The sequence below is a fragment of the Urtica dioica genome, chromosome 7, assembly GCF_054948205.1.
Source record: "Urtica dioica subsp. dioica isolate 48M chromosome 7, U.dioica_male_clone48M_v1_H2, whole genome shotgun sequence".
Classification (NCBI taxonomy): Eukaryota; Viridiplantae; Streptophyta; class Magnoliopsida; order Rosales; family Urticaceae; genus Urtica; species Urtica dioica.
The window spans coordinates 38,547,837-38,652,587 of NC_142762.1; the positions used below are offsets into that span (position 1 = coordinate 38,547,837).

Genomic DNA, 104,751 nt, shown 5'->3' on the forward strand with positions numbered 1-104,751 from the left:
GATTCGACCCGAACCTCATCCCGATCTCTGGGATAGCCTCGTACGCCCAGTAATGAAGGGTATGAAGATTACCCGTCAATGTGTACTTGGCCTCTTTCTGAGCCACGTCCGGCTTGTCCTTCAACTTCTTCTGCAGCGTCTCGTGATAATGCATTAGGTTCACCGAGAGGCTGGAATACGTCTCCGCCCAACTCAAATTTCCCCAAGGCATCTTGAAGAACAAGGGGGGGGGGGGGTCTTCTACGATGTATAGAAATTTCTGCCACCTTTCCTCGATGACTTTGTTGGCCAGCTGTCCCAGAAGATACCTATACACAAATACGGTCAGCCCGAGCTTGAACACGTCGTCATGGCTCTGACATATGGTGAACGCGTTGATGAACGCGCTCAACTTGCTTCTGACGACGCCGTTCAAGAAGTCTGTGATCAATCGGTCGCTGTTTCGCTCGTCTTGTTCGGCTTTAGTCGGACCGTCTTCATAGCTCATCCCCGAGACGAGTGCGTACTCGAGGCGTCCAAATCTTACTCGTTTGCCTCTGATACCAAAATGTATCTCCCCCCGTACCGTCGCCTCGATCTTCTTTTGAAGGAAAGTATGTACGAGCACCAGTGAGAAACCGAGATCGCTCTCCGAAAAAAATTGCTCGAACGGAGTCTTGAGGATTCGATCTTTTATCCCGAGCTCATCGAATCTCCTCCGTACGAGCTTCAAGATCCCCGTCCCACCGTAGGTGATACGTAATAATTAAGCACTACGAGAATATGGAATAGATTGGATTGATTTCTCATTGATTGTGCCATGAATATATATAGGCATATTTACAACTGATTATGCAAAATAATATGAACTAATTAACGCAATAAAAGCTAATAACAAACTGAGCGTAATATACAAACTGATATAGCAAACTAATAGCAAACTGAACGTGAATAGTCGTCGACGATGGTGAGAAAGAAACGTGACCCATTTTTAGAACAAACGGAAAAAGGTCCCCAAATATCGACATGTAGCAATTCAAAACATTTCGAGGAACGAGTAACACTTAATGGAAATGAATTTCTCGATTGTTTTGCTCGAGGGCAAACATCGCAAATAAAATTCTTATTAGCAACAATATTTGGAAAATGCTTAACAAGAAATTGAAAACGAGAATTACAAGGATGTCCGAGGCGTGAGTGCCAAAGATCAAATTTATTGGATTGCGAAAATGAAAAAATAGAATTTATTAAATAAGAGACATCCAAGTAGTAGAGCCCTTGTTGCACATTACCCCGACCAATCGTCGTGTTCATCGATCGGTCCTGAAACAAACATGATGTAGAAGAAAATGTTACATCACAATTATGTTGACGTGTTACTTGAGAAATGGACAACAAGTTGAATTTAAAAGATGGAATGAAGAACACATCTTTGAGAATGAGTGACGATGTACACTTGATAGTACCGATGTGAGTCACCGATGAATATGATCCATCAGGTAATTGTACATAAATATTTTTACTAATAGGAACGTAATAGGAAAATAATGATAGAGATGTGCAAATGTGATTAGATGCACCAGTGTCAATTATCCAACAATGAGATGTACAAGAAAGTGACGTACCTGCTAAATTTGCCGAAGCATCACCGGACGTGTCTTTGGCCAAAAGCGATAGCAAACGGTTGTATTGGTCGGCTGTGAAGGAGTTCGCAGGTTGGACTGAGTTTTCGGTGGATGGCCCCGAGGATTTTCCAGGTAGTCCCGAGTTGCTTCGTCGCTGGTCTTTATCGGGGAAGCCATGGAGCTGGTAGCATGTCGCTTGAGTGTGGCCATGTCGGTTGCAATGGTCACAAAACGGGTGTTGGCGTTTCCCGTATGGCCTGTTGTGTTGAGATGATTGCTTAGAAGCATGAAAGGCAGCGGAATCGGCAGAGACGATGGAGCGATGATTGATTTCTTGCTGCTTCTCCTCCTGGCGGACTAAGGAGTAGATTCGTTGGACGGAGGGGAATGGCTCCATCAACAGGATTTGGCTCTGAACAGCAGAGTAGTTGTCAGTGAGTCCCTGCAGGAACTCCATGGCTCGGTCCTGGTTCTGTTGCTCGACGAGCCATTTTGCGTTTCCACAAATGCACGGAGGCATTGAGACAATGCTGGACAGTTCATCCCAAAGAGATTTCAGTTGGGTAAAATAGAGAGAAACAGTTTTACCATCTTGCTTGAGCACGGTGATGGAATGCTTGAGCTCATAGATCTTCGGGGCATTTGACTGCGAGAATCGTTCTTTGAGGTCGATCCAAATCTGACTAGCCGTCTCAGCATATAAGATGCTAGGTCGAATCTCGGGAGAGACAGAGTTGAGTATCCAGCTGCTCACGAGATCGTTGCAGCGTCCCCAATTGACAGCGGCGTTCGCGTCGGTTGGCTTGGGTGATGAGCCATCGACAAAGCTGAATTTGCTTTTGGCTCACAACGCCATGGTAACAGCTTGGCTCCATGAACCGTAGTTGTCTCCGGCGAGGATGAGAGTGACGAGGACAGTGGATGGACTGTCAGAGTGATGAATAGCATAGAGACCAGATTGATTCGGAGACGGAACAGCGGCGGCGGTTTCGCTGGACATATTTGCGTCTGTGATGGTTGCTTTGCTAGACATGTTTGACTGAGATATTGAAGAACCAAAAAAAAATAGCAGATATCAGATCAAGTGATCGTGAAATGATGATAATATATTTTCTGGTGAAAGAAAAATATATTAACGTAAATTATAAAGATAATAACACTGATATGAAACTTATATAAGGAAATAGCATTGACAATATTTGCTAATCGTGACTACTGATATTCTGATGACAATGAATGCAAATAAAGTAATGAAATATGCAATGAATGACAATGATATTTGACTTTGATAATCAAAACAAAGAGAAGGGAATATAAAACGCTGAATGCAAGAGGAAGAAAGAGATGATATTACGCTCTGATACCATAATAATTAAGCACTACGAGAATATGGAATAGATTGCATTGATTTCTCATTGATTGTGCCATGAATATATAGGCATATTTACAACTGATTATGCAAAATAATAGGAACTAATTAACGCAATAAAAGCTAATAACAAACTGAGCGTAATATACAAACTGATATAGCAAACTAATAGGAAACTAAGTCAGTGCGAGTAAATATCGTTCAACAATACGACCCGGGAATGAGACGTTGTATATGTAGTTCAAATCATCGTATGGCATCGTACAGACTCGTATAGCATCGTAAAACAAAAAAATTTACATTTTTTTAAAAACTATCGTACATCATCGTATGGTATCGTACGACATCGTATGGCATCGTACGACAATTTTTTTTTAAAAAAACTTAAACCCATTGTACACCATCGTACGCATCGTATCGCTCTATGAATTTCATCGTACGACATCGTACGATGCATGATTCTCATCGTATTTCAGCCCCAATTTTTAACCTTAACTTTCTAAATCCGATTCAAAACAGCTGAAATAACCACAAATCAGATAAATCATAAGTCCTAATACCTATTCTGACTATTTTTTTTTTTAGATTTAACAAGAAATTAGTTGAAAAACTCACCTTTTTCGACGTTTTGAGATCTCGTGATTTCTGAGCATCACCGCCGCCGGAGATTGAAGCTTGTTTATCGTACGCCATCGTAGTATACCGTATTGAATCGTACATGGTCGTATTATATCGTATGGAATTGTACGAGAAATTTTTTTAGATGAGAGATTTGAGCGAGTGAGATAAAGTGAGAATGAGATGGAAAGTCCAAGTTCAAATCGATAATATAAGTCACAGGGGCATTTTTGTCCATTTTCGGTACAGAAGTCCATTTTATGATATTTTTAAACATTAGAGTCTACACTTGATATTTAATGTTTTATTAAGCCCAATTAATGAAATTTTTCTCTCTCTCTCTCTCTCTCTCTCTCTCTCTCTCTCTATATATATATATATATATATATATATATATATATATATATATATATATATATATATATATATATATAAGCTTAAGCTGACTTTAAAACATCACAATTGCATATCCAATGTAGGAAGTTAAATATACGTACATAAATTGTTGCACTTATTGTTTATGCAAGTCGAGATTTGAGATATTCCTAATCACACTCACAGAACGAGAGAGAGAGATAATTTGGAGATTCAGATATGATTGATCTAATGATTCTTCATTGAATAAACTCTGTACAATTATTCAATATAAATATGCGTATAACATGACGACTATGTTCAATGTATCTGTCTAACTAACTCTAATTGTCAAGGCCTAGTGGCTTGCTGACTCATCAGCCTCATTGGTATCCAATGTTGCTGACGTGGACGTTGATGATGCGGCTTCATCCTCAATATCCCGCCTCAAGCTGAACGGGGAAGGCTTCATGTTGAGCTTGGACTTGAGCTTGAGAAAGCGAGCCACTGATAGGCCTTTGGTGAGCAGGTCAGCTGTCTGATCTTCAGTAGGCACATACCTGATCTCCAGTTCCTTGCGAATGACCATGTCACGTACAAAATGAGTGTCGATTTCAATGTGTTTTGTACGTGCGTGGTGAACTGGGTTTGCCGCCATCGCCGCAGCACCAATGTTGTCACATCAGATGACTGGCGTGTGGGGCAAGGTAACTCTGAGCTCGTGTAGGAGTGATTTCAGCCATAGGATTTCACAGTTGGCGTGAGCCAGAGCGATATTCGATTTCAGTGCTTGACCGCGCCACCACATGTTGCTTGCGTGAGCTCCAAGAAACTAAGCAACCACCTGGGTACACACAGTAGGCACTCGTTGACCTGCGATTGTCCGGACAGCTCGCCCAGTCAGCATCAGCAAAGGCCACCAGTGAGAGAATTTGGCCTGGGGCAAAGGTGATTCCATGAGTTGCAGTGCCCTTGAGGTACCTGAGAACTCGTTTGCATGCAAACCAATGATCTTCAGTTGGGGCTTGTAAGAACTGACTCAACTTGTTTACAATATATGCAATCTTTGGTCTTGTGAGCACGAGATATTGGAGAGCTCCTATCACACTTCTGTATGTAGTGATGTCTGACAAAGGCACACCAAAATCTTTGGATAGAGTTAGGCCAGGGGCACAAGGAGTAGAACAAGCCTTGACACCAGTCATCTTAGTCTTTACTAGAAGATCCGAAATGTATTTAGCCTGAGATAGGTGTAGACCAGCCTCATCCCTCATTGCTTATATTCCAAGAAAGTAATGGGCTGATCTAAGTCTTTTGAGTGCAAACTGAATATTTAGATCAGCTATGAGATTGGACACCACTGTAGGAGTGTTCCCTGTAACCATAATGCCATCCACTTAGACTAAGAGTATGATGAACACTGGCCCTTTTTCAAACACAAACAGTGAGATGTCTGAGACTGCATTCTTGAACCCCCCAACTAATAAGAGCCTATCTGAGCCTCTCAAACCAAGCCATTGGAGCTTGTTGGAGCCCATACAGGGCCTTCTTTAGCTTGCAGATATGATGTGGCTTGTCCTTACACACAAACCCCTCCGGCTGAGCCATGTATACATCCTCTTCAAGCACACCATTAAGGAATGCATTATTTACATCCAGTTGCTGAACATCTCAGCCTTTGTGAGCAGCTAGTGTAAGGATCACTCTGATTGTGCCTGCCTTAACCACTGGACTAAAAGTCTCTGTGAAGTCTACACCTGGAGTTTGAGCATAGCCCTTGGCTACCAAACGTGCTTTGTATCTGTGAATAGACCCATTTGGCTTGAACTTGAGCTTGAACACCCACTTGTTGCCAACTATATTCTGCTTTGGATGATATGGCACTAGATCCCAAGTGTTATTGTGGTCCAGGGCTTGAATCTCTTCTATCATGGCATTTTTCTAGTTTGGATTGAAAAGAGCTTGACTTACACATGCTGGTTCCACTGGACCAAACTCAACAGGAAATGGGTGTTTTGTGGCTAGTAGAACCTTAGGCTTGTATATTCCTGATTTGGCTCTAGTAACCATGGTGTGGATATTTGGTGGTTGAGAGGTACTCGGTTTGTCAAAGGGTAGGACAACAGTGAGATGTCTAGAGATGTCCCTAGTGGGTAAGATGATTTGAGTGTTTGAGGCAAGGCTTTGTTCTGAGTTGGTTGTTTGGTGAAGGAATGTTTGAGTGTGTTCAGGTTGCTGGTCTTGGCTTGTTGGTGATGTGGCTAAGTCAAAAGAAGTCCTGGGTATGAGAGGCTGTAAAGAACTAGAGTTTAGTGTTGTACATTCTTCATAGCTTGCTTGAACTTGAACTCTAGTATTGTCACGATTTGGGACTGACTGAGAAGTGAAACTCATACTTGGGAGGACAATAGGACTGAACTCCACAGCTGGATACACTTTTGACCCAAACAAACTCACATATGGAAATTCAGACTCATTAAAGACAACATTCCTGGTGATATACACTATCCCTGGGGCACTAAGACACTTGTACCTTTTGTGACTGGGACTGTATCCTAAGAAAAGACACTTCTCTAATCTAAACATCAACTTGTTCTTGTTGTAAGGCCTGAGATTTGGAAACACTGAACTACCGAAGACTCTTAAAAAACTGTAATTTGGTTGTCTAAGGAGCAATTTTTGGTAAGGACTCTGGTTTTGCAACACATTAGTAGGCAAGGTATTTATGACATATGTGGCAGTGCTGAAAGCATCCCACCAAAATGAAAGTGGCATTTGAGCATGTGCAAGCATTGTAATTCCTAGTTCCACTATATGTCTGTGTTTCCTCTCTCCCCTGCCATTTTGACCATGGACATGGGGACAGGGGTGTTGCATATGAATCCCATGTTCCCTCAAGAAGGGAATAAAAGATCTATACTCACCACCCCAATCACTTTGGATAGTGCAGATTTGATGTTTAAGAGCTTTTTCCACAAAGGTTTTGAATTGTTTAAAGGTTGTGAAAGCTTCATATTTTAGTCTTAGAGGATAAATCCAAGTGAATCTTGTAAAATCATCAACAAAGTGTATGTAATACCTATAACCATGAGATGATGCAACCGGTGCAGGACCCCATAAGTCAGTGTGGATTAATTGCAAAGGATGAGTTGTTTTTGTTTCAGCATTAGTAAAAGGTAAAACATTAATTTTTCCAAGTTGACATGAGTCACAAAAATCAGACATTTTATTCATGGGACAATGGATATTACAATGCTTGAGAACACCATTGACAGTTTTTGTTGATGCATGTCCTAGTCTTCTATGCCATAAATGCCATTTCCCTTCTACTGTGTTGACTTTGTTACACACAACTCTATCTTGACTGACTCTAGACTCTATTGTGTTGACAAAAGAGCTACACTTGACCTTATTCTGTGGCTGACTCTCAACATTGTACACGTTTGAGGGAAGACTTGAACTTTGGGAAGAGACTGTGCTGATTTGCCTTGATGTTGGTGACATGAGATAGAGTCCTTGTTCAAGCTCACCTCGAAGAATTTACTTCCCTGTTCTCAAGTCCTTTACAGCAAGAAAAGTAGGATGAAATTCCACAAAAACATTATTGTCTTTGGTCAGTTTTGATATGCTAACTAAGCTCTTTTTAATGTCTGGTACTCTAAGGACATTTTTCAGAGTTAAAGGTCATTTGTTTTTCCTGTTGTTGTGCAATCTAGTGGACCCAATATGTGTAATATCAAGAGTCTTACCATTACCAACCATCAGCTTCCCTTTGCCTTTGTAGTCAGAGCTGACTTGAAGTCCCTGAATTTCTGCAGTTACATGGTTTGTAGCTCCAGAATCAGCATACCAGCTTGGATCACTGACAGTTTCAGGGCCGGCAAAGAATGTAGAGGTTGGCTTCCCTTCAGTTGGTGCGGAATTGTGGCGCTGATTGCCTGCCTGGAAGGATTCATCCATCCTATGCCAACAAGCTAAGGCAATGTCGCCTTGCTTTCTACAGATCTGATAGACTGGCTTGGAGTTCGAACCATGTCCATATGAACGGCCACCACTTCGTCCACGGTGACCTCATCTTCCTCTTGATCGACCACGTCCACCATAGCCTTCAGTGAAGTTTGCCATGGAATTATGTGCTTTAATCACGGATGAAGAGTTATGCTGCTCAATTCTTGTCTTTTGTGATAGTGCCATTGCTTGCACTTCTTGGACTGAGATCACAGGTCCAACTAACTCCTGATCAGTGAAGTCGGTACCTGCATCTTGTAATTTGTTGCTAACGAGAGCAACAATCACGTCATACTCCACTGGTAACCCAGCCAAGATTGCCATCACAAACTTTTCTTTTGAGACTTCGTGGCCTACAAGAAACAATGCATCTGCGATTCCTTCCATTTTAGAGAAGTAATATGAGATCGTCATGGCTTCTTTCTTTGTCGTCTGTAGTTGTGTCTTTAGCGGCAAGATACGTGCTCTCGATCTCACAGCAAATAACTTTTCCAGTCCATTCCACAATCCAAACGAAGTTTAACACGAGTTACGGACCTGAGAATTGTTGTGGAGAGAGATGATAAGAGCTAGCTCATGAGCAACTGATCTTCTCGATTCCACTGCTCTCGCTCTGGATTGAGCTCTGTTGTAACTTTTCCTGCATTGTCAACCTTCTCTATTCTTCTGGTGGACACGCCTTGGCTCCGGTGATGAAACCTTGCAGATTGTGTCCTTTGATTGCCGATAGAACTTGTGAATGCCAAACATAGTAGTTCTCTCGATCTAGCTTCACAGAAATTTCCGTGCTTAGCGACGGTGAGAAAAGAGACGTGTTGCGATGAGAAAGAAGATTTCCTTACGATCCAGACGAAGGAGACGAGATCTCAGCTGTGTGTTCGAACGCCATTGAAGCGCTCTGATAACAAGTCGAGATTTGAGATATTCCTAATCACACTTACAGAATGAGAGAGAGAGAGAATTTGGAGATTCAAATCTGATTGATCTGATTATTCTTCATTGAATAAACTCTGTACAATGATTCAGTATAAATATGTGTATAACATGACGACTATGTTCAATGTATCTGTTGTTGGAATTGATCTAGGGTTAAGAAAAGATTTAATGCTTCGAGCAAGCGGCAGAATTTAAAAAATTTCTTTAAAACAAGTAAAAAGTTTTTACTAACCTAGACAAAGAGCAAGTGCATACAAATTAAAACTATTAATGAGCATTATATGTTTACTAACCTTTGAGAAGCTTGAACGTTGAGAAGCCTTAGGAAGGTTGAAACGTTCGTCTCCCATCGCAGCATGTTTCTCTTCTTTCCTCGGGAACTCGAGCAACCACGAAAGTTTCTATCACAATAATCACTCGAGAAAGAAAGGAATTAGTGTGTTGGCACTTTTAAACACGACGACTCAAGAACAAGTCTCAAAGTCGAAGAGCTAAAACACTAGGTCAAATGTGGACCTAGGTGCCAAAACAAAAACGAAAGAAAACTTAGAGAGAGAAAGAGAGAGGATCGGCCAAGAGGTTGTAGAGAGAGAAGCTCTCAATCTCTAAAACTTTGGAATGAGAAAACAATGAGAATGATGCCTCTATTTATAGGGGAGGGATTACCTTCAATAAGGTAGTTTCCTCTTCTATAGAATATCACATATTCATGAGCAAATATTGCCCTTATTCCCTTAAGTCACACGTCCAACATGGCCTTCTAGAAGCCTTGGATTTGTTTCCTCTTTTGTTTTGTTTCTCCCTTGCCTATTGTTGGCCGAATACCATATTTCCTTATGGAGGGAATTTGTTTCCTCTTTTTCTTTTGGCAAGTATCTTCATACATCGATGCACAAAATAATTCCTCTTTTCTCTCTTTGGGTTGGACGAAATTTGAGCTTCTAGAAGGAGCTTCTAGATGTTTCTTCATTTGTTCATGACAACATAAGAAAAGCCCATTAAAAATTTTCAAGTAAAATTCCATGAAATTAAATTAATCCTCAAGGTCCAATTAACTTTAACTTGGCCATGTGATATAGTTTCATTTGTCATCATATGACAATGTCAAAATGTTTATTGACATTCATTTCGTCATATGTCCAAAATGACAAAAATACCCTTTAGACAATTTTCGTAAAACTTGTCTCGTTTTTGCTTTGACTTAGCTTCTAGTTTAACTATTCCTACTCGATATGATTTGTGACAGTGACCACATGGATCCAAATGAACAAAGCTTGAGCTACAATACTTGGACTCAAAAGTTCGCAAACCTTTTCCAAGTTTAGCTTAATGTCAACTGACTCCACTAAAGAGTTGACACTGAGAATCTCTCGGTTCAAATGAATTTATTTTCTACTCAAGAATTCAACTAAATTGTGATGAGTGGATCCACTGAATATTATCTATGTTTACCCTTCATGAATATCATCAACTAGTCGTGATTTACAAAATTACCATTTTACCTTTCTAGCTGTTATTTCCTCAACTCATTTGTCGCTTGTGAATACGTTAGAAACAATGTATTGACGATGAGCTAGCAAGTCACATTGTTTCATCCAAAAGAGTCATGACTAAATTTGGACACTGGCCAGTTCATTTATTCACATTCCAAGGAACAAACCATGAGGTGATATACATTGCATTTCAGTAATCTTGTACATGAATTCCATATCTATGTGATCTTCACAAAATTACTCATGACATCTTCATAACTTAGTACTTCACTAATAGGTCATTTTCGGAATCACATAGTGAGTCCGAACTCTGACTTTCTCAAATGAGAATATGTAAGCTATGAAATGACTTGTCTCATTTCAGGATTGTTGTAAGCATGATGCAATTCATACGTAGTGACTTTGAGACATAAGAGATTAAATGGTTTGTTCTTATCTTGTCTCTAGAAGTTCACTGGTCAATTCAATACATTCGGAAGATACCTAGAAGAACTATAGAGTCTCAAACTCTATCCCAATATCAGACATCATAGATTCTCCTAACAATCGTACTGAGATTAATAGTCCTTTGATCCTTAGATTGTGAATATATTGTTTTAAACAAACCATGAAGAGTTTGTTCATGCAAATCTACATTTGTCTCTTCATATGTTGTTAGGTTTGTTTATGGACTAAAGACTAATGTTTTATCATAAAGCTTCAGACAAGGAAGAATGAATGAACGTTTCAACTTTTATTGATTATCCAGCAGTTACAAGCAAGAATCTTTGTAAGACTATATGACATCAAATGTACATAAATAGACACTACTCTTCTTGTGGGAACCATTGACAACATATGTCTAACTAACTCTAACTGCCAAGGCCTATTGGCTTGCTGACTCATCAGCCTCATTGGTATCCAATATTGCTGACGTGGACGTTGGTGATGTGGCTTCATCCTCAATAATGCATAACATGGCCAAAGATATACGTCTTACTATAGATCTACCATCTATAAAAAAAAATATGAGAAATATCTATGGCTATAAAGCGGTTGTTCTAGAGTTTGAACACGATATACACAAAGTTTTTCCTTAAGTTTCTTTGGTCTCGACGAGCTATGGTGGACAATCTTTGTTTCTATTGAAGAAATCTTGCACGTTATCAATGATGATCACTGACAACACATGTGATCGCTGACATCATCTGTGATCTCCAACCAAAGTATTTTTACAATCGAGCTTAATCGAGATCATTGTGCTGAACACTGGATTGAATTTAGAAGCAGCCATATGTTGTTGACTTGAGATAATAATGAAGAAGAAGCTTCAAACGCTCCGATACGAAGATAAAACTAAGAACAACAAGATTTACGAGTGATTGGATAAAGATAAAATGATCTTTATTGTAGTACTCGTTTTATTAGTATGATTTGTATTCATAGTGTACACTTTATTTGTATTAACTTGTTTTATTGATATTATATATTATTAGCATTTTATTATATTATTCATCATATATTTGTATTTCATAAAGCGAGACATTCTCCCGCCAAATAGCGGGTGATGTTGCGTATTTAGTATGAATTGTATTTAAAATAACAATGAGTCTTCAACCGCGTCAGTTATTGTGACTAAAATGGATATAACCGCGATTTTTAGAAATTCAGTCGCATCAAATGTCGCGGTTGAGTGGATTATTTGGTTTATACGTCATGTAATGTTACTCTATCAAGTTTGACCCAGAATATTTGAGGATACAACTTTTCAAGTTTCAACTATTAATTTTTTACAGCGCACATGCATGCTCTTACACAAGGCCGGCCCAAACTCATTAGGGTCCTAGGCGAAATAATATTTTGGGACCTTCCGATAATAGTAATAATATTTAAATAATAAAATAATAAAATAAATAGTTTAGATATATATATATATATATATATATAATGTATATTTAAAATTTTGAGGTCCAACCCAATCGAAGATCTTAGACACTAGTCTTGCTCGCCTACATTCAGGCCTCTGCTCTTACATATGTAATCCCTCACCCATATCCTTAGTTTGCTTGCTATTTTGTGCAATCCAACTATTGAAAAACCTTTATCTAATAAAAACCACATGAAAGTAACAACCCCTTTCTTATTAGATATATTTTGAACAGGGTCAGCCCACCCTTTAGGCAGGTTAGGCCATTGCCTAAGGCCCCCAAAATTTCCAGTAAAAAATAGGCCCCATTTTTTAGTAATATAAACTCACTTTTATATAAACTCACTTTATTTGTAGCTAATGTTTCCTCACGAGCTTCTATCTTCGTATGTATATTGAGAACGAGTCTGATAAAAAAATTGCAATGATAGGCAATTGTGGGACCTACTGCTTTTTTTTTCTTCCTCCCATGTTTTACGTTTTATAATATTCTATCTCTCTATCTCCTTCATGCTTTTCTCGTTATTTTTATAATATTCTATCTCTTAATTCTTCTTCCTCTACTATACACACACACACATATATATATATATATATATATATATATATTATTATACCAATTTTTTTTTATCAGATAAAAATATCTCTACTAAACTTTAAATACGTTTAATTCAAACTTAAGACGTAATTATTTAATATGGCATAGTTTTATAATATGTATTATTTCTTTTTTTTTAAAGGATTCTGTAGACGTTGGGTCGGCCCTGATTTTGAACATCAATCCATGAAAGAAAGAGAGAAAATAATTTTGCTGATCTCTAGGTAATAGATATTGTTGTTCTCTCGTTCGTCGTATGTATTGAAGTGTGTCATTAACGAGACAATCAAACTGGCATCATAGTAATAATTGCACAGCCTCGTCCACACAAAATATATTTTACTCTCCTAAACTTGAGTCTTTAAGATATCTTCCTAAATTTTATTACCCCGACATATCCAGATTTTCCACTTTATTATATAAAATCCGAACAATATACTGAATGCTTTTAATTACGCTTGTAGCTTCCATTCTGTCTTTCAAAAATTCTATATCCAAATGATAAATAATGAACCCCTCTTTTGCAATATGGCGTACGTAGTACTTTCGGATTCGGAACCAAAGCATTTAGATTGCCCAGCAGAGATTTCTAAGAACATTAATATTTTAGCTTAACTATCAACTTATTTTAGAGAATAGCCAATTTTATTATACATTCCAAAATTACCCTTGTTTCCTCTTCTATCGCAAACCCAAACCACACCAGAGATTGAATGTCGTCATCCTAGACAGAGATCCAGACGATTGAGCCAACAAACCCTAACCCTAAGTCCCAACCGAAGCGCTCCAAGAAGAAGCATCCGACGAACCATAGAGCTGGTGATCTTCCCATCCCCGTCCCGGTGGGCCACGTCTCGTTCCGCCTGCTCTGCTACTCGTCGCGCATCGGAAAATCCGTCTCCGTCATCAACGCCCTCCGGATCGTCGCCGCATCGAAGATCCACGTCGACACCGCCGCCGGCACGGAGGTCTCTGACTGCGTCATCACCGTCGGCCGGATCTACAAATTAAGATCCACTCGGCCAACTCGTTCCTCTCTAGCTACGAGCCTCTGGTTCTGGTCGTCGCTCCTCTGCTCGGCCTCGCCGTCGCTTCGGCGATCCACTCGTTCCTCGGTGCCGTTCAAGAGCGAGGTCTCAGAGCTAGCTTCGTCGTCTTTTTTCATGGCCGCAATTAAGTGAGTCAAGCAATCGAACCGTTTGTTCTCGAATGTGTTGTTTCTCAATGTCAATGATATGTATATATTTTTGTGGTTTGAATTTTCGTGTGTTCTAAACAGAATGATATATATTTTTTTTTTTCATTTTTATGTGGGAGACTGATTAAAAGTCTTCTATTATTAGGTACTGATTGGAAAATTTTTTTTTGTTGTTGTTGAATTTGGGTGATGGCCGATTTAAATATACAAAATATAATACATGATATGAATTTTTCATAGGTGGCAATCAATTAAGATGACGAACAAAAATAGATTTTCATTTTTGAATTATTTCTATGATGATTATTATTAGTATTTTGCGTTGGCACAGAAGGAAAAAAAAAAAAAAAAAAAAACCAGAAACAAGTAGATGAGCTCAGATTGCTTATCCACGAAGCATGGCAAAGGTGTTGAAAACCGAACAGTGTAACGCTTGTCTGATGTCAGTCAGAGTTTTTATCACACAATTATATATAACTCATTAAAAAAAAACTTATAACATGTATAAATAAGAACTCAAAAGAACTTGGGAAATGAAATTATTAACTGTGAAATATTAATAGTTAATATTATTTATTGTCGGATTTACTGTCCTCGATTGTTCACGGAAATAATTAGTAAATTGTATTTACTGTTAGATCAACTAATCATCATCTCTGATACTTTTACTGTTATATTTATTGTTCTCGATTGTTCACGGAAATAATTAGTAAATCGTATTTACAGTTAGATTAACTAATTCTCATCTCTGATATTTTCCCTGTTACGGTAAATAAGATCTACTTTTGTTCTTGTTACGGTAAATAAAATTTACTTTTTTTTTGTTACGATAAATAAGATTTACTTTTGTTCTTGTTACGGTAAATAAGATTTACTGTCGTTATTGTTACGGCAAATAAGATTTACTGTAGTTTTTGTTATTGTTAATTAGATTTACTAATTTTTTTGTTCACTACAAGAAATATGACATTTAGCTACGAAACTATTAGCGACGATTAAATCGTCGCTAATAATGCCTTTAGCGACGACTTTCTCGTCGCTAATAAGTTGGTGCGAAAAATCTTAAAGTTTGGCGGTAAAGATAATTAGCGACGATAATATCGTCGCTAATTCTTGAGCCTCGTCGCTAAGTTCGCGGGAATATATTTAGCGGCGATTTAGCGACGATATAATCGTCGCAAATAATTTCGACCAAATTTTAAATTTTAACGAATTTTAAAGAGGGAAAAGTCCCTCTAATTTATTTAAACCGAAATGATTTAGCGACGAAATTAAATCATTTACCGACGATTATTTCGTCGCTAAATGCCTGGTTAACGTAAGTTCATTTAGCGACGAAATGAAATCATTTAGCGACGAAAAAATCGTCGGTAAATGTCTTTAAATACCAGATCGCGACCCAGCTTCCCCATTTCTCTTTCTTTAACCTAAATCGATATTCTCTCTCTTTTTCTCTCTCCCGCCGTCGCCGTGCTCTCCTTCGCCGTGTGCCGCCGACGCCGTCGACGCCTACCCGGTAAGTCTCTCTCTCCTCACATGCATCTCTCTCCTTACCTCTCTCTCTCCCGTTGCAGCTCCTCCGCCGCGCCGCCACTACTCCGCCGCTCCGTCTGCTTCCCCTCTTCCCCGCGAACCCGCGTCTGCTTCCCCTCTTCCCCACGAACCCGCGCGCTCCGTCACTCGGTAAGTTGTTTTTTTTTTATAACTTTTTTTATATATATATATAAGTTATTTATAAAATTAATATATTAGTTATTTATATATATATATATATATAACTTTTTTTACATATTAGTTAGAAATATAAATGAATTAATTAGTTAGAAATGTAAATGAATTAATTAGTTATATTTACATAATTTATATTTATAGAATTATATATTTGTTATAAATTTTATAAATTATAAATGAATTAATTAGTTATAAATGAATTATATATTTGTTATAAATTTTATAAATATTTAAATTAGTTTTATTTACACAAATATTTAAATTAGTTATAAATTTTAATATTAGGTATAAATATTTAAATTAGTTATAAATATTTATATTAGGTAAAATTATGTAAAAACATGTAAAAACAATTAGTTAGTTTATGTAAATTATGTAAAAACATGTAAAAACAATTAGTTAGTTGATATGGATTATGAATTTTAATAATCGAACCACTGAGGTTGGATTTATTGTTAGTTTTAGGATGTTTCTATGCAGGTTTTAAAGTTAAAGGCTTGATGCCGGGTTGTTAAGTTTATAGGGGAGGTTCTGCCGAAATTTCGGTAGGATCGATCGTGAAATTATAAAATAAAATCCGAAAACTACTAAATTTTGAAATGTTCAATCTATAGGTAAAATGAGTTATCCAAATAGGAATTGGATAATCGATGACCAACGTTTAAGCGTTGAGTTTGCGGCTGGCATGCCAGAGTTCATGGCAATGGCCCGACAACACGTAAATGTCGAAGGACGAGTTAAGCGGCTGGCATGACAGAGTTCATGGCAATGGCCCGACTTATATTACAGGCCATTCAAGCGAAGAACAAGGCGAATCGTGCGAAGAAGAAGACGAAGACTCGACAGGGGACGATAGGGTTTTCGACCCACCGCATGAAGAACGTAAGTTTTATGTTTATATGATACATCAAATCGTTAAAATTATCTAACACTTGAAGTTTTGTTTACCTGCAGAAGAGCGCCGAGACAGGCGCTTTCGAGAGCTTATTTGCGAACTACAAGCGCCAACATCAGTCCGACAAGTCCGAATGGCTGACTCCTGAAGCCTCCGCACGTTATGTAAGTTTACATTTATTTTTCTTATTTTTCGATTAATATATACTAACTAGTTAATTATATCAGGATCGACTGGTCGATAGGTTCAACACGTTGCGAGCGGAGGCTGAGCAACAAGGAGCGGACGTTGATATTTCCGTCCTAGAGCAGCAGGCGATCCGCGATATTATGGGTTCGCGGACTGATCACTTGACCGGCGTCGGACGTTTGGTGCCACAGGGAGCACGGATGGCGGCTGAAGTCGCCGAAGTCTACGGTTCGGAGGCTGGGACGTCGCAACCAGGATATATCTCGCAGGAGGTGTTGACATCGACCCTCGCCGCGTTCGCCGAGGCAATACAGAGTCAGGTGCCCGGCCTCAACCTGAGCTCGTTTATGCCTCAATTTCCGCAGAGTTCGCAGCACGCTCCGTCATCCCACAGCCAGCAGACTCCGACGGCCGGCGTCCACACTCCGACGCCCGGTGTCCACACTCCGACGGGCGGCCAGCAGAGGACTCCCGACGCTAGCCAGTAGACGACGCCCGGCGGACCAAGTCAGTCTACTCCGACGCCGCAGCCTGCAGAACTTCAGCGCCAACAGAAGAGCGTTTCACGTCGAGGAGGGGGAAAACGAGCGGCGGGACGACAAAGCAAACGTCGCGACTAGTGTTTTATTAGATATTTTGTGTATAGTAGATTATTATTTACATATTTCTCGATAACCGAAAACGTACGTAACCGGATTTTATATATTTCTTGATTTGGATAATATAATTTAGTTTTTATTTTATTTTTCATTTTAGAATTTCATAAACAAAAAACCATAAAAAATAAATAATTAACGACGAAAAAAAAATAATAATAATAATAATTAGCGACGACAAAGTCGTCGCTAATTATTATTACACACAAGGTATTAGCGACGACTTTGTCGTCGCTAATTCACGCGGGAAATTTACCCGCGCTAATTAGCGACGAAAAAGTCGTTGCTAATTATCTGTTTCAAAATGAAAAAAAACTTCTCGTCACAACATTTAGGGACGACATTATCGTCGCTAATATCGTCGGTAAATATTTAGCGACGATTAAATCGTCGCTAAATATATTTAGGCACGGACATTTAGCGACGATAAGAATCGTCGCTAAAATCGTCGCTAAATACATTTAGCGACGAATATCGGGTTATTACCGACGAAAAAAATCGTCGGTAATTGTTGTAATTGTTGTAGTGGTTATGGACGATATTATTTACTATGATAGTTAATAATATTAACCTAAGGGTAATATTGAAATACTGGAATGTTATCGTGATAAATTGGTTATTTTTCTAAATATGTTAATAAGTGGGCTATAATTTTAAATTTTAAAGTAGTGGTGTTGTTTTGGCTAGTTGTTTAGCCGGCCCTTATTATAATATGTTCACGCATGGGTTAAACAGACTTAATTATACATAGAGTTCACGTCAAATCAAAAAGCGACCAATTAAATTAATTTTATTTTTTCGAACGTATCTAGTTTGTCGGTCCAATGCACATGCATGTTCCTCCCTCCAGTTTTTTTTTTTTTTTTTTTTTTTTTTTTTTTTTTTTTTTTTAAATCTCTGCCCGTGAATAATTCTCGTGTACGTGGCCGTTTGGTTTAGTTTTCTAAACTCGTTTTCTGTTTTTAAATTCTGTTTTCTACTTCTAATTTTTAAATTTAAAAAACAGATTTAGAATTACGTTTCAGAATATTTTAAATGTTGTTTGGTTATGTTTTCCATTCAATTGTACAGAGATAAAATAGAAAACAACTTTTCATTGTTTTCTGTTTTCTGAACAAATTTCAAAGAAAACAGAAACATGATTCTAAATCTGTTTTCTAAAAACATAAGCAAACAGTTTTTCTAAAACTGTTTTCTAGAATTTAGAATCAGAAAACAGAAAATGGATTTGGAAAAGTAAACCAAACGGGGCCGTAATCAATAATTTTATCAATGTTAGATTTTCCTCAGTATAGGACGATCCCTAGAAATAATTGCTCATCTAAAAAAAGCTAAGTTTTTAACCACGTAATTATTGGCGATTTGGAAGTAGGTGCTGAGACGGTTCGCTGCTATATTAGGGAAGTGATTGAAACTTGGTGTCCAGGAATAAATAAATATTCGAGAGAGAAAAGAAAAAGAAATGAAATGAATATATGATCTGAAACAAAAACATAAATGAAGGGAAGGAGAGGTGGGTTGAGAGCATTAAAACGGAAGGGAAAACAAGTGATGCAAAAGTGACGAAGAAAGATGTTAAAGAAAGCCAAGGCGTTTCAATGGTCATCCTTGAATTCTTAAATTCTGCATTTAAGTGAATTCAAGATTATTTAATGAAGGCAAGTGAGCTTACTTGAACTCCCTTCTTTCTTTCATCGCCTTGAATTTAAAATCCTCTTATATATTTGGCTTGAGAATACAGGTTGTCTGTCCCAATTCTTTTGACTATTAGCAATAAAATGGCTTGGTATTTATTTCATTAGATGTGTAGACTATTTAAGGTCTATTATTGTATGAACGATTTAAACTATAAGGTTTTAGCTTCAAATGATATTATGGTTTTGAATTGGCCGGTTTATGTTACTTATTGAATTAGATGTTCGAAATAAAAGTTAGGCTGAGTGGTTGAAGAACACTATTATTTGCTAACTTGACCCGTTTAGATTTTTTCTATTTCGTGTGAGTGTGAGGGCATGAGTTCATAATAAAAAAATCTTTTACATTAAACTTTATTATACATGTGCTTATATAATCACATCCAATATATTTAATTATATTAGTAATGAGACAAATAATAAAATATAAAAAATATATTGATTAAATAAGTGTCCAGCCAAATAACTAATTGAAATTAATGATTTTGCGAAATAGACGAATTGTATCTAAAATTAGCAAAATAGTCAAAATTTGTATAGAATTAAAAACAAACAAAAATTTAATAATTAAATAATAAATTCACCATATATAAATCTACAAACAGGTATATATATATATATATATATATATATATATCTTATAAATTTGACAGTATTAAATTTCAATTATTTTACTAAAAGAACTTGCAACTTTAACTATTTTATTATAATGTAAAACCTTGCAAGTTTACAACAACTATTTAATATACATAAAATTAGGAAAATAGTCAACTTAAACATTTCATATTGTTAAATAACCAACGTTTGATAAATATTAAGTAAATAGTCATTTTCATACGTAAATCTTAAATACATAGCCAACGTTTGGTATATGAAAATGACTATTACCTAAAATATACGTCTGAAAGTGACTATTTACATAAAATTTATCAAACGTTGGCTATTTAACAATGTCAAAAGTTTAAATTGATTATTTTCTTAATAGACCCTTTAATATATTAATTGCCATATATTTTTATATTTATTACTTGTATACATAAAAATTGTAAGTAAAATGAATTGTTAATTACTAAACTAAACGGATAAAAACCCTTCGAGAGACATTAACTTCATGCTAAATTGTTTAAGCGATTTTGAACTATCTAGATAGTTTATTAACCGTTGACTTGACGAGTCACAAACAAATAAAATATGTAAGACATGGGACATATATATTCTATTTACTAAAATTGCTTAATTAAAATTGTTTTACCAAAACGCCACCATAATATGCATGGTAGGCAATGTATTTCAATAAGAACGTGCACAAACCAAAATATTCTATTTACTATCAGAGGTGAACTTTCGCGGATAAATCCTAGGAGATAAAACAGCTTTTTCTTGGCTTTGTTTGAAGTATATATATACGTGGCGTGACTGTACATATAGCACATTAATATTATCTGACTCACGGGTGAATTGATTCAGTAGCCAATTCAGGAAATAAAAAAAAAAAATTAATGACGGGTGCTAAAACCTTGTGCTATATTCATAAATCGTTACTCTATGTATCAAATATATGCAATAATATGCTAGCTAGGCAAGTTTTTAACTGTGATATATATTGAGAGGGTTCTGAATTGTCATCAATCTGCAATACATGTTTATCTGCAATACTGTGATATATATTGAGAGGGTTCTAACGATACAATTGAAAATTCAATTTATATTAAAAATTAAAGGTGGGGTTTTACAACGTGTTTAATACTAACTCCATACTCTATTGATTTGATTTTGAGTAGATTTGGATTTAAAAACCATTTTATTTTCTATTTTATATCAACTTATATATTGTGTTTTACTATCTATAAACTATTGTTTTTGTAAAAGGTCAAGCGGTTATATAGCCAAATAGAACTTAAACTTTTGCAAAATAGCCATAGTTTACCAACTATAAACAAACTAGCCCAAGTAAGATTAATCTAGGCTGGATTAAATTTAATCCCAACGAACTATAAAGACAGAATGTAAGCTTTATGAAGGCTGGATTAAAATTAATCGAGGCAGGATTAAAAGTCGTAGTACTCTCAATTGGCTATTTTGCTATACCTAATGAAACTATAGTTATTTTGCAAAAGTCATAGTTTATCATTTTTCCTTTTGTAAATACTTATAACATAAGATATTATTGCAATGTCAACTCAGAACAAATCATTGTACCTATCCTAATCCTAATGAAAACCAAAAGGCGGAAAACATTTTGTGACATGAAACTTGACATGGAATATAGAAGAGACGAGAGGAGATGACCGATTTTACACACTGTACCAGCGTCTCGGACACTTAAGACAACAATATTACACACTCAAATTTCAGCACAAACTTGTGTTGATTTCTTTCCGTTTTGACCTCTGATTTTCGAGCAATAAGTGCTCCGATTTGCATAAGTCAAACCTTGATTCTTGATTAAGTAAATCACGGGAAATCAATCTATATATGGTCCATATATTGTTGATTAATATCCACGAATATTTGAGTGAATCAGCAATAAATTTACGTCCATCTACAGCCACGATTCAAGGGATTTTGTGATGGGAAAAATTCCTATAAATTGAACGTCTTCAGTATTTTGGGTTACTAAGCCTTCTCCTCTATTTAGAAACACAGCACCATCGAGTTTGGAGAGCCAAGGCATAGAAAACCGAAATACTTGTCCTAAACACGCTCCCTGAAGCTTGAGTGTGGTTTTCTCCTTTTGCAATGGCTGGAGGTAACATTTATCTTTCGCTTCCGCTTTTGTGGTTTAAATAACTAGGATAAATGTTTAAATCACGTTTGAGTTTCTAACATTTGGTATCAGAGAAACGTTTATGCCTCTGCCTTGCGTTTTTGTCCATGCTCTGTTTTATGCTCAAATTCTGTATTTTTCAAACACGTACATATAATCATATACGTTGGTTATATTATTTGAAATAGTTTAGTTATTTATTCAGAGCATCTATATATTCACAATAGCCTGTTTTGATTGCCTGTTTTTCTGATTTCATTTATCTGGAAAATGTGGTGTTGTTCATACGGTTGAATATCCTGTTTTTGCTATGGATTATAGAGCCACCTTTGATATTGATAATGCTTTTTCGATTCATTGCGTGTTTTTCCAGAACTTTTAAGGAATTAGTATCTGCTATATAATTTTTTTTTTTCTTCTCTTTTCTGGCCATGGCTGGAGAGCTGTGTTTTTAAATGGAGAAGATGACATAAAACGACATTTAATTTTGGGTCGTTGTCATATTATACTGTGTAAGCATGTGTTAACTCTTATTGGGCCTTCTAGAAACCTTTGGGCTTTAGTAATACGTTATTGCTTTAAATCGATATTAATTGTGTGTGCACTTTATGAATTGCATGCATGCCGAATTGTTTATTTATGCCAACTTTTCATAAAGCATATATGTATTACTGTTATTGTTTTACATATATCATTTAGCATTACAATTGTTTAGACGGTAAAATAAATGAATGTTATTATATTGTTTACAACCTTAAAATGTTTACTAGGTTAAGTGATCTATATGATCTTAAATTAATTAAAGAATAGCCACAGCATCTTTAGTTAATTAAGATTGTATATTTAGAATTAAGATCACATGAGACAATAGTTGTGGTTAATCATATGCTATATTATGGAATTTACCCACAAGAATTTTGTAATATTTGTATGATTAATTAGGATAAAATATCAAATTATATTTCCTAATTAACCCACAGGTATTAGGAAAAGGAACATAGTTTGACAGTTTTATCATAATTGTGTGAATCTAACTGAATTAGAACTTTAGCCCACAGGCAAGTTTTATGTCTCTAGATTCATTGAGTAAAACATGTTTTGCATTGGTAAATCATGATATACTTATTTTCTTCAAAACATATTTTAATAAGCATGTTTAATTTCTGTAAATTGCAGCTAGTCAAACTGTAGGTTACTCTGATGTTAAATGTGATGTTCCTGAACTCAAAGGGGACAATTTTAAGGTCTGGAAAGAAAGAGTTCTCCTTCAACTAGGATGGATGGATATTGACTATGCCATAAGGAAGCCTGAACCTCCCTCAATTACTGAGGACAGTACCCCAGATCAGGTTGATCTTTATGAAAAGTGGGAGCGATCTAATCGCCTCTGCGTTATGTTCATAAAGACCAAAGTATCTGCTGGGATTAGGGGTTCAATTGAGCAATATGACAAAGTTCGTCTCTTAATGAAAGCAATAGACGATCAATTTGTCACTTCAGATAAGGCTTTGGCAAGTACTCTTATCATGCAGTTCTCATCCATGAAGCTCACTGGAGTAGGAGGTATGCGTGATTATATCATGCGCATGAGGGATATTGCGGCCCAATTAAAGACGTTGGAAGTTGAAATGTCTGAAACCTTTCTGGTTCACTTCATTCTGTGCACTCTGCCCCATCAATATGGCCCATTTAAGATTTCTTATAACACACATAAAGATAAATGGTCAATTAATGAACTTATGACCATGTGTGTTCAAGAAGAACATAGGCTGGCTATGGAAGTGGGTGAGAAAGTGAATCTGACTTTCTCTGAAAGGAAGAAGAAAGATCATGCCAAAGACAAAGGCAAGATCCCTGTCAAACTGGACATAAAGAAAGAGTCAAAGTGTTTCTTTTGCAAGAAGAAAGGACACATGAAGAAAGAATGCTCTAAGTTCAAAAATTGGCTTGACAAGAAAGGTATTCAACTTTCGTTTGTATGTTATGAATCAAATCTAACTGATGTTGGTCATAATACTTGGTGGATTGACTCTGGTTCTACAATCCATGTTTCAAATACCTTGCAGGGTATGCAAAACCTACGGAAGCCAGTGGGAAGTGAGCACTACATCCTTTCAGGAGGTAGGATGAGCTCGCATGTGGAGGCTGTCGGTTCTTGCGATTTGGTGTTAAGTAGTGGCTTTATTTTGCATTTAGAAAAGACCGTTTATGTTCCTAGTTTTTCAAGGAATTTAATTTCAGTTTCAAGACTTGTACCTCTTGGTTTTGGCTTTAACTTTTCGGATAATGGTTTTACATTATTAAATAAATCCGAAATTGTTGGTTATGGTACACTGTCTGGTGGTCTTTATTCAATTACACTGCAAAATGATGTTGCTAATAGCTCTTTGAACGTTACTGCTGGGTTGAAGCGTTGTATTATGAATGAAAATTCTTCTCTGTTGTGGCACCGGAGATTGGGACATATCTCCATTTTGAGAATTAAAAGGTTAGTGAATGAGGGAGTACTCAGTGCTCTTGATTTTACTGACTTTGAGACATGCGTGGATTGCATAAAGGGAAAGCAAACCAACAAGTCTAAAAAGGGTGCAAAGAGAAGTACTGAATTGTTAGAAATCATACATACAGACATTTGTTGTCCTGACATGGATGCAAGTAGTCCAAAATACTTTATCACTTTCATAGATGATTTCTCACGATATATGTATCTCTATTTACTTCGTTCTAAGGATGAAGCTTTAGATGCCTTTAAAGTTCTCAAGGCTGAAGTAGAGAAACAATGTGGTAAACAAATTAAGATTGTGAGATCAGATAGAGGTGGTGAGTATTATGGTAGATACACTGAGAATGGACAAGCACCTGGGCCATTTGCGAAGTTTCTTCAAGAACATGAGATCGTTGCCCAATATATTATGCCTGGTACTCCGGACCAGAATGGTGTTTCAGAAAGAAGAAACCGAACTTTAATGGACATGGTGAGAAGTATGAGGAGTAAAACAAAACTTCCTCAATTCTTATGGACTGAAGCACTAAAGACGGCTGTGTATATATTGAACCGAGTTCCAACCAAGGCTGTTTTAAAAACGCCATTTGAGTTATTCAAAGGTTGGAAACCCAGTTTGCGACATATACGCGTTTGGGGATGCCCGTCTGAAGTGAGAATTTATAATCCACAAGAAAAGAAACTAGACCCTAGGACTATAAGTGGGTATTTCATTGGATATGCCGAGAAGTCTAAAGGTTATAGATTCTACTGTCCATCTCACAATACTAGGATTGTGGAATCAAGAAACGCAAAATTTCTTGAGAATGACTTGATTAGTGGGAGTGACCAATTGCATGACTCAGTGTCTGCATTAGATCACAATGAAGCTGAACCTTCTAGTTCAAGTGATAGACTGATTATCGTACACACTCCTCAAGCTCAATCGTGTGTAAGACAACCAGCTATTGAAATTCCACAAGTTAATAATGCTGATCCTTTAGATCAAGTTGCTGATCAAGATCATGTTGAACAACCAATCGAACAACCGATTGAACAACAAGATCCTCAAGAGAATAATGAAGCAATGTTAAGAAGATCTACTAGAGTTAGAAGATCAGCAATTCCTAGTGATTATGAAGTGTATCTGCAAGAGATGGACTGCAACATTGGAGCCGAGAATGATCCTGAAACGTTTTCACAAGCTGTAAGTTCTAAAGAATCTAACTTATGGCATAAAGCTATGATTGAGGAGATGAACTCTATGGCAATTAATCAAGTCTGGGATCTCGTCGAGTTGCCTGATGGTTTAAAAGCCATTGGATGCAAATGGGTCTTTAAAACAAAGAAAGACTCACAAGGCAACATCGAGAGACATAAGGCAAGACTTGTAGCCAAAGGGTTTACTCAAAGAGAAGGAATCGATTACACGGATACATTTTCTCCTGTTTCAAAGAAAGATTCCCTTCGCACAATTATGGCATTAGTAGCCCATTTTGATTTTCAGTTACATCAAATGGATGTGAAAACAGCCTTCCTTAACGGAGATCTAGAGGAAGAGGTTTACATGAAACAACCTGAAGGATTCTCTTCTAGTGATAGTGAGCATTTAGTCTGCAAGCTTAATAAATCCATTTACGGTTTGAAACAAGCCTCCCGCCAATGGTATTTAAAGTTTCACGATGTCATCACTTCATTCGGCTTTGGAGAGAACGTCATGGATCAATGTATATACCAAAAGGTTAGTGGGAGTAAGATATGTTTTCTTGTTTTATATGTGGATGATATTCTGCTAGCGACTAATGATAATGGAATGCTGTATGAGGTGAAACAATTTCTTTCAAAGAACTTTGATATGAAAGATATGGGTGATGCATCTTATGTTATTGGCATTAAGATCCATAGAGAAAGATCACGAGGCATTTTGGGTTTGTCTCAAGAAACCTATATCAATAAAGTTCTTGAGAGATTTCGGATGAAAGATTGTTCACCAAGTGTAGCACCCATTGTGAAGGGTGATAAATTCAGTTTGGACCAATGTCCGAAAAATGACCTTGAGAGGGAACAAATGAAGAATATTCCATACGCTTCCGCTGTAGGAAGCCTTATGTATGCTCAGGTTTGTACCAGACCTGACATTGCATATGTTGTTGGAGTTTTGGGTAGATATCAGAGTAACCCAGGTCTTGACCATTGGAAAGTTGCAAAGAAGGTTATGAGATACCTTCAAGGAACAAAGGATTACATGCTTACGTTCAGACGAACCAATGAATTGGAGGTGGTTGGTTACTCTGACGCTGACTACGCTGGCTGCATGGATTCGAGAAAATCCACTTCAGGATACATTTTTATGCTAGCCGGCGGAGCCGTGTCTTGGAGAAGCAAAAAGCAGACATTGACTGCTACTTCCACTATGGAGGCTGAGTTCGTATCTTGTTTTGAAGCTACATCACACGGTGTTTGGTTGAAGAGTTTCATATCTGGGCTTAAAGTTGTCGACTCTATTTCTAGGCCACTAAAGTTGTACTGTGACAATTCAGCTGCTGTTTTTATGGCTAAGAACAACAAAAGTGGAAGTCGAAGCAAACACATCGACATTAAGTATCTAGCCATTAGAGAACGTGTTAAAGATGATAAAGTGGTCATCCAACACATTAGCACTGATTTGATGATTGCCGATCCTTTAACTAAAGGCATGCCACCAAAGAAATTTAAGGATCATGTTGAAAGCATGGGACTTGGTTCCATGATATAATTTTGTACGGTACTTTTATTTCTAATAAACTCTTATTCGGTTTGATATTTCTCATATAGTTGTGCACATTCATTTAATTTAATGAGAAATATCATTTGCATGGACCCAGAGTAAACATATGGTTTATTCACTAAAGAATAAAGGACTATTAAGTTGAGAGATTCGATATATCGTAATACATGGAAGAAAATACTCGCTCATAGAGGACCTTTCGCCATGATTCATATATTTTATTTCTTGATTCGGGTGGATATTAAATGTATGGACCAAGTGGGAGAATGTTGATTTCTTTCCGTTTTGACCTCTGATTTTCGAGCAATAAGTGCTCCGATTTGCATAAGTCAAACCTTGATTCTTGATTAAGTAAATCACGGGAAATCAATCTATATATGGTCCATATATTGTTGATTAATATCCACGAATATTTGAGTGAATCAGCAATAAATTTACGTCCATCTACAGCCACGATTCAAGAGATTTTGTGATGGGAAAAATTCCTATAAATTGAACGTCTTCAGTATTTTGGGTTACTAAGCCTTCTCCTCTATTTAGAAACACAGCACCATCGAGTTTGGAGAGCCAAGGCATAGAAAACCGAAATACTTGTCCTAAACACGCTCCCTGAAGCTTGAGTGTGGTTTTCTCCTTTTGCAATGGCTGGAGGTAACATTTATCTTTCGCTTCCGCTTTTGTGGTTTAAATAACTAGGATAAATGTTTAAATCACGTTTGAGTTTCTAACAACTTGGCCTCTTTTGAACTACCTTCACTAGTTGATAAAAATAAAAAAAAATAAAAAAAATTACCAAACAACAGAGGTCACCAACAAATTAAGAAAAAAGTTGTCCACCGTGTAAAGAAAAACTTATAACAGTCTCCCCTTATTAGGACCCTGTAAAACTAGTAATCCATCTCCATCCAAACTACAAATGTACAGTTCCACAAAAAATAAATAAAATACGAACTAAAATTCGTGTATAATTAGAGACATGCTTAAAATTTTTACAATGCTCGACGTATTTAGATTCACGGCATAGAGGGTCATGTAGCAGTTGTTATAATATTTTTGTTTACAACCATATTTTTATGGAGGAGTATATGATTCACATTATCAAGTATATATATACACACACGCAATCATTTTGACTCTTGAATAGTTCACGAGTCATGACTCATGACACAACTAAGAAATAAAAACAAATATAAGAGAATAATTTTTTAAAATAAATAGTATCGTTAAACATTTAATAATTTATGATCCAACGTACAATTTACCGTAAAACTAAGAAATGGATTATATTTTTTTTATTAAATCCACAAAACACGTAGTCAAAAAGATCAAACCCACAACAAACTAGCTCTAGATGTGGAGATGCATATAAACATCTATATAATAATAAAGCATACAAAGATATGTTTTAAGTTGAAATATATGTCCCTAAAAAAAGGTTAAAATATGAGCAAGAATTCGTATGAAAAATGCATGGTGATGAATATAATTCACAGCGCTCAAGTCATGGGATGGATGTGGTTAAAATGAGAGAGGGCTTTAATAGTCGCTAGTTCTTAGAGTGAACCAATTGTAGGAAGCTGGAGATATTATTGTCTCAACGACATTTAAGTTTTCGTAGGCATTCAAGTCCCTTCTTCAACTGTGCACACACTCCTCTCATTTAATGACCCTCCCAATTTCAATTCCACCTCTTCTTCTTGCTCACCGCCCTCATAAATTAAAATTAAACACCACACAATAATAACATTGCGAGATTATCAACAACTAAAAAAATTGTAATAATATTACAAAATTATGAATAATAAGATTAACAAGTACTACTCAAATATTCATCCACCAAAAAGAAAAATGAATCATTTGTAGCTAGAACAAGAATTGCAATTGCTCAAAAAAAAACGAGAATTGCAATAATGACAGCGATGGTTCGACTTTAGAAGATATCAATTCATATTTTGACGATATTTAAATACCAAATACATTATTTACTAACTTATTTAACTTAAAGATTGATATTTCAAAACGTTTACCAAGAAAATACAGTTTTCATACACATGATTTTTTTACGTAAGGGTATACATAGAGGACAATATATTAGAAAATTAGTAATGTCAAATTTCGTTGCATAAATATAAATGATAAATAATGCAAACGTCACTTATGATATGGACAACTATGCCACATCTACTATTTAAGTCAAAATTGTTTATCAACAAAATTTTGTGTTTTCGAACGACCGGGTCGAAGACTCTAAGCCTTGAGAAGGCTTTATTTCACTTTTACAATTATCATGAAAAAAAAAAAATAATGACATACTTGTCATTAAATACAGTTTTCCATGAAATTTGTTGTCATAAAAGTAGAATAAAGCCTTATAGATAATGGAAAAATATCTTGCAATTAATCATATTCTTATAATAATCTCTAAAAAATTAGATACCAACAAATATATTATCGGAGATACCCATCATTTCACTCCATGAGTTATAGCCAACTAGTTGAGTTAATTAGAGCATTTGGCTTGGCTTATTTCACATAGAACGGTCAAATTTGAACAAGAAATAATTTGTCCACATTAAGGCGTTAGTCATGTGTAGTTGGGGTAGCTGTGGTTGCATCAAGATCAGGTGTGTGTGAGTGAGCGTGCTCTCTCGTCTCTACAGTACTTGGTATATATAGTTATAACCCTATTAATATCAATTTAAAGTTACTTAAAAAAAAAATATCAATTTAAAGTTACTTAAAAAAAAAATATCAATTTAAAGCATACATGTATTGTATACATATTGGGAAATAGTGAAAAGTAGGAGTTGGGTGGAATTTCACATCCTAGAGGACTAGCATTTATTGCCGGCCCTTGGAGCTGCGTTACAAGTAAATTTTTTTTTTTTTTTTTTTTTTTGAGAAACGTTACGAGTATAATTAGTCGATCTAAGCCACATCAAACGTTGTAATTGTAATCTAACCAACGTTTCGTTTAATTTTCGAATCTAGCCAAATTTGATGACGTGTCATATTTATGTAAGATGGTATTTACTATATTAGCCTTGGTTTGGTTTCAAAAATACTAGCTCACGTTTTGAAACTTTGTTTTGTAGCCGAATTTGTTATATTCGGTTTATATTTCGAATTTTAAAAAAAAATTATATACTTGGCAAAGTTGGTTATTGAGCGTTTTTTTCTTTAATTAACATTATAGCCGTGTAAGCAAATACAGTGTAAATGTTCGTAAATTTTTGTTAATATCTGTTGCTTTGTTAATTTCTGTTAATTATGGTAAATTTACATATGTGCAGGTAGAGCCGATTTCTTTCCTTTCCTTTAATACGCATTTAATACAGTATTTTTGTTTTCCAAATTTATTTTCTAATTTTGAATGAGATTTTATCATAATTACGTGTATTCATTATCTTGTTTGACTTATTCAATCAAATAAATATTTCCTTTCCCTTTTAATTACATCACCGAATCTCATATTATGAATTCAAAAAGCTGAAATTCAATTGCTGAAATTATAGCCGTGTAAGCAAATACAGTGTAAATGTTTGTAAATTTTTGTTAATCTCCGCTGATTTGTTAATTTCTGTTAATTATGGTAAATTTTTTGTGCATTTATTACATTAAATTTTCTCTTTTAATTACATCACCGAATCTCCTATTAAATTAGCTAACTATCCAATTAAATTACGAAAAAATATTAAATTAATTGGCTGTATACAATTCAAACCGGTCAAACGTTGGCTAGTGTTTTGATTAAGTAAGTATAAGAAAAAAGGGTAAATTAGGTATTTTATATCCGTAAATTTCAGTAAATAGCTAGATTGCAAAATTTACCAAACGTTGGCTAGATTCCAAAAACCATGTTTCAAAATGGTTACGTTGCTAGTTTACCCTATAATATATAGCTAATTAATTCATCATCTACCAAATTGGCGGCCAAGTCATCGCTTCACAATATATCTATAACATAGATAATAAAGAGGAGAGCATTTTCAACTTTCATCCACACGCCGCCACGTGGCGGTTTTTTTTTTTTTTTTTTTTTTTTCTTTCTTTGCCTTTTTCTGGTTGTGTTTTTTTTTTCTTTTTTTGCCTTGCCTTTTAGGTTTTTTTCTTTTCTTTTTTCTTTTTGCCTTTGCCTTTATATAGCAAACTTAAAAACACTTTTTCTAAAAGTTAAGAATCCTAGCTTTTCTATCTCATGTACAAAATCTAAAAACGTTTTTGAAATTTTTTGTAAAAACAGTTTTGCCAATCACCGGATAAACAGTTTTGTTTTTTCTAAAAACAAAAACAAGGCTTTTTAATCCCAAACAAACGTAGCCTATATCAATAACATACATTCTTTTGAGTGTATGTTGGTTTTATATTTTCTTTATTAGTTTCTCTTTGATATTTATTTTCCTTCACCTTATATGTGTCTCCATATTTCATTGGAAAGCGAACGCAAGTCTTATTTACCCATGAAAGTCTAATCAATGTACAAAATAAATTTTTTGCATTTTATTATTCGTTTATTATTTTTAAGGATTTTTTCTTAATTGCCGGTTTCTTTGGTGTCCATTGTTTACAAATCTTGATAACACAAATTAACCTCTACAAATTTTACTTGTTATTATCATTATAATATGCTAAAATCATTCGCGCGTAGCGCGATGCTAAAAAACTAGTATGTATATATATAATATAAATATCTTTTTTTTCATTTTATTTTTTGTTATCGATTCTTTCTCTCACATCAGTAATTATCCAAAATCTCTCTCTCTCTCTCTCTCTCTCTCTCTCTCTCTATATATATATATATATATATATATATATATATATACAAGCAATTATACCTGCGCGTTGTTGCAGATAATATGTTTTTTAAAATAGGGTTATGCAAAAAAATTGAAAAATCGGAAATCGGATCAGACCACTGTTTTTTTAAAACGCCGGTCCGTTTTGACACGATTTTTACCTCAAACGGTTTGGTCCAGTTTTTTAGACTGATCTAAAACGGTTCGATCCAATTTCAAAAATTGAAATCGCGGCTACTGGTTTCTTGAAAGTAAGTACAGTTCATGGTGATTACTTGGGTAAAAAAAAATACTATCATGTAGCAATAAACCATCTAGAATTATTAATTAATTACATTATTAGTAATTAATTACAAAATCATATAAAATTTAATTCCAATTTAACATACATTATTATTATATATATATATATATATATATATATATATATATATTCTAGCAGATATTAATTTATCATTCTTTATAAAAAAAAAAAAATTTAAACATCGTTGCAAACAATTAATTTTTTGCGTTTTGAATGAGTGCAAATTAGTATCTTAAATAAATTTAGTCGAAAAGTATTATGAATCCCTGTGATCCGCCTCTTCATTTATATTATGTTCAACAGGATACTCTACCCAGTCTCAGTCTTGATTATTATTATTATTATTATTTTTTTTTTTTTTTTGCTGTCAAGCACATAACACATATATGTGTAATGGTAACTAATTTTAATAATAATCTTACATATCGTCAACGGTCAACCTCACACCAAAGAATAAAACAGAAAACGACACGTCTTGTTTTTAGTTGTTTAAATAAAAACGACAATCCTCACTATTTAACAGTTTTAATTTCGAACCGTTGGATTTAGATTATCTACGGCCTAAAAATGTCTGAGAATTGTGGGTGTAAAGAAACACAATTCTGTACCTTTATCGAGTCTTCCAAGCGTAATTTCTTTTTCTTTTATTTTCAGCCTCTCTCTCTCTCTCTCCTCCCTTAAAAGGTGGCTCTTGCTTCACTTCTCTCTCTCTTTACCGGTTTCTCTCTTTCTAGAAACGCTGAATCCTCAGAAGTACATTAGATATACTTTAGAGAACTTAGAGAGAATGTTGAATGAGTTCTTTGAGGGGAAAACTTGGAGTGAACAACAGAAGCGGTGAATATGCAATACAGGTGTAGGCTTTAGGTATCATCTGCTCTTCCACACATCAAAATGCGTTCTTCTTTATATATATATATAATAATATATATATAACCAACCTACCTTTCTTTCAACTCTTGAGATCCTAATGCAACTGTTTAATTTTCTTCAGAATACTGCTCATAGAGATCACATAGAACTGAGAGACGAAATAGCATGGTGTCTCTTCAATCCCCGAATCAGCGGACATCGATGATCCTAGAGTCGGAGAACTCGATACCGGCGCAGAAAAGGAAGGCTTTGGAAGGGTCACAAGCCCTAGCCTCTGATCATCATCAGAAGCAAACTTCATGGCTGACATCGAGTAAAAAAGTCATTTAACATTTTTTTTTTTTTTTGATAAAAATTTTACAGTAAGAAAGTCATTAACATTTTTTTTTTTTTTTGATAAAAATTTTACAGTAAAAAAGTCATTAACATTTTTTTTTCCAACAAAAAAAAAATAAATATTCCCTGCATCTATATAAAGCTTATCACACTAATCTCTATTCTCTCCTAATTTTCTTTCTTCTAATTAAGCATGTATTCACAGGAGCAGCAAGACGTTCTGGCCAGGTGCCTTTCTCTCTCTCTTATATATTCGCGATTCAGAACAGCAGGAAATGCGTATCTTCTGTTATATAATGTTATTTTATTTCTGATTATTCTTTCTTGTGGTCTCTTTATCCCAGCTGTTAAAAGGACTCCATTAAGTATCTTTTCAGTGTTTCAAAGAGAGGAATAACCATTTTACTGAACACGTAAGAAAACAAGTGTGAAACAGTAGACTAATGGAGTATCTTTGTGGACTAGTTTTCCAACTAGAGAATATGAGGTTGCACGAGAAAAGAGGTACCGATTATTTTTTTTTGCACCGATTATTTCATCATGGCGTATTTTTATTAATGTTTGCAGGCTGAATCAAATGTTCAAGTAAGTTCGAATCCGACCAACACCGATAGCATCACCACAGTCGCAATGTCGTAGTACTTTTGAGAAGGGTCGGATTTGAACTGTACAATTTATACAAGAATATCTCCGCAACTAAGCCCACCTCGACCAACCCCTCGATAATCCCCCCGACCAACTCTCACTCCGGAGGGCTCACATCAACGTGGTCCTTTTTAAATTTTTGTAGCAAATCTACAATAAGCAAAACGGTTTACGACATTGTGATTCCGTTTTGCTTATTGTAGATTTGCTACAAAAATTTAAAAAGGACCACGTTGATGTGAGCCCTCCGGAGTGAGAGTTGGTCGGGGGATTGTCGAGGGGTTGGTCGAGGTGGGCTTAGTTGCGGAGATATTCTTGTATAAATTGTACAGTTCGAATCCGACCAACACCGATAGCATCACCACAGTCTCAATGTCGTAGTACTTTTGAGAAGGGTCACCCTTCTCAAAAGTACTACGACATTGCGACTGCGGTGATGCTATCGGTGTTGGTCGGATTCGAACTTACTTGAACATTTGGTTCAGCCTGCAAACATTAATAAATATACGCCATGATGAAATAATCGGTGCAAAAAAAAAAAAATCGGTGCCTCTTTTCTCGTGCAACCTCATATTCTCTAAAAGTACTGCGACTGCGGTGATGCTATCGGTGTTGGTCGGATTCGAACTGTACAATTTATACAAGAATATCTCCGGAACTAAGCCCACCTCGACCAACCCCTCGACAATCCCCCCGACCAACTCTCACTCCGGAGGGCTCATATCAACGTGGTCCTTTTTAAATTTTTGTAGCAAATCTACAATAAGCAAAAAGGCAACTTCGGATAAGGCTGGTGAAACTGAAGAAATCGTCTAGGAACTCGATCGGGCATTGATGGTTCAGAATAACTATTACTAATGAATAAGATGTTTTTCGTTTTAATTATGTATCTTGCATATGCTATTCTGTTTTCAATTGCTTTATGCTTTGGGAACTTGCAATTTACTTATTACTAATGAATAATTATTACTGTTTGGGTTTGGTCGGTTTGGTTGCTATTCAGTTACTAATGAATAAATTTATATTAGAAAGAAATTATGTAGCTCCACTTTTTTTTAGCAATTACCGCTTGTTTTAATGGATCGAGGCCTGGGACGAGGTCAACTCCGGGAAGACCTCTGTCGCTCCTTTGCCGGCCAATGGAGCCGTGAAGCCGGCGGCAAAGTGAGGCCGAGTTTCGTCCTTTCTTTGACGTTGTTTCGCAGTATTGTTTTTTCGATTACGTTGTTTAGTACCTTATTTTTTTAGTACAATTTTCCATTTCTGAGGAGAAGTTGCTATAGTAGAGTATTTCTTGTTACTGGTTTTCTTTTGGAGAATATCGGATCGTTTATGAGATGTATTACGACTCACATTCCTTATGTCCCTTCATTTCTCTGTCGTTTTTCCTCTTTTATTCCTAGCTTAGATATTTTCGTACAATAAGCTGACGTGGCAATTCTGTTATAGCCTCGGCGTTCTAATTGGTTACCAGAACAATATAAATACTCTGTATTTTCTTTTCATTAAAAAACTTAATGAGAAAAGCTTTTTCTTCTCTCGTTCATCTTCTTTCTTGCATTGTAAAATGGTATCAGAGCATTTAGCTTCCATTGCACTCTGAGCTCTTCTCCTACCTTTCTTCACCATGGCTCGTGGTGGACAAAACAACAACACTAATCGTTTTGCTCCAGTCAGCCCAGCCTCTCCATCTTCTGTCGAGAATCCATTACCGGCGACCATGGATTCCTCACACCCATTTTTCTTACACAGCGGAGATCATCCAGGAATGGTTCTCGTCTCTCACATTCTCACCGGCCCTAACTACAACACCTGGAGTCGAGCGATGACCATGGCCTTAAATGCCAAAAACAAGCTCGGGTTCGTAGATGGGTCTGTTCCAACTCTGACAGCTGAAGATCCTCTCTACAGCTCCGGATCTCGCTGCAACAACATGGTAACCTCCTGGATCTTGACCTCTGTGTCGAAAGATATAGCAGATTCACTCTTGTATCTTGACTCTGCTCGAGCTGTCTGGGTTGATCTTCATGATCGGTTTCGCCAAAGCAATGCTCCGAGGATATTTCAGATTAAGCAACAGCTGAATGGGCTGTCTCAAGGTTCCCTCGACGTCAACACATACTATACGAAGCTGAAAATACTGTGGGACGAGCTGAAGAATTATCAACCTGCCCCGATCTGCTCATGTGGAGGCATGAATGCATGGATCGAGTACCAAGAACAAGAGACGGTGATGCAATTCCTTATGGGTCTGAATGATTTGTATTCAAGCATTCGTGGCCAGATCTTGATGATCGAACCACTCCCTCAAGTTGCTAAGGTGTTCAGCCTTATGGTGCAAGAAGAGAGGCATCGAGGATTGAGGGTCAGTGTTCTCGGAGGTGCACCGGAGACAACTGCCTTCAATGTCAACACACTCTCCACTCCCACGAAGGCCCCGCCAACTGCCTTGGCTACCCAGTTCACCAAAGGGAAACGCCCAACCTGCTCTCACTGTGGAGTTCTTGGGCAGACAGCTGAGAAATGCTTCAAACTCCATGGGTTTCCACCCGGATTTCAGTTCAAATCCAAGACCAAGGCACCTCAGCAAGGCTATTCAGCAGCCTCAAACCTTGTGAGCTCACTTCAATCCACTAGGATTCAACCAGCACCCCCGACTTCTTCTCCACTGCAACCATCCGTCTCACTAAGCACAGATCAAGTGCAGCAGCTCATCTCATTCCTCAGCTCACAACTGCAATCCCCACTGCAAAATGACTCACCACCGTCTGCCTCTGCTGCCACATCTCACACTTTGAACGGTACATCCACCCTTCTATCCCTATCTTACATGTGGATCATAGATATCGGTGCAACTCATCGTATCTGTTCTAACCTCACCATTTTCTCTACTTATGAACTCATTAGCAATGTTTCCATTAGTCTCCCAAATGGCCATACGGTTCCTGTCAGCCACATAGGGTCTGTCCCTGTCACCCCAAACCTTATTTTGCAGAATGTTTTACATGCCCCAACCTTTTCTTTCAACCTGCTAAGCATTAGTACTCTTACTCGAGATGTCCATTGCTATGTCAAATTCTTAGCTGATACGTGTGTCATTCGGGACCTTACTCGGGGCTGGACGATTGGGAGGGGTAAACGAGAGCACAACCTATATGTCTTAGAGCCTACAAACAGTTCTTGTAATTTTATTTCATGTTTTGTTGTTTCCAAGCGGATGTTTGGCATTCTCGACTCGGACATCCTTCTCCTGTAAAACTCAAAAAATTTTCAAACGATTTGAATATCCAAGGCTCTGTTTCTGATTTGAATCCTCTTTGTAAAACATGTCATTTGTATAGTGTCGTCTGCCTTTTGTATCTCACAATAACCTGTCTGAATCACCATTTGACCTCATTCATATTGATATCTGGGGGCCCTTTCACGTTCACACTCCAGGGGGCCATCGTTATTTTCTCACCATCGTCGACGATTGCACCCGCACTACTTGGGTTTACCTACTGAAAAACAAGTCTGATGTTCTCACTATTTTTCCCAGTTTTTTTAAACTCATTTTCACCCAATTCCATATAAAAATCAAGTCAGTCCGTTCAGACAATGCCCCCGAACTCAAATTCACTGATTTTTACCAAGAAAATAGTGTGATTCCCTTCCATTCATGTGTCGAAACCCCTGAACAAAACTCCGTAGTCGAACGCAAACACCAACATCTACTCAATGTCGCTCGAGCCATTCTTTTTCAGTCTAATGTCCCTCTTTGCTACTGGGGTGATTGTGTACTCACTGCTGTGTACATTATCAACCGTACCCCGTCACCTTTGCTCTCGCATAAAACCCCTTTCGAACTCCTTACACAAAAAAAACCCCCGTACTCTCACCTCCGTGTTTTTTGGTGTCTCTGTTACGGTTCTACCTTGCCCAGCCATCGCCACAAATTCTCTCCCCGTGCTCGCGCCTCCATCTTTCTTGGTTATCCACCTGGGGTCAAAGGGTACAAACTCCTCGACCTTGAGAGCCATAGAATATACATCAGCCGAAATGTTGTTTTCCACGAATCAATCTTTCCTTTTCTTAACCGCAATCCATCCCCACCCGAGCCTTCAATATTTGACGATAGGGTTCTACCTTGTCCTTTGGCACCCAATTCACCACATTCAGCACCCTCACAACCTAATTCGCACCTTCCCTCACCGGCCACCTCAGCGTCTGATCACCACCATCTCACCCCACCTCGCCCATCTCGGGTTCGTAATGCTCCTTCTTACCTTCATGACTATCATTGCTCCCTCACCCTCTCAAAGTCTTCTCCTGATAACATCTCACCCTCCCTATAACCCATTTGTTCCTTTGTTAGTTACAGCCACCTCTCTGATCCCTATCGCGTATATACCCTATCCATTAGTTCCCATGTTGAACCACCAGATTATCCTGCTGCTTCTAAGTGTGAGGTTTGGCGACGAGCAATGGCAAGTGAGTTACAAGATTTAGAGGATAACAAAACTTGGTCCTTGTGTTCTTTACCTCCGGAAAAACACCCAATTGGTTGTAAGTGGGTGTATAAGCTGAAGTTCAACTCTGATGGCTCGATTGAACGCCACAAAGCCCGGCTAGTTGCCAAAGGCTACACCCAACAAGAGGGTATAGACTACTTCGACACGTTCTCACCGGTGGTGAAGTCTATTACTATAAAAGTTCTTATCTCTCTCGCTGCTGTTCGAGGCTGGTCGTTGACGCAGTTGGACGTTGCAAACGTTTTCCTTCACGGCGACTTAGATGAGGAAGTGTATATGCAATTGCCGCCTGGATATCCACCGATTCAGGGGGGGAGTCTTCACTTCCTCAAGTTTGTCGGCTCCACAAATCGCTCTACGGTTTAAAGCAAGCCTCGCGACAACGGTTCCAGAAATTCTCCTCTGCGCTTCTCTCAAATGGTTTCTACAAATCTGATTGTGACCACTCTCTCTTCATTAAGCAACGTGGAACCAGTTTGATCATCTTATTAGTCTATGTGGACGACATTATCATTGCGAGTAATGACAATTCTGCTGTCGATGTCCTCAAGTCCTCTCTTCATCGACATTTCAAGATCAAGGATTTTGACCCTCTTCATTTCTTCTTGGGCATCGAGGTTGCCGGTCAAAAGGAGGGATCTCGATCTGCCAGCGGAAATATGCCCTTGAGCTTCTCTCTGAGACTGGTCACCTGGCAAGCAAACCTGCGTCTGTTCCCATGACTCCAAATCTCAAGCTCTCCAAAGATGTCGGAGATTTGCTTCCAGACCCAACCAGTTATCGCAGACTCATTGGGAAGCTCCAATACCTCACCATCACTCGCCCTGATCTGAGTTACTCTGTTAATCGGCTTAGTCAATTCCTGGCTGAACCTTAACTTCCTCATCTCCACGCTGTTAATCGGATCCTGCAGTATATTAAGAAAGCTCCAGGACAGGGTCTATTCTTTCCCTCTCAGAACGATCTTCAATTGCGGGCTTTCGCAGATTCTGATTGGGCTCAATGCCCATACTCTCGCCGATCGATCTCCGGCTTCTGCGTTTTCCTTGGCTCTTCTCTCCTCTCCTGGAAGTCGAAGAAGTAATCCACCGTTTCTCGATCCTCCGCCGAGGCCGAGTACCGGTGTATGGCCAACGCTAGCTGTGAACTCACGTGGCTTCTCGCCCTTCTTCGAGAGCTTCACCTTCCGCACCCTAACCTAGCTATGCTCTACTGCGACAATCAGGCTGCCCTCCACATTGCCGCCAACCCCGTCTACCACGAGCGCACAAAACACATCGAAATTGACTGCCACCTCATCAGAGAAAAGATTAAGGCTGGTGTTCTGAAAACTTTTCATGTCTCTTCGTCTTCACAGCTCGCGGATATTCTCACAAAGGCCATGCATCCTTCTCAGTTTCACCTTCTTCTTCGCAAGATGGGAGTACATAATATCTACTCTCCATCTTGAGGGGGAGTATTACGACTCACATTCCTTATGTCCCTTCATTTCTCTGTCGTTTTTCCTCTTTTATTCCTAGTTTAGATATTTTCGTACAATAAGCTGACGTGGCAATTCTGTTATAGCCTCAGCATTCTAATTGGTTACCAGAACAATATAAATACTCTGTATTTTCTTTTCATTAAAAAACTTAATGAGAAAAACTTTTTCTTCTCTCGTTCATCTTCTTCCTTGCATTGTAAAAAGATGTATTACTGCTTATTTGAATTATAATACGAGCTATATGATATCATATGGTATGAGTTTCTTTTTCTTTTTTGAATTTTGAATTTTGATTTTGAGATGTGAAATGAAGATATTAGGTTTGAGATGATTATTTATTTTTTTAAAATATATTGGAGCTATTTGTATTATTATTCTTGCTGTTCCCTTCTCGTGGGCAAAAGCAAATGCAAGGAAGGTGTGCGTTTTGTCAAAAGGCAAGAAGGGTTTTGTTTGTTTGAAGAAGCCAATGAACATGTATGTGGTCTTGAATTTCAGTTTTGGACTAAATTTGAATTATTATTGAATCAAATTTTTTAAAACAGAAAATTCAAATTTGTTTATGTAAAATGGCGGAAATACCGAACCGGTCCAGTTTTAGTCTTATTGGAAATATATACTTATTTCTTCTCACTATAATTATTTATTTATATATATTTTTAAGGGGTGAAAGAAAAATTATTCATATATTTTGTATGTGAATTTGTTCCTGAAAAGATGTTAAAAAATTAGGAATTGAATTAGATTTTTATGAATGATCTTAAAATGTTTGATTCATAATTCTATTAGACAGTGTTAAATGCGTATTGAACAGTAAATCTAATCATAATATACATATGGCTTTATTAATATTAGTTTTGACTTGCCATGCAAGTTACAGCTAGACCGACACAAGAGTAGACATCATGAAATGCAATTCCTGAACTAATTGTGATAAATGTATATATATATATATATATATATATATACACACACGCAGGTTGGGGTGGCGTGGCGTGGCTGCTGTTGGAGGTAAGTGGGAGGGCGGGGATGGGGCAGATAAGCAAGGGGTATGCAGTGGCGGTGTTGGTGCTGATGTGCGTGTACTCAAGCGGGTTCGGTTGGTCGTGAGGCCCGCTGAGCTGGCTGATACCGAGCGAGATATTTCCGATGAACATCCGTACGACAGGACAGAGCATCAGCGTGGCTGTCAACTTGGGGACCACCTTAATTCGTGCTCTCGCAGACGTTCTTGATCACAATGTTATGCCACTTCAAGTTCTCCACGTTCCTCTTCTACGCCGCGTGGCTTGCTCTCATGACGCTCTTCATCACCCTATTCCTCCCTGAGACCAAGGGAATCCCTCTTCAGGCCATCGACGCCATCTGGCAAACCCACTGCTGGTACTGGTCTCGCTTCGTTATCCCACCCACCACGCCTTTTCCTGCTTCTTCTCAGCATCATAATCACCTTCACACCTAGCTAGTAACCAATTCTACCATTTATTCTTATTATCTAACGTGTCCGAATTTCGATATTCAGTATTTTTTGCACGCAACGTAGTATTTGTATTTTGATTATGAAAATTACGGTGATGATACGAGTACATCGCGTGTTCTAGTGTGGAAATTAATTTATTGCATGGCTCACATATTGTTTGGGTGTCCTTGTAAACCTCACTACTTGATGGTGGAGATATGACATTGTCGTGAGATAAATTTATAATCTTTAGTGTTGTTAAAATAAATAGCTCAAACATATTTATTTGTTGGGGCATTCGTCAAGGCGATCCTCTATCTCCATTTTCTTTTTTTTTTTGTTCGTAGGGACTTTCCAACCTCCTTCGAATGACAGAGGAGGGAGTTTCCCACCTTTTCTTTACGAATGAAACACTCATCTTCTTTAAGGCCAACAAAGAGGACACTGTGTGCCAGAGTGCTTGCAAGCGTGTTCAAAATCTTTGGGGTCAGACGGTCATCGACTTCTCAAAACTCGATGTGTGCTTTGGGAAAGAGATCAAGGAAGAGAGGTGGGTCTCGGTTGAAGGATGTATGCTTAGGTGTAGTGGTCACCGAGTGTCACCCACGGGGATGCCAACATTCACTTGGTGTAAGAAGAGAGAGACGTTTGCCTTTGTCAGAGTTTAGAATCAAATTATGGAATGAAAAATGCTCTAAGGTATCACAAACCGACATAGAGGTTCTCGCAAAGTTTGTCATTCAAGCAATTATTAGTACGTCATGAGTTGCTTTTGCGGTCCCCAATGCCTAGTCGATGCATTAGAAAAAGTGGTCAACATTGTGTTAGAACAAGATGGTAGGTGAGATGGGGTTTCGAGACATTGGAACCTTTAACAGGGCGTGTTAGCCAAGAATGTGTGGCAAACTATACGTTATAGAACTCATCGGTGAAGTTTGTGCTTTGCGAGGGCTACTTTCAAGAGGGTGACAACCTTGGTACCTCGAGCGGGTCTAATATTAGTTTTGCGCGTGATTTAGGTTTTTTTTTTTTGTGGAGTTGAGAAATCATTAAGGCGGGCTCCAAGACGACGGATCGGAATAAAGTAAAATGTGGATATCTTGACAGATAAATAGATCCCGCAACTACGAAGATTCACCTTTATCGATTTCCCCTTTTTGCGAGGTCTTGAAAGTATACGCGATCTCAAAACTACCTCGGGCGAGGACTTGGAGCTTGTCTAGAATACGCTTATTATGGATGATGTAGAGACCATTCTCCAAATCTCATGATCTGAAAGAGATGGCTCTAAATTCCTCTTATGGTACTTCGTGGTCGATGGGAGAATACTCGATGCATAGTAGCTATCATGTGGAGATAGATTTTGAGGCTCGAGGTATGATGACCCGATTTTTCGGACCGTCTTACTTGTCTTACTTTTTTATAACTTAAGAAAATTTGTGTGAAATCCCAAATTTTAAGCTTAATTAAAAAGCTAAAATATTGGTGTTCGAGTGATGTTAGTATTTTTTTTTAGTAAAACGGTAGTGAATGATTTATTTATGTGGTAGTTTTTGAAGTTTTTTTTATGCATGCTTTAGGGTATTTTTGAATTTAATACTCTTTAGATTACAAAATATGGATACTATATGTATAAGTTATATATATTATAAATAAATCATGTGTGTATGAATATACATACTTTACATATATTGTTATACAAATATATATATATATATATATATATATATAGTTATAAATCAAAGGTTATAGGTACGTAAGTAATATATATATATATATACATATTACGTAATATATATATATATATTATAATATATATACATATATATACATTATAGTAAGTAATATATACATATTAGGTGGTCTTATATAATATAAACAATCAGCCAGCGTGTGCATGTCTTATAATAATAATAATAATTAATATATTAAGAAAATAAGTAGGATTATGATTTGGGCTTTTAGGCTTTATTTAAGCCATATATAAACATCCCATCATTTTCTTTTCACGCTTCTTCTCTGCTCTCCCTCCCCCATTCCTCTCTTTGTTTGGAAATTTGTAGCTCTAATTAGGTATGTTTTCTTTTCTATCTGGTTCGGATTCCTTGAAAACTATTTCTTAAAACGCTTGCCCTGGTTTCAAAAAGTATGGGTTTTGCGTTGATTCTTTTTTAAAAAGTTAGGTTTAAGTGTCTTCTATCTAAATCTTTAATCGAAAAATATTTTTATGAAATACAGAATATTTTCCGATTATTTTCAAATCAGTGCGCAGACTTGAGACCTATTTCCGATTTTCAGACTTTAAATGTTTACCATGGATTCAAAATTTTTTGTTTTGCGTTGATTCTTTTTGGAAAAGTTAGGTTTAATCATGATCATAGCTTGTTGATTCTTTGTTGAGGTTTTCTTTAATATGATTCAACGACTCGGTATTTTAATAAAATATATATTTGATGCTAAACAAACGAAAACTACCATGCTTTCGACTTGATTTAAAAATATAGAAATCATGTTGGTCTATTTGATTTATGGCACTCAAAAATCAAATTTTAAAACCTGGAAAATGAAGCTAACAAAAATTACATTTTATGCTTTTATTTTTTTGGGTAGAGAGAGCAGTTTAAACGATTTATCTAAAAGAATAACATTTACAGATTTAACCTTTAACCGGAAAATCTAATAAAAGGTTAACCTATGTTATCCATTTCTTCACTTTTAATCGCCATCTAAAAAAATATTACATTCCCCTCGTACATTTTATTGGTCGTTATAGCATGGAAATGTATTCGTGGGAAAGCAAGATACGACAAGCTAATTCGTGTAAAAACAAGAAACGTCCATTCAGCCCGAAAAGCTTTCGCTTGTCGCTTTAACTTACCATGTTCTCCGATAAAAATCGAAAAAAATAAACTTTGGAATTTACATTAATTTAACTTCTATTCATTAGTAATATGTATCATATCTCAATAACATAACTCACAAATGTGTAGGATTCAAAATTATAGATTCGTGACAAAGAAAACGAGACTAAGTAGATGTACTAACTCAAAGATCTTTAAGATTCAAAATCACGCAATCAAAAGCAAATCAGCATTTGAATAATGTGAAGAAATCACGTTTAGTACGGATAAAATAAATATTTTTACTTTCACTTCTAAAATTTAAAATGGTACATTTTCGGAATATTTACAATTTTTTTTTAAATGTTTACAGTTATTAAAATTGTATACATTTATAAAAATTGTTTGCATTTTGATAACTCATGTTTCAATTATTTATAATGTGTCAAATGTAAACAGTTTCAAAAATGTAAACAACTTCATCAGATGTTGCATCTTTACTAAAACAAAATAATAAAAATATCAAAAAATTAAAATTAAAAAACAATGAATAAAAAATAGAAATAAAAATGGTAAAATAGTCTGAAATGTTAGTGAAGCTGGTACTTTAGAATTTTAAATATTTGCCTGTATTTAAAAAAAATTAATATTAAAAACCAGTAATGATATCATTTCCTTGGAATATCTACACCAAGAGCTTCTTCATTTTAGCCAAAGACTGCGAAATGGCCATATAAAATAAAAGTAATAAAGAGAGTAATGAAAGGATAAGAATCCAGAAAACAGAAATTAAGACGTCTTAACCGCTAAGAGTCACAGCTAAGAGAGGAGAAAGAAAGAAAAATGCCAAACGAGTATCTGAAAATAGAACCAAAAACCCAACGTTACTTGGGTGGATTGAGAGAGAGAGAGAGAGAGAGAGAGAGAGAGAGAGAGAGAGAGAGAGAGAGAGAGAGAGAGAGAGATATATATATTCCCAACAAAACTTGCCACGTTCTGGAGCTTTTAATTTGGTCAAACAAAAAAAAATACACAAGATAATCAATGTTTTTATGGGTGTAACACGTTTGAGGTGTACCTCTATTTCCGTGGGCTCTTTATCTCTCTATATCATCAATATATAACGTAAACTAAAGCAATTTGTTGCTGCGGATTTCTTCTAGTTTTTTCCTTCTAGCTCTTATTTTTTTATTTTTGTAATCCTAAAATTTGATTAATCAACCCCTATTCGTTTTACCATATAACTACACATTTAATATCTACCAAAAAAACTATATATAATTTGACCAAATAACTCATATTTCTCCATTTAAAAAAAAAAAGAACTATAACTTACCAACAAAAGATTATAACTAAAGAATATAAAGTACCAAAAATGTTAAACCATCAGATTGTCAAATATTTGTTGAAGACTACACTAAATGCATATAGAAGGATAGAAGTACTGAGAGTTAACGCACACTCTCGAAGCTTAACAAAAACGGAAAGTCGGGAAATAAGTACAAAATTGAAATAAAAACAAAACAAAGCCATAATTCATGTTTAAAAAAAATAGTCTTTTTCCATAGAGCCAAAAGTCGACGACTTTGGTAGTCCATGCACAATTGAGAACTAAAGCCTTCGTCACCACAGCCTTTTTACTTCTTCTTGTTGTCCTTATTGTTCCTATGTGTCACACACACCATAAACGACAATCAAAATGACGCATTAAAGACAATACTTTTTTTAACAAAATCACACAATATATCTATAATGTAAAAAAGAATAAAAATAAATAAATACCACTTGCTCAATACAAACATGCGGAGTAAAGGGTCAATAGGAAGTCCCATCCTCTCATGAGAAATTTAGCTCAGTGCATTTATAAAAAGTTGATTTTAACTCTATACCCTCTTCTCATTTTAGTTTTCTTTTTCATTTATTTTTTCAGCCAAAAACATCAAAATTACTTATATGCCCATCATTTTAACCTTATTTTTTTTAATTAAAAAAAATAGAAAACTTGAAATCTTCTGAGAACCCAAAACTCTTCTTCTTCCCGCGTCTGTCACCCAAGAGAGAGAGAAGACCGATCTCTAGCACAACAAAGGAACAAGAGAGAAGAGAGACCACCCGAGAGAAAAAAACTTTCGGCGAAGAGAGAGAGAAAGAGAGGCGTTGGCTGAGTGAGAGGCAGAGCGAGAGTGAGCAGAGAGAGACACCGGCGGCACGGAGGACGAGGGCGGTGAGGTACAGTCTGACGAAAACTCAAGCGCGGAGAACCGAGGTAAAATCCGAGTCCTTTTGTATTGTATTTCTACACACACGAGACGACGCAGGGAAATATTTATAAATTTTTTAAAAAAATAAAAAATAAAAAAATACACAGGCGGTTTCCTCGGTGACCCCAAGGATCTGCCTGGGCTTCTTGCTCTGTCATGGCTGGGTCATTCCCACCAGATGAGAACAAACCTTTCGAAAGCTTATGTTTATATTGTGTTTATCCTGTTTCTACGCCAAAAAATTTCCTGTGTGTCTTGAATTAAATCATGAATGTATACGTCAACTTTCTTTCTTGCAAGTCAAAATTTGAAATTAACACCATTAAGAAAATGTAGATATTGCTATTGTGGTTTGTGATTAACAACATTTTCTCTCTGATTTTTTTTTGTCATAGTTTGCGCGTGTATTGCTATTTTTCTAGCAGTTTTTGTTCCCACCTGATCACACTAGTACTTGGTAATTTCTTAAGTTTAAGATCAGAACGGTTTCGCTTAATTTGACCTTTAAAGCTCTTATAAGGATCTGCGAACATCTGAAATTTTGAGTTACATTCTCTACGTTTCATCATTTGAACTGGCTTTACTTTTTTTTTTTTTTAGTTATGACTTAAAGTTACGTTTATAAAGGATATATAGCCCATTTTTTAAATTTTTAAGGTATATGTATGTCAAGCTGAATTTCCTTTTTCAATTGTACCCTTTTTGTTTACATTTTATTTGATTGGATGTATGATTATTCCTTGAACGCTATGCTGGTCTTTTTTTTATGTGTGGTTTGTGACTGCATTTGGCTTAGATATATTCTTTGGCATTTCATATTAATCTCCGAGCCAATGAATCATCTGAGATTGGGTTCATATTTCAATGTTTTGATGCGGCTACCATATTAAGGTAAAAGCATATAATGTGGAACATACGGCATCAAATTTTATGTTTGTTGGGTGTTTGTTTCTGAACTCTGTGGTTAAGTTGTTGAATGAGAAAAGTACATATTTTGAAGAATTTCGAATGAAGTCACCGGTGAGTTTTAAGTGGTTGTGTATTGATTTTATATTTAGGTACCCAATGAGTTCGAGTTTTCGCCAATCCATTATAGAAGCGGAAAAACAACAAGAAGAAAATGAAGATAATCACGAAGAGTCCACGGACGAAGAGAGTGTGGAGTACACGTACGAAGAAGATAACGGAAATGATGATGGTTCGAATGTATTTAGATTTTTTAATTTTTTTTTTTTGTATTTAGATATCTATTTTAGTTGATAATTCATAACTTTTTCTCTCTCTTTATTATGAAGCAAATCGATGAAGCAATGTACGGTATACGGAAGCGGCAAAATAAGTTCAATGAGATCTTTGATCAAGATGTTGTATTAGTGAACAATTAGTTAGAATTAGATTCATCTATAACATTAGTGACAAATTTATTAATATTAGATAGTTTCATGTATAATAACAAAGTCATATGAATAATTTAAAATTAATGAGCTTTATCTATAATATGTGTCCTATGATATATTTGATTAAAATTAGTGAACAATTAATTAGAATTAGATTCATCTATAACATTAGTGACAAATTTATTAATATTAGTTAGGATCATGTATAATATTTTTAAGTTTTAAATGACTCTACTGAGCAGTAGAGCTACTCTACTGGTCAGTAGATCACAATTACTAGTGACTCTACTGAGCAGTATAGGTCAGTAGATCACAATTACTAGTGACTCTACTGAGCAGTATAGCTACTCTACTGGTCAGTAGATCACAATTACTAGTGACTCTACTGACCATTAGAGCTACTCTACTGGTCAGTAGATCAATATTACTTGTGGTTCTACCGAGCATTAGAGTTACTCTACTGATCAGTAGCTCAATATAACTAGTGGTTCTACCGAGCATTAGAGCTACTCTACTGATCAGTGGATCAATATTACCAGTGGTTCTACTGAGCATTAGAGCTACTCTACTAGTCAGTAGATCAATATTACCAGTGGTTCTACCGAGCATTAGAGCTACTCTACTGGTCAGTAGAGCAATATTACTAGTGGTTCTACTGAGCATTAGAGCTGCTCTACTGATTAGTAGATCAATATTAATGTCACTACAATTTAAGAAAATGAAAGCAATAATGCATGGTAACAAACATCCATGGACATACGATAAATAAGTCAATTCAAAAAATACATATAAGCATCTTTTTTTTATTTTATCAGTTCTTGCGTTTTTTTGATGGTGTCGACCTAGCTTCTCCTCCATTCAAAGGGCATCTTGATATGTTATGTCCAAATTGATTGCATTTTGAGCATCTATTCTTCCGCATCTTCTCTCCCACTGAAGGAATTCTCTTTGTCTTATTCCTGCCTTTTCTCTTATGAACTATTGGAGGTATAACATCAACCAACTCTGCTATCTTACACGATCAACACAATCAACCACAAACACTTTCTTACACGACTTTACTATCTTCATTTCAAAACAATTTTTAATCGCCGCGTCCAACAACATATTTTTCAATTCATCCTTACTTTTGAAGTGTTGGCCTATTTCAAAGTTTGTACCATCGGTGAAGCTATATGGCTTATTAGATCTTATATCGATTGATTCAACGTCGGATTCAACAAGAAATTCCGACTCTCGGAACATTTCTGATGGTGACGTCGGTAGTAAAGTAGACGTGTCTAACTCATGTTGTGGGAGACTTGATCCTCCTACTACTTTGGTGGTTTCATCTTCAATGTCTTCCATTGTAGCTGCAACCACATTATTATTATGTGTTAGTATACAATAAAAATAATAAGCATTAAGATTGTTGAAGGGTCAAATTATTACCTGTTTTCAAAGTGTTGTTATGATTTCCTTCTAAATCATTACCATTTGCGCCACCTTTCTCAACTTGAGTTTCATGATTAACTTCAAGTTTCTCTATGAATTCTACACGGAGTGAACTTCTACGGTTTTTTTCATCACAATCCATCAAGAAACCGTATACATCATGGTCGTCTTCTATGTAGATAGGATCGTATGCATCCCATGAAGTGACATAAAACTTAGCTTCAAGTCTAGCTTACTTTTATCCACTTTGAGTTTCACATACAATTTTTCAATTAAGTCGGCTAACTTGATCTCGATATTTATGACGATGATAACATGCTTATCATTCTTTTCACTAACCCAATGATGCGAGCCATCTTCTTTTTTCCACTTTCCATTGTAATAAACCGTTATCGTAGTCTCCGTCATTATCTACAAAATGATAATTAAAAATTAGAATACTCATGATAAATTTAATATACAATATGAAAATTAAAAAGTAGAACACTAATAATAAATTTACTATATAAATCTACTTTGTTCATGAGATATAACTATGTCACTCTACTGCTTTACTGATCTAACTCTCGAATTCTAATGCTTAAATCAAACTCTACTGCTCTACTGATCTACCTCTGGAACTCTACTGCTTAAATCAAACTCTACTGCTCTACTGATCTACTGCTCTACCTCTGGAACTCTACTGCTCTACTGATCTACTGCTCTACCTCCGGAACTCTACTGCTCTACTGATCTACTGGAAATTACCAGTATCAGTAGAGTTCGACGATCATCTTCAACATTCGAAAATATTTTCCAATCAAAGTTTCATTGAGTTGGATACATATTTTTCTGGTTCAAAACTAAAAAGTTTTCAATCTAACACAACAAAAAGAAGTATCAAACTCGAAATATAAAAATTTCATTGATGAAACTACCTAAACACAAAGCCCTAATTTGTTTAGGGGTTGAGTTTTTGCACCGTCAATATCGTCGCCGTCGTCAGAACTCGACTTCGCCACCGGAATGTCTACCGCCAGAATGAAGCTTGACTCGATGATTGGTGTGGTGTGCAAGCGAGAACCCGTGTGTACCATGCACGTACGAGCTGTTTTTTTTTTCTTTTCAATATGCGTTCATTTGGAGAGCTGGATTTTGCTGTTTTGTTTTAAAAAAAAAAAAAAAAAAAAAAAAGGGTATATTGAGGTATTATTTGTTTAAGAGGGTACTCACCTAAAGTTAAAACTTTTAAGTGCATAAAACTAAATGTTGTAATTTTTAAGGGCAAACAACAAAATTACCCATACTTTGCGTAAAGTGTGAAAATGAAATTGATGAATACTAAACATGAAAAATGGCTGATGAGACATGAACAAAAACTATTTTTTTTTTCTTTTCTTTTTTCCTTCTTTCGATTCCTCTTTTTTTTTTCCTCTTCTTTTTTTCTTCTTATTCTTCTTCTTTTTTCTTTTTTTTTTCCTTTCTTTTCGTTTTTTCTTGATCATGGGTTGATCATTGAGTTCAACAGTAGTTGAGGGTGTAATTCAGAAACAGAGGCAAGCACTCGTGGGACTTGTGTGGTCCAGGGCCTACAACACCAAAATAAAACAAAGATCAGTTTCAAATTCTCAACCAAACAGACAAAATTTGGGAGAGAGAGGGCGAGACTTACATATGACGTTTGTGTCAAATTAGTGGATAGTGACGTACCTCGTAAAAAGATAGAGAATTAACAATTTCCACGGGAATAATAACCCACTCACTTCCGATCACCCACACACGATCTAACACACACACACACGCTCTAATCCTTCTAAATCTCTTTCACACACACTCTGTAATCCTTCTAAATCTCTTTCACACACACGCTAGCTCTAACTCATTTTTACACGCGCTCTAACACAAACACAAACACACGCACACGCACACAAACACAATCTCCATGCAATCTGCAACACTTTATTTGAAAATCATAGATAGCTTATGCTCTCTCAACACTTTTGACTGAGACCAAATATTTTGGGCCGGCCGGCACTTTTAAGAAAAAAAAATTGGAGCCCGTCAAAAGAGCTAATGGGGACAATAACCAATCATTTTTATATATATATAAAAAAATAAGAAACCAGAAACAATATGAAAGTCATTTTCCATTTTGTAATTAATGTAGGAAATTAATCAAGAAGGTCAAAGTTGAGAATCATATAGACTATCTATGAAGAGGTGTTAGGGACAGAGCAATTAGCGTACCTTCTTTAGTGGTTCTGGGTCAGCCACATTTTTCTTTGACCTTATATATCCAAAATGTGACCTGATTAACAACATACCTCAGCGTGGGATTTTCTTTTATGCATCGGAAGACATCTTCAGAAGAGGCAATTCATTGAATATGATTTCTAGTAACGACCAAAGTAAGATGCTAACAAGTTCCTATACTGTTGAGAATTTGGATCGAACACACACCTTAAAACTACGACGGTCAAGCAAACAATGGAATCGCGATTTGTGCAAGAAAAAGAAAAAGACATAAGAGATTTTTCCCGTGCTTCGGTGTAAACCACACCTACTGCACGTTGAGCTCCGGCGAGGAACTTGGTGACTAGTATCAGATTCGGCTTTTCTTTGACCACACAAAAGAATACAAGAACAGTCTGTAGCTGAGAATTACAACAACCGAAAACCAAGAACAACTCTCAACCGAGCCGATCTATCCTAGTATTACAGATTGCACTCTCACAGAATATCACTCAACACCAAACTCTCCGAGATACAACAGATTCGCTCTAGAACACTCAGAGAAGATGACCAAGATAAAGTGAACGACTCTTTGTCTTCGACCGCCTTATATACCAAAAACTGAGACAATTAATCCTGACCATCAAAAGTATCCGCGATCAAACGGCTTAGCACACTTGGCATCTAAACGACGTGATTGAGTGTCACAAACGTCACTCAGCGTCTAGTCGTTTGTCGCCTAAGTGACTTACCTTTAATCCGCTAACACTTTGGGTCGAGACTGTCTCGTTGTGGGCCTTCTTCAACTTGGGCTTCACATCACAACATTCTCCACCTCGAAGTCCAAGTGCCTCCACCTTGATACAAATACTATATGTTAACCCCGCCTTCATAGCTCACTTACCTTATGATCACTCAACAAACAACAAGTTCAAACAATGCTTGAACTTGACGTTTGTCATGATCTTCGTTCCCATGTCTGCTGGATTATCCTCTGTGGGCACCTTCTTCAGATCCAGTACACCCTCAGCTACCCTGTCTCTCACAAAATGATACTTGACATCAACATGCTTAGTTCTTTCATGATACACAGGGTTTTTACTCAGATGAATAGCACGCTGGCTGTCCGAGAAAACTGTTGCCATTCTTTCCAACAGCTCAGCTTCCTTCAAGAGTCCCTGAAGCCAAATGGCTTCTTTCACAGCATCAGCCAACGCCACGTACTCAGCTTCAGTAGTTGACTGGGCAACTAATGGTTGAAGTTGAGACTTCCAGCTTACACAATTGCCACCCAAGGTAAAGTAATAAGCAGTGGTTGACTTTCTTGAATCCCTGTCACCTGCAAAATCAGAATCAACATACCCCACAAGATCAAGTGTGTCATATCTGTGTTTATAAACTAAACCAACATTTACAGAACTATTAATGTAACTCAAAACTCACTTAAGTGCCTTCCAGTGTTCATGACCTGGATTAGACATATACCTGCTCAGCAAGGATATGGAAAAGGCCAAATCCGGTCTAGAACTAATCATAGAGTACATAACAGATCCAATGACATCGGAGTAGGGAATATTTTCCATTTTGGAAAGCTCTGACATGGAGGTATGACACTGATGTTTGCCAAGCAAGAAATGCCCAGCCAAGGGCACCTTTACAGGCTTGTGATTTGGGTGCCCAAATTTCTCAATCAGTTTCTGGAGGTAGGCAGATTGATGAATCTTCAAATACTTCTGACTTCTATTTCTGTCAACAGTCATGCCAAGAATTTTCTTTACACAACCCAAGTCTTTCATATCAAATTCTGAGCCCAATTTTCCTTTCAGCTCTTTTATTTTGGGCTTAGAATTACTAATCAGGAGCATATCATCAACATATAAGAGTAGATAAACAGGGTTATCACCAAGCTAATAATAAAAACATGTATCGTAGTTGCTTCTCTGAAAATTAATGCGCAGGACAAAACTGTCAAAACGTTTATACCATTGTCGAGGCGATTGCTTCAAACTATATAGAGACTTCTTCAGAAGACAGACCCAATCAGAGTGTTTCTCATCAATGAAACCCTCTGGCTGGACCATAAAGATGGTCTCCTCAAAATCACCATGTAAAAACACAGTTTTGACATCCATTTGTTCAACATCAAGATCATAGTGAGCAGCAATAGATAACATAACACGAATGGTCTTATACTTCACAACTGGTGAAAAGATTTCATTGAAATCTATCCCTTCACGTTGAGTGAAACCCTTTGCCACTAACCGAGCCTTAAACCTAGGAGGGTCACTAGGGTCAAGGCCTTCTTTTATCTTATAGAGCCACCTACAGTCTATGAGCTTTCTATCATTGGGCTTAGGCACTAGGGTCCAGGTTTTATTAACCTTAAGGGAGTTGATCTCATCTTTCATACCCTCAAGCCACTTCTGGTGGTCCTTGGACTTTATAGCTTCAGTATAACAGCCAGGCTCCACTGCCTTTATTTCATGAGCTGCTACAAGAGCTATGTAGACCAGATCAACAAAGGAAAACCTACTGGGTGGTCTTATCTCTCTCTTATTTCTTCATGAGCTGCTACAAGAGCTGCTATCTCATCAAAAATGGATTCAAGAGGAACCGAACTATTTTGAGTCGGTAATTCGACCGGAAGAAAACCCCCAGAGAGGACAAGTCCGAGCTGGGGGAGAACAGTTCGCCGTAGAAATCCCAAGGGATGATCACCCCGCGTTCAACGCCTTCTGCCAAATGGTGGAGGAAAAAGTTTTGGGCTGTAGATTCCCGAATGCACTATGCCACGAGCTCGGCCCCGGAGATCGACCAGCTGGTGGCAGATACCGGGCGAACCCCTTTTGCTCCAAGTATAACCCAAGTCAGAGTCGGGGATACCGGAAAGATCAGGCTCCCCAAATACTTTGGTACCTCCAACCGGAAAACATATGTGACGGTCTTTCACATCGCGATGGGTCGAGCATGTCTGAGAGACAACGAACGAGAAGCTGGATACTGTCAGTTGTTCGCCGAGAACCTGTCAGGAAACGCCTTAGATTGGTTTTCACGTCTCGAAGAAGGGTCGATAAGTTCTTTTCAACAGCTGTCAGTCGATTTCATAAAACATTACTCTATGTTAGTGGAAGATGAAGCGACCATGGGAGACCTATGGAACACCCAAAAAGCCCGAGACGAAACCTTGAAAAATTTCATGACAAGGTTTAAAACCGTCATGTCAAAAATCCCTTCCGTGGAGGGAGAATCAGCTTTGAACGCTCTCAAAAACGGACTCTGGCACGAGTCCAGATTCTGGGAGGAAATGACCGTAAACAGGCCACCCACCATCGAGGATGCGATTCATCGCGCCTCAAACTACGCGAAGGCTGAGGAAGAAAGGGCCCTCCTGTCCAAAAAACACAATCCAAGGAAGGTCCTTTCTATGACACCCGTCCCAGCCATGGCCAGGGCACCTGGCATGAGACCTTACCGAAACAATGAATGGAGGAAGCCTCCAAGCACTCCAGAACATGCCTTTAACGTAAACGACGAGGGAGACTCCGAATGAGGCACCCCGAAATGGCCTCGTGATAAGAAAAAATACTACGACTTCCACAAGAACTACGGACATGACACTCTAGATTACGTTGTGGCTCGGAAGGTACTTATCGAAAAATATAAAAATGGAGAACTAAAAAATGTCGATCTGGGACCACCGCCCCAAAAAAAGGAATTTAATAATACCAGACCCCGAGGAAATCTCTCCCCAAAAAGGGGAAGGGCAAGGGAGGAGGATAGCAACGTGTCCCAAGCAAAACCCCGAATGGACTATATCATGGGAGGTTCGAAGTTTTGCAGAGATAGCGTGAATTCAATTAAGGCACACCAGCGCCGACTTAAAGGTGCACCAAGATCTCCTGGACCCCAAAAGGTAGAAGATACCACGATCTCATTCAATGAGGATGACACCAAAAGGTTATGCGGGCCCCACGACGGCGCTTTGATCATCGAACTCGAAGTGGGTAACTGCGTAGTAGCCAGGATCTTGGTTGATGGAGGAAGCTCTGTAGATGTTATATTCAAGACCACTTTTGATAGGATGAACATCGAAGAGGCTGAAATCGAACACAAACCCAACCAGCTATCCGGGTTCAATGGTGAGGTAACACCTTTTCTAGGAATCATTGAACTTCCCGTGCGACTGGAGACGTAAACCGGATGGTCGAATTTACCGTACTCGACTGCCCATCCCCATTCAACGCCATCCTCGGGAGATCCTGGATACACGGGATGAGGGCGGTACCATCAACCTACCACATATGCGTACGTTTCCCGACTCCCAACGGGATACAAGAAATCAGAGGAAGCCAAGAGGCATCCCGAATTTGCTATATGAATAACCACAAAATGATCGCCGAGAAGCACAAGCCAGAATAGAGCGATTCAGAAGGTCCGTCCGACGAAGAAACCAATGAGGGCCAATAGCAATTAATGACCATCGGAAATGAGATCGCCGATCCACCTCCAATGGAAAATTCAGAGGAGAAGGATGAGCCTAATGTAGAGTCGATAGTACAAATTCAGATCGACGGGACTGACCCCGAGAGATGAGTGGGCATCAGGACCAAGTTGAAAGGAAGTATACGCCAAGAACTAATAGCATTCTTGAAGAAAAACAAGTAGACGTTTGCATGGACGACAGAGGACATGCCAGGTATAGACCTCGAAATCGCAACACATCAACTCAACGTCGACCCTAGTTACAAGCTCGTAAAACAAAAACGTAGGAAACTCGGCCTCGAGAGGGCTAAGGTGGTCAACGAAGAGGTGGAACGACTCCTAAAATCTGGGTTAATACGTGAAGTGAAATACCCCGATTGGCTCGCCAATACCGTTGTCGTTAAGAAAAAGAACGGTAAATGGCGCGTATGCGTCGACTACACCGATCTAAATAAAGCTTGTCCTAAAGACAACTTTCCGCTACCACACATCGAACGCTTGGTGGAAGCCACAGCTGGCCATAAAATCTTGTTATTTATGGACGCATTCTCAGGATACAACCAAATCCTCATGCATCCAAGTGACCAAGAGAAGACTACTTTCACAACTGACAAAAGCATCTATTGCTATAAGGTGATGTCTTTCGGGCTCAAAAACGCGGGAGCCACATATCAACGATTAGTGAACAAGATGTTCGCCGACAAAATAGGGACGACGATGGAAGTTTACATCGACGAAATGTTAGTGAAATCATTACAAGAAACAGACCACGTCTCACATTTGGAAGAATGTTTCAAAGTCTTGAACAGATACCAAATGAAGTTGAACCCATCCAAGTGTACCTTCGGAGTATCATCCGGGAAGTTCCTCGGATACATGGTAACTCAAAGAGGGATTGAGGCAAACTCAGACCAAATACAAGCACTCCGGAGTTTGCCCTCCCCCAGGAACAAAAGAGAAATTCAGAGACTAACGGGACACGTGGCAGCCCTAAGCCGATTCATTTCTCGATCAACTGACAAATGTTTGCCTTCCTATAAGCTCTTGAGAGGAAACAAGAAGTTCGAATGGACCGAAAAGTGCGAAGAGGCATTTAAACAACTGATACAATACCTGGCCGAGCCCCCGATCTTAGCCAAGCCCGAAATGGGATAGCCCCTCTACTTGTATGTCGCCGTATCGCACACCGCGGTCAGCGGAGTACTCGTCAAAGAAGAACGAGGAGACCAAAAACCAGTGTTCTACATAAGTAGATCACTCGTTGACACCGAGACAAGATATCCAACAATGGAAAAAATTAGCTCTGACCGTCGTCACAGCGGCTCGAAAGCTGCGACCATACTTTCAATCCCACTCGATAGTGGTGATGACCACTCAACCTTTACGCTCATTTCTCCACAGCCCTAACCAATTAGGAAGATTAACCAAATGGGCCGTCGAGTTAAGTGAATACGATATCGAATACCGCATTAGAACCTGTGCGAAATCACAAGTTCTAGCCGATTTCCTTATCGAGCTCCCTGCAAGTGAAAGTGAGACCACGGCAGACGCCGGAATTTGGACCCTCAAATTCGATGGTTCCTCCACAAAACAAAGGGTTGGAATTGGGATACACCTGGTATCGCGGCACGGAGAGGTGATTGAACAATCCTTCCGCCTGGACTTCACCGCCTCAAACAACGAAGCCGAGTATGAGGCACTAATCGTAGGATTGCGTCTAGCAAAGGCTGTATGAGCAAAATTCATATCCGTTTTCTACAACTCGCAGCTTGTTGCGAATCAAATTAGCGGAGAATTCGAAACAAGAGACGAACGTATGGAGGCATACGTGCAACTAGTAAAGGAGATGATAGACCAATTCGAAAAATTCGAATTAACTCGCATCCCTAGAGGGGAAACCACCACAGCTGACGCTCTCGCCGCTTTAGCTTCAACGTCAGACCCTACAGTAAGCCGAATCATACATGTCGATGCAATAAAACAATCTTTTATCACTACCAAAAGCACAAGCATAATGGTAATAATAGAATAGGGGGACTAGAGAATGGATATAATCAGATATATCTCCGAAGGCCACACCCCGACAGATAAGCAATTGCGCCGAAAGCTAATTAGCCAAAGCGCAAGATTCTCCATAATCGACGTAGTGCTCTTCAAAAGAAGTTTCTTCGGAGTTTACTTACGATGCATAGGAAAAGAAGAGTCCAAACGCATCCTCTCCGTAATACACGAAGGAGAATATGGGAACCACGCGGCCGGACGGGCCCTAGCTGTTAAAATAAAAAATCAATGGTACTTTTGACCAACCATGGTCGCCGACTGTGAGCAACACTCACGGAAATGTGACCAATGCCAAAAGCACGCCCCAAATATCAAGCAACCAGTTGAGGAACTATCCTCCATATCCGCTCCATATCCATTTATGAAATGGTCCATGGATATCGTTGGTCCCCTAGCCAATGCGCCGGGAGGACTAAAATTCCTCCTAATCACAACAGATTACTTTTCCAAGTTGGTTGAAGTCGAAGCATTCGTCTCAGTGAGGGATGTGGACGTAAAAAATTTTATTTGGAAGAATATAATCTGTCGACATGGAACGCCACAAGAGATAATCACAGACAACGGATCACAATTCATATCAAAGGAGTTCCGACACTTCTGTGCAGCAGAAGGAATCACCTTACGATTCTCAACACCCCGATACCCACAAGGGAACGGGCACGCTGCGGCTACCAACAAAACAATTGTTAGTAACCTGAAAAAGAAACTTTTAGCCAAAAAGGACGATGGGCCGACGAACTCCCTGGAGTGTTGTGGGCCTGCCGCTCGAGTCCACGGAGGCCCACCAGGGAAACCTCATATTCTCTGGTCTACGGGGTTGAAGCAATATTGCCCATCGAACACGAGATTGGAACAATTCGCACTATATACGCGAATGATCACGAAGAAACTAACGACGAAATGCTGCACGATTCCCTCGACTTGATAGACGAGAGAAGAGGCCAAGCATTGGCGCGCATGAATTTATACCAACGATCCATCGCCCGATACTACAACAAAGGAGTCAACTTTCGGGAATTTGACACCGGAGATCTCGTGTTGAGGAAAGTATATCAGAACAGAGCCGAGGAAAACGCCTGAAAACTGGGAGCGAACTGGGAAGGACCATACCGAGTCGCAGGAATCCCATGAACAGGTGTTTACAAGCTTGAAACGCTCGATGGTATCCCAGTACTGAGATATTGGAATATCATGAATCTAAAAAAATATTACTGTTAAGAGTAGTATCATAACAATCGAACTACGTGACGGCTTGATCCCAAACATGGGTACGTAGGCAGCCTTGTGGCAAGGTACAACCCCGCCTCATACAAACGAGAGAAACTTGAAACAAACAGGTTCGATTCAATTTACCAAGCATGGTAGATTCGACTTACACATGCAAAAGAAAAATGCCGCTATGTACGATAAACCAGCTTAAGTCTGACTCACAAACGAAGAAAGACTTGGAGTTTCGGTTCGAAAAACATATCATGTATGGGGTATCGCCTAGGAACATGTCGTATACATAATCCCGATGCGACTAAGGGTTCGACTTATGATGGCCGGTACACATCACACAAATAAGCTGTCAACGAATAAACGCCGTGGTAAATAAGTGCGTTCGTTCAAACACACAAATTTTAAGACATCGTCAAAAAATAATTGTGCACTATCTATCGAGGCTATTGTCTGAATGAAAACGCAAGCAAGTATGAAATAAAACATCCATGACATTTAATAAAAAAAAATCTTTTAAAAGTCGTGAAATGTGTTCGAACCAAATACAAAGGAAACTAACAATGACAATAAAATGAAAAAAAATAATAAAAAAGTTCGACATATTTGCCCAAATGTCGGGCCCAAAAGAAATGTGCCCACGCAGGGGCCTGAAAACGAACTAATTATTCGAACTAAAAAAAAATGCGAGTTCAGTAATAAGAACCGACCTGAAGAAGCGACGGGCCAAAGACCGGCTGCTATAAATCGAGCCTCGGAGAAGGATTTCCAAGAGACCTCGCCGGCGCGCAACTTCTGGACTTTAAGATCGAACGAGTCCGACGGATAAAGAACGATCTTCTCTGCAAAAAAAATGGCAAGATGCCAGTTCGCATTAGGCAAACACTAACCAGTTCGCAGATCGCTAATAAACCCCACCCTAATTACCACAGTCCGTCTTCCACTGGACAGACAGACAATTCTTCATCACCTCGACTTTCTTGTCACTCATATCGAAATAGAAGTATTTCGAGCCCCAGTTCTTGTCCTTGCCAGGGAGGTCGGTAACGACCCCTTGACGAGGTCGGTTCGCCAAGTAGAAGTACATTGGATGATGCTTCGAGTTGCGCTTCGCGACCAACAGGCGGCCGAGGTCGTTAACGTCTAAGGAGATTTCAACCTCCCTAGACAATAGCAATATCGCCATCACCTGACGCACGAAGTTCGGACACATTTGGGCGAACTGTAGGCACAGGCGGTCACAAAACTCGATGAGGAGTCAGGGGATAGGGAAACGCAGTCCGTACTCTTCGAAAAATACCTGGTATGCACAAACATACCCAGGGATAACTCGATCGGCGGACTGGCCTCCCACTTTCACCCTCAACCCATCAGGGAAGTTGTATCGCTCCCCCATGTCGGCGAGGTCGCGCTTCGTCAATGTTGACGGCGACGACAACTCGTTGTTGGGATCATCGCTCCTCTTGTCGGATGCTGACATTTTTCGCGATAGAATTGTGGTTTCAAGAAAAAAGAACGAGAACAAGAACCCAGTATGAGGGTCGACTAAGCCTAGAAAACTTAAAACCCACTAATACAACAGAGGAAAGAGAAAAAATTCAAAGTTTTCGCAGCAAAGATGGCGAAAACCAAAAATTCAAGAAAATAGAGTGAGAAAGAAGAAGAAGAGATGAAAGTCGCGATTTTTACCTCTGGGCAGCCAATGGGTTGGTATTAATGAAAAGAATCGAAAGATCAGGGCTCTATTTAAGCGTCAAATCGACGGTTGAGAATCCCGAAAGAATCGCTATGATTATGGAAATCTTTGGGTTCCCGAGGCGCGGGCGTGGCGACACGTGTCCTTAGCGTTTGTCCTGAAGTAACCTAAAGGTAGAAATACCCGAATATTTCATCAGATTTCAACCAGATTATGAGAAATCTCGGTTCGACTAAAAGTATATTCCATATTATATTATCTTATAATATAGAAGATACTGGGGGGACTGATTGTGGGACTGGATATCGTCCCCTTTCACCAAGCAAGTTGGACCAAGTGGGCCCCTAGTCAGTTCGGCCCAAAAGGATTCGGATAATCGCTAGTTCGGCCCAAAACCCAGTTCAACCTAAAAATCCTAGACGCATGCAAGATCGGCCCAAGACAATAGAGAGGAATTCTTTGCTGAAGACCGAATCCCAATTCGACCCGGCCCAATGGACGTTCCTAGACGACCCCGCCAAGTGATTTGAATGATTAATCTCCTCTAACGGTCAAATCGCCTAAAGACGAGGACATACACGAGATTGGAGGATTGAAGACCGGTTCTGCTCGTACACGTGTATCGATCTGAAGAAGAAGGGGGATCGGCGAGCTAGCTATAAAAGCCCACTCCACCTTCATTTTACGACTACTGAATTTCTGAAAAAGAAGGACCATTCGATTGTATCTTGACTCGCTATTAATATTTAGATTTCCTGCTCATTCTCTTTTATTTTTGTATGGTTTACATTCGATCATCAATAAAGAAATTTTCTTTCGCTTGTTTTTTCTATAAATTTATATTATTCATAAATTTCTTTCGGATCTCGGTTTAATCTTCATAATCGGATTCTGAGACCCTTCCCTCACAAAAATAAATATACGAAGTAATTTAAATAAACTTGGTATAGATTGTTGGGACGAAAAATCGGCTCAACAGATGCTACAGTGTTTTTGCACTCCCTTTTAGTTATGTATATAATGTCTAATTTCATCAATCATTTTTACACATATAATAATTTCTTTTTGTTTAAATTATTTTTAAAATATTGAAATCCATTTGTGATTTACTACATTTGTTAGAAAATTCCAAGACAAACACTTTCAACAGAATTGTTAGCACATTTTCTAGTTAATCTAACAGAAAAAGTATCAGAGACGAAGACTAGTTTATCTAACAGTAAATACGATTTACTACTTATTTACGTGAACAATCGAGGACAAACATTATTTCAGCAGTATTGATATAACATATTTTATGGTTAATCTAACATAGAATTGATCGGAGATGAGGGCTAAGGTTTCGGTTATGGTGTTCTATGGGTTAATCGAATTGTTAATAATATTTACTTACCATTTTTTCAAGTCTGAGAACGGAGACGTCTTCATCGGATTCGGAAGTGGCAAAATCAGAAAATTTGTGACGGAAAAGGAAGTCGGAGGCAATATCGGAGAGATTGAAGGATTCGAAATCGACGGAGAGGTGGGATTTCGTTTTTCGATTTCGCATGTAGAAAACAGAGAAGTTTGAGTATTCGTGTACGTAAAGAAATTGTGTTTGGCGTGTGTTTCGTGTGTATTTGATGAGAGGTAAAATAGAAATATAATATTGTTTGATAGTGGATTAGACTAATTACCTGATTTAAATGATAATTTGGTTAAGAGACGGTCAATTTGAGCTACATACTAACCGGTCCACTTTAAATTGACTAAATTTATTTAGGTCCATCACTCACTCAATTTATTATACATTCAAGTAATTGTATGCTCAAAGAACAAAAAAAATGTCATAGAACAAAATTAATTGTACATTCAAGGAGGCACGGCCGTACGTGGCGACGAGGTTCCACATCTGGTTGGCCTTGACGGAGATCAGCCTCTTATGGCCGCCATACTCTCCGTCCTCTTGAGAGAAAAGTTGAGCTTCAACGTCTATTTTCAACGTCTTTGCCGATTTTCCTAAATTCGTCGAAATCGAAAGTTTAATTGAGCTCCAAAATTGGAGAGTTAGGGTTTGTACCGGAGAAAATGCAGAGGAGAGTGACGACGGGGAGAGACTTCGAGTTCAAGTGCTTGAAGTAGATTCCGACGATGGTGGATTGCTGAAACGCGATCGGAACCTCGAGGAGAGACTTCGAGTTCAAGTGCTTGAAGTAGATTCCGACGATGGTGGATTGCTGAAACGCGATCGGAACCTCGAGGAGAGACTTCGAGTTCAAGTGCTTGAAGTTCCTCACAAGCGTTCCTCTGGGACCTACGACTTCGAACGGCGACTGCTCCAAGATGAGGATCCAGAGCACAGCCATGGCGTGGAGGTCGAGGAAGATATAGAGGAAGCCGAGAACACGATTGTGGACACCACTCCACAGCCCCGTCTGCTATACTACTCATCGTCGCCGTTTTCAGAGTGAGGAATTCCGGCGAAGGATTGTCGATTCTCGACGGCGCAGAATACGCCGAGATTCTGCGGTGAGTGCGCTCCGATGACTCCGGCGGCGGCGATCTGCACCCGAACTACATGTCTGACACGAATTCGTTCAAAGCGAAGCTGAGATCGTACAACAATTCACAGGCGTGAAGCTGATATTGAGGTCGTGAAGCTTCGGAGGAGAAACGGCAGAGGAATTGGGGACGAGAGAGAAAAAATGAAAGCAGGGGCATTATAGTCCAATTTGAGGCAAAAGTGCGTCTTTTGCAACACAAAGTAGGCGCGTGACCCTGGTGCAATTTTGATTTCAGTAGGTGACTCTCATGCAAATATCCCTATATAATGTAGAGTATTTTTTCTTCTTTATAATCTAAAAATATGCGTTCCTGTACTTTTGAAGTTCTATATTTTAATTTATGTTTTCTGGCGGGGTCAGAGGAACTCAACAGAAACGTGGCAATTTTGAGATTTCGCCATAAACTAAGCCAAACTTTCTTAACCCCAAAGGAAAAATAACAATAAACTAATTGTTATTTTTATAGAAAATATAAATCTAATTCCGGAAAAATCAAAGTGATTTTGATTAAGTACTACGTCGCCCACAAAAAACGTCTGCGATCTTAACTACCCACGTGTACTACTCGAATCCTGACCGTCAAAATTCATCTAAGTCTCAGCGAAATTGCCAATCCTTTGACCACTCATCGTAGAAACGAAGCATTAGAATAATACTCTCATAAATCAAACAGCTCAAAAGTCGACACGTGTATCGGCCAACTATTTTCTCTAAATTCGCTATTTTCGATTTTTCGTTATTCTATTTTTTTGTTATTCTCGATCTAATTCTAAACCCCTTTTTGCTCATACCGAACGAAACCCTAGTTCTCTCCGTCTCTCTGTCACGGTAAAAAAAAATCGAATAGCGAAATTGAAATTTGGGGAATTAAATTAGGGCTTCAAATCAGAAGGTCCGGATTGGAATCCCAGCTTCATGATTGGTGCGCTTGATCTTGGCGATGGGACATGGCATTTGGATTGAGGTATGTTTTTTTAATTTATTGGTTTGAAGAATTTCATATGGATTCGTTTGGTTTTGAGGATAAATAATTTTTATGTGCTGAGAAAGTCCGTGATCATCTCTTCGTCGATTACTATTTTTTTAATAAATTTTTTGGGGAGTGATTTTTGGCATGAATTTGGTGTTACAGATCTGAATAATGCCTCTAGGCGTGTACGATGGAATGTGAAATTCTATTGTTTCCCATTTTGGATATTGGATTGAATAATTGTTGATGGAAAGTAGAATAGAGACCTCACATGGAGTGGAAGTTCCCAAAAAATCTAGATCTTTGGATCTTAAGAGTTTATACAAAACTAGAGTTGGCAAGGATGTGAATAAGAAATTGAAGAGAAAGGCTAATGCGGATGATGAGGACGAGGGTAGTGTGAGGAAGAAGAAGAAAAAGAGTGTAAAAGAGGTGTCTCTAAATAGTTTGAAGAATGCCAGCAGTAATAGCAAGAAGATTGTGGGTAAAGTTCCCCAGAGCAGGTTGAGTTCTGGTTCGCACGGTTCGAAGGACTCGAAGTCAGAGGCGAACAGGAAATCGAGCGATGGAGTTGGGTGTAACGCCGTTTCATCGTTTGGGTTGAGTGATGAATCTTTTCACGTCCCGAGACGGAAACGCGATTTCGTGGGGCGGAAGAAATCTGGAGGTGTTCAGGTTTTGAAGCCTCAGGCCGACTCTTGTAGTAAAGTCTATGACGTCGCTCCGGTTTGTAGGTCAAGCGACGATGATCCCGGAAGTCCTGTTGTGTCTGCGAAGGCTGAGAAGAAAGAAAGCGCTGATGATTCTAAGGAAAACAGAAAATCTGAATCGAACTCAACAAAGCATGCAGAGGAAGAAGATAATCGCATTAGTCACCCGGTGGGAAGCAACGGTGATTTGTCTGTGAAGAAATCACGGAGGAAACAAGGCAAAGCAAAAAGTTTGGCAGGTGATGGTAAAGGTGCTGGCGATCAAACAGAGCCCGTGGTTGTTACTTCTGCTACTGTGTCTATTGGGGACAAACTAGAACCCTCGCTTGAAAATGCTGCCAAAAAGTCACGAAGAAAGAGAAGTGAAGCGAAAAAATTGGAGGAAAATGATTCACCTGTTGCAAAGGAGGCAGAGCGAGTGCTTGATAATTCAAATGCGGTGTGCAGTGAATCACCAGAAGAGGATGAGGAGAATCTCGAAGAGAATGCTGCGATGATGCTTTCGTCAAGGTTTGATCCAAGCTGTACAGTGTTTTCTTCAAATAACAAGGGTTCTGCGTTGCCACCCGTTGATGGATTGTCATTTCTTTTATCTTCTGGTCATGATTTTGATAATCATAGATCGAAGTCGCTTTCTGACTCAGAATCTCCTTCGGCAGATGCTGCTGGAAGAGTGTTGAGGCCAAGGAAGCAGGAAGAGAAAGGAAGTTCAAGGAAAAGACGGCATTTTTATGAAGTCTTTTTCGGGGACTTGGATGCTTTTTGGCTGTTGAATCGACGAATCAAGGTGTTTTGGCCTTTGGATCAGATTTGGTATTATGGTCTTGTGAGTGACTATGACAAGGAACGAAAGCTTCATCACGTGAAGTATGATGATCGAGATGAGGAATGGATTGATCTTCAAAGTGAGAGGTTCAAACTCCTGCTACTTCCTAGCGAAGTTCCGGGTAAGTCCCCGTTCAAGAGATCAGAAGCGCAAGATAAAACTCCAGATTTGACGAAGAGGAATTCCAAGCCCAAGAGCGAGAAAGACAAAAGACGACATTCAGCTAAAGATGATACCCGTGCAGGCAACAGCTACCTAGATTCGGAGCCTATCATTTCGTGGCTGGCCCAATCTAGCCGTAGGGTCAAATCTCCCTACCATGCTGTGAAGAAACAGAAAACATCGGATATGCCGAAGAAGCCTGTGGCACAAGCATCGAATAGAGATACAGATAGTTTCCACGGGCGTCGTAAAAGTGGTACCGCGAGAAAGGACAAGAGGAAAGTGTCTAGGAGTTCTAACTTGGTAGACAGGTTTGCTGGTGATGCAATGAAGGAGGATTCTGCCTCAGAAAGCATCAGTTGCCCCAAAGATAGCAAAATGCCCATTGTTTACTTTAGGAGGCGGCTCCGCAAAGCTGACCTAGAAATATCTTCCAGATGTGATAAGAACCACTCGCGCCGGAGCAAAGCGGCTCGTGGTTCATTTATTGGTACTGGCGTCGATAGGACCGAGGATAAAAAGCCGGATTTGATTTTGGGAAGTTTGGGCCCAGGTCGGCCGCTGTGGTCTGTTGATGATGCTGGTTTGGTGAGACTGTCACTACCTGGTTTGGAATCGACTAAGTTCAAGTTTTTCTTGAGTTTCCCGGTTCTTTCAGCTCTGTATCTATATAACCTGTTGGGGGCGGAGACTCTGGGGCTGTGTCATGCTGCGACTCTGCTTCGTTCTGGCACAGTGATGCTAACATGGCCACAGGTTCATCTGGAGATGCTTTTTGTTGACAGTGTTGTTGGATTAAGGTTTCTACTGTTTGAAGGTTGCTTGTCTCAGGTTTTAGCCTTTGTTTTCCTCGTAATCGCGACGTTTCAGAAGCCCAAAGAACAGCTGAGGATTGTCGAGTTGCAACTTCCAGTGACTGCAATTAGATTCAAGCTAACTTGTTTTCAGGATCTTCACAAGCAGCTTCTGTTTGCGTTTTATAACTATATTGATGTGGAGAACGCAAAGTGGGTGTACTTAGATTTGAAGCTCAAGAAGCATTGCTTGCTCTCCAAGCAGCTACCTCTATCTGAATGCACTTACGATAATATTCAGACTCTTCAGAATAAAGCTGTCCATTCAATCTCTGAATCGCAGCATGGACAGCCTCTTTCCGTCCAGGTAACTATTTAGTCTCTTACTAATGGGCACACAAAATTAAATGTCATACATCAGCTATTTTGATTTTGTATATAATTATGTCGTTTGCTTTTCGAATTGTACATTTTTGTTTCTGCTAATTTTATCCATGTTTCTTTTGTTTGATATATCTTTAAGTTTTATATGTCAGTGCCTTGATTGATGTGTCGAATGCAATAAGTCACACATACTTGAATTACTTGGCTTTCTTTGATTTGTATATATATAGATATTAATGTTCATATATCACAAGTGATATTGACATGTAAAATTTGCAACCAATAATGCAGAAAAGGTCCAGCCCAGAAGTTGGTTATATGGGTATCTCCAGATCAGATCTTGCATATGCCGCCCGTTTCTCTCTTTCTGATGAGATATGCAGAAAGTTTCCTTCGCTTACTCTTTCCGCGACTACTTTTCCGTTATTCTTTCTCGGTCTGCACTTCAAGCTGTTTATGGACCCCTCTCTCGGCCGTGTCAACTCCCGGAAGCGCGGCTCAGCAAAAAGTCTTGAAAACTCGGGCAGTGCGAAGGAACGCTTGAATAAGGGTTCTAAAGTAACCGTTGAGAGGAATAGGAAGGCCTTGCCTGGTGAAGTTTCTCTTGATGGGGGTTTCTCTAGACCAGAGCTCAGTACCAGTCACTCAGTTCCCAGTGGCAGGGTTCGTGTTTCTGGGATTAAAACTGATGGCAATGTGCAGTTGCAGTCATCGCGGGACCGGAATGTAGAGTTGGGTAAGGATGCTTTATCCCGAAGGAGTTTAGTGGACCGTGGTAAGCTTGAACCGGATTCTGATTTGTTTCAGAATGGTCTAAGCGTTGAGATTCCGTTGAACGAGTTTGGGAAATCTGTTGATGAGGATTTGCATGATATCCACCAGCCTGCAGATCTTTCGTGGAGTACAAACGGTGGGGTCTTTTCAAGCCCCAACCCTACTGCTCCGAGAAGCACGAGTAATCGGAATAAGCATGGTTCTCCGTTCGGATCTCTCTCACATGGTTGGTTGGACGGTAGGGCAGATCTTTCCTATAGCGGGTTTGGCAACGGACCTAAGAAACCGCGAACTCAGGTGTCGTATTCCTTGCCGCTCGGGGGTTCTGATTTCAGCCCGAGGCAGAGAAGTATGCAGAAAGGGCTTCCGCCGAAACGAATCAGGAAAGCTAGTAGCTTCAAGAGGTCACCGGATGTCTCTCGAGGCTCGAAGAAGAATTTGGAGTCGCTGTATTGTGAAGTAAATGTGTTGATAACGGCCAGCGACAGAGGATGGCGAGAATACGGGGCGAAGGTGGTTCTGGAGCTTTGTGATCACAACGAGTGGAGGCTCTCCGTGAAGCTATCTGGGTCGACCAAGTACTCGTACAAGGCGCATCAACTTCTACAGCCCGGATCGACGAACCGGTTCACGCATGCAATGATGTGGAAAGGAGGAAAAGAGTGGACCCTGGAGTTTTTCGATAGAAGCCAGTGGGTTCTTTTCAAGGATTTGCACGAAGAATGTCTTAATCGGAACGTTCGAGCCGCGTCCGTTAAAAACATCCCCATTCCCGGTGTCCATGTGGTAGAGGAAGGCGACGATAACGGTGCAGATATATTATCTGTCCGCGGCTCTTCCAAGTACATCAGGCAGATCGAGTCGGATATTGAGATGGCTTTGAATCCATCGCATGTTCTATACGACATGGATAGCGATGATGACCGGTGGATTCAGAATGCTCAAAGTTCCTCGGACTCTCACACTGGCAGTTTGGGAGCGATCTCCGAAGAGATGTTCGAGAAGATTATGGACATGTTTGAGAAGGGCGCGTACGTTCACCAACGAGATCAGTTGTCATCGGATGAAATAGAAGAGCTCATGGCTGGAGTCGGGCCTATGGACATCATCAAAGCCATTTACGAGCATTGGCGGCAGAGAAGGCTAAAGACGGGAATGCCCTTACTCCGGCATCTCCAGGTAATATCTCTAATGTGTGGTTTGATTTAACCATGCAACACTTTTTGAAAGGCGACTACTCGAGATTGTGATTATTCTCACAAAATTGGTTTCAAATTGAGAATCTTGGAGTAGTCTTTTCTCACCCCAAAACGGTTTTTTATTTTCTTGTTTCTGTTGAGAGTATTAGTAGCCTATGGTTTTCGTCTGAGCTGGAATCGCTTGCAATGATGATCGTGTTAACATGACTCGAGATATTGTGTTCCCTTTCAGTCACCTGCGTGGGAGCTATACCAACAGCAGCTGAGGGAGTGGGAGCAAGAAATGATAAAGATGAACTCGAGCTTCACTAATGGAGGCCATGACAAAGCTGTAACGCTAATCGAGAAGCCTCCGTTGTTTGCGTTCTGTATGAAACCGCGGGGTTTGGAAGTTCCCAATAAGGGCTCAAAGCAGCGCTCCACCCACAGGAAGGTCTCTCTTTCGGGTCACCATAGTCATATCGGCTTTGGGTATCAAGATGGTTACCACAATTACGGTACCTTCTTTCATCCTTCACTTAAATTTGTTAAAAAAAAAAAAATTAAAAAAACTGAAGATTTTAATTTCTCAACCTTAAACCCCCTTTTTAAAAATAAAAATAAAATCATTTCAGGGAGAAGATCGAACGGGCTATCCTATGGGGATGAAAGATACGTATACTCGGGCCATAATTACGACTCTTTAGACGACTCCCCGTTGCACCAGCCATCACCGAGGAGGATGTTTTCGTCCCGAGATGTGACTATCATCAACGGTGGCCTGAATCGCAGCCATTCACGCAAGGCTCACCGGAGCAAGTCCGGCGGCGTGTACAGTCATCACAGGGGAAGCAGAAATGGGGTCCACCGCCGGCCCGATTGGCCGGTCCAGCGTCACCATTTCCGGCCCGTGGCCTTGTCCCAGAGGCAGCTCATCGAGCAGCAATTTGTGGGCCCCGATCTCGACGAGTTCAGGGTCCGCGACGCCTCTGGTGCTGCCAGGAACGCCCTCGGCCTGGCCAAGCTCAAGCGAATCCGGGCTCAGAGATTGGCTTACCGAGCCGATTTAGCGATTCACAGAGCCGCGGCTGCTCTTATGACCGCCGAAGCCGCAGAACACAGCTCGGCGGGATTATGTGGCGATGGGTAGGCAGAGTATATATATATATAGAAACAGAGGCCTATATATATATAAATATATATATTAAAAGAAAAGGGTATTGGTGTTTTTTTTAAGCTAGGATGAAATCTGGGTTTTTTACTTCGTCAACCATGCTGGCGTTCCATCCATTATCCTCTGATTCGGCTTTTAAGAAAGAAAGAAGAGATCTTACACTTCACTTCACTTCACCGGAGAGAAATGGAATTGTTTCATATGGGTTCTTTTCTGCCAAAAACGTTTTTAGCACCACTCAGTTCAGTGCAACTTCGTTGTATTGAACATTTGCAGGTTTAGGGGTTGCATGGGAATTTTGGCTTCCCATATCTTTGTACAGTAATTTTTTCCCTCTTTTTTGTGCCTTAATCCCCCTTAACCTCAGTTTTTTTTTTTTTTTTTCCTTCAAGTGTTCGATATTGAAGTAGTTGCAAGAAAATAATACAACACCGCTTGAACAGGAGTTACTAGTCTAATACCTCCTTTTTTTCCCAGCTCTATTATTAAAAAGGTACATGAAAAAGTAAATATCGAAATTCTTAATTATATATGTATATACTAGAAAGGACCAAGATACGCAGCCTTGTGAAACATGTAAACGTTATTTTACAGCTAGAAATGAAACGAATTGCAAATGAAATTAAATGATGCATAGTTTACACTGATTCGGTTAATCAACTACATTTTGTTAGTAGCCTTGGTTAACGGTTTAGCATGTTTTTTTTTCTTTTATGAAAAATAGCTTCGTATTTTTAATGCGATTATTGGAGAAAAGGCGCTAAACTCCTTTGTGACCAAAAGGTCCATCCCGTTCTTTTGCTCCACATTGGTTTCAGTTTCCGTCATGTCTAAAATTTTATTGTGAAAATATCTTTGTTCAAGGATTTTTTTTTTTTTTTTTTTTTAGACTTCATATAATTATGCTTATTTTCATTAAAAAAGTAAACAATATTTTTTGAAAAAATATTAAAACCCACTGTTATGTTTTTGTTATAAATACCAAGATTTGTGGATGTCAATTGTGTTAGTCAACTATTGGCTTTATGACTGAAATCAATCATCTCCTTGTAATCTTCTTTTGATTTATTATTGCCCTAATTGTATTCTTCTAAACCCTATAAATAGAGGGTGAAGAGACTCATAGTAAATACACTCAAGCAATAACATTCTCTATTTCTCTCTCTCTCAAGCTCTCTTGCTCTTTACTTTATAACACGTTATCAGCACGCTAGCTCTACTTGTTATTCTTAAGGTATTATTCAACAATGTCTCTAAAAACCTACGTCTACTTTTTGATACTCAAAATGTTTGCAATGATGGCAATGTGTGGAATCTGATCGATCCACCAAAAACCTAGCAATATTCATTTTTTTTTCTCTCCTTTTTATCTTTGCGATGATGGTAAATGGATATTATTGGAAAATTCCAGCCCAAATCCCTAGCAAAACCATCTTCATCTTTTCATATGATTCTTTAATCCATTATTACTCTATACTTTTTCATATCTTGTTAAGCTATTGTCATATCTATCTTTTTCACGTTGAAGTTTATAATCCAATTACTCATGTTTGTTTAAATATATTTTTCTATCACAATTATTTTCTTTACACATGTTTGTCATATCTATATTTTTCTATCATTTTCACAATTATTTTCTATAACTTTTACCATAATTATTTTTCTCTCTTCCTGGTTATACTATATATAAATATATATTGTTGTAAGAATCGTCATCATCTGATTTTTTTTAACACACGATGATTAATTTATAAGCATGATATTATACTCATTATAATAATATTTTTTTTATTGCACATGCCTTATATACACGTCAGTTATATATGTACGCATTATAGAAATAGGCATGCAATATCATTTTCTTTTTATACGAATATAATTGATGTGCCTTTTTTTTATCTTAGTACCTATCAATAAAAAAAATTTATATATATATATATATATATATATATATATATGTGATAATTATAGCAATATGTTCTCTATGCTTTTTAGTGTTCATTAATAATAGGGATCTATTTCATTTACTCATTATAATGTTCATTATTATATTTATGGCAAATATCGCGAAACTTGAGTTTGTGGCACTCGATATCTCGGGGAAGAATTATCCCTCGTGGAAACTAGATGTTGAGATCCATTTGGATGCCAAAGGGCTTGGAGATACAATGAAAGAGGGGAATAAGGCATCAATCCAAGATAAGGCTAATGCCATGATTTTTCTGCGCCACCACCTCCATGAAAGTCTAAAGGCGGAATATTTAACTGTGAAAGATCCTCAAGAATTATGGATCAATTTGAAAGACAGGTTTGATCACTTGAAAACAGTGTGAGTGATTATAACTCAGCGGTCTTTAAGATCGTTTCGGAATTGAAAAATGTGTGGTGAAAGAATCACGGATGATGATATGCTAGAAAAAACATTTTCGACCTTTCATGCAACGAATGTACTTTTGCAACAGCAATACCGTGAAAAAGGCTTTAAAAAGTATTCTGAATTAATTTCATGCCTTCTTGTGGCTGAACAAAACAATGAGCTGCTTTTGAAAAACCATGAGGCTCGGCCAACTGGTTCCGCCCCATTACCTGAAGTGAATTGGGCAAATCGCAGGAAATATGAGAGGGGACAAAGTTATGGTCGTGACCGTAGTGGCGGTCGTGGTCGAGTTCACAATAACTATTTTTGAGGTCCTCATAAGAAGAATTTTTCTCATCCCAAAAAATGGAACAACAATAAGCAAGGAAAAGAAAGTGGTGTTGCAAATTCTCCAATGCATATGGTCATTCTTTGTCATCGTTGTGGAGCGAAAAGGCATTTTGCGCGTACATGTCGCACTCCGAAACATCTCGTCGAGTTATATCAAGCTTCAATCAAGAATAAAGACAAAAATGTGGACACCAATACGACTCTCGTCACTGATTTTATTGAAGCTAATCACACTGAAGAAAAAATTGCATCCAATGGGGATTTTTTCGGCGATTGATAAGTGCATAATTTTTGTTATTTTGTGATCATTCTTCACCACGTATTCATCGTAATCACTTAAAATCACGTTTGCAAGTGAACATCTTATGATTTAAGTGTTTACATGTGTTTAGGTGAATCCGGTGGAGTTCGGAGCTAAAATGTCAATTTTTGGAGGCAAACGGATCAGTGCACTGAAGAGGAGCAAAGCAGTAACTGTACCGCGGTACAGCAGTCTAGTACCTAGGTACATGAGTAAGAATCAGTGGCAGTACCGCGGTACAGCACACGGGTACCGCGGTACAGTTCCGTTAAAAGCCAATACAACTCGAGTAAAGCCTATTCGGAGTCCAATTAAAAAGGGACTTCGGGATTTTGACCTAACACACTTAGACGGCGATTTTGACAGATTGAGAAGGGCAAAGAGACGCTTTGGAGAGGGACGACTCGACTTGGATGATTACTTCACCAAAGCGAAGATTAGAGCCATCGATCTTCGCCGTTTTTCCTGTTCTTTCTTATCTCTATTCTCTATCATGAATTCTATTTGTCTTTGTGCATCTTTCATTATTAGTAGCTAAATTCCCAAACGATTAAGGGGAATTTCAATCCCGTAACATGAACTGAAGATTTTGATGTAGACTTTGCTTGTGTTTCTAATATGGAAGTTGTTATTTCTTTTCCAATTGTTCAGTGTTCATGAATTGTTATGTTTCTGTTTGGATTGATCACCTAGATAGGAATATATTTATTCATAGCCATACTCGCAATTTTAATCCGTAATTTTTAGGATTGCTAGTAATTAGTGGTGCGACTACGGGTACAGGTTTCGCAAGGATCTTGTGCACGTAGTGAAAAGAGTAACCGGAATTAATTGAATCACGCGTGTTGAATTTATATTGTTCTGTTCGTCTCGCTTTTCTGAATTCATTGATGTTGTTAGATTAAATCTAGGCGCGTGTTCATTAGGTTGTTTAACAATTAGGGCTCTTTATCGGTGCAACGTTGTGATTAGCCAATATCAAATGATTGCGGAGATTATAGGCCGCGTGTGTCGATTTTCTGTGGACGTTGATTTCAATAGAGTTGTGTGAGCATTGTCAAACCAAAGTTGGATAGGATTGTTGCGGTAGCGAATGAAACTTTAATCGTGTCTTTTTCCATTTGATTTTCTCAAGTAATTTTAATAATCTTTCAAAAACCCCGATTCTCTCTTCTTTTATTTGTTTCTCATGAAATTAAGAATTAATTGATTACACTAGGTCCTTGTGGGTTCGACCCTTATTTATCGCTATGCGTTATTCTTATTTAAGGTTATTTTTGGTTGTGGTACGGCACACATCAGCGATCTTGAAAATATTTTGGAGATAGGAGGCAAGGATGGAGATGGCACTTGGATGCATCTGATTTTCACGAAGAGCATATTTGAAGCTTCAATTTACTGGGGATCATCATCTTAATGTTTTCTTTTATTCAGTCTTGTAGTCCTCAATCATCTCTCATTTTGCAGTATTAGACATTAATCTTTATTTTTATTAGTTATTGATGTAATTTTTTTTATGCATGTTTTTCAATAAAGAATATGAATTTTTCCCAGCAATCACTTGGGTCCAAGTTTAATAGCCATGATATATGCCTCATAGATTGTGCTACAACACATACAATCCTACAAGATCAAAAATATTTTGTATCCTTCACTATGAAAAAGGCCAATGTTAATACAATTTCTGGCTGTGCAAATTTGATTGAAGGTTCTGGGAAAGCCAATATTGTTTTACAAAGAGGAACAAAATTTGTTATAGAGAATGCACTATTCTCAAGTAAGTCTCAAAGAAATTTGTTGAGCTTTAAAGACATCCGTAAAAATAGATATCACGTTGAGACTATAAGTATGGATAATGTTGAATATCTATACATTACAAGCATTGTAGAAGGTATTGGAGAAACTACCTTCTTTTTCTTCTGGCTTATATTACTCAAACATTAACACATTTGAGACTCATGTTGTTGTAAACAAAGAGACAACAAGCCCAAACCCTTTTTGTATATGGCATGACCGGTTAGGTCACCCCGGATCAAATATGATGCGCAAAATAATTGAAAACTCATTTGGGAAAACTAATTAGGAGACCATCACCAGTTAAAATTATGATTGAATCACCGTTGTTCTTAGAACGTATTCAAGGAGATATATGTGGACCTATTCAGCCTTCATGTGGACCATTTAGATATTTTATGATTTTGATTGATGCATCAAGCAGATAGTCACATGTATGTTTATTGTCAACTCGTAATCTGGCATTTGCAAGAATACTTGCTCAATCTGGCATTTGCAAGATTACTTGCTCAATTTATAAAGTTGAGAGCACATTTTCTAGATTATGCAATTAAGACGATACACATTGATAATGCTGGTGAATTTAGGTCTCAATCATTTATAAATTATTGTATGGCTAGTGGAATAACGGTCGAAGAGCTAGTTGCTCATGTGCATGCACAAAATGGTCTAGCAGAATCCTTTATAAAACGCCTCCAGTTAATAGCTAGACCATTACGTATGAGAACAAAACTTCATGTTTCACCATGAGGACATGTTATCTTACACGCAGCAGGCCAATATCTTGTCACAAATTCTCCCCATATCAGTTGGCTTTGGGCCAGGAACCAAATATTTCCCATCTTAAAGTTTTTGGATGTGCGGTTTATGTCCCAATTGCTCTGCCACACCGTACTAAAATGGGACCTCAAAGAAGATTGGGAATATATGTTGGGTATAATTAAGCTTCTATTATTAAATATCTTGAACCAATGACAGGAGATTTATTTACAGCAAGATTCGCTGATTGTAATTTTGATGAAGCAATGTTTCCAACATTAGGGGGAGAAAGTACAAAGCTGGTAAAATAAATACTATGGAAAAACTCGTCATTAACTCATTTCGATCCTCCAACAAAGCAATGTGAACTTGAAGTTCAGAAGATCGTTCATTTGCAAAATATTGCCAATCAATTGCGGGATGCATTTACTGATACAAAACGAGTTACAAAGTCTTATATACCAGCTGCAAATGCTCCTATTCGAATTGAAGTTCCTAAAGAACAAATTAGTGCAAAAAATAGTAAGCCACAACTAAAGCGTGGTATGCCAATGGGTTCAAAGGATAAGAATCCTAAAAAAAGAAAATGAGCATTTGATCAAAATGGCCAAAATATGGAGGCAAACAAAGAACCCAAAGATGTGATTGTTGAAGAAATCTCGGTAGAGGATAAAGGACCTGAAAATGTTGAAAATTATGAAATCTCAATGAGCTTTACCACATCGAGAAAAATATGGGACCGTAAAAATACTATTGTCGACAACGTATTTGCATACAATATTGCAGTAGAGATAACTGCTCTAGATGATGAAATGGAACCAAGATCTGTCGAAGAATGCAAACAAAGAAGCGATTGGAAGAAATGGAAAAAGGCAATAGAAGTTGAATTGAATTCACTTTCCAAACGTGAAGTTTTTGGACCTATAGGTAAAACACCTACGGGTATAAAGCCAGTGGGGTACACGTGGGTTTTTGTGCGAAAACGAAATGTAAATAATGAAGTAGTGAGATACAAGGCACGACTCGTCACAAAAGGTTTTTCCCAAAGAGCTGGCATTGACTATATGGAAACGTATTCCCCCGTGGTGGATTCGATTACCTTACGGTATCTTATGAGTTTGGCAGTTCATCAAAGTTTGGATATGCGCCTAATGGATGCTGTTACGGCATACCTATACGGCTCATTAGATAATGAAATTTACATGAAAATCCTTGAAGGATTAAAAGTTCCTGAAGGATATATACACTCCCAAAATATGTGCTCGATAAGGTTTCAAAAGTCTTTATATGGCTTAAAACAATCAGACAGAATGTGGTATAATCGCCTCAGTCAATACCTTTTAAAAGATGGGTATAAAAATGATCATATATGTCCATGTATTTTCATTAAAATATTTGGATATAAATTTATCATAATTGCCGTATATGTAGATGATTTAAATATCATTGGATCTCTTAAAGAGATTATGGAAACATCGGACTATTTGAAAAATGAATTTGAGATGAAGGATCTCGGGAAACCAAAGTTTTTTCTTGGACTTCAAATCGAACACTTGAAGGATGGAATATTTATTAATCAATGAGCTTACACCGAGAAAATATTGAAGAAATTTTATATGGACAAAGCACATCCTTTGAGTACCCCAATGGTTGTAAGATCACTTGATCCTAAGAAAGATCCATTTCGACCTCATGAAATTGAAGAGGAACTTCTTAGTCTTGAAGTACCATATTTAAGTGCAATTGGAGCATTGATATATCTTGCTAACAAAACAAGACCAGATATTTCTTTTTCAGTAAGTTTATTGGCAAGATTTAGTTCGTCTCCAACACGTAGATATTGGAACGGTGTTAAGCATGTATTTCGATATCTTCAAGGATCTATAGATAAAGATTTATTTTAGGCTAACAATTTTGGTCATCAGTTAATTGGTTATGCAGACGCAGGATATTTATCTGATCCACACAAATGTAGATCTCAGACAGGCTATTTGTTTACTAGTGGTGGTACGGCGATTTCATGGCGCTCTACAAAACAGACGATTGCAGCTACTTCATCAAATCATTCAGAGATCATAGCGATTCATGAAGCAAGTCGAGAATGTATTTGGCTTCAATCGGTCACTCAGCACATCAAAGAGACATGTGGATTATCTTCGACAAAGAAGACACCGACTTTGGTGTATGAAGACAACACTGCATGGATTGAGCAACTGAAGCAAGGATACATCAAAGGAGACCGGACGAAACACATTTCTCCAAAGTTATTCTACACACACGATCTTCAACAAAACGGTGATATCGATATTCAACAGATTTGATCAACCGATAATCTGGCGGACTTGTTCACAAAGGTGTTACCCACATCATCATTTGAGAAGCTGGTTCACAAGATTGGAATGCGACGACTCCGAGAAGTTAAGTGATGCTGTCATCAGGGGGAGTAACACGCGCTGTACTCTTTTTCCTTTACCAAGGTTTTATCCCATGTTGGGTTTTCCTGGAAAGGTTTTAACGAGGCAGCTTAAACTCAAATGCGTGTTACGATGACAATGACATCCAAGGGGGAGTGTTATAAATACCAAGATTTGTAGATGTTAATTGTGTTAGTCAACTATTGACTTTATGACTGATATCAATCATCTCATTGTAATCTTCTTTTGATTTATTCTTACCTTAATTGTATTATTCTAAACCCTATAAATAGAAGGTGAAGAGATTCATTGTAAATACATTCAAGCAATAAAATTCTCCATTTCCCTCTCTTGTAAGCTCTCTTACAAATGTTGCACTTTTAAAACAGGTTTTCCAAAAAGAATTAACTTTAAGCAAAATGATATATAAGTTTTAGTTTATAATTTATAATGTAGTGACTTGTCACGCAAAGCGCCCGTGGCCTAATGGATAAGGCGTCTGACTTCTAATCAGGCGATTGTGGGTTCGAGTCCCACCGGGCGTGCTTTTTGTTTATCTTCTCAACATTTGCTTTCCTTCAATTTTTTAAAACCCTAACCCTCTCTCTCTCTGTGTTACCACCGGCGTGGTCACAACTCGTCTGGTATCGACCTTTGATCCTTTCCATTTTGATTAGCGAGTGTGCCTAATTCTGTAGTTTTGGAATAAGAATTTATTCCGATTTTAATTGTGTACTTTCTACTGATCTTCTTTAGAAACAATGTACATTCTCTTTTGCTTTTCTTTGTGTAAGCAGTCATTAGTTTGTCCTAATGCTGTAGATACTAGAGTGTCAACCCTTAATTGGGATAGGTTTCGGACTATTACACTAGTTTTGAAGAGCGAATGGGGTTTTAGGTCTACGAACTTAGGATTTTTCGTTGATTTTGTTGTTGACCCGGGATTTTTCGGAAATAATAAGATACTAAAAAAAATCGAGGAAAAACCAGGTTGGAATGAAAAAAGTTATTTGCTTTAGTTCTTGTTTGGTTGCTTTTGTTGTTTGCTTATTCAGTATCGATTGATGGACAACTAGAACTGTTAGATCTTTTTTCCCAGGTGCTTTCCATGTTGATCAAACAAGGATTCGAAATAATTCCAGTTTAGATTTAATTCTCTTCTTTCCGACATTCAAGTATTCCTTTTTTTTTGCTTTAGGTTTTTGGTGGATAACAGAGAGCAATGGAAAAGTGTGGGATGAAGAAGCAAGTGTTCCTGTTTTACTGCGACGAATGCAAAGAACTGGCTCGAAAAGTCGCCTCCGAGTCCCAATTCATCACTCTCCAGTCCATCAAGTGGAGGAGCTTCAACGACGGGTTTCCGAACATTTTCATAAACAACGCGCAAGATCTCAGAGGGCAACACGTCGCGTTCCTGGCCTCGTTCAGCTCCCCGGGAGTCATCTTCGAACAGCTCTCGGTGATCTACGCGCTGCCACGGCTCTTCGTCGCGTCCTTCACTTTGGTGCTTCCTTTCTTTCCGACGGGCTCTTTCGAGCGGATGGAAGAGGAGGGTGACGTGGCGACCGCCTTCACGCTCGCCAGGATGGTCTCCAACGTTCCCATTTCGAGAGGAGGTCCGACGAGCTTGGTCATATATGATATACACGCTCTGCAAGAACGCTTTTACTTCGGAGACCATGTTTTGCCTTTGTTCGAGACCGGAATTCCGCTCTTGAAGCACCGCTTGCTTCAGCTTCCCGATGCTGACAAGGTCCGAAAATAAACAATTTTTACTATTGTCAAAAAAAATTATCCGCACCTGGTACTTGCACATTCTTGTAATTTTTATGTTTGCGAATCCATTAGTTTCAATCGGTTGCTGCTATTAGGTACTAGTATTTAACTAGAACACCCTTAAAAAAATAATTAGTTGCATCAAATTTCTTGTGTTTGATTTAGTATTATTTTTTAATCTACATTTTCTGACTATCCCTCTCAGATAGTTGTTGCATTTCCCGACGATGGTGCTTGGAAGCGATTTCATAAGCAGTTGGATCACTTTCCAACGGTTAGTCGTGCAATTTTACTTGAGAGAGAGAGAGAGAGAGAGAGAGAGAGAGAGAGAGAGAGAGAGAGAGAGAATTAAATAGTAGTTGAACAATGTTTTCACACATTTGTTGAATGAAAGGTGGTTTGCAATAAAGTACGGGAAGGCGATAAGAGGATAGTTCGGATAAAAGAGGGAAATCCGGAGGGGTGTCACGTTGTGATTGTCGACGATTTGGTCCAATCAGGTGGAACCTTAATCGAGTGTCAGAAAGTTTTGGCGGCTCACGGGGCCGCCAAGGTCAGTGCCTATGTCACGCACGCTGTTTTTCCCAACCGTACGTGGGAACGGTTTGCCCACCAAGAAGGTCAGTTTCTCGTGCCCAGATGGACTAGAAAAGCTTGTACCTATTATTATGTAGCTCTGTGACGTTTCGTTTGTGCTTTTGTTCAGGACCATCAGAGAAGGCGTTTACGCACTTTTGGACCACGGATTCGTGCCCCGTTACGGTCAAGGAATTGGCTAACAGAGCTCCGTTCGAAGTTCTGAGCCTCGCAGGATCGATCGCCGAAGCGCTACAGACTTGAAATGTCAGGTCTGTAAGATAGTCAAGCAGGTGAGATAAAAAAAAATATTTTGATGAGAACCCGAGTTGTATCAAGTGCTGTTGTTTGTAATGTGATTTTAATATTTTATTTTGGGTTCAATACCCCTTAGCATTTTTTTCATAATGGAATTTTTTTTTTTTTTTTTTTTTTGGTGAACAATGCTGAGACGAATGTTTGATATTCTTCGCTAAAACTTTGGAAATTGTGAGATAAACGGAGATTTTTGGAACTTTTAACAGCCCCGGCCTCTACCTTGGTTTTTATGAATTAAAAAATAAGTCTAATAAAACTGTTAACAAGAAGAAGAAAAATAAACGAGGTATAATCCGAGTAAAACTTATTCGCATTATGAGAAATAGGGTGTTCTCGAATTTTTTTATTTATTTTATAAACTAAAGTGGCTCGGGTAATTTTTTACGTTGGCATAGAGCTTTGAACTTGAAATATGTGATGACTTTAATTCTCAAAAAGCTGATGTGCATAGAAGACCAATGAACTAAGGTCTAAAAGGTAAACTAAGATTTACTTCAAAAAAAAAAAAGGTAAACTAAGATTATGGTCTTGTGAAATATCAAAACTACGCTTAATTTATCAAAACAAAAACCACCGATCAGCCCCAACACAATCTATGAGTTTTGGTCTTGAAGTCTTGTTGAATATTTTCAATCTTTTTTTTCAATATAGGTAAGTAGTGATACTGCTATTAGAGAATGAGATTGTCAAGCGCACAGGATCTAATGTAGATGTTCGAGCACGTGTTTTAACACGTGTTTGATTTTGAGATCTATAAAATGAAATTTTTATCACCATACCCCTTTCTTATTTTTCTTTTTCGGTTGTTTAGTTTAAAAACAGGAACAATTTAATCAAACACAAGAGATTTGCAAGCATGACTTTGACTTGGCCAAAATATTATCTGAAGTAAAAAAAAAAAAAAAAAAAAAAAAAAAAAAGGGAGAACAAAAACAAAGAATAAATCTCATGACCATGCTTTTTCCTCCAGACGTACGTACCTCTTCCTACTTGATAACATCACACATTTCCTCTTCTGAGTCCTGATAATATTTAGAACAAAAAAAAAAAAAAAAAAGCACAAATTCCACTTGATTTGAATACCACCATAAGTCACATTTTCTGACTTTTTGGCTCCAATTTAAACCAAATAAGACCATCCATAATGCATATGTATTATGAAGATAGAGATAGAGATAGACATGCAATGCATCTTCAAATATATCTCCATTCTTCATTTATGGAGATGAATGCAATAGTGTATCTCCAAATATAGAGATGCACTATTTCATCTTTATATTTGCCCAAAACTTTTAAAAATTATATTATTAACCCAAAATTTAATTTATAAATACAATTTAATACTTATATGTATTATGTATTTATTTGTAAATTAGCGCATTCTAAAAATTATTAATTAAAAAACAACTCATACTTGAAAAAAAAAGTACTACAATGGAAATCACAATACCTTACATAGACAATTAAAAAAACATCTTTGACATTTAAAAATTACATAATTAAAAAACTTAAGTCTATGGTGGTTGATGAAAATGTTCGGTTTCAACAATTTATGAGTAGATACAGACAAATCAGAGACAAAGATGCACATTTTGCCCTATGTAATGCACTAATAGACCATCTATGGGAGAGATATTCAAATTCTTAAGTCTATATTTATGTATTTGTCAATCAATTAATATATTGTGGTGTGTTTTATGTATTTTTTATTAATGTAATGCATTTACTTATGTTGTGGTGTGTTTTTATTTTATTTTATTATGACATGTAATATTTTAATATATGTACTCTATTTTCAATTAATATATTGTCATATTTGTGCAATTAATGAATAAGTTTTTTTTAATTTTCGGATATATTATTAATAATATCTATGTATTTAGACTAATATGAACAAAATTAATGGTGTTGGTAAAATTTGTAATATGTAAAAACAATAACAGGTTAAAACTCAATTATAAAAAGTTATAGTAGGAGAGGATATACTTGGAATATTCTTTGAAGAAGATGTAAAATAAAAATTGAGTGCAGATAAAAAATATTATTCACATGTAAATATGTAAAATAAAGATAAGCGTAGATGGTCTAAACTGTTTTCTAAAAACATGTTCATTGGCTCTCCAAAACCAAACACGTATACAAAAACCCAGATTATAAAGTGATTCATAAAATCGACAAATTGAACGAACCTGGAAATATAATTTGCGAAATTTATTATCACAATGCATTAATCATTTTTGTTCTTCCCGCAGCAACGCGCTGGCTGTACCGCTTACATACATATATATATATATATATACATACATATATATATATATATACATATATATATATATATATATATATATATATATATATGTTTCAGAAAAAAGGGTACTTCAAAAAGAAAAGAAAAAGGTAAAAGGTTTGAAGATAATATTTTAATATTTGACTAAAATCAGTAGTCATAAATTGGAAAAAATATATATTGGATAATACTGTCACAATTAGTCGTAATTTCGAAATAATCCCAAAACAAAACAAAAAACAAAAATATATCCTAACTTGTATTTTTTCCTTTCCATCATAAGATTATTTTTTTCGTCCAAGAAATTAAACATAATAAGCTCAGTAGGCAAGTTAGATCTGTATTTGTTTTAAGTTTTAACCAATGTTCTTGTTGTACTAATTAGGAGCTCCATTTCATTCAATATGTGATACAACTCAGCTTTATTTGTCCCCATATAAGTGAAAGCAGGAATCCAAAGCAGCACAATATATTGTTCTTATGTTATTCCTAACATGGCCACTAACAACAGATACTATATTGATGGTTCATCATGTCATGGAACAAGCCTTTTGTAAATAAAAATTAAAAATTAAAAAAAAAATAAGTGCGAGTGCAACTACTAAGCATAAATCACTTGTAAGATCTTGAGCAAAAGAAAAAAAAATCACTTGTCAGAATTGCATAAACTAATTTCAAGAGCTTGCACATATTGAGATAGAAAAGTATTTACAATGATAAAATGGTAAACTAACAAATATTTACAGCAACCATTCACGTAGAAAACAGCTATTCTAGAGACATGAATTAGAAACATTTACATATACAAAAGCTAAGTTTCATCATTTCACAAAGGTGGTGGAATTGAGTATTTAAGTAAGAAATATTTGCAACACTAGAATGCGTATAAGGAACTAAGTTTCATTGTAATGTTGGCCGACGATCATATCTTTTATTATGCCAAAAAACTTTGCATATCCTTGTTTCTTATCTAAATTTCTTATCCACCACCGATTATTCGTTGAAATAAGCCTTATCGCATGTAAAGTGAGCGATAATATAGGTGTTGTACTGCCGCCTTTGAATATCGTTATTTTTAATATATATAAAAAAAAACTTTCGAACCTTATTAATTACTATTATGAGTTTACTCATTCTAGCGACTATGTTATCATCGGTCATAGTGGCATTGATTTCATTCGCTCTCGCAATCTTGCACATTGGATGAGGTCTTGCCGGAACTCCTGAACTTGTTCTTATCCTTTTCAGGACCTAGAAAATTCAACTTTATTTCCTTTTTTATTCTTGTCTTCCGTTTTCACTGTCTTTCTCTTGAAAGTTCCGACAACATTTGTATTCTCTCTCATCCTTCATTCTTCCTCGTTTCGAAGATGTTTTTGGATCTGCTCCAAAGAGAAGTCCTCAAAATTGTAAAAAAAATTCCTTCCATGATGGTGACAACTTCACAATAATTATTTCAACTTGAAAAGTCTCTAGATTATCTATTTTTACGGCCATTATTACATTCACAATAAATTATACTACATGCGCTTATGCAAGAATCGATTTATCATCCAACAAAAATTATTGACTAAAATGATTAAGCAAATTTAAAAATAAAGTATTAAGTCGGAGATAAAATATTATTTGAGTTGATATATCTTGTGTTTTAAAATGTTATATAATACTTTAGGAGTTTGTGATAGTCTTGGCTGGACTTTTGTCGTCCTGACTATATGTGAATTTTCTAATTTACTAATTTTGTCCCCTTAATAACTTTTTGTCTAAGAACATGCTCTACAGTTTTCCCATGCATATAATTTTTGTGTGTGCGTTGATCATCAAACAACTAAGCCGCCATTACAGCTTTAACGCCCATCAAAGCCGCCAAATTGCGAATAAAAGTCACAACTGTTCACTGATAAATTAAAGTAACATATGAATAAATAAATAAAACAGCAACGACCTTTATTAATTTCATCTCTTAAAAGGATAAAGTACATTCACAAACATATTGCAGTTTGCAGACCAAAAACATTCGGCCGCTTCAGCGAAGATCATTTATTACCAAAAACTATGTTTGATGAATTATTACACGTTTGTCAACATATAAATAATTAAAAACACATTAGTCACTTCTCTCTTAAATGAAGGAATGATGATATTTACAAGTTTACAACAGTATAGAAGTGTTAACAAGACAATCAATTATTTATTACAATACTTCATTTTTAATTAAAAAAAAAATTTTGATGATGTTTTTGCTTCATTAATTTTTACTTTGTATATACAATTTTTTTTTTATTCCTTGTTTAAAGTAACTGATATAGAGTAGTAGGTAAAAAGTACGGAGAATCTGTTTTTTTAAGTATTTATCTACTACTTGGGGGAACTTTTTAGGCCAAATTTCGGCTGGGAATTTAATTCTGGCTTTGGACCATATTACGTTTATTCTTTTTGGACCATTACACCTTCAACCCCAGCGATGATCATTTAATAGCTAACGAAACTCATACAAATAAATATACAAGTATACACATATATATGTGATAATTATTATAGTTTCATATTTTCATCGTGAAAAAATGACACTCTTACTTAAATTAAAAATCGACAACAAAGGCTCGAAGAGAATGACCCATAAAGCCCCGGCCCAAAAGAAAAAATCAAGGCCATCAACACAATGACAATCCAAGCCCGTCTCGACCACCCCGCTTTACCGTCTTAAGTGTTGATAAAAAAAAGGCATTAACAATAAAAACGCCTTTTACTTTTCTTAAATTTTCATTTCCCTCTTCGGTAGTCTTTGATGCTAACCAACTTTTTGATCGGTTTGACCGGCTAAGCTCTGAATAAAGCTAGTCATATGGAACCCGAAAAATGGGATCCCCTGGTCCCTTTCCATATTTTTTAGGGATCCCCTGGTCTCTTTCCATATTTTTTAGGAAATGGGACTCCTGGAACCGTAAAAAATGGTATCGGAAAATCCCGGTATCATTTTCCATGGTATCGGTATTAAGTTTTCTGGTGCGCAAGGTATTAGGTGCAACAAGTCACACTTAAGAACTTTTGGGTACGACATTTTGGACATCGAAAGTCGCACCCGATGTCTATATTTGTTCTAGTGATCATATTTCGCGGTTCTGAAATTCCCCTATTTCCCCCTTTTTTTTTAAATCATGAATGCATTTAAAAAAAAAATCCTATATTTTCAATTAAAAAAATACAACTTTAAAAATATGATATAAAATGTTACTAAACAGGGATTTCAGTTCCGTCCTATTTCCCGAATGATTCTGAGACTAATGTTCCGATACCATATTTCATAATACGGTTTTTTTTTTTCATTTCTCATATGGTACCAATAATACGGAAAATAGGATCCCGCGGGATCCCATATGACCACTTTAGCTCTGAGTCAATAATGATGACCCTCTAATCCAAAGACACACACCTTTCTTTCTAAGGCAGATTTTATTTTCCAGTCACGATAGCTTCTATGTAGATGACGACCCCCAAATATGTTCTTCATGTTATATTGCATTTTTGTAATATAGCATAAAAATAGTGCCAAACATTTGTTTAGTGGGTTATTTCTGAATACTCTCTCTCTCTCTCTCTCTCTCTCTCTCTCTCTCTCTCTCTCTCTCTCTCTCTCTCTCTCTCTCTCTCTCTCTCTACCATAGGCTTCGCATATGAATAATGAGCAAGAAATTAGATTGTATTGCATAGATGTGGATACGGTTTTAGTCTTTTGGAGTTGGACCACTACTTTAGGGGGTGTCTCATGCGTCCGGGTCTTGAAATACATGCAATTCTTTTCCCTTACAAGGCCTTGATTATGATCAAAATGACTTGGACACTTATATAATTTTTCAAAACTGGTATGAGTTGGCTGAGTGGTACTTCTTGGCTTGAATCAACAAGCATGTCATGTCTTAAATGAGCTGTGTATATACATTTATTATTTATTAGAGCTTATTTTTCCATAATCATCTTGTTCAGAGAGAGAGAGAGAAAATATATATTCTATTAATAAAATACGAGATATTTGCAACAATGAAATATGGTGAGATTAATTAGAGTTGTATATTTGGATAAAAATCTATTTTTAGATATTTTGAAAATCAGGAGTCTAGCTTTGATATTTTAACATTCATATATGAGGCCTATTTCATGAAATTTCTCTTCAAATATAGATGTGCCTTATCTTAACTATGTGTTCAATATATGTTTGAACATATGAATGAGAATGGCTTCTTCAGCTCCATTTCTTTCAACATTTAAAAAAAAAAGTGAAATTTTAATTATAATTTACAAAGTGAAATTTGAACTCTAATTCCAACAAAAACAAATATTGGCTAGGCATCTCATAAATCCCTTATGCGTTGCGTTTGTGTTTGTGATTGTCACCATTAATATTTTCACGGGTGACATGCATGTTGGTTATTAATGTTATAATTACGTGATAAAAGAAATCATTGTAACTGTGTCAACTTTTATGTATTGGAATCAACTCGTAAATAATTAGGTTAGTATGTAGGAGCTAATCAGTTAGAGTTAGACCCTATTAACTAAGAGAGAATTATATTGAGAATTCAATGTGATAAATCATGATCATATTGAAAGATAAGAAAAGAAAAAGAGAGAGAAGAGAAACGGTATAGCTATTGGTTTGAAGTATAGATCCTACTTGTAGAGTACTCTTTATTTCTTTTTTGTTGGGTTTTTTTTACTTTATCTTCACTTCTTCACTCTTAGTTAATGGTTGAGGCTTTGTAGCAATACACACACACACACGCATACATATAGTCTCCCTCATTTAGGGGTTGAGAAAGTAGAAAGGATGGCTTAAAAGGCATAGCTATATAGTGGGAAGGAATCCGGAAGTTGGTTTTTTGGCTAGTTGAAGAACCAAAAAGTTAAAGCAATGTAAACTCGTTGGAAAGAAACCCCTCTCACTATCAAATATGCTTGGTCAAATTTTTGGAATGTATGGGAAAATAAAAACTATTCAAACTAAAATGTAATGTTTGGACTTTAGAGAACTTTTGTTATTTTTGTTGCATTTTTGAGTATTGGGTCATCATCATCATCTCTCTCTCTCTCTCTCTCTCTCTCTCTCTCATGGTAACTAGGTATATATGCGCATTTAGCCTAACGCATCATATATCATACAGATACGCAATGAGTGAATTGTTGAATTGAAGTGTTAATAAGCTATTGATTCGAATGCCATATGATGAGTTTTCTTTTTTCTTTTCTTTTTCGTTTATTGGTTAAGTCTATAGTCTATCGTCTATACAATTATATAGATTTCATAAATCTACCGAGTTTTAAATTATATAGATAACTAATTAAGACCGAGGCGAGTTTTCATTTAACATGATTTTCTGTATTTTTTATTTACGGGCAAATCACTCTGCATTTGCATACCAATGCATAAATAAGAATAAAAAGGTAATTATTATTGATGGATAAATTGTTTACCAGCAGATAAATAATTTATCAAATTTATAACTAATTAAACTACTAAATTTTTTTGAATTACTAAAGAGTCAAGCTCTCATTAATTATAGGTAAATAGCTATTTGGATGATGTGTCGTCATGCGAACAATTCGAGCATTTCATATATACCTCTTGTGTATAACATAAATTTGGGTATTTATATACATAGTCCATATTAATAAAAAGGTATGGATATTTACTTAAATTTAACGAAAGCAAATTTATTATGTTCACAAGACTATATATCTAACGAATCCTTAATTTATTAATAATGTCACGCCCCGGGAAAGATGGGGTGTGTTTAGAATATAATCAAACACTAATAAACTTTACATAACTAACCCACGGTGCATACTCAGTTATTTACTTTACAAGTCCAAATATAAAGAAAGGAAACAAAAATAAAACCAACATTCGACACTTTATAGTCTATCCAGCGAAAAACCTTCAAACTCTCGACCGCACTTAATCCCGAGGTCTTTCTAACCCTTCTCCTTCTCACTTCCTGATTATAAGAAAAATTTGAAGAAAATAGGGGTGAGCCTGAAGCTCAGTAGGTGCTATAGTAATGGTTTGATTTTTAAAAAGATTTTCGAAAATAATACTTACTTTATAATAATACTACTCTTGTCACGTGTAAATCACCATACACGTACAAGTATATACCTTGCAGAAAAGTAAATTGCAGAAATGTAAATGACAGAAATTTAAATTGTGTCTCTAGATACATCTAAACGTGTACTATCTCCTTATTCATCATGTCCATAAAAGCTGCAGGAGCGTTCTTAATCCAAAAGGCATTACTAGGAACTCAAAATGACCATAACGAGTTCTAAAAGCTGTCTTGGGAATATCCTCTTCACGAACTTTCAGATGGTGATATCCGGATCTCAGATCTATCTTGAAAAAGAATCGAGATCCTCCCAGTTGGTCAAACAACTCATCAATCCTGGGCAAGGTATCGAGGGTAAGATCAATACATAACTCTATCTCCCGATCAGGCGGCTGACTATTTAACTCTTCTTGAAAATGTTGAGAAATTCATCCACAACAGAAATAACTAATCATGTATCAGCGTCTTTTACGTCGGCTTCTGATGCCGAAAGAAGTGTCTAGCATGAAAAGTTTCTTCGTCCTCCAACGCAAAATTTCATGATACAATTTTGCATCCCCTGGCCTTGGCCTTCCTGATAAGGAACTATCTCCCTAGATTCCATACGTAACTTAACTCTTAGCCAATGGAAATCTAGATGAACTCTATACTTTGACAACCAATCTATGTCAGAACATTACCTTTCACGTACATAGGCCTGTCCACGTGTTCTCCCTATTCAACCATCATCACTAGGCCATATCTTATAAGGCTTTCCATCTCATACTCATCCTTTTCCGTAGGCCTGTGCACCTTTGAGAAAAAAGCCATCACACCATCCTTTAACCTTATGCACTTCATGTGCTTGGTTTCGATACTGAAAGTGCAAAACGCACCCAATCGTAGCCTTGTCCCTCATTGAGACGCTATCATCTTCCTTTATCGAGGTCCACCAATTTTCATCCAGAAAGCATTGTACGTAGAACAATCCCTCTATTGTTCCTACGTCATGAGCATCGTACGTTTTCGTGAGCAGTCCTTACGTTTAACTAGCACGAGCTTCGTGCTTAGTTACCATGAACTCTACGCAATACACTAGCAGAGTTCTGACTATATCCAACCACATTACGATATTCTGAACCCAAAAACCTGCAACTCGTAGAACCATATATCCTTAAATGCGTGAATATAGAAGTCCTAGAACTTTTAAAGACATCGACTTCTAGACGTACTATCACGCGCTTCATCCCAAACACGTGTTGTCACTTCTTGAAAAACGATTCATTACTCGGCCATACTCATGAGGCTCAAGTGGACATAAGAATCCTTGTAACAAAGGAACATTCGAAGGACTCGCATCCGGCGACCTTCTAAAACTACTATCGATGGACTATAAGTGTAAAGTAAATAACTGAGTATGCACTGTAGGATAGTTATGTAAAAGTTTATTAGTGTTGTTTGATTATATTCTAATCACACCCCATCTTTCCCGAGGCATGACAAATAAGTAAACCGACGTGTTAAAAAAGACAAATAGACGCGAAAAAGAGAGTTTTCATACGATACGTATTTATTAATTTGAATTCTCCATATTTTATTGTTTCGTGACTTATTACTTCCATTCTTCATTATTGGCTCACAATTAGCAATATTTTAATGTTGTAAAGATTCAATTTTGTTAATAAAAATTCGCCACGTTTAAAAAATATATATTATTATTGAAATCAAGAATCTAAAAGTTCCAAACATACACCATGTCTTACACAAACAGAATACAAAAAATCACCAAAAAATCGGTCTTTCAACAAAAAAAAAAAATAAGCATAGCCATTTTGGAAAAACCACAACTTCTAAACCTTCAAAACTCTATTATTTAACAAGTAAACAAGTAGCATTAACCATTAAAAGAAAAAAAAAAAAACCAACTGAACATGTTTTTTTTGGATGTAGTCAAACAATAGTCATAATGATTTTTTTTTCTTAAGAAAATGTGTTTGGTCCGGCTTGTTGTTTGATGGTTAATGCCCGTTTCTGCTTATAAAATAGTGTTTTAATGGTTTGGAAGTTGTGGACTGTTTCTTATTGATTATGTTTGTCTGTGAAAAAAAAATAATACACTTTTTGGCGATTTATTATCTTATGTTTGTGTTTAAAAAACGTATTATGTATTTTTGGAAAATGGTTTGAGAATAAAATTATAACACTATTGGTTGACTACATCCAAAAACAATTGTCAGGTTTGGTCTGTTGTTTGATGGTTAATGATCGTGTACCTGTTTGTTAAAAAGCATATTTTTTAGGGTTCGGAAATTGTGGAGTATCTCATAATGATTATGCTTGTCTTTGGATAATCAGATTTCTTGGTGATTTATTGTCTTATGTTTGTGTACAAAAACTTATCTATGTATGTTTAGAAATTGTTTGAGAATAGCATGTACTTTATTGATTGACTACATCCCTGATAAAATAGAGTTTTCCAGGTGTTTGAATTTTAGATTGTTTCTTAATAGTTATGTTTGTTTGTGGAAAATATTTTTTAACCCATGTTTTATTTACAGCCCCGTATGTAAATTGTCTCGAATCTAAATATCGACATGAATGTAATTAGCTCACGTTCTCTAAAGACAAAAGCTCAACAAAATGTTCCATTATAAACTTGATATCACCATTCACTCTTCACTACTGCAAGTCCACTAATGTAAGTCAATATAACTTTATTCCGCTTGTAATGTTAAGCTAGGGTTATGCGTATAAAAGTGAAATATATATATCACCTCGATGGTTAACCTCACATAATATTGTGACTAAAAAATAAACCAATACTGTAGAGCCCCTCAAAAGCGCTCAACATGAATTCTCAAATTTCACATTGCTCTAAAGCTCAACAAGCACATTCAAGCCAAAGGTTCTCATTTAAAATTAAACTCAACAACATCAATAAATAAGAATATATGAGTGCCGATTATGGGTTCTCATTTAGTCATGCCATAATTATTGAAAAGTTAGCTTATCATTAAATTAAATAAAATTTGGTCATGCCATTATAGGTTTTACGTGTGGACCATCTTCCCTGGAAACCATTTATATGATTGAATATATTTCTCTAAACCCATATTATTTAATTAATTTACGTTAGGCATATAATCAATGTAGCTACTATGATATCTGCGGGAATAATAATGGCTACAATATGCAATGTATTGACTGCAACAATATTGTATTGACTACGAATCTGGTTGCATACAATAATTGTATACATATATAACATATTGTACAAAATAAAGTAATCAACATTACTTACTTTAAAAGGAAAGTAAGGAAAGAAAGCCGGAAATGATTACGCTAAATCATTTGTTAGTATATCTTGATTTATTTTCTTCAAATGTTCATCCCCTCCCTTTTTTTTTCTTTTCTTTTTTTGGGTTGTTGAGTATCCAAAGTTTATGATTTTCATACCTTATATTTGTAATATCTTTTTTTTATATTATATTTGTAATAAATACAAGAGCGTAGATCCTTCTTTTGTTGTTTTCAACAAAAGATCACCAAATAGCTTTGACAATCTTTTTAATTTAATAAATACAAAGGTATAATATGTATTGAGTACTAAAGGAATAGATATAGATAGCACCACCTAACACTGATAAAAACACTATGATTAATAATGATAAAATGAGATAGGACAACATTCCCATAATATTTATTCAGTTACTTTAAAAAAAAAAATCATGTGTCTTATATTATATTGCCAATTACATAAAAAAATTCAAATACAAATTATTATAAATAGCTTTTAAACTTTTACATGAATTTTTTTTACGTTTGTAAAAAGTGAACCATCGTTCTTTTGTTGGAAGTGATCATCTCACAACCGTGAGTTCTTTCCACTCGAAATTTGTAAAATGTTAGACAAATGAAAATAAATACGTTAGTTTTAATTGTAATAAAGAGCACTAGAGAGAAATTCTCGCTCTTCCTCATGAATGGCTCTACAGAATTTGCATGATGATATGGATAGTTGAGTAGATCCCTAACTATACCTCTCCATTAACAAATAATAAAAGAATTTGTATTATTATTTTTCTCGATCGTAAAGACTATTTGTGTTTTAATAATTAAAAATGAATAGTATGTTTGTGCTCTTTTGACGGGAAATGTCATTAGTTGGCCAAAAAATAAAACTAAAAAATGAAAAAAAATTATGGAGACTTTGAAAGGTTTGTAGGCAGGCACGAACCCATATAGTGCTCAAATGGTGCTATAGTCCCCCTTAAAAAAAATTCACTTTTTTTTACAATTTTTAAATTTTTTTAAAATATTTTTTTCAAATATTTACAAATTAGTCATTCCTCAACTTTTTTACGCATATTAGTCCCCCTTAAAAAATGTTTGTAGGGATGTCAAGCTTCCATAATCTTGTAATTCATTTGTTCTTTATTAGAAGAAAGTATGGAGAGTAAGAGACTTTTTTATTTTATTTTTAGGGTAATTTAGCAAAATATCCAATTTAAACGTTGAGAATTGCTATATACCCAAGGTTTTGTAAATATTAGATAAATAGTCATTAGATTTTAATCACACGGCCAAGTTTACTAAATTGCCCCAATTTCATTCCCGCCCAATCGGACTTTTAATATTTAAATAAAAAACTAAGTAAATCGGGAATTGAATGCGTGAATCGAGGGCATTAAAAATCAAATTGATAACTGCAACCCAAAAAACGGAAGTTCATCTTTCTTTCCCGATGATGAAATCCGTTCATCTTCCCAGCCATTGTTGTTCAAAAAGCTTAACTGCAACATAACAGCGACAGTAAATATACGTAAATAAAAGGGTAATTTAACGTAAACCTGTGCGAAAACGGCATAAATATTATGATTACAGTTTGTAAATCATTTTTATTACATTTTGTATTTACACCACCTAACAATGGATAACGATTTTTCAGCCATTGTCGTTCAAAAAGCTTAACTGCAACATGACAGCGACAGTAAATATACGTAAATAAAATGTAATTTAACGTAAACTTGTGCGAAAACGACAAAAATATTCAAAAAAATAAAGAACCCCACCTGATTCAATCAAAGAAAAGCCAGCCATCGTGTGAATCGGTGCAATTTCCAGAAGTTTGAATGAAAAAAATGAGCACTTGAAATAAAATAAGAATAAACTATTATTAAGGAAACATAACAAATAAGGAAACAATATATATTTCAGTTACTAAAAATAAGGATCCAAAATTAACCACCAAATTTTATTCACACTGAATTTCGGGATATTTGAAAATATTCAAAATTCAAATATTTTCTTATTTAAATGTTAAAAGGACACGCTCTGGAATTAAAAAAAATCTGATTGGTCCACGTCATCCGAGTGACTATTTACTTAATATTTACAAAACTTTGGCTATTTAGCAATTGCTAACGTTTAAGTTGACTATTTTGCTAATTTTTTGTTATTTGTATGGTAACTATTATACGTTGGAGAAACTGTTTTCAATGTTTATTTATTAAAGGACTAAATACTGTGTGATTGAATGATTTATACGACTATGGTATGTGAAAAAAGAATTCCACTACATGCATTGGTAGTGACAGATTCCGTATTTGTATATGTCCTCTGGTCCTCAGTTGGTAACAATTGTGTTAATTGTATTTGTAGCATTTCGATATTGTTCCTAAAATATATATATATTTTTTTTTAAAGACCAGCCCTTAAACCCTCTCACTCATTCCTGGGGAGGAAGAGATGCAGAGGAAAAGAGGCCAAAAACTTCATTAAACTTACTAGAGTTCTCGAATAAAGCTCTCCGCACAGGGGGCGGAGAATCCCCAACACCGCAAAAACCCGAACCCCGGGACATCACCGACCATTGACTAATACTATGCGCCGGGCCATTCTCAGCCCGGCTAACCCAAACAAAAATCAAAGAAGAAAAGCTGCTAACTAAACTAAGCACCTCCTGGAACATTGGAAGCAGCTCCCACTTTGGGCAAGCTCTCGCCAAAGCTAAACTATCCATTAATTGTTTGTTATCATTAGCTATAACAACATTCCCAAAATTCAACATTTTTGCAATACGAGCAGCGATTAAAACACCCTTCAACTCCGCTTCTTCTACCGAGTCCGAACTGACTTGACCACGCCAGAGCCACTTCACCAGCCCACTCCGAACTCGCGCCACCAGACCCACCGCCGCTCCATCGGACCTGAAAGTAGCATCGGAATGAATTATAACCGAGTCGTTCCTCATCCTGAGAGGAATGAACTCCCTCCGAACGAAGCTTCGATCCCCGCTGTCCGTCCTCCAGCCCTGGATATTCAGATGATCACAAACTCCTCTCTTTATTCTGCGAATCGAAGTGGCCACATCTACCCGCTCTCCTGAGAAAACCATTCTATTCCTGCAGTTCCATAATTCTTCGCAGATGCACCAGGTCCGAATCGCGAACTCGGCACAACCTCCACCCTTCTTCGCCACCTCGGAATTAGCTTCCATTATTGCCGACAAAATCTCTCGTCCTCCAACGTGAGTAGGCAACTCCCACTGCTTTCCCAAGCCTTCCAAGGCCCAGAACAATCTCGCCGGCGCGCATCGAAAGAACAAATGCGCTAAAGTCTCTGCTTCCGACCCACACATCCGACATCGCTCATCCCCGCTCAATCCTCTCCGAACCAGCAGTGGACCATTCGAAAAAACTTCGTTACCAATACGCCAAAGGAACATCTTCGCTCTCTCATGAATTTTGAGCCTCCATAGTTGGGACCACACCGTCGACTGCTGTTGATCACGAACCCCTTGGATACATTTCAACGCTGATTTAACCGAGAACTTACCATCTCGATTGGCCTTCCACACAAGTAAATCCGGTTTCGGCTCTGGGAGTGTGCGAATCTTCTTTATCGGATCTACAAACTCCTCACCCAGGACGTCTGAAATGATCCCAGGATCCCATTCTCGGCTATCAGGTTTGAACAAGTAGTTGACTTTGAAGTCTTCGCTCACCCCGAGGATAGTGCCCAAGTTCTCTAGCCCCTCTACCCGCCACTGATCCTTAAAGATACTTGCTTCCTTCCCGTCCCCTATAAGGTAACACGAGTTTTCCTTTATGAGGTCTCTAGAGGAGCAAATGTCATGCCAACATCTCGAGAAATGGCTTTTCAGTTTCGCCTCAAGGAATAAAAAGGGACCACAATATTTCGACAAAAGAATATCAACCCACTTCGCTTTTGATTTAGTCGCCAGGTGCCACCCGAGCTTAGCGAGAAGAGCTGTATTCACGTCTTCGAATCTTCGAAACCCCAAACCCCCCGCAAACTTGGGTTTACACATAACATCCCAACCCACCGAGGCCACAAACCTATTCCCCTCGTTCGCCCCTTTCCACCAAAATTTCCTCGTCAATTTGTCAAGAGACTGACAAAAGGTCTTCGGGAGCGGTAAGTCGACATCGTATAGACGGGAAGACTTTGAATAACCGACTTAATCAACGTGGTTCTCCCGGCCTTGGAGATCGTGCGACCCATCCACCCTTCGAGTCTCTCTAGCATTTTCCTTTTGAGGAAACCGAAGCTTTTAGACTTGTTCTTGCCCAGCATGAGGGGGTTACCCAAGTGAAACACCTCGTCATTACATTCCTGAATCTTCAAAAAATCACTCACTTCCTTCTTCTTCTCTTGAGAGCAATTGTTGGAGAAAATGAGTCCTGACTTATGGTAATTTACCACTTGCCCTGACCAAGCTAGATATTTCTCCACACATTTCCAAACAACTCCAATTTCCTTCTCCTCCGCGTTACAAAACAAAATCGTGTCGTCAGCAAACATAAGGTGAGAAATACTGTGTGCTTTCCTACCGATTTTCACTCCATGGAATTCTCCCCTCAATTCTTCTCTGACTAAGAGCCGACTAAGGACCTCCGAGGCTATGACATACAAGAACGGCGATAATGGATCGCCTTGTCTGAGACCTCTTTCTAGATTCAATTTCTCGAGGGGGCTCCCGTTAAGAAGTATCGCGCTCGCTGCCGAACACATACACTCTTTGATGAGATTTACCATCTTTTCCGACATACCGAAATTCCGAAGGACCTTCATAATAAACCCCCATTCCATCCGGTCATAAGCTTTGCTCATATCAATTTTAATACCGAGGATCCCTTCTTTTCCTTTTTTTCTCTTCATCCTATCCAAAACCTCCCGGGCTAGAATAGTATTCTCGGCAATCCATCTACCCGGGATGAAGGCCGATTGGAAAGGCGAAACCATCTTATCCAACACCACACGAAGTCTCGCCGTAATAATCCTCGTGATCACTTTGAAACTGAAATTACAAAGGCTTATCGGTCTAAAGTTATCCACTGTATCCGCATCCACCACCTTTGGAATAAGGACCACATGAGCAAGACACACCTCTTTATCAAGCCCTCTCCCTTCGAAAAAGTTTTTTACCATCTCACACAAGGAGCCACCAACAAACTTCCAAAAATTTTTATAGAACACTCCTTGGAGACCATCGGGACCCGGCGCCTTTAATCCGGGCATCTCCCACACCGTCCTTCTAATCTCTTCTTCCGAGGGAATGCGTTCTAACCCTATGTTATCAAGCTCATCTAGGACCGGCTCAATTAACTCCTCAAGATCATCCGGCGAACAAGGGTTAGAAGATTTAAAAATTTCGAGGAACTTACAATTTAGGTGGTCTCCAATTTGTTTTCGCGTGTATAGACTCCTTCCATCTTCTCGGACGAGTTTTCCGATGAAATTTCGCTTTCTTCTAATCACCGGGGCCGTATGGAAAAACCGCTTATTGCCGTCGCCGTGCTTGAGCCACTCTTCTCTAGACTTTTGTCTCCACACTCTTTCCTCCTTGTTTTGGAGGGCAAAAAGCTTCCTTCTAACATTATCCTCCTCCTCCAAATTCCTCACCGAGGCCACGGCGTCTTGGATCCTGAGGAGCTCCTCTTCGTACTCCTTGATTCTTTTTCTCACCTCTCCCCAAGTCTCCGCTTGCCACTTTTGAAGCTTCTTGCCGATCTCTTTGCTTTTCTTCACGAAATCCGAAGTAGTAGGATCATGCTCCGGATGTCCCCAACACTCTTCAACGATGGCAATACAGCTCGGATCGTCGGCCCAAACTTCATAAAACCGGAAAGGCTTCTTCCCCCTATTGTCGTCCAAGAAGCAGTCCACCAAAATCGGGTTGTGGTCCGACTCAAGAGTCGTGAGAACACGAGCGCCCGCTTTAGGGAAGAAACACAGCCAATCCGAACACGATATGGCTCTATCCAACTTTTCTCGAATTCTATGCCCCGATTCCCTACCATTCGACCACGTAAACTTGCTGCCTTTCGCTCGCAACTCCAAACCTCCGGTGGTGTCAAGGAACCTTCTCAAGATACTCCCCTTCGCCCACGTAACCTTGCTTCCACCTTGTTTCTCATTTTGATCAAGGATGAGATTAAGGTCACCCAACAACAACCAAGGCCTCCCCGTTTTAAGAATAGTTTCTCCAAGCATCTCCCAAAATTCATGTTTCGCATAATCATATGGAGGCCCATACACCCCAAAGAGATCCCAATCCTCACTCCTTTTCTTTCCGCGAATCACCGCCCATATCATGTTCTTTGTCAACCTCCAAATATCTAACACTACCCCTTTCCTCCACCAAATACATATACCTCCTGCTAAGCCATTCGCCGAGACCGCCTCTCCTCCCCAAAACCCAAAAAGACTCCTAAAACGTTGCATCCTCCCGTAACTCATCTTCGTTTCCATCAACACTAGAACATCCGGGTTATTTCTCCTCACGAGCCCCCGGAGAGCTTCGCGAGCCGAGTCTCTATTGAGACCCCGACAATTCCAAGATATCACTAACATTGGGGGTTGGGGGACAAGGATTGACCCGTCTCCTCGGTCTTTGGCTTAAACGCCTTCTTGGGCTTGGATGATCCAACTCTTACAACGTTGGAAGCCCTCTTCCCATAAGTCTTCATTGCTTTCTTCGATTTAATCCCATCACCCTCGTGGAAAATCCCGGCCTCGAACGCCGATTTGAATTTAGAAGCCAAGACCGAGATATCACCTTTTTTCTCCATAACATTGGTTCTCGGTCTCTCAGTGCACTCCTCTATTTTCCTTTTGCTCCAGGAAGATTCGCCAATTTCCACATCTTGATCTCCTCCAATTTTTCGTTTTTGTCCGCTACCCTGGTGGGTTATTGGGCTAGCCAACTTATCCAATCTCAGCAGATCCTCATGGGTCACCCCATCTGCCACGTCAACCTGTTCCTCTAAGCCCAACTGCTGAGAACGCTCCTTCGAGCCCGGCCCAAGTATCATTGTTTTACTTTTAGGATTTTCGCCCAAAGACACTTCCGCCACTTCCTTCCTCTGCCTTTCCAGCTGTCCTCCATCAGCACTTTCCCCTGTAGCGTCAGCCTGACTGGGCCCACCCTCTACGTTGCCCACAGTATAAAGCTCTTGTCTCCCATCCTCTTCATCCATAACGTTGTATTTCACCGAAAAGGCATCTGACACTCCGTCTTTTTTGCTCAGCACATCTGACAAATCCTCACCAGCTCCCTTACAATCTCTTTTATCCACCCTCGAAACCTGGAGACTCTGGTCAATGAACCCGGATTTCCTGGTTGACCTTTGCAAGGCTTGGGATTTGTGAACCTCCCGGTCCACCATGGGGCACAAATCTTTGGCCGTCGGGCAATGACCGGCTAGTTCTTGGATGTCGGCCCGCCTGTTCTCCTCCTGGTTCTTCCCACGCCCCACCATCCCCTCCATTCCTGCAAAGCATGACTTTATCGGAGATTCCTCATACAACCACTCACCGAACATCTGGACTTCCGGAGAGTGGTCAACGGAAACCCTAGCGAAGTTCCTTCTCGTACATTCCTCCGAGACATGACCCAGGTGTCCACACTTAAAGCACATCTTACCCAGATTTTCAAACTTGCATTGTATCCACAAGGGCGGCAACTTTTCACGGTCAAGGAAAAAACCGGCAAATATTGCTTTGTCAACCCTTATTTCAACCCGCATTTTCAGGTCAATTCCACTTCTCCCTGAGTAACCCAAGAACTTCCCGATCATCGGCGCTAGCTCTCTAGCGCTACCGATGTTATGAAACCCCGGCGGAAGTCCACAAAGCCTCACCCACACTGGCGTAGATGAGAAGTCAAGTTCATCTTCCGTGAGTTGGGCCGGCCAAAGTTTAAGGATCATCTGGTACCCCTTTAGCGTCCATGGGCGGCCATTCATCACCTTCATCATGTCATCCCGATCCTCAAACCTGAACTGATACAGGCCTGGTTTTATCTCCTTAACCGTCCAAGATTTTCTACACCTCCAAACTCCATTGAAGACTTCTCTTATCCTCCTTGCCCCGAAGAAGAGAGGCGACAATATTTTCCCTCCCAGAAAAAGAGGATCTTCCCGTTCCCCATCTCCATCTATTCTCTCCGTTATCAAAAGTTTTTTCGCTAAAAAAGAAGTTGTTATAACGACCTCCTCATCTTCCTCCAACTCTCCACTCATCTTAAACCCTTATTTACTCGCAGAAATCTTAAGCGGATTAAAAACACTCTTCTCACCGGTGTTTCCCACCCTACCTGACTGATTATGATATCACAAGTGTTTCCCTCCCGAACTCACCCTAACTCCACCTACAACCCTTCCCGTCCCTCCCCTAACACTCCCCGAGCACAACCTATTTCACACTTTTTCTCTTGTACGGAGAGAAAAAGGCACTTATCTACACACCATCAAAAGTTGAGTAAGTGTGATCCTAAAATATATATATATATATATATATATATATATATATATATATATATAATTTTTATTTTATAATAAGATAAATTTTAGGTTTAAAAGAACTTATTATTCTTTTTTTTTTTTTAAACAAACTTATTATTCTTTTTATTTCATGAATAATGTCGAAACAAACAGCGGTTAGAAAAGTTTCACTTCCATTAAGTCGTTATTCTATTCTTTAATGATCGAAAGTCTTTCTTTTCATTAAAAAGTGGAACTCCAGTTTAATGGAAGTTGAATTTTCATTCTTTCTATTAGTCCAAATTCTATTTAATATCTTTAATATTTGAATAAATAAATTTTAATTAAATTTAGCATATGACTATTTCATATAGTTTCTTCAAATTATAATAATATTTTTTTGTATCTGCCCGCAATTTATTTAAAATTTATAATTAGAATTCACTTAGTGATATTAATACCGATATTTTAACAAAAAATCCTATATTTTTAAGATCAAATTAATCTAAAACTATGTATAAAATATCTTTATCTAGTTCATTAACAAACTTTTTTAATATTATGGATTTAGAAAAGTTATTACTTAATTATTGTAAACAAATATTTTAGCTCCTAAAATAGATGCGTATCTATATAATAGAAGAAATTATATTATCAATTAGCTTAATAGTTACCCTCAATTAAAATTATAATCATTATTCAAACAATTAAAGAAATAGTCGTGTTTTATCTTTTTAGTTTGTTATCACTTATTATGCCTCAAAAATATCCATTTGTTTAAATTACGTTCTCTTATATTTGCAGCATATATATCTATGTGCACGTTACCAATGTTTCTATACATGTGATTTTTGAAGATGCAAAAAGAGTCAACACACATTAACATATCGCCGTATATATAACAATAATGTAGCTGATTATGATAAATTAAACAGGGTCACGCAAAATAACACATGATAATACTTCATGCGTTTCTTCATCTGTTTAGAAGAATATAGTTTGCGTATGGGTTTTTTAGATTAATAATTCTTAGTTATGCCTTACGAGAATTCCTTAAATTAATCTTTTATGCCCAGCGTACATATTCGAATATTGATAAAGGATCAACGGTTCATTATATTATTATTATTTTTTGTTTTGATAACAAGCTTTGATCTTGTTAGAGTAAACTACAAAATAATACTCATATCTTCACTTTTTCAATTGTGCAAAATAATATCCTAATGTTTGAATTTTTTTGCAAAGAGTAATACCGTCACTTTTTAAATTATGCAACATATATTTAAATAAATAACCAAGAGATTTTATTGACAAAAAAAAAAAAAACATGAATAATTGTAAATAATCGCTAATAAATATAAATAAACCATCAGATTCAAAGGACATAAATGAAATTATGAAAACGTCTAAACAATATTAAAACGTTGACTAGAATGCAATTCTAACGTTTCATGTGACTTCACATAATTTTTCAATTTAATTTGTGATTTCTAACTTGGTTTAGTGGTAATTCTACACCTATTTTCACCGTGAAGTCATGGGTTCAATACTCATAGGCTGCATAAATGCAAGCATTTTTATACAGATAGAGATTTATCCTTTAATCTTCACCGATAGTACTTCTAATAAAAATGAATATAATTTCCATTATCTGCTTGCTCACCAAAAAAACGATCAATTTGATAAATACGTCATCAACATAATTGCCATTACATGTTTGTTTGTTTTTTAAATATATACAATAATATTATTTGAAATTTTGAAGTTATGACTATTTGGCTTTAATCATAATTATTCTAAAAACATTAACTGCCTATCCTGAATTCAATTATGACACAACAGTAACTATCTTGGTATGAATCAGGGATTAAAATCTAGCGCGATATGGGGGTATCTCGTGCGAGATATCGCGTTTTTAAGAAACGCGAGAGGGGTACATGAATATCTCGCGAAGTGTGTTAAATCTCGTGAAATCTCACCATATTTTTCCGATCTCCCCCGATCTCGCGCGAGATCTTCATTCGCCGTCCGTCAGATGTTCATTTTTGCTCAAATCTCGTCATTTTCCGCCACTTCCGCGAGGTAAGTGTTCATGTCTTAGTTTTAAATTTTTTAGTTGATTTTTGAATGGATTTTCTGCTCGGTTTAGACTTTAGATGTTGATTTTTGAATGGTTGTTAATGAAATTATGATGTACGAAGAAGAAGACATAGATTTTGATTTTTGAGTATATGTTCACTTGATTTTATATGTATTTTTTATAATCCGAATTTACGTAATTATTTGAATAATTAGATGTTGTTAATGTTGATCTTGTTGTTTTGAAATGGGGTTTTTTTTATCCGAATTTAAATATTTATTTCATTGATTTATATGTAATTTGTAATTAATTTGATCTAAATGTGTATTGATTTGAACTCTATTTAGAATTCTATGTGTGAAATGTTGAAAACTTTATTTTAAAATTTAATTTTTTGTGTAACCTAAATTTAAACAAAATCCTAATTCAAAAGTTGTTTAGATACCCCGCGAAATACCCTTTTTTGGAGGTATATCCCACGGAATGCGGTTTATCACACGGTACGAGATACCCCGAACATTCATCAAATACCACGAATACCATGTACGAGAGGAGATACCCACAAAATTAAAAGTGCGATACGACCGCGAGATGCGAGATTTTAACCCTTGGTATGAATATGCGTTGGTCGGTTTATGTTGTAACTGAACTAAGTAATTGTTCAAACGTTGTTATTTGTTTGGAACGGAAGATATGGTATCAATAACTACTAGAGCTTCTCCAATCAAAAAATCCATAAATACATATTTTTGTACTTCAAAATCACATAGTTTATGTCACTTTAAACAACATTTTATCTCAGACCCAATTTTTATTTTTAACACAAAAAAAAATACTCTATATTTTTATAATATTTTAATAATTTTAAGTTTCCTAGTTATTACATTATAGCCTATATATATTTAACTTGTATCTTTTGTATCCAACCATGCTATATAATTTTATACATATTATATAAATTTAAAATGATTATGTGACTCTGCAATAAATATAAACTAATATTTTTTTTTTATAAAATAACAAACATTACATATAGCATTTAAATACTTGTCAAACAATTATAAAGTGAAGGAAATCATACCA

General features: G+C 37.4%; 6 protein-coding genes, 2 long non-coding RNA genes and 1 other non-coding gene across 13 annotated transcripts; 8 read left to right on the plus strand and 1 right to left on the minus strand.

Moving 5' to 3' along the window:
* Positions 1-23,249: 23,249 nt before the first annotated feature.
* Positions 23,250-24,232, plus strand: LOC149391381 (uncharacterized). Its single transcript, XM_089620795.1, has 2 exons — positions 23,250-23,975; positions 24,083-24,232. The coding sequence occupies exons 1-2, from the start codon at positions 23,297-23,299 to the stop codon at positions 24,115-24,117; spliced, it is 714 nt and encodes a 237-aa protein (XP_089476921.1). The 5' UTR covers positions 23,250-23,296; the 3' UTR covers positions 24,118-24,232.
* Positions 24,233-33,031: 8,799 nt separating this feature from the next.
* Positions 33,032-34,224, plus strand: LOC149391382 (uncharacterized). 3 transcript variants are annotated; one of them, XR_016300240.1, is made up of 4 exons: positions 33,032-33,232; positions 33,360-33,559; positions 33,780-33,802; positions 33,919-34,224. It is a non-coding gene; the product is annotated as an uncharacterized LOC149391382 (long non-coding RNA). The 3 variants fall into 3 exon arrangements; XR_016300238.1 differs by having other exon boundaries at positions 33,360-33,551; XR_016300239.1 differs by having other exon boundaries at positions 33,780-34,224.
* Positions 34,225-35,846: 1,622 nt separating this feature from the next.
* LOC149391383 (uncharacterized) lies at positions 35,847-39,452 on the plus strand. The gene is made up of 3 exons (XM_089619982.1): positions 35,847-37,020; positions 38,642-39,090; positions 39,192-39,452. Exons 1-3 carry the CDS (start codon positions 35,847-35,849, stop codon positions 39,450-39,452), a joined length of 1,884 nt encoding a protein of 627 aa, XP_089476108.1.
* Positions 39,453-55,632: 16,180 nt separating this feature from the next.
* On the plus strand, positions 55,633-56,010 carry LOC149391384 (uncharacterized). The gene has a single exon (XM_089619983.1). The coding sequence runs from the start codon at positions 55,633-55,635 to the stop codon at positions 56,008-56,010; it is 378 nt and encodes a 125-aa protein (XP_089476109.1).
* Positions 56,011-57,663: 1,653 nt separating this feature from the next.
* Positions 57,664-58,388, plus strand: LOC149391385 (uncharacterized). The gene is made up of 3 exons (XM_089619984.1): positions 57,664-57,993; positions 58,066-58,245; positions 58,356-58,388. Exons 1-3 carry the CDS (start codon positions 57,664-57,666, stop codon positions 58,386-58,388), a joined length of 543 nt encoding a protein of 180 aa, XP_089476110.1.
* A 4,607-nt stretch (positions 58,389-62,995) lies between these two features.
* LOC149391386 (uncharacterized) lies at positions 62,996-64,045 on the minus strand. Its single transcript, XR_016300252.1, has 2 exons — positions 63,507-64,045; positions 62,996-63,431 (listed from the first exon to the last, which is right to left on the minus strand). It is a non-coding gene; the product is annotated as an uncharacterized LOC149391386 (long non-coding RNA).
* A 514-nt stretch (positions 64,046-64,559) lies between these two features.
* LOC149391387 (Enhancer of polycomb-like transcription factor protein) lies at positions 64,560-71,463 on the plus strand. Its single transcript, XM_089618845.1, has 5 exons — positions 64,560-64,779; positions 64,948-67,644; positions 67,953-69,614; positions 69,867-70,131; positions 70,249-71,463. The coding sequence occupies exons 2-5, from the start codon at positions 65,032-65,034 to the stop codon at positions 70,761-70,763; spliced, it is 5,055 nt and encodes a 1,684-aa protein (XP_089474971.1). The 5' UTR covers positions 64,560-64,779; positions 64,948-65,031; the 3' UTR covers positions 70,764-71,463.
* Positions 71,464-79,234: 7,771 nt separating this feature from the next.
* On the plus strand, positions 79,235-79,307 carry TRNAR-UCU (transfer RNA arginine (anticodon UCU)). The gene has a single exon. It is a non-coding gene; the product is annotated as a tRNA-Arg (tRNA).
* Positions 79,301-81,635, plus strand: LOC149391389 (ribose-phosphate pyrophosphokinase 4-like). Of its 3 annotated transcripts, XM_089621216.1 has the most exons (6): positions 79,307-79,406; positions 79,979-80,515; positions 80,744-80,812; positions 80,933-81,158; positions 81,245-81,395; positions 81,438-81,635. In XM_089621216.1, the coding sequence occupies exons 2-5, from the start codon at positions 79,985-79,987 to the stop codon at positions 81,376-81,378; spliced, it is 960 nt and encodes a 319-aa protein (XP_089477342.1). In that variant the 5' UTR covers positions 79,307-79,406; positions 79,979-79,984; the 3' UTR covers positions 81,379-81,395; positions 81,438-81,635. The 3 variants fall into 3 exon arrangements, with proteins under 3 accessions (XP_089477343.1, XP_089477342.1, XP_089477341.1); XM_089621217.1 differs by having other exon boundaries at positions 79,301-79,406; positions 79,961-80,515; positions 81,245-81,635; XM_089621215.1 differs by having other exon boundaries at positions 79,308-79,406; positions 81,245-81,635.
* The last annotated feature ends 23,116 nt before the right edge of the window (positions 81,636-104,751 follow it).

What these genes read in the sequence shown, in the direction of transcription:
- LOC149391381 (XM_089620795.1), top strand. Translation starts at nt 23,297, where the DNA reads ATGGATATTGACTATGCCATAAGGAAGCCTGAACCTCCCTCAATTACT. An exon ending in AAATTGGCTTGACAAGAAAG is followed by an intron (nt 23,976 to 24,082) that starts GTATTCAACTTT and finishes AATACCTTGCAG; the next exon opens with GGTATGCAAAACCTACGGAA.
- LOC149391383 (XM_089619982.1), top strand. Translation starts at nt 35,847, where the DNA reads ATGGCTCGTGGTGGACAAAACAACAACACTAATCGTTTTGCTCCAGTC. An exon ending in CACATCTCACACTTTGAACG is followed by an intron (nt 37,021 to 38,641) that starts GTACATCCACCC and finishes TTGAACCACCAG; the next exon opens with ATTATCCTGCTGCTTCTAAG. An exon ending in GCTCCACAAATCGCTCTACG is followed by an intron (nt 39,091 to 39,191) that starts GTTTAAAGCAAG and finishes CTCTTCATTAAG; the next exon opens with CAACGTGGAACCAGTTTGAT.
- LOC149391385 (XM_089619984.1), top strand. Translation starts at nt 57,664, where the DNA reads ATGACCACTCAACCTTTACGCTCATTTCTCCACAGCCCTAACCAATTA. An exon ending in ACAACGAAGCCGAGTATGAG is followed by an intron (nt 57,994 to 58,065) that starts GCACTAATCGTA and finishes TACAACTCGCAG; the next exon opens with CTTGTTGCGAATCAAATTAG. An exon ending in CTTCAACGTCAGACCCTACA is followed by an intron (nt 58,246 to 58,355) that starts GTAAGCCGAATC and finishes GGATATAATCAG; the next exon opens with ATATATCTCCGAAGGCCACA.
- LOC149391389 (XM_089621217.1), top strand. Translation starts at nt 79,985, where the DNA reads ATGGAAAAGTGTGGGATGAAGAAGCAAGTGTTCCTGTTTTACTGCGAC. An exon ending in AGTTGGATCACTTTCCAACG is followed by an intron (nt 80,813 to 80,932) that starts GTTAGTCGTGCA and finishes GTTGAATGAAAG; the next exon opens with GTGGTTTGCAATAAAGTACG. An exon ending in ACGGTTTGCCCACCAAGAAG is followed by an intron (nt 81,159 to 81,244) that starts GTCAGTTTCTCG and finishes GCTTTTGTTCAG; the next exon opens with GACCATCAGAGAAGGCGTTT.
- LOC149391387 (XM_089618845.1), top strand. Translation starts at nt 65,032, where the DNA reads ATGGAAAGTAGAATAGAGACCTCACATGGAGTGGAAGTTCCCAAAAAA. An exon ending in GACAGCCTCTTTCCGTCCAG is followed by an intron (nt 67,645 to 67,952) that starts GTAACTATTTAG and finishes CCAATAATGCAG; the next exon opens with AAAAGGTCCAGCCCAGAAGT. An exon ending in CCTTACTCCGGCATCTCCAG is followed by an intron (nt 69,615 to 69,866) that starts GTAATATCTCTA and finishes GTTCCCTTTCAG; the next exon opens with TCACCTGCGTGGGAGCTATA.
- LOC149391384 (XM_089619983.1), top strand. Translation starts at nt 55,633, where the DNA reads ATGGGAGGTTCGAAGTTTTGCAGAGATAGCGTGAATTCAATTAAGGCA.